General features: G+C 35.6%; 4 protein-coding genes across 6 annotated transcripts in view; 3 read left to right on the top strand and 1 right to left on the bottom strand.

Moving 5' to 3' along the window:
- LOC132154506 (contactin-associated protein-like 2) overlaps nucleotides 1-24,172 on the bottom strand; it is a 35,826-nt gene extending 11,654 nt beyond the window's left edge. The window contains exons 1-12 of the mRNA XM_059563085.1: nucleotides 23,802-24,172; nucleotides 10,568-10,678; nucleotides 9,422-9,615; nucleotides 8,282-8,429; nucleotides 7,707-7,910; nucleotides 6,966-7,150; nucleotides 4,324-4,467; nucleotides 2,290-2,548; nucleotides 1,933-2,082; nucleotides 1,600-1,762; nucleotides 636-742; nucleotides 117-236 (exon numbers count right to left, since the gene is read on the bottom strand). Coding sequence (XP_059419068.1) covers nucleotides 117-236; nucleotides 636-742; nucleotides 1,600-1,762; nucleotides 1,933-2,082; nucleotides 2,290-2,548; nucleotides 4,324-4,467; nucleotides 6,966-7,150; nucleotides 7,707-7,910; nucleotides 8,282-8,429; nucleotides 9,422-9,615; nucleotides 10,568-10,678; nucleotides 23,802-23,880 — 1,864 coding nt within the window. The 5' untranslated portion in view covers nucleotides 23,881-24,172. The remainder of the gene's footprint in view (nucleotides 1-116; nucleotides 237-635; nucleotides 743-1,599; nucleotides 1,763-1,932; nucleotides 2,083-2,289; nucleotides 2,549-4,323; nucleotides 4,468-6,965; nucleotides 7,151-7,706; nucleotides 7,911-8,281; nucleotides 8,430-9,421; nucleotides 9,616-10,567; nucleotides 10,679-23,801) is intronic.
- Nucleotides 24,173-30,699: 6,527 nt separating this feature from the next.
- Nucleotides 30,700-38,353, top strand: LOC132154505 (vimentin A2-like). The gene is made up of 9 exons (XM_059563084.1): nucleotides 30,700-31,229; nucleotides 32,574-32,634; nucleotides 34,120-34,215; nucleotides 35,594-35,755; nucleotides 35,928-36,053; nucleotides 36,745-36,965; nucleotides 37,111-37,154; nucleotides 37,244-37,329; nucleotides 37,718-38,353. The coding sequence occupies exons 1-9, from the start codon at nucleotides 30,715-30,717 to the stop codon at nucleotides 37,757-37,759; spliced, it is 1,353 nt and encodes a 450-aa protein (XP_059419067.1). The 5' UTR covers nucleotides 30,700-30,714; the 3' UTR covers nucleotides 37,760-38,353.
- A 1,441-nt stretch (nucleotides 38,354-39,794) lies between these two features.
- pde1cb (phosphodiesterase 1C, calmodulin-dependent b) lies at nucleotides 39,795-101,790 on the top strand. 3 transcript variants are annotated; one of them, XM_059563081.1, is made up of 18 exons: nucleotides 39,795-40,301; nucleotides 54,927-54,977; nucleotides 56,534-56,705; nucleotides 84,687-84,800; nucleotides 87,347-87,529; nucleotides 88,361-88,427; nucleotides 89,110-89,226; nucleotides 89,310-89,450; nucleotides 91,706-91,806; nucleotides 92,629-92,757; nucleotides 93,642-93,743; nucleotides 94,326-94,446; nucleotides 95,205-95,286; nucleotides 96,135-96,249; nucleotides 96,909-97,075; nucleotides 98,128-98,340; nucleotides 99,090-99,146; nucleotides 100,420-101,790. In XM_059563081.1, the coding sequence occupies exons 1-18, from the start codon at nucleotides 40,103-40,105 to the stop codon at nucleotides 100,434-100,436; spliced, it is 2,148 nt and encodes a 715-aa protein (XP_059419064.1). In that variant the 5' UTR covers nucleotides 39,795-40,102; the 3' UTR covers nucleotides 100,437-101,790. The 3 variants fall into 3 exon arrangements, with proteins under 3 accessions (XP_059419064.1, XP_059419065.1, XP_059419066.1); XM_059563082.1 differs by lacking the exon at nucleotides 39,795-40,301 and adding an exon at nucleotides 51,046-51,339; XM_059563083.1 differs by lacking the exons at nucleotides 39,795-40,301; nucleotides 54,927-54,977; nucleotides 56,534-56,705 and adding exons at nucleotides 64,831-65,146; nucleotides 68,700-68,726.
- Nucleotides 101,791-119,200: 17,410 nt separating this feature from the next.
- On the top strand, nucleotides 119,201-121,944 carry neurod6b (neuronal differentiation 6b). Its single transcript, XM_059563080.1, has 2 exons — nucleotides 119,201-119,357; nucleotides 120,388-121,944. Exon 2 carries the CDS (start codon nucleotides 120,393-120,395, stop codon nucleotides 121,347-121,349), a length of 957 nt encoding a protein of 318 aa, XP_059419063.1. The 5' UTR covers nucleotides 119,201-119,357; nucleotides 120,388-120,392; the 3' UTR covers nucleotides 121,350-121,944.
- Nucleotides 121,945-144,179: the final 22,235 nt, after the last annotated feature.

The following is a 144,179-nucleotide window of genomic DNA, read 5'->3' as shown; positions in this document are numbered from 1 at the left end:
TATATATATATATATATATATATATATATATATATATATATATATATATATATATATATATATATATATATATATATATATATATATATATATATATATTCTTAAATTGTTCTGACCCATCACATTGCAGGTGACTCTGAATGGCTCCAGAGGTCCGCTCCCATCCGGATCGATCCAGTAATTGTCTGAGCTTCGGCCTAAGTGTTTGTACTCCTCACAGGACTGCTCGTACACAGCTGCAGAAACACACAGTGTAAGCATTAAAACAGCCAACACTGCGTGAAAATCTACAATGCTTCATTTCTGAGGGCCAGTCAGCTAAATAAATAATAAGTTAAAAGACCATTCCAAACCCAAATCTCTATTCTATAAGGTTCTCTGCATGTAAGGTTCAGTAAAACTTGCTATATATATATATATTTTTTTTTGGAGATAAAAAAAATCTTGAGGTTCTTTTTTTAGGACATGAGTATGTTAATAGCATTCTAAAGAACTAGAAAATATAAAGTTCCTTGTGAAGTGTTGATTGATGCAGCAAGACTCATTTTGCTATTGCTACATAGCTGTAGCTTCAGAGAAATATGAATCAAAGTATGCTCAAATAAATGTGGGCGATATGATTTTAGATGGCTTACAGTTGTGGCAGGTGGCACCAGAGTATCCAGTTCCTTCACAGGTACATTTAAAAGTGTCTCCAGTTTGAGAGCACTTGCCTCCATGTTCACAGTGGTTTGGCACACACCTGGAGAGAGAGAGAGATAGATTACAGATGCAGGATTACAAGAAGTTGGAGTAATTTTTACTGATCCTTTGCATTGAGAAAGGAAGCTAGTGTTAGGAGATAAGCAGAAAATATATATTTAATAGTCAGCACGAAAAGGTGCAAATTTTAATTAGTTGGATGGTCAAAAAAATAAAATAAAAAAATAAGAAAAGTTTCAAAACATTTCAGGTTGGCACTTGCTGAAGTAATGCCAGTTGAGAAGCTGCACTGAGTCACTATCCTGTTTGATAATTTCTGTTTTGGTAGCTCTATAAAGCCTAATTTCTGCAATCGTTAAGTCCTGTCTGGAGAAGGTTCAGAGAGGTTCCCCTGATCCTGCATGTTAACACAGTCGTTCTGATCAAACAGGGCAGAACACGTGACAGAGCTTTGAGGAACTCCTGCTAAAGAGAGTTAGACGTGGCTTACATTAGCTCCTCGCGGCAGCTTTACAATTTTAAAAGTCATCATGACTCTTATAAATCAATCAGTGACATGACACGAGGAGTGTCTTACTGTTTTTGGGACAGACTGAGCAAAAACGACAATCAAAATACATCAACGTTTTTGGTCAGAACACTGCAAACAAAGTCATTTCTTCATTCATTTGCAGAGTCATCTGTGAAGGCACAGTGCAGCGCGTTCATGAATGAATATGGATGGGTACGGCGGCTTGACTTTATCACAAAGAGATGTTACATTACCATATGAAAGCAATGCTGTAAGGAGAAAATGTTGACTTTTATAAAGCAGAATATGTAAAACAGTTTTGGTTGTATGTAAATTATCACACTGGGTCTCGGCAACAGTGCAAGTTCATACTGACAATGCATTACCTGTCTATGATGGCACACATATCCAGACTGACGTTCTCAAAGCTACCCAGCATGCCTTGTTCCACAGACTGCAGGTCGACCAACTGGTCATCGACATGTATTAGCTGCATGCAGCCCTGAAAGGAGCGCTGTGATGGAGAAAGGTCTGTCCGCGGGAAATATCCTGCACAACAAGGAAATGAAAGTCTCAAATGTGCAGTCATACAAAGTGAATCGAGCTTGCCCAGGAAGATGCTTACATTCAAGTATCCAACATAACTGAATTTTAATTTAATATTATAGGGAGAAGTCAATTTTATTAAAACAGTTTAGAGAGGTGGTTCCTACAATTACCTCCGAAAAAATAATCTCCTCCAGTCCTGATCTGAATGGGAAGAGCAGCTCTCACTGTGGACATCTCGTCTCCATTGATGGTCAACATGGCAATGCTTTCCAGTGCCAGAAAGTGAACGCTGTGCCACTGGCCGTCATTAAGACCAGAACCTGCAGAGAAACGCTTTAGCATGAGCAATGACAAATCTGATTTATTTGTGTTTGTTTCACTGGTTAATGTGCTGAGGGGTTGACAAGATGTTTATATAATAGCTAAGGTGTTTGTGCGTTACTACAAGGGTTTTTCTAGTTGAAACTGCAGAAAGTCTAGAAACTGAGTGAGCTCTGGGTGTGCGTTTTTTTTAGGTGCGATGTTACCTGAGGATATATCCACACGTTTGTTCTTGCCCAGCGTGACATAGATGTGGACGGTAACTTTACCCTCCACAAGGCTGACCTCCACCCCTCCAGGCATGAGCGGGGTAAAGAACAGCAGACCGGTGGGGTTCCATGTCCGAAACTGCAGTCTGACTGACACTGTGTCTGCGTCAGTCCGTCCCGGAAGCTGCAAGGAGCTGGTGGAGTTAAAGAAGGCGGGGAGTGTGTGGGACTCCGTGCAGGAGAACGTCAGGTTATGCTGGAATGGGAAAAGCAGATGAAATTAAAATTATGAAACATTTAAAATCAAAGCGTTTATCAAGGATATCAACACACAGCGCTACAGGAATGATCACAAATTTACAGTACAATTTCAGAGGACAGATTGATTTAAGAGGGAGTTTTAATCAGGAAACTTTGATAGGACCCTACTGGAAAATCCATATAAAACCAGCTTAAGGCGGTGGCTGGTTTTGTCTAGTTTCTAGCTGGTCCACACTTGTCTAGATGTCTGGAATCCCAGCCTGTGGTTTAAGCTGGTTAAGGCTTGCAGACCACCTTGATCCAGGAAAAGCAGCTACCATTGCTCCACTCAATCACCTTAAACTGCCAAAAAAAGGGACTGTGGACCGTAACCACCAGTCATTATGTAGTCATTGTGAATAATCACAGAACAAGCACACAGAGTGAAATAACTTCTCACTTCATGTCTGTCCTCACACACAGAGTAATGTGGGAAAGGGAAGGGAACATCTGATTATTGTAACGTTAGCACAAGGAGAGGAACTGTATCAATTGTAAATTTACTGTGAAATATAAAAGCTGCAAACCTTCAGGAGCTGAGATTACTGTAAACAATACAGAAAATCAAATTAGAGAAATCACTGAAAACAACAAGCATAAAATATGTATTAAGAAAGCAAATGAAAAGAAATTTAGATTTCTTGTTGACTTTAACCAGAAGTAATTATATATATTTTAGAATTTCTTTAATCAGGAATTTATAAAAATGAGGTTTGTGATTTGTCAGAAATGTGATTGACATGAATAAAATCTCAAAACTCAAATATTTTTTTCTAGTTCTCTAAAATACTCTCTAAATCTCTCTAAAATACACTCTAATCTCTAAAAAAAAATTGTAGAAACTACTGAGAAATTGGGTTAAATAATATTAAAAAACATATCCCAGAATAAATCCAAGTATAGTAATATAATAATTATAATACCCTCAAAAAATGGGTTCTTTGAGTCTTAAAATCTTAAAAACTCATGGAAATTTCTACAATGAACACACAGTTTTCTAATTACGTCAAACTCCAAAACATTTTATAGAGTAGAAATTGCTGTGAAATTGCATATGTGAGTTATTGTTGGTCTGTCGTTTTCCTATATCCTTGAACTCAAAAGAACATTTATTTATTTACTCTTCTGAAATTATAGAATTTAATTATTTAGATTTCAATATTTTTATTTTTTTTGGTGTTTGGCTTAGTGTTATGTTGTTTTTAGCTTTATTTTTAGTTTTTCATTTAGATGTTAAGTTTTGAAAAGTTTTTTGTATGCATTAGTCATTTCTATTCTATTCATTCTTTCTATTCATTTCTACTTTTTTATTTTTAAAATGTGCATAGATAGTATTTATAAAGTTTTAGCTTTTAGTTTTAGATCATTTTTTCGTTATTTTAATACTACATTTGATTGCTTCTGTCCTCATTTGTAAGTCACTTTGAATAAAAGCATCTGATAAATGACTAAATAAAAACTAAATAAAAATATAATTTGAACATTCTTACTTTAATTATTTGTTAATTATTTAACATATTGACAGTCCCAGTTTCTATAAATAAAAAAGTAAATAAGAATAAAAACAAGCAGCTTTGTGATTACAGCAGTCAGAAGTATCAGAAATATCTTTGTCTTGGAGCAACATAACACCCAGCAACAGTAAGTCTTTTATGAAGCTCCTGAATTATCTCCACAAGGCATTGGAGAGTGTTCATTTGATAAAAATAGACATGCAAATTTGGCACGTACGAAGCTGGAGGTGTCTACTTTTCTCCTGCGCGCGAGGTTAGTGATGTTGTCCCCGTTGTAATGAATGGCCTCCATGCAGCCGATGTAGTTCTCTCTGCCCCCTGAGCTGGGCTTTGCAGACACAGGCATCCCTCCAAATGTAATCTGGGAATAGACACAGATGTACAGTGAAAGTGATGGAATCATTTACCATCTATAATATAGACAGGTAATAATATTAATCTTAATATAATAACATAATCTTATCTACGCTATCATCTGTTTGAATAAATGCCACCCAGTGAACGTAATCATTTGTGTGCTAAAGACCCAAATCCCAGCAGCACTGGGGTAAAATTATGAAACAGAGGGGGGAGGCTGTAAATGAAACATGAGAGAGAAGATGAGAGAGGAATTTATTACATAATATTCAAATATGTCATTTTGTTAATATCTCTTCTGTGATCTTAAAGGGATAGTTCACCCCTAAATTTTTTACATTGCATGTATTCAGTTCAGAATTGCTGCTATTAAACCAGTTCTTTTTTTAGTATCACTGATGTACTAGCCTACTAGAAACATTCTGAATTAGATGTTATTTTCATATTTTCCATTCAGGGTTCTTATAGTTACCTAAGACCAGAACTAAAACTAACATTAAACCATTTAAACCATTTAAAATAAATAAAGTTACTTGAAATAAAATAACATTAACTGAATATTTTTTTAATTATATATATATATATATATATATATATATATATATATATATACACATAGATAAACATGATGTAATAAAATCAATCAATCAATCAATACAATTTAAATAACAATGAATAAAAACAATATATGTAATATAAAAAACAACTTAAATTTACAAAAATACCAATTCTCTGTGCTGAAACTACGAAGTATCCAGCGCCTTCAACCAACTCAAGATAGCCTTCTGTGCTGCTCCTACACTAGTGCATCCCAATCCAGAACTGCTCTTCATCATCAAGGTGATGCATCCACCACTGGGGTAGAGCTGTATTGTCTCAGCAGCAGAGTGAGCCTCCCAAACTCCATCCATGTGCCTTTTTCTCTAAGAAGCTGCCCCCAGCGGTGGCATGTCATTGGTAACCACAAACTGCTGGCCATTGGCCGGAGGGAGCTAAACATCCTTTTGAGGTCATCACTGAGCACCGCAAACTTGAGTATCTCTTGGAAGCCAAAAGACTTATCACCCGTCAAGCTCGCCGGACTTTATTCTTCACCAGATTAAATTTCACTGTGACTTACCGACCAGGGAGTAAGAACCAGAAAGTGGCTGCTCTGTCCCATGTGTACCACCCTGAGTCAGAGACAACTCCTCTGGAACACTTTCTCTCTCATTGCATAAATGATCATTGTCAGCCCGACTGAGTGGTCCTTCGTAGAAGCTGCATGGTCTTAACCTGATCTGCTGGGAGGTCCTGAGGGACTGATTTATAAGTCTTTTGTAATTTTGGGTTCCCCAAAGACATCGTCTCTGACCACGGACCTCAATTCTTCTCCAGAGTGTGAAACGCCTTCTTCCAGTTACTTAGAATCATAGTCAGCTTGCCATCAGGATATCAAGGTCATTTTGACATGAACATCAGGACAGCTGGAGCTGTTACCTTTCATGGGCAGAGTATGTACCCTTGCAGTGCATACTCAGCTCTCAACTGACCCTTCAGACATTCCAGCGGTCCACCATTGGTTCCAGGAGAGCAAGAGGGTTTGGGACTCAGCTCACATCCACCTGCAGAGGGCAGTTCAGAGACACAAGAGCCAGGCCGACGCTAGAAGATCAGTGACACCTCAGTAATAATCAAAGGCAGAAGGTCTGGCTCTTAACCAAGGATATCCTTCTTTGACTGCTCTGTTGAAAGCTGAGTCCCCACAATGTCTGTCCATTAACAATCCAGAGGCAGATCAATGAAGTCACACACAGGCCAAACTTTCCTCCTCACTACAGAATTTCACCTTCTTTTCATGTATTCCTGTTGAAACCATATACTGATTCTCTGCTGCTTTCTTCTCTAGGGCTTGGTGCTGATGATGTGCCTACTCCTCCTCCAATGGATCCTTCCGAGGAGAATATGTACAGAGTCAACACCATCCTAGACTGGTAGGATGGGATTTATAGACTGGGGGGGTTTGGCCCAGAGGAAAGATATTGGGTTGCCCGTGATGACATACTGGACCCATCTCTGCTACTTAAATTCCTCACCAATCACCCTGATCATCCAGCACCGTGAGGCAGAGGCCACCCCCCTTTGTCGTCTGCAGCAGTCATCAGGAGCTGGCCATGGAGGAAGAGGGGGTCACTGTTACAGAGTCATTAACATCCACAGCACCAGACCCCTACACTTATTTACACCTGCGCCTGTCACATCCAATCAGGACAGACTATTAACCGCTCACCTCAGTTCACTGTTGTCTGGTCTCGTTGTTCCTTCCTGAACGCTACCCAACCACTTACCTGCATGGACTTACCTTCTTCCATTGATATTCATCTGCATCCAACCTCAAGATTCCACTCAACAACACCAGTTCATCCAACATCCAACCTCCAAACCATATTTAATGATGAATAATTCTATTAATAACTTGTTATTTCACAAAACATCTAGATTTTATTGTAATCTGTCATTTACTTCATAGTCCAGGTCCAGATGGTCAAACTCTCCATTGGTGCGGAAGCTCTGCGCCTGCTGGTCGAGTGTAAAGTTGACGCTGCGTCTGTAGCGTTCGATCAGAACAGAGTGCCAGTGGTCGTCATCCAAAAGACTGCCACTAGACACCGATGTGTGACCCTGAATGGAGCCGTACTGATTACTGCCTGAAATAGACACAAGCATCAAAAGCCATTAATGAAATGGGTCAGACGGTTTAAACCAGGATCCGTTCTACAATAGGTAGGGAGACCACACAAAAAGTTTTGCATGCTGTCAAACATAGAACAAAACAGACATACACTACTATTCAAATTTTAGGGTCAATAAGATTTGTCATATTTTTGAAAGAAGTCTCTCATTTATTTGATAAAAAATACTGTAAAAAACGCCAAATTGAGAAGTTTTTTTTTAACATTGAGTTTCTATGTTAATATATTTTAAAATGTAATATATTCCTGGGATCAAAGCTGAATTTTCAGCATCATTACTCCAGTCTTCAGCTGCTTCATCATTTTTGTGGAAACTGTTTTGTGAAAATATTTTGTTCATGATTTGATGTTCAAAAGAACAGGATGCATTTGAAATAGAAATCTTTGCAACATTACAAATGTTTTTACTGCTACATTTTTAGCAATTTAATGCATCCTTGTTGAATTAAATTATCAATTTCTAGTAAAACATTTGAATGGTAGTGTGTCACTATCACTTTTGAGTTTTTACCCAGGTTGATCTGCAGCAGTAGTTTGGCTCGCTGCAGCTCTAGAGTGATATAATCGCCCTGTTGTCCTTCTCCGTGCAGCAGAATGCCATCTCCTTTACTGGTCTTAAACTTCAGTGAGATCACATCCTTCAAGATCTTCATCTTTTTCTGTCTAAATCGATAGGAAATCACTCCTTGGCCATCAAAGCTGATAACATCCGCCCCTGAATGCAGAAATTTGGCTTAGTCTCAAACAAACATATGAAGTCTTTCTCAACCTCCTGACACTTTATCCATTAACGCCAAGTTTATGATGCAACAGTGGTGAAACTAAACATATTTGCTTTTAAAGGGGCCATATCATGAATTACTACGCAGAATTGTCCTTGATCCTGAAATAAACATTTCATGTGTATTATATATTGTTTATAAAAGAGCCTATTGTTGAAGAATAATGCATTTATATTGGACCAACCAAAAAAAGTAAGCAATGCACAAAGAGGTTAGGTAATAAAAGGGTTAAAATGGTTAAAATGTAAAGGATCCTTTTAAAATCAGTGAAAGATACATTAAGGATAACTTCCACAACACTTACAGTAAGCGCAGCCATAGAGCTCCACTCTCAGCCCAATTCTCCCCTCCTCACTCCAGTCCAGTGGGATGAAACGCACGTATTGGGCCACAAAAGGGTGCTGAAGTTCATGGCGCACAGCCTGCTCTGAGTTCCAGTTACCTGAAAATGTCTGAGGCAGAAAGAAGGGAAGCACACTTAATAAATGCATCGAGAAAACCTGCTCCTTTGAGTGAGACACTCCATTACTGCGTACACAGATCAATACAACAGGCTCTCTGAACATATTTTCAGGAGAACTGGCTTTGCATCTTAATTTATTTTCATAAGCACTGTTATTGTGTATTTGAGGAAACAAATACAAGGATGAAATTATGTTTGCAGCAATGTGTCATGGCGCATTGCTTTAACAGACAAAAGTATGCATGATGTTAGCTTTTGAAAATGCAAAATAAAATCCCCAAATGCATAGAAAGCAATGAGATTAAATGGAGAACCTATGAAGACATCTCAAAAATGTCCTGAACTTTGCTCAGAAATTAAAACACTTCAAGCCTTTCTCTTCCTGTCTACATTAACTTTTGTAGCTTTAAAAAAAACATGATTTTTATTTATTTATTTATTATATACTTTTATGGTATTTGTTCATATTTTAAATCATCTTTTTTTTTTTGTGTTAGCAATTTTCTCATGTGCTTCTGGCATTTTTTATTAGTATTATATATATATATATATATATATATATATATATTTAGCTTTGATTTATTTTTATTTTATTTTATTTATTTTATTAATAATTTTAGTACTTACAATTATTTCAGGATTTTAAAACAATTATAATTTTTCACCTAATATTTGGATTTTATGTTATTTCAGCTTTTCAGTACAGCTGGCAATTTCAGTACTTTTAGGTTGCTCTATACTCTTAATGTCTAAAATGTGTCTATTTTTATTTTTCAAAAGACTTGAATTCATTTTAAAACAAAAGCAGATTTTAAAAGTTTTACGTCTAAGTTTTAAAGTCTTAGAAAAGTTTCACTTTTGGCTAATGTGGGACATGTGAGTTTTGTATGACACAGCAGCAGCTGTTACTGTCAAATTTGGTAACCCAAAAACAATATTTACTCCCTGAGCTATAAATCAGAGTTGTCCCTGTAAACTCACCCATATGTTGCTATCCTGCCGATACGGCTTCCAGTTACTTCCTGTGTCACTGTACAGGAGCCTGTAGTGTTTTGTCCAATCAGAGCTGCTGTATCTGCCCTGTGTTGCTATGGCAGTGATCTGTTTCCTGGCCCTGAGGTCCACTTGTAGCCACTGGTACCTGTCAGAGTCTAACGGTGACCATCCTCCATTGCCTTAGAAAGATGAAGCACAAGTCAGAATGTGCCTTAAAATTCATTATGATCGATAGAGATGTTTTTCTCCTTTTTGCAATCTAAGCAAATCCTAATGCATCCTTTATACTTTATCTGCTGTAATCTAACCTCACATCTCTGTCTAAATGTCAACCAATGAGGAGAGAGACTTAGCAGACCTGACATTGGCATACATGCTGTTCAGAATAGCCACTTCATGCATTATTTTTACCATTGTGACTTACTGGACATTTTAATTTAAACAAATGGACTAAAATGCAAATATTTGCCAACAGTTTGCATGCAAAATAATTGTTTTTACATTTTTTTATTGAAATTATAAATAGACAGCACTGGCAACTAAATAAGGTGATGTGACAACAACGTAGAATTCTTCATTCTATTTTTTATTGGGTAATTTACAGTGTACACTACCATTGATACGTTTGTTTATAATTTTGTAATCTTACGAAAGGTTTATATTTCAAATAATTATGCTCTTTTGAACTTTCCTGTTTATCAAGAAATCCAGAAAAAAATGCAGCACAGTTTCCAGAAAAATATGAAGTAAATATGAACTATTTTCAAACATCAATAATAATAAGAAATGTTTCAGCAAATGCAGGAAATCAGCATATTTGAATGATCTCTGAAGGATCACGTGACACTGAAGACTGACGCTGAAAATTCAGCTTTGCATCACAGAAATAAATTAAATTTTTAAATATACTAAAATAGAAAAAAGTTATTTTCAATTGTAATAATATTTCATTATATTACCATTTTTACTGTATTATTATTTTTTGATCAAATAAATGCAGCCTTGTTGAGACATCTTTCAAAAACATTAAAGCAGCTTATCGCTCTAAAACTTTTGAACTGTAGTATACAGTATGTACTATGCAGTACACTTGTATTCAATTCGAAACACATCCGCAGAGTTCATCCTCACCTACTCTCCTGTTGAGTTTTGCATAGCCAGCGCCAAAATCAGCTGCCAACACGGAGGAGCTGGTGAAGGCGCTGTAAGGAAGGGGTGAAGCCAACACCTCATCACACCTCTCTGAAAAAAAAATACAGAAAGACATATGTCTGAAATATTTCTAAACACACTGTGCATTACAATTATAGAACAACACAGTCATTCATATATTCGCCAAAGATAATGCTTCTGACAGAAAATTCATTCAGTATCAGTGAGTTTCTGTAAAATGCAATGGCAGTACTGCATTAATGTCGACATTATGTTCATTATGTAATGTACATTCTGACACTGCATGCAGTTTTTATAATTGCTGTTCTGTTATGCTACTGGTGTCTTTTTCCCTACATTAAGATCAGTCAGAATTAATCTACTTGAAATTCTTTTTATCTCTGTGCATTATACATGAACACACCATCTAAAAGTAACTCAGCATCTCAGCGTAGCAAATTCGTGGTTTGTTTGAAAGTAAAGGTTTGAGATGCAGAAAGCTTTCAGAAGTGGAGCATGTTTCTCACTGAGGGTGCGGTCAGTCTGCAGAGTTGAAATAGGCTCCTCGTAACCCAATTTATCAAGCGAGAGGAGGCGAGATTCAAGGCAAGGGTCTGAGTACTCCTCTCTCAACAAAATGATTCTCTGTTTATGTGCCTCAAGATTTAGTGTTAATGCAAACCATTTAAAATGGTGCATCAAAAAAGAAATGTTCAAATTTATCAAAGCATTCATCTGTTTTAGTTACATGAATTTTTCGTGTTCATTACCACACATTCATATTTATGACCATCAGTGGGGCAAATTAATGGCTGTGAATACCAAGAAAAACTATTGATCACTGGATTTCCTCCCTAACAGGATTACTGCAGGTTTGTAATTGTTAACTAAAACTATTTAATAAATAGTTAAATAAAGCTGAATTCCAATAAAAAGTGAAAAAAATACATGAAAATTAAACCTAGTAAAATTACTAAAACGAAAACTACAAATAGCTTAATTTCTTTTCAAAATATCTTTTTTGTATTCCACAGAATAAAGTACATATGCATATACAGCAAACATGAACTACTTTGTGAGACTTAAACAATCAGTAGTAGTAAACTGTAGCCCAGTCAAATACAAACATGTAAAATGCTTCATGAACAAAAGCAGTACAAAAAAATTCAGCGAGTCATCATGCAGCAGATGGGTTTCACATACAGACGTGAGTGAATATTTTCTGCTGTGAGAGGATGTGCCGATGCTGTTATGACATGGTTCTACATCTACTGAAGCCTTCAGAGATCATGTAAAATGTCACAAAGCATATTTGCAGTGTTGACCTTCAACCAGATGTGATGACGTCTAGTATACGGTATATTTACCAGTAAAACGGAAATGCACTGATTAATTTAATCAGCATGAGACATGCTGACCATGATACTCATGTTAATAAGCACCCAAAGGAGAACGGTTATGGCATCATTTCCATCTCAAAAACACAGTTTTTTTTTAACTAATAAATGTTTATAAAGAAGACAACAGGACCAGTTAAGACATTTATGATGCATGTGACAAGATAAAATCAATAGAGTATGAATATTGAAATTTCAATATATCATTAAATTTAACAACAAAACACAATAAATCACCTTAGATTTGGTAGAAACAGTATATTATGTATGTTTATTACATTCAGAATAAAATGATAACTCAGAATTATCACATGATGCATACAAGTGAAAGTATGTTGTAAGAGTTTATTTTCTACAAATCTACAGAAACAAACCAATGGTGTCTTTATTAAAAGAAAACCCCCTCCATTAATCCCTGAACTCTAGTGCAGCGGTGGTGAATTCCTATGAGCGCTATAATTAGAGCGAGAGGGCGATTGCTCGGAGGATATTCTTTGATCGAACACATATATTGACCGTGATCCTCTCCTGGGATTAACCTTTCATTTACCCAGAGAGCCTCAGATTCTCATGGATTCAGCACTGATCTCTCTCTTCAGCCTCAGGTGCTGTTTAAGATGACTCAGATAACTGAGTCTACAGCACATAGATGAGAAATGGAGGTAATATGAGAAATATGAGACCACCACAAGAAACAGCTTAAAATGCAAATATCAATTCATTATCTATTGGAAACTTTACAATATGCTACTTTACCGACCGACAAACCAGAACTAAACATAAAGGGTTATAAAACACAAGGAAAGTAATTAGAAGAACAGAAACAGGTGGGAAGTAATCAATTAACTCAACAGGAAAAAGAAAATGACCAAATAAGAAAGACACTCAAAAGAAACAGGAGAACGGAAGTCCATGACTGTGACAGTAATATTGTTACATTTTAATGCATTCACTTTACCAGCAGAAACATTTAAAGAGAAAACAGAATGTATTAAAAAAATAAAACATCATTAAATTGTAACGTTTTATGAATTTAATTGATTGGACGTCATCTTTGTTTAAATAAACCATTTAAAATGAAATTCAGAAAAATGTAATCAGTTTTTTGGGGAAAATAAAACAGATTTCATGGGACCTTAAAATAATCTCAACAAGATCTCATTGTTACAAACTGAGGTAGTGCTAAACGTAAAACAAAGTGCAAGAGGAGGATAAGGAATAAATTAGGATTTTACTGACGATAAAGAAGAAGATCAAGTTACATTCACATACATTCAGGTTAGACACATTCACATAACGATATTCAGGTTTACATAACGATAAACAATCACGAACAAGGGAGAACTAAACAGACCAGGTATTTAAACACACAGGTGATGAGGGAACTGGAGACAGGTGGGGATTAATCAACTAACCAAAACTAGAACAGGAAGACCAAAAAAGGAAACAGAAAGTTCATAAATGTGACAGTTCGCCCCCTCCCGGAACGGTGCGTCCTCGCACCGCAAGAGGAATACCAGCGGAGGGAGGGTGGGGGTTCTGGAGGCGGGCGAGGAGCGGGCGAGAAACAGGTTACGAGGGAGCATGGAGGTAGGGACCAGGGCGGAGTGGATGGAGGGAGGAGCCAGGGAGGAGCCCGGAGCAGGAGGAGCCAGATGGTCCACCAGAGACCAGCCATGACGGAGATCCATGGTGGAGTCGACGGCGAGAGGAGCCATGGGGCCAATGACACCAGGGGGCCAACAGGCGGAGACTGCACCGGTGGGTGAGGAGCCCAAGATGGAGCAGCACAGCCGCAGAGCCAGGGTGACGTCGAGGATCCGGAGGGCCTAGGTGGAGCAGAAGGCTCAGGCGACCAAGGCGGAGGCGGGGTCCTGGGAGACCGCTGTGGAGCCGGAGCGACCTAGGATGGAGGTGGAACCAGAGGGAAGGAGGAGCCTGACAGAGCCGGAGGGATGGAGTGACGAGGTGGAACCAGAGGAATGGAGTCCCAAGGCAGCGGATGGTCGACGACTGACCAAGGTGGAGCCGGAGGGACGAGGGAGCCCGGTGGAGCAGGTGGGATGCCAGGCCAAGGTTGGAGACGAGGGAGCTAAGAGCCAAGGCGGAGCCGCTGGGTCGAAGGACCGAGGAGGAGTCCAGGGCTCGGAGGCTGGAGGCGGAGACAGGGCCTTAACGCGCCAAGGTGGAGCTGGAGACTGGCAGTCCAGCGGCGAACCATCGCGCCCAGATGGCCAGGGGCGCCCCCAAGGGGTGGCCAGAGTTTATTCAGTGGTGGCCGTGGCCACCCCTGGCCACCCCTTGGGGGCGCCCCTGGCCATCTGGGCGCGATGGTTCGCCACTGGACTGACTAGGATGATTTTCAGTGTGTAACCTACTATAAATTTAAATGCAGAATGTAAATTCGTAATAGTTTAAGAAGTGGGGGAAAAAATAAATAAAAATGCAGCACATGCTGCAGCCACCAAAAAAGATCGCAGATTGGCAGCACCGGAGTAGTCCCCCCCCCCCGTCGCCCTCCCCCGTCCAAACAAATCACAGAGTGTGCACATACGTCTAGATGGTCTAGACTGGTTCGCATACGCATTTGTAGTGCGTTCTTTCACTGGAAATTTAGAATTATCACATTTTTCAAGATATGGGGCAGAAAATTTATAGATCTATATAGTTTATATAATTTCATATAGTTATTATCACACGAAGAGTTACATTTTTCTCTAAAAGTCAACATAATTACAAGTGTGACATTGCTTTTATACAACAGTTCAAACAAAAATCATTCCAAACACAGCCACTGTTTTGTGTCTCTGAGCAACATGACAGTGATTCGTTCCTGAATAAATCAACCGTTTAAATGATTCGGTTCAATCGCAATGACTCACTTATTAACAGTGACTCACTGCCACCTACTGCTGGTTTTAATTTCATATTTACGGTACCTTCTTATTTTTTTAAATAATTTCGAACATCAGTTTTCAATTTTCTATTTTTAAAATATCAGAACATTATTTATTAATTTATAACTGCAGGCTAAAGTTACCATGTCCCACAGAGCTGCATTAAACAGTGTGTAAAAACATCTCAATGGCACTTCAGATGCAGCTTCTGTTTTCTCTGCATTGCAAAGATCATTTTTGTTGAAACTGATTGCATTTGCTTGGTAACAGCCCAAATGCAAGTATTTGACCTAAAAGATGGTGCACACTTCTAGAAAAAATGGCGTAAAGGTAAAAATAAAAAATTCAGGAGTCATCTGTCAGCACAATTAGAAATAAGATATCAGCACAATTAAAGTGACATTATTGTCTATTTATCGTTATCGATAAAATCCCAGAAATACCAGGGATACCATTTTTTTGTCAATATTGGAAACCCTTAATTATTTTCTCTTTATTTTGGTGTGCCATCCCAAGATTTACTGTGGCCTCATCTGGCCACCGCTGTTAAAATTTTCTGGGGGCGCCACTGCAGATGGCGCGGACTGAGGGTGACCTGCGGGACTGACTGGCACCAGCAGGGATGACGAGGAACTGGCTGGTCTAGGAGGAGGAGAGAGAGGAAGGATGGGAGGAAAGACAGGAGGATCAGGGCTGGACGGAACCAGCGGAGGTGGAGCAGATGGACCGGTAGGTCCAGGAGGAGGTGGGAGAGGGAGGCCGGGAGGGAACACAGGAGACACAGAAGATTCAGAGCTGGGCTGAACCAGCGGAGAAACAGAAGATTCAGAGCTGGACGGAACCAGCGGAGAAACAGAAAATTAAGGCATGGGCGGAACCAGCGGAGAAACAGAAAATTCAGAGCTGGGCGGAACCAGCGGAGACACAGAAGATTCATAGCTGGACGGAACCAGCGGAGAAACAGAAAATTCAGGGCTGGGCGGAACCAGCGGAGAAACAGAAAATTCAAGGCTTTCCTCCACGCCCTCGATCTCCACGAGGACTCCCACGATGCACGGTGTTGCCGGCTCGCACACCTGGTCAGTTGCGCTCTCGAGATCCTGCTTTCTGTCAGTGAATGGCTCGGGCTCTGCGGCTGCGGTGGGCTCTGGCTCCGTGTTTCGGGATGGTGGCTGGCTGGTCTCTGGGTCGGGAGTAGGGCTGGAGATATCCTCCTCGGCGGTGCAGATGGTCCATGACGATCCATTTTTCTCCAGCACCCACTCCACAAAAGCGGCGAAATCCTCTTGGGGACCGTTCGCTGGTAGGCGTGCCTTACTCCGCTCGCTCGGGCCGGTATAGAAAAAGTTAGAGAGCGAGCGGTCGGGGAAGTGGGTAAGGCACGCCAGATCTAAAAAGTCCCTGGTATGGTCTTCCAGCGAACGGTCCAGTTGCTCCAGGCACAGGAGACGGACTGCTGGGATGGCCATTCCGGGAGAGGGAAAAATATATAAAAAACCAAAAAGAAAGAAAAACGCCGCTAAATTAACTAAACTATTTCGGTCCGTGATTCTGTTACAAACTGAGGTAGTGCTAAACGTAAAACAAAGTGCAAGAGGATGATAAGCCTAAGGAATAAATGAGGAGTTTACTGACGATAACGAAGAAGATCAAGTTACATTCACATACATTCAGGTTAGACACATTCACGATATTCAGGTTTACATAACGATAAACAATCACGGACAAGGGAGAACTAAACAGACTAGGTATTTAAACACACAGGTGATGAGGGAACTGGAGACAGGTGGGGATTAATCAACTAACCAAAACTAGAACAGGAAGACCAAAAAAGGAAACAGAAAGTTCATAAACGTGACACTCATATTGCAACTGCATTTTGTACTCAACATTTCTTATCATATTCTTCCAAAACCTGAATATGATCTGAAGTGCTCCTTGTTCATTTTATAGCTCAGTACTTTTACTGTGTCAATCATTGATTTTTCTTTTTCATCCACAGGAACATTGCTATCTGCATCACTAGAATCACCAAACAGAACTGCAGAAATAATGTCTCAAATAATGTATTTTGTCCTCCTCAGTCACCACTCTATGATTCACCACAGGAAAACATTAGCCAGCAGTCTGTTCACTGCTCTGAGATCTGTCCTTATTCTGCCTCTCACCTCATTACACACAGTTCTAAAAGAGCAGCTTTAAATTGACTCGGAGTCTGCTGAGTCGAGGCTGTGTCAAAAATAACCATTGCATCCTCCAAAAAAAGAGGGTGATACTCTCAGGCTGCAGTTTTACTCACTCGTCTTCAGTTCAAGCGATGTGAAGACTCCTACATGTTTTTTCTAATATATATATATATATGTGGGTGTGTGTGTGTGTTTGGGGAAGATGTGATTGATTTTTTTTTGGATTAGTGACCTTGTTCCGAAACCTAGTGAGCTGCCTACCCAGACAGCATTTCATTACATTATCGTAATGTTTTTCACTTTACGATAATGTGAAAAAACACGTTATTGTAAATAATACAAATATCAAGCCTAACTTGTATTAAATCCAGAATACTTTAAATATTTTATTTATTACTAAAAGCATTGATAAGAATGTCTATATTCAAAAGTTTCTATGATTTTCATTTCAAATAAATTCTGTTCTTTTGAACTTTCCATTTATCTAAGCATCCTAAAAAATTAAAATAATAATAAACCGTTATTTATATTTCACAGATATAATGTTTTTACTGTATTTCTTTATTAAATAAATGCAGCCTTGGTGAGCAGAAGAGACTTCATTAAAAAACTCTAAGTAGTACATGCATTTTTCAGTACAATGAGACCTGCTTTTATGAGTTGTGGTACTAAACAACAGTGAAGCAGACACGAGACATTGAAACTGATACCACAGGTTCACTTTCCCGTTCCAGTTTGGCACAGGTTCTGATGCAGACAGTCAAGCCAGCTCACTAGGTTATAAAGCAAAGCTAATGTGTGTTCTCCATTATTTATGCAGCGGTCTTAAGGTACAGTAATAGAAGGAAAGAGAGAGTGAATAAGAAAAGAAAAACTGAAAGGCATATTGCTCTCACCGACAGACTGTATTTGGACAGATAATTCAATTGTCAAATATTTGGGTTCTTTATCAGCATTTGTATGGATTCCCCTCAGCCTGTAGTGAGGGAACAGTCTATTAGTCTGCCAGACAAACAACTCTCTCAACGAGCCAGCAGTGTACTGTCAATGCCTAAAGAACGAGTCTCACAAAGCCATACTTTTGACTATCGGCATAAATCTGCCCAAGAACCACCCACTTAGACTGGACGAGGCCATCTGAATGACATGCTTTAGGAGCGGGGGAATCTGAAATCGATGATAGCACAATAATACAGCAGCCTGCAACACAGAGCGAGCTCAATCAACATGCTGTATACAGAGAACAGTATCGGTATAGCTAGATAAAATAATTCAACAACAGAACAGTGAATAGATAAATGATGTATATGGGAAAATGGACAGACACAGTTTTTGTTTTATCCAGCTGTATAAACCGGTGAGTTGGAAAAAAAAGGATCACCCCCTTATGTCAGTATTTTGTTGAGCCACATTTTACTTTAATTATAGCCTTTAGTCTGTTGGGATCTGTCTCCACTAATGATGTGTACGTCTCTCAAAGAGCCTCTGTTGCTGTGTTAACGCTTCTGTTTCTGCCCCTGTGGCCTTAAAACCAAGTGCTTCAATGAATAGTGTTTAAATCATTCAATCAGTCTACAAAACATTCCTGCTGAGCATTTATTTATAAAATTTGTACTTGTTTATTTTTCACTTCCATGTGTTGCTTGATTTTCAAAACTCCTAAGCTCAACATCTAGCTGATCGTGTACCTTTTGCACTATATCATACTGTGCACCTAGCAACCACAATGAACACCTTAGCAACTACAGTGGTGGGTTTAGGAGTCACCTTAATGAAAATTGTTCTTTTTCTTTTGATGAATGCATTGTTGAGATTCCCATTCATCCATCTAACTATACAAGAAGGATATATAGGAAAAGCAATGCCTTGTACAGTTGACCAATCCTGAACAAACAGGATGTGCTGGCAATAATAATTAGGCATTATCTGTACAGTCATTATCAGTACATATCAGTAATTTAATGATGAAATTACCTAGGAACCGATCAATGTCAAAAGGTGAATACTGACAGCATTAGAACCTTTGGCTATTCTTAGTCCAGCAGAAATAAGAAAATGTAGAGATGTTTTCCATTTGTACTTAAGCACTGAATGAAACGCCATCTGAGTAAAAGGCATTATGAGAGTTATATACATGAAAATGATAACATAAGATAAATATTTGTCATAGATGTGAATGCTACAGATATTTAAGTAATCACCACTGTCTAAACAAATGTGAAGCAGGTTTGACGTCATGATGTCTGATACTTCAGTAACCTATGACGTTATATTATTCATATCCAACCTGATTCACTGTGCTTTTTTGTTGAGTTCCATAGAATGGAATAACCGCATAAAGATTTGTAACAACACACTCCATTATAAACTGTCTGCTGCTCAACATCTCAAAACATGCAAGGACATTATCAGCAGAGAGTAAAATGCATAATTACTACCCTTTTTAAAGCCACATGGCACAAGTAATTAAACATTCATAAGAGTAAGACAGAACTGACGAAAGAATGCAGATCATGCTCCAAACTACAGTAGCTTTTCCTCCAAAGTGTTCTGTTGCAGCCTGTTTCCTTGCAAACTCAACTTTCGATAAAATGCTTGTGATTTTGGAAAGCTCTTAACATTTTTTGAGCAGTATGCATCAGACAGTTTGAAGGAAATCTTTGGGTGTGTTGGAATACTGTAGCAGCTTGTGAATGGGCTTGAAATGAAGTTGAGTATGTTATATAAAACTTACAACTTCTGCATTCAAGGTTTAAAAGTATGCAATTTCATACACTATTAAAATTATTTTTCTTTGAGTCTTTTAGTTTTATCTTCCAGTAAGAAAAAGACAGTTTCACAGAAAAATAAATCATGACTTGGTAATTGTGACTTTTTATCTCACAATTCTGACTTATATTCATGCAATTCTATATTATATCTATGATAAACAATGATATATATTCTGAATTGCGAGATGTAATCTCGGAATTGCAAGAAAAAATTCTGAATTCTGTGAATTCTCTCTATATATCATACAATTCTAACTTTTGTGAGATAAAAAGTTACAACTACATTTTTACAGGCTTCCATATAAAACAGGATAAGTTTGCTTGAGAAACATCACTTATATGACAAAAAGGTTTTGGTATACATAAGATTTCAATTTAAGCAATAATGTTATGTATTTAAGTGAAAATATTAGACATATAGAAAAGGCTTTAAAAAAAAAAAAAAAAAGATTACTCATCTAAATAAAAAAGCATTATAAATAACTCTGAAAATTCTATTTTGCTTGAAATTTATGGTCATAAAACAAGACAAAGATAATGATTAAGGACAGGATTTTCTTCCAGTGCAGCACAAACAATTTTGCTGGAATAACTTTCCCATTGAAACTCCATAAATTGAGTATGAAGACACTAAAAGCTGTTTTACTCATGGCTGAATTCTGCTCATTTGAGCCGACATCTGCTCTAAGTCAACATGTTTAATTACCTTTTGTGGTGTAAGATGTTAATTATAAAGCTACAATCAACAGCCCCATCTTGAATTAATGTGTTGACAGGTCATCACAAATGGTCTTTGTGTGCCTCCTCTTGCTCTCCAAAGCACATCTGCTCATGGGTTCATGGGGGATTGTTCATAAATTGGGATTAGATTGAAAACATGAGCTCTCAAAGCCTGGATGGGGAGGAGGTCCTGCCGGAAGGCTTTGTGTCGTTCATGTGTCCCTACGTGAAACTGTGATTCAGATTCATGGAGCATGTTGATATTTAGAATGAGGAGTAAATGAAGGCTTTTTATCTAGCGTCATAATGGGCTGAATCTCACATAAACATGCTGAGGTCACATTTCTCTAAAATAAATGAAATTATATATATATATATATATATATATATATATTTTTTTTTTGCATTGTGACATTATATTTTCTACAACAATTAAGCCCATTTTGCTCCATAATCTGTTCAGATATTTTAAAAATGTCTTGCTAGAATTCTAGAATCAATACTGTAATTTTATGTATTTTTTAAAATGTAAATAAGTAAAAAGGCAGTAATATATATATGAGTTATTTTACATTGCAGTATTGGGAACTGGGGTGCTTAAATAGCATTAAAATAATGTCACAATGATAAATAAATACATATTTATTTATTTATTTATTAATGGGTTTTTCTTTATGCAAACTGCAATTTTATAATGTATATTATATAATTAAATTTAATCTTTCATATATGATACCTTTAAAAAAAATCCAAAAAAGACAATTCATCTAGTGTTTCTGTTCTCATAAAGACTGTTCTACCTCTTCTTGACTAATGTCCATCTTATTTATGAATGTCGAGCTAACCAAAAAAATTAAAATAAAACAGCAACCTTACAAACCTTTGAAGGTGTGACATTACAGATCTGGAGCGTGAAGTGTTTAGTGGGTGTGTGCTTTTTACCCTCATTGCTTGGAACACGCGCAGGCTTTTGTTCACTCATGTCCATCTCCGGTGGACAAAGGGAGGTGCCTGGTGACGGGGGGAGGGGTGAGATGACAGGGGGCGGCACACACTTTGACAAATCAAAATGGCAGGTGCCTGAATCTAAATGAGCTTCCTCCTTAGCATCACAATAAAAATGCATTACTGATCTAGAGGCACTGCAACAGCCAATGGGAAAGCTCAATGGGATCTTATTAGTCTGTGTCTGTATTACAGAGCACAATCAGGTTGTTTCATGAATGTTTTATTGCCAGTCAGAATAAGGATGAATTTTGTCTGAACCAGCCATGTCCCAAGCCTGTATGACTTTTATAATATGGTGTAATTTTTGTGTGTATAATGAAAATCATTGGGGTCCAGTGTTGTTTGGACCACAGTGTTGCTCAAAATATCTTATTTTGTGTTTTGAAGATGAAAAATATAAAACATTTGTAAAGAAAAATTGTGAGCAAATTAATTTTTCAGTTGATTTTTTCCCAATAACATATTTTAACACTGAATTTTTACAACTTGTCATTAAGAACACAAAAATCTCCATAGTAATGACTGGCCTAAAATTCATCTTAATTTTTGCCTTTAAACAATCCTCAATGAAATACATTGTATTAGGTCTAAATGTCTTGTATCAATCTTTAGTTTAATGGACTTTTACTACTGTAAAAAAATGTAAAAACTGCAGCACTGATGACTCGTGTTCAAAAGTTTTACTTTTAGGCTATACTGAATGTTATCTATGAGAGACTATTTCTCATGCAAATGTTGCCATGGTCTGTGAGGAAATCTTTAAATTTAGATTAAATTTCCATTTTACATAATCTGAGATGAGTGAACTGGCAGCAAACTAATCCACCTTGGGTGGCACACGGCACGCACTTGGTGCATCTCAGATTTCTGTGATGCATTTTTGGGTTCTAGTGCTTGTCCATCTATAATCCCCTCAATCACCCCTGTTTCTTCTGCTTTTTAATTTTTTATAGTTTATACTATATTAAAGGGTGCCAACATGTCCACATATCTCTTTAGGTATTATTTATTAAAGTGTTACCCCAAGTAGAAAAAGAGTCTACATGTTATTGCTCCAGAACCCTTTGTTTCCAGACAGCTTTGACCTGTAGTCTCCATTCTCCATTCTCCATTCCATTCCACTCCAGGGAAGTCGTGGCCTAATGGTTCGAGAGTCGGACTCCCAATCGAAAGGTTGTGAGTTCGAGTCCCGGGCGGCAGGAATTGTGGGTGGGGGGAGTGCATGTACAGCCGGCAGGAATTGTGGGTGGGGGGAGTGCATGTACAGTTCTCTCTCCACCTTCAATACCACGACTTAGGTGCCCTTGAGCAAGGCATCAAACCCCCAACTGCTCCCTGGGCGCCGCAGCATAAATGGCTGCCCACTGCTCTGGGTGTGTGCTCACAGTGTGTGTGTTCACTGCTCTGTGTGTGTGCATTTCGGATGGGTTAAATGCAGAGCACAAATTCTGGGTATGGGTCACCATACTTGGCTGAATGTCACTTCACTTCACTTCATTAGTATATGCCACCGATCTATAATAGCCAGAGGAAAACTGACTACAGTATCAAAACTTAACTTCAGCAAGACTTTGACTCAAAAAAAAAAAAGATAGATCGAAAAAACAAACAGTGTACAAACTACCAGGTAACCCATGTGCATGATAATCATTCATTCGTCAATACTGTTATTTAATCAGATGAATACAGAGTTTATAGCAAAAAAAGGAATTTAAAGGGTCAAATTAATTCTAAATATTTCCTTGGTTACAACTTAGATTTTTTCACAGTGATATATTCATGGTGCCTTTGAAAAGGTGGATAGGTTCTAACTTTTTGAGAGCCAAAACAAGCACCTACTACACCAACTGAGCATAATATTTCATTATTATAAACATGAAATATTATGAAACATTTCATGAATTTCATGAAACATTTCATGAATTATGAAACACCCACATAGACTGACAGCTGATCAGCAAACCCTCATATTCCCATGATGCTCCCATGCAACCAGAAGAGCATTAAAGCATGAAATCTCATACGACCATATGGCATGCATAAATCAACTTCACAGTTTTTTTTTTTTAAATAGACCTGTGTGCATAATCTATTTAAATCACATGATTCTATTCTATTTCAACAAACTATTTGAAAGTGTAACCTAATATGCGGAATAAAGTGTTGATACTGAATAGATGAAGAATCACATGCTGACGCATAATAAGATCATTGAACACACACTATGTACTCACGGGCTCCTGTGCTGAGCTTCACATAAACACTCAAGATCCACAATATCAGCGGCAGCTCCGGTCCGACAATCCGTCGCATTCTCACTTTTATTCCGATGTAAACAAAGAGGACCGCGGCGTTTTGTCCTCCCTTCACTCGCACCCTCCCTGCACGGAAGGGAAGCCTCAGGACTGGTGCTGTTGCAGCGAGATTTAGGTGCGCAGTACAGCCACCTTTCTATATTAGCCAGCAATAAAACCTGTCGGAATTCGCATTGTTTGTCAAAGCGTGTCTTGGAAGAGTATCGTTCCACAGAATGCTCGCATTGTTTCACCAGAGGAGGGTTTCCGTTACGGTCGCTGTCCAGGTGCTGAAGTTAATGAGGTCTCTCTTTACCCCCTCTGCGGATGAAAGTGGTACATTCCAGCAGCGCAGGGAGACGCCAAAAGCTGCTGAAAATATCTGAAAAGAGGGGTGGACCTTTCTTAAAGGGCTAGTACAAGCAAAAATAAAATTCGTGTTAGCATTACCTTAAACATGAGGTATAACCCTCATGTGTTTCCAAACCTGAATGTTTTATTCCTAAATGGAAGACAGAAGGAGAGGTTTGGAAGCGTTCACATAATAATAATAATAATAAAAATAATAATAATAATAATAATAATAATAATAATAATAATAATAATAATAATAATAATAATAATAATAATAATAAATAATAATTATTATTATTATTATTATTATTACTACTATTATCGATCAAAAATCAAACAGGAATAAAAATAAAAGAAATGCTTTATTAGAAGACATATAGTATACAAACAAGTATTCCTTTCAATAAAAAGAACTAAAGAAAAACAGCTTGAATATAAATTTGAAATCTAGCCTATATAATTTAACTGAAGATTAATTTTGCCCTGGGTAATTAGTGGAGGTCTTTGTTAATCAACTGTTTCTAAGTAACTAATGAAACAAACGGTGCATTTCCCTTTAAACTGTCTTCAGAAAGCAGCTGCTACCAAAATAAGGGAATTTGATTAAGCATCTAGGAGTCAATAAAAGGATTGACGTGGCACGATATTCTGCAATGATTAAAACCATATAAAGTACCTGACTGTGTAATGCGAAATCACATGCCAATTATTGCTCTCTGATACAGGACATGCTTTAATCAAGAGATAAATGAGTAACCACTAAGTGGCGACAAAACACCATTTAAGTAAAAAACTATTATTTTTTTTCACTATCCGACGTGCATAAAGAGTACAGGCTGTAAAAATTATTTTGGTCTTTAACAGAACTGCAAGGCTGCACAGATTCAGTTAAATATTATCATAACACAACAACAGACTATAATAAAATAAAAGCCTTCTGCAATCAAGCTAAAAGTTTTCCACTGTCATTTGAGCTGTAAATGCATGGAAAACAATTCAAGCTAATGTAATATACTGTAATTTACAGGGATGTGGGCTTATGATATTAGACCACATCTGAAGTGAATCCAAAACAGGAAGCGATAGGTGACCTGTGTTGCATGTGCAGTGTCTGTCTGTCTTGGAGCTCATAAAGCCAGTGAATTTCCAACTCTCTTCTGGCTGGATAACCCCATTCAGCCCTGCAGTGTATGTCAGCATTTCACAAGCACAGCTGAAGACACTTCCAGCCGGTGTGCACAGTCTCAACCGCTCATGCTGTGAGAAAGCATTTTAAAGGAAGCGATCACTGACAGTATACTAACCCAGGAACAGCCTGGGGTTAATCAGATTATATCATACAGCTTATCTGCAAGACTTCTATGAAAACAATACCAACTGTGTTCAGTATAAAGAAATAGTGTTCATCTGTGTTGGCTTAATTGCCTTATTTTCTAAAATGTGGTTTAACATATGACAATCCGTGCCTCGTGCGTCTTATAATTCAAACAGAAAGGACTTATACAGTCCTCTCTCATTTCTAGACTATCACAGGCCAGCATACTACTCTTACTATTTCCAGACTAATACAGAAATACATTTTCTATTGATGAACACCTGCATGACTTGCTGTAAAAGAGTATACCATAATGCAATGCACCTGACCTTCCATATCCTTCGTAGTTAATGAACTAAATTAATTTATGCCACGATATCATTTAATTTTTTTAAATGATGTAGCCAATAGTCATTCAAAACTAAATTAAGGATGCAAAAGAAACATTTACTTATGATTACTGGACCGTGCTGAATTAAAGGTAGTTCACCAAAAGAAATTACAATTCTGTCATCATTTACTCACTCTCAAGTTGTTCCAGACCTTTATGAGTTTCTTTCTTCTGTTAAGCACAAAAGAAGATGTTCGGAAGAAGGTTGGTAACCAAACAGTTGATGGTAGCCATTGATAGTATGGAGCAAAATGCTATTGAACTCAATGGCTACCGTCAACTGTTTGGTGCCAAAATGCTGAAAAACTTTTGGGGTGAACTATCCTTTTAAAACATGCCTGAAAATGTAGTTATGTTTATCAGTGCATAATTTCAGAGATTAACATTGTAATAATAAAAAGTTTTTAAGTATCCCATTCTGAACATATGATCAAAATAAATTCCTTCCTAAAATCATTTACTACAGCTTGAGATCTTGTAAAATGTTAACAAAGCATAAATGCTACGCTCTTTACAATGGAACTGTTTACAGGGAAAATTGTATTCATTTTACCCATTACACTTCCAATGAATTTTTCAGTCTCAGGTAAAAGTCTTATTAAATTATCAAGGTGATTTCTGGGAATCCCATTGTTTTGAACAGTGAAAAAGGCTGAGGTTTTACTCTTAACAACAAAGTTCTCATAAACATAAATAATAAAGGTCTATGTGATGTTAATGTTAAACTGCACAATCCAGCAGTCATCAGTGTAAGATCATCAAAATAGACTGCCAGCGCGAACTGAACTGAAACACAAGACCAGCTAAGGATGAATTACACATCAAATCACATGTGTTATAGGCAGAAGGGCTATTACTTTTCTGAACCAGTCCTGGCTTTTTAGTCATCCGAAGATCACAGAGACTTGAGGCATTTGTATCTGGGCACCAGAATATCAGTAAAAAATACTAAATCATGGACTCATGGTCAAATCCAATATCATGGTGGTGAGTTTTATATAAGCAAGAGAAACTTTTCTTCAGAAAATGTACAATCGCTTTTGCACAACCAAGTATTGAATACATACTGGTAATGGAGGAGTTCATTATCTGTTCAGCTTTAAGCAGTTCAGGTTAGATTGCAGAAAACCATCTGCTCTTGACGTTTTGAAAGCAAAAAACACAACTGTCACTGACAGATATTCAATTGTCATGAAAATCAGACATGACTAGCTAAAAATATGGGCTGAAATGGCCTGGGTTATTATGTTTAACTAAAAAATGACTTGAATAGTACTTTAAATAAAATATTCAAAATAATATACTTGAACAAAACATGAAATTAAATAAACTTTCACTGAGATTTTTCTTTCAGCTAGTTGCCAATGCAACATTTCTCATTTCAGTTTAGTTTGACTAGATGTACTTAAATAACTAAAAATATAACAAATATATATAAACCTAAGAAAATACTAAAAACAAACCAAACTTACTAAAATGTTTAAATTAAACTAAAATTATCAAAAAGATATGGAACATTTTTATTTCTGGCATTTATATTTTAAGGTTTATTTTTACAGTAATGTACACACACATGCAGACACAAATCTCCTGCTCTCTTATAGACTAATCAACCCCAGCTTAGCCCTTTCTGCACTCCTGGAACCCTTCCATCGCCCTCCTGAGTCACCATGGTGACATGAACAAAGACCTCTGAGCCTCTCAGTATATGAGAGTAAAGTGTGCCAAACTCATTCTCTACATTCTAAGAAGGTTTTACTGTATCTAACACCTTTCTCAGCTCCCTAACAGACTCATGAAAAACCTACATATCAAAGCAACATTTCTTGCCCAGTTCTCCAGCCTATTTGTTGGAAAATGCAGTGGGCATAACAGTCAAATCAATCCAATAAATCATGTTCCATTCCTAATAACCATGAACATATTTAAAAAATATTTCACATCTAACAATATAACAAATTCTAATAGCAATATGAGCATTTAGGCTAAGTGTGTGTGTTTTTTGTTTGTTTCTATGCTGGTGGGGACTTAAACCTAAATACACACCAACTTGTGTCACAGTGTAAAAAAGCTTATAAATCATAAAGAATGAAAATAATTTGTATTATATATATATAATTTTTTTTTAGATTGTAAAAAATGCAGAAAGTTTCTGTTAGGGGTAGGTTTAGGTGTAGGGTTAGTGTAGGATGATAGAAAATACAGTATAAAAGCCATTATGCCTATGGGGAGTCCCCGCAAGGATAGTGCAAAAGACGTGTGTGTGTGTGTGTGTGTGTGTGTGTGTGTGTGTGTGTGTGTGTGTGTGTGTGTGTGTGTGTGTGTGTGTGTGTGTTTAAGATTGAACAATGCAGTCAGGAGTACATTATGAAAATAAATGTAATAGTCTTTTGTTTGTGAATCAGACTACACAGACAGTGTGGTGTGTTTTTGATTCACTAAGACGAGTCATAAGAGTCATTTGTTAATGAATCTGAATATGCTGGTTGCACTACACAAGTTATTGATTCACTACAAAGACTTGGCTCGTAAGAGTCATTTGTTTGTAAAAGGGACTACTTGACATGCTGAAATGGTTTGTGCTTGTGTTTGCATGCAAAAACAGCAAGACAGACATTTTCTTACTATTGCTTTGGATCATCCCATCATATTCACATTTGTTAAACACAGGCTTGCTCTATTCTTTTTCTATTCTATCTGTTTTCTTTTTATATTATTTAAAAGCCCTTGCTACGCGTACTGCGTTTAAGCTAACTGAGACTTGTTATAGCACTTATACATCATTGCTCTTTTGTTGTTTTTGATTCCTTCCATTGTCCTCATTTGTAAGTCGCTTTGGATAAAAGCGTCTGCTAAATGACTAAATGTAATGTAAATGCAAATGTTAAAAATTTTATCTTTTACCATTTCACTGTAGATCAGTGTTGTGCTGAAAGACTGATGAGAAATATTGCGCATGTGCGACAGTTTTTACATTTTGACACATGCCCTGACGAAACTATATCATGAAGTAGCGTAAAGTAGGCCTAACTGATCTGAATATTGAAAAATAAACTATAATCCTAGTCCACTTCATGTTTTGGATTGTTAATGCATACCGTGTTACGTGTTACAATCCAACTTTTATGTTGTTGGGGACAATTGACTATATTGAAAATCATCCTTTTGAAATATCAAACAATAGTAGGCCTATTATACCCTATAGACTAATATATATGTTGTAGCCTGTATGTTAGCAGTAAGAAGGAAAACTGAACCCAATCCTTGCTGGTTGTTTTTTTTTTTTGTAAAGACATGTTTGCTTGAGTTTCCGTTGAAAAGAGACATGATGATCAGAGGATTAAGATAAAACAAAAGAGCTTTTCAGCCAAACTGGAGGTTATAAGAACCAAGGCCTCATCAAAAATAAAAGCACTTGCCGAAAAGCATCTGTTGTTTAGTCTAGCGGCAGACTGAATATCATAACTACAGGAATCTACTCTAATAATGACTGTAATCTAGTGTAAAAAAAATAGCACTTTAATGTAAAATATCAATTGCAAAGCCTGAGATAGCACCATGTTAACAGATGAACATGCTCTCTGACCATCAATATTGAATTAACTCTCCAAAGTCATTATAGCTTCCAAAAAAAAAGCTCAGGAAAGACTTCAGCTCAAAGGTCTTTTTCTTTCTTAACTGGAAGATCCGTTTAAGATGAAGTGGCTGTAAACAACTGCTGTGATCTCTGTTGTTTTCTACCGCAGCCTCACTTTACAGGTTTAAATGGTTCTTGAAATAGCAGGAGCAAACATTTTAAGACTCAACGAAATATGAAAGCCCTGTGGTTGTGATTATGTGTGAAATGACTAGTGAAATTTAGTAGGTCAGTGGTTTGAGAAACATATTTCTGAAGCCATTTGATCAGATCAGCGTAATTGTTAGAAACATTTGGTTGAATATTCAACAAGTGATCACAGAATAAACTGACACAACATATCTACAGTATGTGTGTTTTACAGATGTGGGTGTAATTTGTGAGCTATATTACAAGTAGTGCATAGAAACAAATGAATAATGTTTAGTGCAAAGACCTTAAACTGGAGGTTGAAATATTTTTGATAATGAGTCGTGTGCTGAATAACAATAGGATGAAGTTCAACAGTCATCCCTATAACATTCAAGATAAGACAAAAAAGAGGAAGAGGAAGAAACAACTAATGCGCTTGGTTCTGAAGATTTTATAAAACAGTGCTAAACCCAATTACCAAACCCATTTTTTTTTTTAGATCAAAACCCTCAGGCTCAGTCAGTAGACGCTTATTTATTTTGTGTTGATTTTATAAAGTAAACAATTTTTTTAATAAATTCTAAAAACTAAATAAAATAATAAAACATTGAATCAGTATTTATTCTATGAATAACAATATAAAAATAAATAATACAACACAAAATACATTAAAATAATTACAAATATTCGAATGACAAACAAACACATACATGTATGTTTGGCTTTAGTGAAATAAGTGGCAAATCTTTCAAATCTATCAAAGAAATTTCAAAATGGCATTACATTAAAGAGGACATATCCTTTCTCTTCGCCTTTAATTGCATTATTTTATTTCCTCAGTAGGCGGAGAGCATTAAAATAACTCTAGAAACTCTCTCAGACTCCACAGGGTTCCGCTAGTGTCACTCAAATCCTCCAGCACTGTTATGTGATTTGCATAATGAGTTGACTATAAATGATGCTTCTTCTCAGGCAGTCGCTCCCTGTTTGTTACAGTTCCTGAAGAGAGACACTTCTAAAGTTCATGATGTCTACCTCCTCCTACAAAAAGCGCTTTGGAGATGTGAGTCGGAGCAGCGCGTTTTCCCAAGTCTCCAGCCGCCAGAGCTCCAGCTCCGTGCGCTCGCGGGTGTCTCTCGGCGTCTCCTCGGCTCCGGTCATTTACGCGTCGAAGAGCTCCAGAGTCCGAAGCAGCGCGGCGATGCCACGACTGACCTCTGAGATTCTGGACTTTAACCTCTCGGACGCCTTAAACACAGAATTCAAGGCAAACCGGCTGAATGAGAAGGCGCAGATGCAGTCGCTGAACGACCGCTTCGCCAGTTACATCGAGAAGGTGCGTTTCCTGGAGCAGCAGAACAGGATCCTGTGCGCGGAGCTGGAGCAGCTGAGGGGTCAGGGGTCGTCCCGCATCACAGATCTGTATGAGGAGGAGATGCGCGACCTGAGGAGACAGGTGGACCAGCTCACCACGGAGAAAGCACGCGTGGAAGTGGCGCGAGACAACCTGGCTGAAGATTTTGAGCGACTCAGAGAGAAGTGACAAAAATATGTTCTAAAAGCATGTTTTCTTGAGTTATGAAAACGTCATTTCTGACGTTTCAAATGTTATTTGAGCATTCTGAAACAAAAACAAAAAAATTCTAAAACATTTCAGCTTTTGTTAACATTTTGAGTAATCGTTCTATTCACGTTATTGGAAGAACATTTGTTTATAACTTTTGAGAGAGCCTTGTCATACAATTCCAGCCAACAAAAATATGATCTAAGAATGTTTTTCTAACGTTCCCATTAAGTTATGAAAACAGTATTTATTTGTATTTTCCGTAAATGTTTAAAAAGTAGGCTTACACTTTAAAATTAATGTTTTATCTGGAAGAACAATTATAACCTTATCAAAATGTTTTAAGAACGTTCTCTGTTAGCTGGGGTGGCCCCCAAAAAGTATTCATTCATACACTTTTGGGTGTGTTAAATTATAGATGCATTGCATTTGATCATATCAATTATCAAACCAAATATTATTTGCAGTATGTTAAATATAAACACTTTAAGCAAAACATTTAACAAAAAAAGAAGTTTTATAAAGAATAGGTGAAACATTTAAAGCAGAAAGTACTTGTTTTGTGGGCAAAGTGCATGAAGATTGAGAAAAACATCCCTTTTGTATAACAATGGAGATAAAATAATACAGGAAGCTGTTCTGATTAAAATCAATTTTTTCTTTAATCTCATGCAACCATGATCTTACAAAATTTCTCATTATATGCAAACACAGAAATTAATAATCAATATTCAATATCCATTCAATATCAAAAATATAGCATTGTTTAAAATATCAAATTAAGGAAATTTTCATTTAAAAAAAGTGCATATAAACCACCATACAATACTGTGCAACACATCAACATTTAAAAGTTATTAAATATCAATAAAATCACCTCAGTTATTATTTTGTAAAAGCACACAGTGACCCATGCTTCAAGATAACTGTGCAGTGCATGGTGACAGAGCAGTGTTTAGTTAAGTGATGTGGTTGTGTTTGCTTTTTAGTGTTTTGGAAAATATAAAATCAATAGTCCCTTATACCTCGGGGGGCCTTTAGCCTTGTTGCACCCTGTGCAGAATGAAGACAAAACAAATTTGGAAACTTTGTGGATGTCAGACATCAGCTCTGGCATAATTTGATTACACATGCCATTGCTTATTATTTGTGATCTAATGCAGTGAAATCATTTCACACAAGTGTTTAGATACTTCTTAGGACCAGAGTTGTGCAATAATGAATAATTCAACTATGCTGAGTGAAACTATTTTGCATTGGAAAATATTAGAAAACAGCTATTTATTAATTAATGATTTAATGACGTTTGTCATTTTCAGACTGCAGGATGAGATTCTTCAGCGAGAAGATGCAGAGAATAACACAAAGAGTTACAGACAGGTAAAACATGGTCATGTTAAAAACGAATGGTTTTGAGAAACATATAACCTTCATTTATTTCAAATGACAGTGTTTAACAAATCTCCAATAGTTGTTTTATAATAATAACTACAAGTCAATAATTCTGTTAGCTGGACCAGGCATAAAAGACAGCAACTGTTTGCAGGGAATTATTTCATGAGGCCTTTCCTGATGCAAATAGTTAAAGATGGTATCGCAACTACTGTTAACAGTTTCAGAAGTATGGTAATACTTGTTGCAACACTTAACCCTTGAGTCAGTTTTCAGGATGTAGATGTAAAAATCTGAGTAACGTAAGATGAGATGAATTAATAACATTGTGTAATTTCTGCATCTGGGTGGATGGTTGGGCACACAGAGATATGCAACAGAAGTCAACTTGTATATTTTTAGAATAATGATCAGAACATGATCCTTTTGAAATAAATTAATGCTTTTATTCAGCGTGGAAGCACTGAGTTGGTCAAAAGTGACAGTAAAGACATTTCTAATATTACAATAATTCTGTTTCAAATAAATGCTGCTCTTTTGCCATTTTTATTAATCAAAGAACCCTGTAAAAAGTATATCATGGTTTTTACAAAAATATTCAAAATTAATAATAATAATAAATGTTTCTTGAGCAGCAAATCACCATATTAGAATGATTTCTGAAGGATCATGTGAAACTGAAGACCAAAGTAATGATGCTGAAAATTCAGCTTTGCATCACATAAATAAATTAGATTTTAAAATATATTCAAGTAGGAAACTGTTCATTTAAATTAAAATAATATTTCACAATATTTATGTTTTAACTGGATTTTTACCAAATAAATGCAGCCTTCTATCAAAAATATAAAAAATCATATCGAACCTAAACTTTCTAATGGTAAACAGACATTTAGAAAGTTACAAAAAATGATGAATCTATTCATAATCATCGGACTAAATTTCCTAAAATCACCAAAGGGGGTGCTATGACCAAACATATTGCTGCTTGCAGCTGCAGTATATTTCTCTATTTGAATTGGGAACTGCTAGAGGTTCTGCTTTGGGTCTGTGTTGGAGGATCGGCTCAGTGTGGCATGTCAGGCTCGGAGCTGAGTGTCTTTGTCTCTGGCATTAGTGCTGGGAAATCTCCATCTCTGCTGATTGCTCTTCCAGCAGACCAGCAGACCCTGACAAAGCAAACTGTTGTGACTGAACTGGCTGCCAAGGGCAGGAATGTCTGGATATGTGTGTGTGAGAGAGCATGTGTCAAGCATAAAAACAGTGTTAAAACCTCTGTTTATTCATGGTTTTAATGCAGGCTGTGGTAGTCCTGTCAGCAGACACCTGATTGGTGCCACACAGACTGCAGGGCATTGTGCCCGGCCCAGATACTTAGTAAAAATATATAAAGACCTCGTCACTGTGTACTTTCGGTGCATCTGTGCTCAGTACAGCAGTGCTGTGTAATATAATGTTGTTAATGTTGTGCAGGATGTGGATAAGGCTGCTCTTGCTCGAGTGGATCTTGAGAGGAAAGTGGAGTCTCTTCATGATGAACTCGCCTTCCTAAAAAAGCTCCATGATGAGGTGAGACACACTCCAACAGCTTTCATTTCCTGAAACAACGCTCTGTTTTAAAAGACATTTAATGACAGATGAATGCATCTAATTACCACCACCACACTCTCAACTAGTGACTGATTAATCAACCAATATTTGCCGATTTCATGACAATTAACTAAATCTGCATGGTCAGTTATCAGAAGTGTTAATTTTAAACTGAACTGACAGCAACAGTCTGATAATTGACCCTAAGTGCAGGAAATCAGTCTAAGATATTTACATGTTATGGGAAAACCTTTTTGAAACCTTTTTTGCACTTTAAGAAAATGTAAATTTAGCCATCGAATTGAATTACATTTTTATGATTTCAAAAATATTTATTAAATATTATGTAAAATCGCATACAATTTTCACAGGTTTCTTTGTCTAATCTTGTAAAACTGTATCATGTAAATTAATGAAATAAAATATAATATTAAAAGAATAGTTTTTATTCATTTGATTATTATTCAAGTAAAATGGTGTAACAAATTCACAAATATCTTTCTCTTGTAACCATAAATCATTAAGTATATATACATTTCTTACAATTATTATAATGAAATAAAAATGTTATGATGTATGATTTCACAATGTTCTTCAGCTAATCACTGATTTGTGTATATATACAATTACTTCATTACTAATAATTTTTATCATTAATTTAATATTTAGTGTAAGTAAATTATTCACAATTTTCTTTGTCTAATTTGGAACCATAAAACTATTATGCATATAAAAAATATTTAATTAGGATTATTATTATAATAAAATTATGACTTTTATTATTAATTAAATTACAAGTGTAGGTATAAAATCATGCAAATGTTCATTTGCAAACATAAAACTGTATTATGTATATATAAAGTTAATTAATATTAATATTATAATAAAATAAATGATTATTATTTATTTATTATATATGAATAAATTATTATTATTTATTATCATATAATTTATGTTCCTAACAAAAAGTTCAAAGATCTTTTCCCAGGGAACTTAACATTAAATCACAGGATGGAGGACTTTTTTTTTTTTTTTTTTTTTTTTTTTTGAGATCATTGCGTACTAAAAAGTAACTGTTTAGATATATTAATTTTGAAGGTTCATACTTGTCATACTGTAAATTACAGAGGTAAGTAATAAACAATAAATGTTTAAAGGAGCAGTCAAAAATATAAGTGGTACCAAATGACAAAACCATCTGTGCTGCTTAAACTGCATAAAAACACCCTAGCATTGTGGCTATTACAAAACAAGATCTGTATTTAGCTCTATTTTTATGACAACACAAGAAAAAAATATATGACAGATGCTATTCAGAAAGCACTACAGGGGAATCTCTCTGTCTGTCGGTCTGTAGGAGCTGGCTGAGCTGCAGGCACAGATCCAGGACCAGCAGGTGCAGGTGGATATGGACATAGCCAAACCTGATCTGACAGCTGCTCTGAGAGACGTCCGACTGCAATACGAGAACCTGGCAACCAAAAACATCCAGGAGTCAGAGGATTGGTACAAATCCAAGGTATTTAACATGAGCCTTTTCACCGGGGCTTTCCTCTGTTTATCAACATTAATCCTCCTCTTTGGGTTCTTTCTTGCTCCTAATTTTTTCAGATGAGCGTCTTCTGCTTTTTGAGTTTCACTTCTGTCTGCAACATCTTCCTTTGCTAACATGTGTCTTCCTTCACTGTCAGTTCACTGACCTGACGGAAGCAGCTAACAAGAGTAATGAAGCTCTGCGATTGGCCAAGCAGGAGTCCAATGATTACAGACGTCAGGTGCAGGCGCTCACTTGTGAGGTGGACGCGCTCAAGGGAACAGTAAGCATCTTGCATTTACCCGTCAGACTTATTCCTTGGCCAGAAATGTGATGACTGTGACTGTAACAACAAACCTCAGTACTCAAGGGGGTCATAGAGTTTTCTTCAAATGCTTGTGCCGTTAAACCATGGGTTATTATTGATGGGTTATTAGTTCTCTGCAAAAAGATGCTGTACCATGATAGCAGTTGACTTGACTTGTGGCAATGCTTAAAATGAATAATGAATTGTGCTCAGACAAATTTTATAATGAAATGCAATGCAACAAATAATATTTATTTGTTTGTGTGTGAGTGTGTGTGTGCATGCATGTAATTTTAAACTTATTGCTGGTTCACGTGGTGAAAATAAATAAATAAAAAAAAAAAAAAAAATAATAAAAAAAAAAATATATATATATATATATATAAAATATATATATATATATATGTGTGTGTTCATTTTCTGAATAATAATAATAATAATAATAAATTATTATTATAATTTCCAATATAAAAAAAAAATTATTAGAAATATAGGTTAGGAACATTAACTATTTTATTTTATTCTGTTTTGTGAAATGTTTATAGACATTATATAGTACAAAGTTTACCAATTAAAAATGTGTTAATTTACCTTTTTTGTTATTTTATTTAACTTTAATTTATAATTGTATATAAATATAAATCTATCTGTAATGTAAATGATGCAGAATGAGTCTCTGGAGCATCAGATGAGGGAGATGGAGGAGAACTTTTCAATGGAGTCGTCGAGTTCCCAGGATAAAATTGTTCAGTTGGAGGAGGACACACAGAACATGAAAGACGAGATGGCAAAACATCTGCGTGAGTATCAGGATCTGCTCAATGTCAAGATGGCCCTGGACATCGAGATCGCCACCTACAGGAAACTTCTAGAGGGGGAGGAGAGCAGGTGAACACTTCAACCTCTTTCAGTCCGTTAGTGCTTGATTACTTTATTGAGATGCTGCCGTTTTATGGACATGGTTTATTTCAGGTTGAAACAACACATATTATGTCTTATAAAGTAATTATACACTTAATTCTCTTGGATGTAGAATTTCAACCCCTCTTCCAAACTTCTCCACCTTTAATCTGAGAGGTAAGACAACATATCACCAATAAATATCATAATGAAACATATAAAAATGTTTGTGCAGTTTAACTGAAGATACTCTTGCGTTTTCACAGAAACGATGCTTGAGTTGAAGCCAGCTATTGAAAGTACATTTACTAAGAAAGTTCTTATTAAGACCATCGAGACCAGAGATGGACAGGTATGTGTGTGACTTATCACAGTATATTAGTATATCACTTCTTATGCAAGGGTTTTAAAGTGAAAAGTGCTTACTGGGTGTATCTCACAAAAAGCATGGCCTGGTCAGTGAAGTTAAATGAAGAATTTTTTTTTTTAAACTTTAAGTACTTTTTTTTGCATTGACAATGTTATTATTATTTCATTATTTTAGTCAAAATGAGTCACTTCCCCATGTTTTGTAATTATTTGATTTATATTTTAATAATTCACATTTATCTCTGTCAATCTCTCACAATAATACAATATTCAGTTTTGTAAACTTGAAGTTCTGAACCTGAAATCCAATCGCTAGTCAGTGATTTCATTCGGGTCTCTCATGAACACTTCCACTCTTCTCTTCCATTAAGGTGATCAATGAGTCCACTCAGAACCATGATGACCTGGAGTGATGAAGGAAATCAACCACTGCAAGCAACCAAAATGCAGCACCATTCTGTATCCCAATTATATAAACAACCCACAATAACCTGCTTCAAAGTGCTTTTCTATCTGCACAGAAAAAAGCGTTTGAGCCTGTAGGGGAAGTGTAGTGATAGCACACAAGCACAGAAACAGCATGACCTTTAGCATACTGTGAATCTTTTTATTGTCTGAACCTGCGTTTATTTTCCACATAGCTTTTTTGAGACAACATAATTTTCTTTAAGCAAAATGCTCCAATAAAACAATCAAAGAAGAGTTTGTATTGATAAATAACCTCATTCTTTGTCTGAATGTTCTTCCATGCATGGGCTATTATTATTATGGTTAATTTGCTAAAAACAAATTATTTTTAAGTAAAACTGTAAAAGCCTTAACACAAATCCAGATTTTTTTAAAAACATGATTCCATTTTTAGCTGATTTATAATTGATTCTCTGTTCTGTTAGGCTCATGGATTGGTTTAAAACTTTGACAGAAATTCCAACAGGACTCCTCTATAAATGCCTCAGTATATTGGATTAATGAGAAAAAAATAATAAATGAAGTTTTGAGCTGAAAAATATTTGTGTGAAGTAGAGAATATATATATATATATATATATATATATATATATATATATATATATATATATATATATATATATATATATATATATATATATATATATATAGTCTTTTAATACTGTGTTCCTGCTCTTGGGTTTGAAGCCCATCATTGCCATCTTGTGGACCAGAAAAGATTCATTCTCAAGTTTAAGTCTGAGTTTTAATGGATCCTTTTCTAAATAAGGTGCTTCTCTCAGTGTGGAACATCCGTGTCCTCTCTTAGTGGTTCATGTGGGACATGCTTGTCATGTTTGTTCCAGTGATGGAGATATATACTCCCTAGACACAAGTGTTCAAGTTCCTGTTCGCTCCCAGGAAAGCACACCGAGAGCTCATGTGTTTGGTGTCATAACTCACGGCATTTATAAAGCAATAGCTCAGAAGTGAAAATCACTCGCCATTCCAAATGCACATGACTGTCTTTATTCTGTTTAACACAAAAGGAGAATTCTTGAAGAATATCCATGTTACTTATTAATTCAGGAAGAGAAGAATGATTAAATGGCTGTCAAGCTCTATAAAGGATGAAAAAGTATCATTAAAGTATAGTCCATACTCATCCACTACGTGTTGAGCCATACAGTTGCTTTGTGTGATGGACAAACTGAATTTTAAGTCGCTATTTTCTACAATATTTCCATTTGTCAGTTATCAAATCTCATTTACTCTCATTTGCACATATTTATGCATCATGATCCAGTGTTCAATGCCAGTTATTTCAGACAACATACTCATGCATCCTCTGGCAAGTTAAAGCAAACTTGATTAAACTTGAGTTGTTTTCAAAAACTGCTTAAAAATAAATGCAGCAACAAGCTACCAGCTGTTCACACCAGTTTGAGGTGGTCAGCATGGTTAGGAAAATGTTGGTTAACTAGCTACTGTTTAGTAGGTTAAATGGAGCTATAATGACTAACTTAGGCTAGCTATCAAGCTGGATTTTGAATGAAAAAGCAAATAGAGAAACTTCCTATGTCATGAAAGGACGACAGAATATATTTTTTAACCCTTATTACTTGATCATGCAGATCAGAGAAATACATTTTTGTAAAAGCAAAACTTTAAACAAAACTAAAATAAAGCATAACGTGTAATAATAGTGACTAGTGAATAGTGATTTTATTTTTAAATATTTAAAATATTCACAAATGTATCCATTGTGAATATATATTTTTAAGATTTTGTGTATAAACAAAAGTGTAAATACTGAACTAATGGAGAATGTTGCTTTCGAATGACGAACCCAGATTTATAGGCTACATATTATATAATTTTAATTGCGAATGTAATTGTATGTATTCGTAGCTCGCCAGAGTCGGATTTCATTAATGTGATACACTTGACAGACTAATTACAGATGTTTGTTTTCAACGCTCGCGACCCCAGAGACTCGTGTTTTCTGACTAACTTTATTCGTGTGACGAGCGCGCGCGAGCGCATCTCCCGGGAAAGCGCACAGGAGATTTCCGCAGGTTTTCACCGCGTCTAGTTTACAAAATGACACTCAGATAGACCGAACCGAATGCGAGGAAGGTGGATCAGATCCGCGAATTCTGAACGCTCAAAGGAAACGGTTTGCTTAGTATCGTAGCCTAATTTAATGAGCACGCGACAGCGATGACAGAACTTGAATCCAAGTCATGGAGCGCGTAACTGTGTTTCCGGAGCAGACGTCCAGTCAGCTCAAGGGTTTGTTTGGCAGAGATGGGCTCAGTGACCTCAGCTTTCACCAAGTCTCGCAACACTCTGGTCAAAGTTGGTTTGGAGCCGCAGAAAGAGCCGGACGGGAAAGCGCGGAGTGGGTCTCGTGTGATCGGAAAGCAAACTAGCAAACAACCGCTGGCTCGGAAAACAACCGACAGCTGCAGAGCACACACTCCACAAACCCCTACCTCTGCAACAGGTGAGCTTCTGTAAGCTTCTGTCAGGAGACATATTCTTATGCGAGTGGATTATAGCATATAAAGATGAAACTGCTTGTTTTGTTTATGTAGCACGGTAGCCCCAAAAGTACTATCTGGAGTCTTATGCTCTTAAACAAATTAAATACCAAAATGTCAAACCAAAACCAAATGACATCCTTCCAGAAAAGCCCTTTGTATATTAAAGAAAAACATTTGTGTAATAAAAAATCTTTACAAAAGGCTGAATTTTTAAAAATAGCCTAAGTAACAATTTTGTTTTAAGATATTTAGAAGATATTTAGAATATTAATACCAAAATGATTTCTGTACACTGCAAATGTTTTCAATTTATGAATTAAAAAATATATATTTTTATATTTTTGTTGTATTTTGTACACACACACACACACACACACACACACACACACATATATATATATATAATATTATTAAAATATTAGAAATCATTTCTATATTAAATAAGCAGTGAATTTAAAAAATATTAATAATAAAACTTTAGAATGTACTTTATTAATGGTCAAGAAGCAAGTTCTTCATCATCTGCAATACATATTCTGACACAATTTACAATTTACAGACACTTGTTTGTCAAGGTCATTAAGTTTTTGACTTTTGACCTTTTTATGAAAAAGTATGTTTTGGAAAGGCAGGGGTAATCCTATGAAAATGTGTGGACATTCATGACTCAACAATTCCTGATTCATGTTTTCTTTTTTTTTTTATAATAATTAAGTTATGATTGGCTATTTCATTTAAATTTTTAACATTTTTAAGAGCGCTGAAGTGTTAAGATACTCTTTTGGGGTTCACTTATTAATCTGCCTCTAATAGGTAATTGTGGAATTTCAGCACATGCCTTCATGAGACGGGTGGGAAACAGGTGTCTGCTCATTTTGGGTCAAAAACGGGAGGTGATAGCGGCCATTTATCTGCACATTAGAGAGTTCAGGCACTTCTGCGGAACAGATGAGAAAAACGCTTCATAATGGGATGATCAATGATGTGCCGCTGCGATTCCTTTGAAGGGTCCAGATCCGTGTTTTTATGTTTGAACTCTTTGATGTTGGAATAACAGCCCTCATGATGCTTTATATAGCACAAGTGTGTTTCAGAGATGGATTTTTACATAAATCTGAAATGGACATAACTATGCAAGCTTTATTTTAATGATTTGAAAATGCTAGATAAACTTTTATTAAGTACGTACATTTATTAAATACAATACCTTTCAAAAACCTGATTTTTTGAAAATACTTTGTTTTTGAAATAAGTCTCTTATGCTCACCAATGCTGTATTTATTTGATCAAAAAAATACAGTAAAAACAGTAGTGTGAAATTTTATTACAATTTAAAATAACTGTTTTCTATGTGAATATGTTTTAAAATGTAATTTATTCCTGTGATCAAAGTTGAATTTACAGCATCATTACTCCAGTCTTCAGTGTCACATGATCCTTAAGAATTTTACAAACAAAGGCACCATTTAATGCAGGATTTTCAGAAAGTTTGAAACTAAAAGTCATTGCTGTGCTGACACTGATGTCTCGCCACACAAGTGTGTGTTTTTAGTACATGATCACTACTGCTTTGTTTGTTATTACAGATAGCTTGATATATACTGAATATGCATTTTTTATTTTAAATCACAGCAGTGTCCATCTATGAAGGAAGTAGGCGGTCAAACATACACAACTGTTAGCCAATCATAGCAGTGGCCATTTACTTCTGAGTCTATAAGCAAAACAGGACAGAAAATAGCCTATTACTTCTAAATTATGATGTTGTTTTGATGTAAAGATTTTGAAAACGTCATAAGTGGACATCAGAGAACAGTACAAAATAATGAAAAATGGCAGTTCATGACCCCTTTAAAGGAAGAAGCAACCCTCAAGGGTGACTAAAATATCACCTGTAGCTCTATGTTTCCTGGTTACCATGAAGCAACGACAGTAAAGTCTCCCGCTGAGGTCCCTGTTGGCCCCGGCGTGGAGTTTTTTCCCCCTCTACAGTGTATCATCTCTAGAGAGTCACAGGTTAGGAAGACACAACCAACACAGTGACTGAATGTTACATTTGGATCAAATCAATACACCAGTACCTCTGTTTTATATTGTAAGGTGTATGCAGTGTTGTGAGGAGTCAGAGTCTGAAATGTAAAAAAAATAAAAATAAATAAATGAAAGGTGCTTTGGAGCCTTTTCATAATTTCTTCACTTTATAGTTATCAGAATGTTCTTCAGTTGGTTCTTTTAAGAACTGTTCAATTAGATTATCTATGGTATCGCAGCAAACCCTCCTTGTTTTTAGGAGTTGTGTAGCCTGTCACATGTTTTAACTCAAGCAAACTGTGGTAAAATGCTCATAAAGCGACTCTCAGAGCAGTTCTACCAGAAAGACTCGGGAGATAAAACGTACGAAGCATACATTTATTGACAACTCAGTAAGCATAATTATAAATTTCTTTGGCGGAAGGCCCCGTCCATGGTTCGTAATCTGAGGGTAGCGGACCTGCATTTCCTGCCTGAAGACGAAGGCAGGGGCACAGCCGACCCCCAAAATAGGTGGATTATGAAACCACCAGACGGGCCGGCCTTCCCCCCAAAATAATAGATGAAAGTATACAAACCAGTTGTGAACCCTAAGGTTCCTGAAAGATAAAGAGAGAGAGTTAGCATGATCAATATGATAACCTCATAATCCTATTTCTAAATGAAATTATTATTTTTTTTTTAAATTTATATTATATAAGTTTTATTTCAGACATGTACAGGCCTTGATAGACCATACAGAATATCCACAATAGGCAGACACAGACAGGCCTCGATAGACTATACAGAAATAGCCACGATAGGCCAGACGCAGACAGCCACGATAGGCAGACACGGACAGGCCTCAATAGACCGTACAGAAATAGCCACGATAGGCCAGACGCAGACAGCCACGATAGGCAGACATGGACAGGCCTCGATAGACCGTACAGAAATAGCCATGATAGGCCAGACACAGACAGCCACGATAGGCAGACAGGCCTCGATAGACCATACAAATATAGCCACGATAGGCCAGACGCAGACAGCCACGATACGATAGGCAGACATGGACAGGCCTCGATAGACTGTACAGAAAAATAGCCATGATAGCCAGACACGGACAGGCCTCGATAGACCATACAGAAATAGCCACGATAGGCCAGACGCAGACAGCCACGATAGGCAGACACAGACAGGCCTCGATAGACCGTACAGAAATAGCCACGTTAGGCCAGACTCAGACAGCTACGATAGGCAGACACAGACAGGCCTCGATAGACTGTACAGAAAAATAGCCATGATAGCCAGACACGGACAGGCCTCGATAGACCATACAGAAATAGCCACGATAGGCCAGACGCAGACAGCCACGATAGGCAGACACGGATAGGCCTCGATAGACCGTACAGAAATAGCCATGATAGCCAGACACGGACAGGCCTCGATAGACCATACAGAAATAGCCACGATAGGCCAGACGCAGACAGCCACGATAGGCAGACGCAGACAGGCCTCGATAGACCGTACAAATATAGCCACGATAGGCCAGACGCAGACAGCCACGATAGGCAGACACGCACAGGCCTCGATAGACCGTACAGAAATAGCCATGATAGCCAGACACGGACAGCCACGATAGGCAGACACAGACAGGCCTCGATAGACCGTACAGAAATAGCCACGATAGGCCAGACGCAGACAGCCACGATAGGCAAACACAGACAGGCCTCGATAGACCGTACAGAAAAATAGCCATGATAGCCAGACACGGACAGGCCTCGATAGACCATACAGAAATAGCCACGATAGGCCAGACGCAGACAGCCACGATAGGCAGACACGGATAGGCCTCGATAGACCGTACAGAAATAGCCATGATAGCCAGACACGGACAGGCCTCGATAGACCATACAGAAATAGCCACGATAGGCCAGACGCAGACAGCCACGATAGGCAGACGCAGACAGGCCTCGATAGACCGTACAAATATAGCCACGATAGGCCAGACGCAGACAGCCACGATAGGCAGACGCGGACAGGCCTCGATAGACCGTACAGGAATAGCCACGATAGGCCAGACGCAGACAGCCGCGATAGGCAGACACAGACAGCCCTCGATAGACCGTACAGAAATAGCCATGATAGGCCAGACGCAGACAGGCCTCAATAGACCATACAGATAGTGTTTTTTTTTTTTTTTACACGCTAGTAACACCACCACCAGTAATTGCATGAATTTACCTGATTTCAAACAGGAGAGCTTGCTGAGCTTCGAGAATGGTCAGGTCTGATGTATGATTCGAACACTGGGGAAGACCATCTGCCCGTGATCTTAATAGCTGACGTAGAGACTCCTCGTTCAGCTGCTGAAGTAGCTGGCCCAATTCTGAATAATGGCTGGTATAGAGAGAGGGGGATAGACTGCAGCTTGAGAACAGCGGTTAAGGGAGTTCTAAAACAGGCCTTGGAAACGGGTGCTCCGTTAGGTAGAGTAAAGAGCGGTGCGTCTTTAGAAGTTCTAAGCCGGATTTTAAGGAATTTCACCGTGGCTGAGAAGGGACAGAAATTGATTTTATAAATTGTTAAGGTAGCACCAGAACCTTGCGCATCGGTTTGGAGTGCTTAAGGAAGAGTGTGAAGAATTTAGGTCCAAATCGTAGATCTGAAAAGGAATGCCACGAGCAGGATCAATCAAACGGAAGTAATCAATTTGCAATATGGCATGGTAATAGCAGATGTTTGTCTTTAATTTTGTAGGGAGATTTAGCTAACCCCTTAAGTAGTAGTCGAACGGAATATTCAGAAAAAGGCTTTGAAAATTAGGATTATAAAATTCAGCGTAGAATTGGATGCCGGCAAGGAGTCTGCGAATAGAGAATTTTAAGATTGCGATTTTTAAAATTAAAGACGAGAAAGGAGCAAACGGTCGAATAGGTAAAACAGAAATTTGGAAGGAAAAACATTAGAAAGCGGACCATGCAGATGTGTAGGCTTTGAGTGTAGAAGGAGCGACGCCTTTAGAAATGTGATTTCTAGCTGACGCAAGCAGGTCGTTTAGTTTAGTATTATGTCTGCTAACGGAGGGCAGATTGAAGGATCCGGGTTGGCTGAGGGGCACAGCTGTCTGAAAGTCTGAAGTGTGATGTGAAGGCCGCAACAGCCGAGTAAGACTGAAGTCGAAGGTATGAGAGACAGAATGAACCAACACCAGTAGATGCGCGAAATAAACAAGCCTAGATTGCAGCTTAAAGTCCGTATAAAATCGAAATTGACTAAAACTTACTAGCACGCATTGTTAATCTTGATGTAACAATTAATCATTGTTTGTCTTCGTAATCTTTGTCGAAATCTGAACATTCCACTCTGTAATGCATAGTTTTTCTGATGACGTCAGTTTGACAGCATGTGCAGACCTCCTTAACACACCCCTCCAGTCGTTAGTTTGCTATGAGTGAGACTGAGACCAGGAGCGCAAACAAAACATGCCCGCTGATTAATATTCGGTTTAAACTGGAGATATGTCACTACTCTGAAATAAAGTCAGCAGCAACTCCGTGTCACATGGACTTAAGATGCATACGGAGCATTGAGCCGAATCTTACCTACGACTCAAATGAAAGGGTCCATATACACATCAGCTTGATAGATCCAGTGTTCATAATAGCGCTAGTCCAAGAGTAAGCCGTGTAAAGATGAGGTGAGAGCAACGGTTCTCTGCATCTGCAGCCATAGAATCCCATTCTCTGAACGAAGCATCCAGGAATAGACGAAAATGAAACAATGACTGGATAAACAAAGATAGCATAGGATTAAAAACCACAATTTTAAGTGTGCTAGACGAAGCATATTTTTACAGAAATGCGAACGATCCTTATCAGTATAAAAGATTGTAGCTTTTATTACAAGCCTTAAAATGTCTCATTACGAAGGAGTTATTCGAACATTGCATGCACTATGATCAACATCTTAATTATGCAGTGCGAGTCTGCTAGATAAACAAGCACGAAACGCCCAGTGCTTTATCTTGAACGTGTGAGTATAAAGCCTTGCAGAGAATAAAGTGAATGCCCGAACGCCACAAGTGCATAGAACAAAATGATACTTATAATGTTGTAGACTGATGAAGTAATGGAGGCGAGATGCCGAAAGAGACCGGCAGCCTTGATTCTGTCTGCTGGTCCGGAGAGACTTCATTCGTGCGGGTTCACGTGCGTACGGATGAAATATTTGTTGATTGAGACCAAAATCCCAAAATCCTAATTCAATAAACGCGACAGCTTGAGCAAGGAACAATCGTGTCGGAATCTACGGTTGTTATCACGTCGGCATCTGTGAACTAAAACATGTGTAAGTACGATCTTTTATACCAAAGTATAGAGACGTGATTGGATAATGAGGAAGGTAATTAGTGACGAAGTAATTGAGTCTTCCTGGCAGAACTTAGGCTAAAGCTTTCATTTCTAGAGATTATGTTCATGTACTCATATATTGAGGCAGCAGAGGCTGAAAACACATCGAGCGTCACATGTACTTCAATATGTGTGTAGTAAATGTATTTATTAATCCAAAATGTGGCAAATTCCATGACATTCCGTGTTATTCAGTGAATTCCATTTTATTCTGCAATTCTGTCTGCATTTTCTGCATCACTGAAATCATAAGGCCCTACAGATACAGGGTGTGTCTCATTCAGCTCCCTGTTTCTGTAGTTGTTGTACGGTGTAGTTGGTTATGTTGTATGAAATTGAGTTATCAGTTACATGTACCAATATTTTAGTGCAGAGTTCCTCATTCTTTGTTGAGCTGCTTTCCTGCTTATTTAGTTGGGTTAGTGAGTCAGGACCCTTTCTGGCTGATTTATGTTCCATGGCTATTATAAAAAAAACTAAACCTAGAACAATTAAAAAGGTTACTTGAAATAAAATAAACATTAAGTGACACTGCAGCTACGCTGTAAAAAATTCTAACTTCTTCAACTTGCATACTTTTTAAAAAAAAGTATAATCAAATTGGCTGTAGGCCTACAAGTAATTTCGACTCCAATTTCATTTTGAAAATGAAAGTGACGTGAAGTGTGGCCAAGTGTGGTGTCCCATACTTGGAATTTCTGATCTACATTTCACCCATCCAAGTGCACACACACACACACACACACACACACACACACACACACACACACACACCGTGAACATACACCAGGAGCAGTGGGGAGCCATTTTTTGCTGCTTGCTCAAGGGTCTCACAATTAATTATGGTTTAAACAGTAATTTTGTTATAGACAGTTACGAAATCTGAATGTGTGAGTGTAATATAAGCTACTCTTATTGATCTAACTATAGCCAGCTATAGGCTTTTAAAGGGGATTTTTTTAAATCACTTGGTCATTTTAATATACAGATGTGATTTCAGCGTATTTCCGCTCTGTCGGTGACATCACTGACCTCGACTGCATCTGAGAGCACGCGCTATGCGTCGCCAATGGCAACAGGCTCGTGGACAGATGATGTCTCTGATAATGATCGCTCTGTGCTTCTTTACTTTGGGAAAATGTTTTGTTTGGAAATGTTAACTGGAAAAAAAAAGCATCTTCCGGAAAACAAAATATACTTAATCTTCTTATTTTATTAACAAAATTGTGTATATATAAATGTAAATTTTCAGGTCAGAAACCACTTTTTTATGGTTTGCTTGCTGAATTGCAGCATTACTTTGGGACTAACCCGTGTAACAAGAAGGCTTTAAAAACAATTGAAATTTGTAAGTCTTTTAAGCTTTTCCTTTGATGTGATCTTCTTTGATTAGTTGTACCCCCTATCTTGTTAACACCCTGTAGTTTTTTATTTATTGGAATCGCTTACCTTTAGATTTTATACTTTTACCTAGATTGTGTTCTTTTAAAAGAAATGTAAAATTGTATTTATTAGAGTTAGCTTTTGGGTCAACAGATCGACTAAACAAAGTGGGTCTCGTTCTTTGCTATGATGGTTATTTTACTTATTTATTTATTAGTGTTGTCGTTGTCGCCCTCTTGTGGTTAGAGCATAATAGTTCCAGTTAGAAACAAAAATATAATGTTAAATCAAATGAACTGCATCTAACAATATAATCATGCTAGAAAACTTGTGTTGAGATCAAAGACAGTAGCAGTATCTAGTTTTATGACTGAAATTCATGTCATGTGGTAGATCCTGAAAAAATCCTGAAGCAAAACCGAGCATCTAACCTAAAAAAAAGCATAGAAGAATCTTTTATTTTAAAAGTGCATTGCATTTTATTTTATTTTTTTATTTTTTATTTATTTTTTATTTTTTTTGCCAAAAAAAATGCATCAAAGAAATTAATGAAAAGGGTTTCAATCACGGCCATGATGTAATGAACCACGAGCTAAAGAGTTACTGCTGAAGAGTTATTGGACATTAGTCTCCTGGATAATGGAAATGCATGATGTATCGGCTGATATTGGATATTTAGTTGCTTATTTTCAGATTTAGATGAGTTTTACCAACATCTAGCACTAACTAAACAAAACAAAATTCTCTTAAAAGCAAAAAGTGAAGCTCATTTCTTGAAAAAATTGCTACAATCATTATTAATATTACTTTAAAATGTGCTGTAAACTCTATTTCAGACCATTAAAGTGTTAAATCTACAGTTTTTTTATGGAATAACTCTCTCCATTATTATGAGCACTTTTTTATAATTTAAACCATATCCCTTTTTTCTAAAGCAGATAAATATGAAGCACATTTATATATATCTTTATACTAATAAATTTTTTTATTCATTGAAAAAAAATGTAGAAACAATTTCCACTCAAAATTGCTAGCACATTCTTCACAATTTATTACAAAGAATGGAAGTAACACAGTGAATTAAACTTGAAATAAAAACAAACAAAAAATCAAAAGAATAAAGAAAGACTAAAATAGTATTTTCTTGTAAAACATACTGCAGTATTCTTTGTTTTAATTACCACTTCGGGAAATTGTTTTTACAGTGCATCTTTCATACAGCATATCAATGTTGTTATTTGTTCCTCTTTTTTGTATTAAAAAATTAAGATTAAATGTTTGCTTTTATAGTTAAAACCTGAAATGCACAGAAACGGGTAACATAAATATTTTTCAGACAAAAACACATAAAAGCACTAGAAATAAAGAAGATTGTACATCTTCTCAGTGAACATGAGCTCCAGCTTTTGTCCAACATTGCATTACATTAACCTCAGGATCTCTTCAATGCTGTGGGTTAAAGCCTTGGCTGGTTGCCTAGAGACCAGCATTCACAATCGAGACATCATATACATGAGCTGACCTCACGCACAAACTCACAAACAAGTAAACGACTTCTCTAATTACTAGAAGCTTATTAAAACACTTTGAGGACAGACCAGACGAGATTTGCTTGCCACTATAAGAATCTCAGCTAATAAACAGCACACTGAATTCACAATCATCTTCATATGCATTCATTAAAGCTACTAATATCTAATTTTGTCCGGAGAAGAACAGTTCCTCAAATATTTGACTCTGTAATGCATGCAATGGTAGAAGTGGACCTGAATTCACTCTCTGCTGGTTTTTGTGGGTGGTGGAATAGTGCTTAATGCTTATAGCGGTTAATTTTAACTGCAAAATCTATTCTATTCTATGCTATTATATTATATTCTTTCACTGTAAACATCATTGTATTTATGCAGTTAGCTTTGTTAAACTTTTTTTAATAGAAATACATTTTAAAATATCTTTTACTTTACTTTTTACTTCTTAAAAGCATAATTATTTATTAAAAGAAACCATATTTGAATACATAAATATTAATCAGAGAACAATATATAAAATGCTAATATTATCTAAATATCATCTTTTTGCAATGGCATACACTATCTTCTAATTAATATTCTCTTTTCTAATTTATTTTTTAAAACTATATAAAAACAATTATATATATTTTTCCTTATATATAATATTAAAGTTTAATTTATCGCCTTTTAATTAATTATATATGTTTTTAAAAACATTATATAATTTTATATTTTATATTAATAGTATTTTTTTTTATAATATATAATTTTTACCTGACAGTAGATAATTTACAGCTAACCACCTACGAGTTTTGTACTGTATGATTGTTTAATTAATTAATAATTTATTTATTTATTTTCTATTTGTTCTGGAGCCAGTGAAGTATCATTCTGATTGTCTTCTGCTCTCTAATCATTCCCTCAGACGTGAGACAGACACACATTAAACCGTCACTGAATCTTCAGGGGTTTGAGGTCGTCCAGCCCACTGTGTTTAGAGAGAAACAAAAAGACCAAAGCTCTAAAACGCCAGCTATTATTTCAGCACAATAGCTGAAGAACATCTCAGCCTCCACCTGTCTATTCATCGCAATAGATCTTTTTTTTAAAAGCAACATTATTTGAATAGAAATTTATGACTCGTGCTTTACCAAAATATACACAAACCTCATGGCCTTGCCCAGCTAGACACATTTCTGGGAATGTGTTCAACAAATCTGCAGCAGTTCGAAATAGGTTTGATTGCATTTCAATGTTAAAATCACACACACACATCACACGCGGAGGGAAAAGCATGTTTTTTTTCTTCAAATGTGCATCGAGTTTCCGTGCGATGAGAGAGGCAGAGTGTGTTATGTTATGCATTGGTACACTAAGTGCTCTGTTGAGAGGAGACTCACATTCAGCCGGGGAGAACATAATGAGACAGTGAGAGCGACGGAGGACGAGAATGATAGTAAAAGAGAAAATAGTGTCTTCCCTGTGAGAGCAGGGCAGGATAGAGAGATCTGACAAACCGGAGACAAAAGACTCGTGCACAACTTTGGGATTTACTCAACAAGAGCTCACAAAATACAACAGGAAAGAAAGAACAAAAATGTCAGAAACGGACTCCAGGAAAAAGAACTTCACCAAAGGCAGAAGTGCCACTTTCAGCATCGACGGATTCAGCTTCACTATTGGTAAGAATCGAATAGATGACAGAATCAGGATTTAATGGACATTTGCATGTGCATTTTTGTGAAACATTTAATGGCGATCCTTTCTTTAGTAAGTGAAATTCATCAAGGCTAGATGTACAGTACCGTAACTTTTTTTGTGCATCAGCATTAGACATTGCAGTGCTTAAAAGGATGTGTTCATTTCAGCATGTGATGTGTGAGTGTTTGATTTCTGAAAAGATTCTTTCAGGTGAGCACAACTGCACGGCGCCATAGCAACCAGAGTAAAATGCACCTGACCACATGGAAACACACACACACACACACACATGCAATACACAATGAAACGCATGCACAAACCTACTCCGATGAAACTGTATTGTACTTACATAGCATGTAAGATTGAATGAAGTTTCATTTAAGTATCAGCTTTGTCTCTTTGTCTCTGATGTTTCTCTCTTCTTTTAGAGTAAGAAAACAGTACATACAGAGGTCTAAAATAAATGTGAATTATATAATTTGAAGAGAAATATTTGAGGTCATATCCAGACCTTGGAGAACAGTTTGAGCCAGTGCTTTTTTTAAATGTTTGAAATTGAAGGTGTATTTTTTTTATTACTATTTATTTATTTTTATTTCAGTTAGTTCAAGGCAAGTTTTTGTTGTCATTTTAAATGTAAGTCTGAAAAGCATGAAGCTTTAGCAAAAGTCTCCCTTTGTTCTTCATTTAATCTCATTTCTGACTAGGAGAAACAACAGAGATATTGCAGAATAATCTAAAAGTGATTCTAGCATGATATTATTATACAGCCTATTGAATACTTGATTCTGATTGGTCAAACCCAATCGTAATAATCACTAAACCATATAATTTATTTTGTAAAATGTATTTCTGTCTTTATTCTTAATTTAATTTAATTTAATTAAATTTTCAGATTTCAGATTTAATTATTTGTAGAAATCTTAGTGCTTTACCTTAAACCTAATTCCGTTAGTTGCTAACTTTTTTTAGCCAGTTCAATATATATATATATATATATATATATATATATATATGTATGTGTGTGTGTGTATATGTGTATATATATATGTGTGTATATGTGTGTGTGTATGCATGTATGTATGTATGTATATTTGTTTATATGTTTATATTTTATTTTTGCTTTATTTTAGTTACATAAAACAATTTATAATAGCTTTACTTAATGATAACAACACAAGTATTTAACAATGCCTTTCAGCTCATCCTGCACAGTTTGAACCATATAGTAATATCATTAATCAAATTTGACAGATTATTAGAATACTCAATTCTGATTGGTCACTTGTGGTCAGATATATCTTCAGTTATAGCTGTGCTAGATTCAAATCTTCCTTCTCACATAATAACATTATTTAATCTCAGATCCATATTTCATGTCCATGAGGTGCTCATCATCTCAAAATAAATGCTACGTGTCTGGATCCTGATCACCTTGTTCAGGTTTATTTTGAGATAATGAACCCCTGACTGTACATTTTTCATACTTAGACATGCCGTCCTGTTTATCAGCCTTTTTTTTTCTTTTTTTCTTTTTCTTGAGAAACACACACCCACATTGGAGGACAGTGGTCAAGAAAGGTGTTATTATTGAAGAATCAGAGGTGTGAGATGATTTTTACTGTCTGTCCTGATGCATTTATACAAGGACATTTTAAAATGGTCCTTACTCGCAAAACTGTTTATTTAACTTGTGCACTTTTAACACTGTTGATAAACTAGTCGATCATAGTACAAGATTGCAGCAGGGAATCTCCACATTGCATTATAAGCTTTATGACATTTTCAAACATGTGCCTGTCGCCATGGTTACGCAGCCCAGCGATCAAATGCTCATTGTGCTTTGAGCTCATCACATGTGACGTGTTGTCAGTCAGGTCCAGTGGAGCATGACAAAGAGCCCTGTTAATTTAATGATGATTGGCTAAAACAGCGTGACCACTTCCTCTCCACCCTCAGTGTCACTCTGGGGGCTTTTAATGGGTTGCGTGCTGGGGAAACATAGCGTGCGTGCGTGTGTGTTTTGGTCTCTATACAAAATGTCATGACTCTTAATGGGGGCCATATGGTGTTTTACTTCACTAATGCATGTTATGATTTTTCCTAGCTCGAACAATGTATGCACTCTAAATGAGATCTCATCGACTGGTTTTGTTTTCCTGACTCTGCTAATGCAATTTACATTTAATGCACAGGAGCAGCTCTCACAAACCAGCTAAAGGATCTCTTGAACTTTGAACCTGCCTGTGCACTGACTAGATTTACACCGACTCCGTAATGCACCGACTGAACTCTTGTTAGTGTATTAAAATGCAAATGCATGCATTACTGCTGCTATTGATTATACTTGGGTTTAGACTTTTATTTAAGTCACTAAGCCCAAGTCAGCATTATTTTAGTATTATTATTTATATTTTGAACTTTTTCACATTTTTATATTTTCAATTTTCATTTGAACTTTAGTTTTAGTAATTTTATGTTTATTAATCTTTGAATGTTTTTTATTTTTATTTTATATTTAGATATCTTAGTATTTTAACAATAAAATATGCATAGAAAAATATAAACTTAAATTCGAAAAAAATGGAAATCTATTAAAATCTAAATATTAGATGAATAACTACTAAAGAAACAGTTTATTTCTAATTTTCTGTTCATACAGACGTAATAGTGTTTATATATATATATATATATATATATATATATATATATATATATATATATATATATATATATATATGGATGTGTGTGTGTGTGTACATATACATATACGGTATATACAACTTAATTTTTTTTTTTTGGAAACCTCTGCTGTATTTAATTACACAAAGTATTCAACTTTGCCTTGCAACTCATCCTACACAGTTCAGCCCATTAATGACAGAAATAGAATTGCATGGTTTGGTTGAGTTTATGGTTTTCTCTTAGGCTGACGGAAGAAGAGACCAGAGTCACATCTAGAGTCCAAAAAAGATCATAGAGAGACTCCTTTGACCTGAAATCACCCAGTATCCTCCCAGAACACCCAGGCAACCGCAAAGCAGCATGCATAAAAAAAACCCATCATAGCCTAGTATCATAATGCCGTTAGAAAATGTAGTCTGATAATAGAAATGATAAATATGCAAATAGAAATAAAGTATGTTTGCCCTTCTCAGTACAAGCATCACAAAATACTTTCTTGGGGAGCGTGCTGATTTTCTCTGCCTTTTTGTGCTTGTTCTTATGTTATTTTTTACTAGAAGTGACTCACAGTACACTAACAACACCCCTCCAGTCCCCTACTGATCAAGACCTATTTCAAATCCTAATGAAAGGCTCACATAACAGCAGCTGAAGTCAAATTAAAGCAGCCTGCCATGCTTTTCCAGCAGCTCGGTTCATTATATTCACATTATACAAAAAGACACATTAAAATAGGAGCAAAAACAGCTATTTAATGATGTATTTTACTAAGCCACTGAAAAAAAAGCTTTCAGAATAAGCTAATTTTTGTTTTTAGACACACACACACACAGAAAGAGAAATGCCACCATATAACTCTGTCTCTTTCTGTTTTTCTCTGTAGTGGCTAATGAAGATGGTAAGACCAACAGCAGGCCACTGGCGAGATTTGCACGTAAGTATATGTTTTTAAGAAAGCAATAATTTTGCAGAGCCCTGTCTACACTTAAATTTTGTGTAAATGTACATCTTAGAATGAAGAAGCAGAATGAAGAAGCAGGGCTAGAATGAAGAAGCAGATTTGCAGTTATATTTAATCATATAGCAGATGCTTTAATCCTACAAAGTGCTGCAGCAATTCTGTAGAAACACTCACAGCTTGTCTTTAGCAAAAGGCTTTGCACAGTCATGGAAAAAAAATCTGGAAAAGTTCAAAGTGATTTCTAAGCCTATAAAATATTGTGAAATGTCTAAAACCAGTATTGAAAATCCCATTTCTAAAAACCATTCTTCAGTAATCACAAAAGACTGGAAAAGTCATGGTAAAAATAAAGTTTTTTAATGGTTCTTTGGCAGGGTGTATGGTTCCATGAAGAACCTGTAATATCCAAAGAACGTTTCCATTGCACAAAAGGTTCTTTGTAGCACAGAAAGTTTCTTAAGACTATACACATTGGTTCTTCACACTCAACATGTTTTTTTAAAGCAAAAATGTATGAAACACACAACAATAGTAAAACTTTAAAACTAAAACAAAAAGAGAAAAACATTAACAAAAATATAAATGTAAATACTACTAAAAATGTAGAATACTATAATAGTATTGATACTAAAATGGTGAAAACTTTTACATTTGGCATTCTTGCTGCAATGAATTTAGCAATGGACTTTATTCATAGAGGCGTTGGCCTGGGACTAGTTTTTCACTCCAATATTAGTCATTGCTATATGGCTGATGTTCTTTTAACATGACATGGGTATGACACTAGATGGCAGCATCTATCAAGGTATTCAAAAGTTAATTTAAGTTTAATACTTGATCCGAGGAAACTCAGAGGTGGCACACAGATTACATCTGAATGACAACATTATGTTTACATGAGCTAATGATGAAAATGATAATGATATGCACAGCATTGGTGGGTGCAAATCAATATAATTTACTATGAATCAACAACTAAGCCATTAAGATCCCTAGAGGAGGCTTTTTGGTTCTTTTTTAATCTTAGCATTTTGGTTTACTAGTGCCATTACTGTTATTTTGAAACTGAACACTTGAACACTGAAAAAAAAAGTGCATGGGAAGAACTTAAAATATTCAAATTACATTTTCAGACATGTTGACAAAGACATAATGTGTTGCTTTTAGACAGCAGAATACTGCCAGAGAAAAATGTACTAAAGATTGTACCTTTCGGGGTACGACAGCTTGTCACTGGGGCTGTACCCTCAAAGGGACTCCTTTGTACCGTCATTAATTACCTGTGTAGTAATGTCTACCCTAAAGGTAGTGATATGAACTCTTATGGTACGATTATGAACACTAAAGGGGTAAAGAAGGGTAAATTAGGCCAAATTAATTCCCTTTGAGGGTACTGCTCCAGTGATAAACAGCTGTACCCCTGAAGGTGCAATTTTTGAAAAAAAAAAATTCTGAGAGTGCATGGGACTTGTTTATTGTTTATCAAAGGCTTTACATGTTTCTTTGACTCCGATTCATCTTGTTTCCAGGCTCAAAGTCTCAGAGTGCACTCTGGAACACGCTCACTGCTGGGACGGGCAAGAAGGAGAAGGTCAAATTTCAGAGGGACATTCCAGACGATCCACACAGAATAGAAGAGATCCTGGCAGATGAGCTTCCCTCTACAGACATCCCAGAAGCAACCGAGAAAACTGCCGTCAGGTTCACCTTTTATTCCTTTTATTATGGTTAACCATTGTTTTACAGGTCATGTGTCCACTAATGGTATGCACTGATCTGGAAACAGCATCCTGAGGAATGTTTTCTCAGTTATTAACAAATGTTTTCAATTATTTTCAAAAGTTGTGAAAGAAACCACTTCAGTTTTATTCAGAGCCCAAACTGAAGAATACACAAAATTAATCAAGTAAACCCAAGTTACTTTAATCCAGTAAGTGTTCCTCTTGAAATATTACCAACAAAATCAAAGTTATTCTCATGTTTACTTTATAAAAATCTGATTTCACAGCAAAAATACATTAACTTCAACCTGAAGGTGTATGTTTGTACAATTATACTAAAAGGCATTTTACTTGCTTAAAAAATAATAAACTACCAATCAGATGGCTGAAGACATGTATAGATTGTGTACAACAGTTTTTCTCAGTAAGGTTTTGACCATTTTCATAATTTGGAGGCCTTAGAAATTTGTGTTTCAGATATGAGACAGGGTTTACAAGGTTAAATTCCATCTGGCCTAATTTGGAAGTAAAACGCTTTTGAAAAGCAAAATTTTTTAATTCCTGCAGAACCTTCTTTCAGCTATAGGATCCAAATTCTGCAAAACAAATACATGTTTTGTTCTTTTTCATTCCTTTTGCTGTCACTTTGGTCCAAATCTTAACATGTACAGAATGGCTGCATGTTTTTAGTAGTAAAATCAAAAGGCCAAAAACAGGAATGAAAGAGGAAAGCAAACATGCGTTAATTTGAGTTTTCTCCTGAGAAGCTCCAGTTGTAAACCGCTGCCACTGAAACTCATGGTGTTCACATTGATTACACAAATGCACTTCAGTGCAGAACTAAATATAGTGTGAACAGAAGAACATCGAATTCGTCTGTTTTATTCGCTTTGTTCAAACAGTGTCTTTTGAAAGAGCATTGTGCTGTTTTCTAGTCAAATTTCTTTGAACAGACTTTTTTTTACTTTTCATCTTTGCTGTCAGAGACTGATAATTAGTTGATGGATCAGAAGAGTTAAAGTACTGACTCTTGTGGTCTCTTGCAGTCTGACTCTGCTAAACCAACCTTTATTTTTGGGTGTCATTATTGAGAGAGGGTTAAGGGACATTGTTTGTCTTTTTTTCCCTTGAAAAGTTATAAAATGTGGGTCACTTCCCAGCCATTAACTGTGTGGACACATTTATCGCACCAGATTTCAACAGGAGTTTCATGTGAAGGAGAAAAAGTTCCCCTTGCAGATTTCATGAATGTTCAATTTGGTCTTTTCTTGGAATTTGGTTCAATTCACCACACTGACAACAAAAAGCTGCTTGGTTTGTCCGAAGATAAGAACTGTTCTGTGTGAACTGTGCTTTATATATCACAACACTATTGACAAGAGACATTGGACCTTTTTTCCCCCTGTGAAATTTTGCTGTGACTGTGCATTTAGTCTAGAAAAGAGTTAATGACATGAAGAAACCAATCTCAGCTCTTGAAACGACACGCTGGTGACGCCTTCTGGTCGAAACAGTGTAAATGCAGATAATACTGATCTGAGATCAGGCAAAATCCATATTAACACTGGTTCATCATGTGCTCACAGGGCAGCAGCAAACCATAGAATTTTCTACATATTTCGAAATAGTTCGAAATTCATAAAGCTTTGTTAACTGAAATAATGTGACTTTGGCAATTTGATAGTGCTCCGAATCACTGGTTTGAAACAAATGATTTGCAAAGGTTTTATAAGCGCACTTTCACAATTAAATTCACTTTTATGTGACATTTGGGCCTTGTCATTTTAAAAACATTGAAGGAGTTTGCCTGAGAGAATGAAATGAAAAAAATAATTTCTGATAAAGCACTTTAAATTAAATATCGATCCGAAGAAATAAACCTCATCGACTTAAATGTGTCTTCAGTTACTTGAAGTATTTAGTCATTAGAGTGAGTGGCATTTGATTATTTTCATGAAATGTTCATTATGATGCATTCCCGACAGAGATGCCACCCTTAAAATGATTGTTATTAATGGCGTGTTTGCCTGTTATCATAATGTAGTTATGCTCATTAGCAGCATTGTTAGTATGAAATGTTGGGTGGTATAGGAGGGTTAATTAATAAGAGGAATATTGTTCAGACTCATTAGCCGACACCTGTCTGACTGCTGTCAATATTACAATACCTTGGAAAAGCTGGAAAATCAAAAAAATCCAGTAGCTTCCGGTCAATATGAAATTGTCCTTTTGATCACAATCAGTGATAGTGCTTATGCATCAGTACAATCAATAAATCAAACGCAAGACGCTTGTAGTCAGGAATCTTGAATGATGCATTGAGTTGAGGGTCAAGGGTGACGTCTCTTCAATGGCAGGATATTTTATTTATTGCCATTTAGCCATTTATTTATTGTCATTTATTAAGATATTTATTTATTAACATTTATTTATCTAAAACCACTCCTTCAGACGACACTCATCAGCATGTGCACCCTTAGTAGCGCCCACTTAGTTCTCTGCTGACAACATGGCTTTACAGACCCATTTACTGTGACGCAAGCGATTTGTAACATTCACAGACGAGATGTCTCAATTTGTTCGGCACGTCACACAGCATGTTCTTAATATTGCTTAGCAAAGATGTGTGGCACTGTTATATTCTCATCAAAGCATCTGGATCAGATGATTAAAAGCCATTTTTTCAGTCAGACAGAAAAACACCTTAAATCAAAACCCAAGTACAAGCCATTCATCCACATGCAAGCTCCCTGAATAAAAAATGCTGGAAAATATTGGGAAAATGTAAAATTTTAAATCATTCACTGGAAGTCAGTGAGATTTTTCGGGTCTCTGACTCATCCTTAACTCATTTGGGACTCGTTTGGCATCTCAGACCTTCATGTTATGCCACAGTTAGCTCTTTTTCACTGAATCTTGTATATTTTGGGGGTTCTTGTAATTTTTGTGTGCAGTATGCATCAGACAGTCCACGAATGGTGTGTGCTTTCTCTCTTGGTTTGGTGTTTTCACATTCATTGGAGAGAGACCTCCTAACGTCCTCCTGTGAGACCTTTCCTCTGTCAACACGGCCGCTGGGATTGACCTGTGACATTTGAGAGACTTTCACCTTTGTAAGCTGTGATGTCTGTTGGATTCAGTTCAACTCCAAATACTTTTAAAGCTGTTTAAAGAACCACTTGTTGGTGTGGATCATCTAGAGAGCCTTTCTTTAGGCCCAAAGTCTATTGGTATCTGAATTTCAGCTTTGGGAATTTAATTTGCTCAATGTCTTGTTGCAGTCTTTGTTGTGTGAAATAAGTGTAAGCCCATATAATATGTATGGCTGATTGATTGTGTTTTATTTTAAGGCTTAAGTAGTTGCCTTAAATTATAATTATGCCTTTCAAGACTCCTCTTATTCTGGCCAAATATTAAGCAGCGCATATATCCTGTAACGAGGTTGCATTTGTTAAAAGTCATCCAAGATGGTAGAAATACAACAAAAATAACAATTTCATTCACTGAAAAATATTGATTAAAACTTCTTACAAGTGGACTGTTTCACCCAATATTGAATGTATTTCATGCATATTAGAGTCCTAGGTAGTATTATGAGAAAAAATGAGAGTCGCAATAAATGGTTGCATTATAAATGTTTATTCAAACCTTGACAGCCAAAAGGGTTAAATGTTTAGAAATTGGATATTTTATTTGCCATAAAATTGTGTTGTTGTTGTTGTCAGTGAACTCAGCTTTCTTCAGTGGACTTTGGCTCTGTTGCTCTGCAGATGTGTTTGTGTGTGTGTTGGATATTAATAATGTTTGCACATTACTTTTTTAATTTTTAGAAAGTACTTTTTTTTTTTACTGCTAGACTATCGTTCAAAATTGTATTTAATGTTTTTAAAAGAAGTCTCTAATGCTCACCAAGGTTGCATTTATTTGATCATAAATACAGTAAAATCAGTATATTGTGAAATAGTATTATATAAGCGTGTTTTATGATGTAATTTATTCCTGTGATACAAAGCTGAATTTTCAGCAAAATTTCTCCAGTCCTTCCGTGTCACACGGCACAAGTAGAAAAAAAGTTTTCAACCACAAATCAATACTGACTGAAAATAAAACTGAATGAACCTTCACGCTGTAAGCAGTGCCTTTGTGCCTTTTAGTGACCATTACATCAGCTGATTAATATTCATGAGCCAAGCTGATCATATTTATAGTGTTTTGTGATGCCACTGGTCAAGTTTGATGTCTCTAGTGATGATGTGATGGGTCACAGGAGGTCATGACGTCATGGTTAAAAGCTCTCAGCCACCTGACACTGTCACTTAAAAAAGAAAAATAGTAGAGTATAGAGAGCAGGAGGAGGCAAGCATCTTCAAACAAGACCTTTGAAGAGCTCCCAGTAGTCGGAGGGGAGCCCTCATGTGTGGCACAGAGAGCATCTCCTTAGATGAAAGCGGCCCAGTGCTGATGTGTCTGAGACTTTGCCCTGGCATTATCTCCTTCCTCCTGCATCAGGTAATTGAAAGCCTGTGAAAGAGTCATCATCATCATCATCAGGAATGAACAGCAGGCAGGGAGACACGGGTAGAGCTGAGCAGCTAAACACAGAGACAGGACTCGAATGATAATTGTTTTTAATAGGGAATGCAATGTAAATTACTGGAAAGACGTGGCTTAGTGGTTAGAGAGTTTAACTCCTAACTCTAAGGTTGTGGGTTCGAGTCTCGGGCCGACATTACCACGACTGAGGTGCCCTTGAGCAAGGCACCGAACACCTAACTGCTCCCCGGGTACCGCAGCATAAATGGCTGCCCACTTCTCCGGGTGTGTGTTTGCTTTGTATATAAACAGCACACACGTGTAGTGCGGCTGACACAGAATAGCGTGGATATTCTACTAATGTTATATTTTTTATGCTCACTGCTAAAGGTCATTGTAATAATGAGAATTTGAGTTATAGAACCAAGGGGGTCAAAGTTTGGCTGATTAACTTCAGTTAGACTCGTACTGTAACAACTCCATTATGGCAGCAGTAAGTGTCTTCCTCAAGTATTGTGTGATCTGACAAAATGAACATTTTGGTAGCTTTATATAAAGCAAGTATTTCATTATATTATAGTAAATGTTTTACCAGTGACAGATTTTTGGTTACACTTCTTCTCAGAATTGCATGGATGATTTAGCTCTGGATATTACCATGGAGCACCATGTTTTGGAAATCTTCGTCACTAACCTGCTGCTGTGTCTCGGCTTTTAATAACAGCTGTCCCTGAACGTCTCCCTAGAGAAAAAACATTTCCAGTGTGAGGAATTAATTCTCTGCATTAGTCTCAGGCCGGTCAGCCCAGCTTTCAGCCTTATTGGATTTTCGGGGTGTTCAGGAAACTCCATTATATAATGACCCCATTGTGCGAAGCAGATGGAAAAATACAAAAGCACAAGAAACAAAAGGAAGGATAAACTTAATCAACTGATTTTCGATAAGAGCAGTGTAAGGGAACACAAGTGAACCACAGCATGGTGTGACGACTCTGGAGGGGTTCAGTATGTTTTTAACAGCATTTATAGAGCATTGCATGCTTTCGAAATAAACATCACTGCTAAAATGTTGGGAAGCAATGAAACCCATGTATATTGTTAGCATTTTTTATGTACTTAGCAGGTCAGAAAAATTTGATGAATGAATTTGAGAAATTTTACTTTGTGTTAAGACTTTTGAATGCAGATTTTTTTTTAAGATACTTAACAGTTTTGCCATTTTGACTCACCATTTCAATGGCAGGCATTGTCTGGCCAACCAAATGTTATCTTCTTGATCAGATTAACCTCATGTTAATATTTATTTGAATTAGAATCATAAAAATATTGCAAACCATAACAATACATAAAATAGTTGGCAGGCGATTAAATAGGCGTTGACAATAGGTAATTGGAGATCAAATATTAAAATCTTTGTTTAGTAACAAAGTAGTTGACAGATATTTTGTAGACAAGGAAAATTAAATATTTTCTTATTTGAAAGAAAATGTAGTTTAAAAGTATATATTTTCAAAGGCACTCAGATTGTAGAAACAAATTTAATATAGATAATCTTGACTTTTACATTTTTTATTCATTATTTTGAATTCAAGACCATTAAAAAAAGACACTGCAATTTTAGGGAAGTAAAGGCAATTTTATGCAACCTGAAAAAGATGCACAAAATATATGTGTGAGATAGTATATGATGTTTTTGAACAAAATATATAATTATCATCATTGGACATAAAATGTATACTTAATAAAAAAAAAAAAAAAAAATATATATATATATATATATATATATATATATATATATATGTATATATATTATTATATATTAATGTATATGTATGTATGTGTGTGTATATATCCAGTTTTCAGTGTCACATGATCCATCAGAAAACATTCTAATATGCTGATTTGCTGTCCAAGAAACATTTTTGTTGTTGTTGTTATTATTATCAAAGATGAATGCAGTAGTGCTGCTTAATATTTTTGTGGAAACGGCAACACTTTTTTCAGGAATCTTTGAATAGAAAGTTAAAAAGAAAAGCATTTCTTTGAAATGGAAATCTTTTGTAACATTATAAATTTAATTACTACCAATTCTGATGAATTTAATGCATCCTTGCCGAATAAATTATTTTATTAAATAAATAAATACTGCCCCCAAACATTTGAACAGTAATGTATATATGAGCATACAGTACTTGGCGACGTTTTTAAGATCCTATCTGAAAAAGAACTATGATTTCAAATATAAGAAGCGAGAGACTTGGTCTCTCTTAATCTCATTGCTCTCTTGGAGAGCCAGTCGAGATGTTAAACTTCCATAATGTTCCGCTCCTAGAAAATAAATTGATAATGCCGGCTCATAGACTCTTTAATTCTCTAGAATTCATGAATTTGTTCACTGTGAAGTCTCCTGATCTTAAAGACTAATCTGTTTATCGTCTGCAAGTCCTGAAAGAAAAATTTAGCAATCATTGGATCATCTGGTAAATGGAAGTGAAGAATAGAGCAGTGTGTGTGAATGTTTGTGGTAATGTGTATCTGACAGTAGGGTGGCACATCAGCTAACAGGCGTATAATCTCACTCTGCTCTTCAGCTGCAGGCTAATTGGCCTCTTCATCTCTCTAGTCACAGTTTGTGACTTTAATTCCTTTCTATTTCTCCTTTTCCCCCTCACTTCCTCGGTCACCCCCTTTCCAGCATAATAAGACACCTAAATGTTATTGCATAGCGAGTTTTTCATTGCCTATTGGTGTTTTCACATCAATTTGCACGGTTGTTAATTGTTTACTAATTGTTTTTTTAATAGTTTTTAAGTAATCATGCTAGATGAGCATCTTTTGGACCATTGCAATATGTCGTTGTTGTGTTTTTTTAGCATTCTTTGCAGTTGGTCTTTTTTTTTAAATGTAAGAACTATGACTTTCACACCAATCCATGAAAAAAACTAAACAAAAAAAAAAACTCTGATGGCAAACAAACCAAAAGCTCTAGTGTGAAGGTCTCAATTATTTAGCATTTATGAGCTATAATGAGAGAATTGCTCACTTACGAGTATGATACTGGATAGTAAATCTCAGATCATTCAGTCTTGGATGAATTTGAGAAATGTTTGAATTCATATTGAGATTTCTGACTCGGGTATCTTGCCAAATCTGAGCTTTTTTGTTTTAAAGCCTTGTTGCCATTCTAGGAGATATTTTAACTGATCATTAGACACTATTGAGACACTACTATAGCTATTTTATTTTATTTCCGATAATGTTTATTTAATTTTAAGTAACAAAAAATATATTTTTATGTTTTAGTTAACTAAAATAACCCTGGAGATTATAGGTTTTTTTATTTATTTTTTTTCTCATGGGACTCAAACAAAAGCCTCCATTTGCTCTTTGTTTAATCTCATTGCTGTCCAAGAGAAACAATTGAGATATTAAAGAGATGTCGATTGTGATTTGTCCTATGGGAAGAGAGCCAGTTTGTCACTATTGATCTCCGTGCCATCACTGCTAGAGGCTTCAGTAACGCTCAGCTCCTCCCACCAACACTCATGAAATCAGGAGTCTGCCTTTATGTGTGAGAGAGAGAGAGAAAGAGAGGTCGAACTGCAGTACGGTCACATACTCCTGTGCTCAGACAAGAGTGAAGCACGAGGGACAGGAGGAGGAGCAGCAGGAGAAAACAGGGCTATGACGACTGCAGCGTCCCGACCACAGCTCATCTGAAGAGGGGAATCCGTCTCTCCTCTGCTCCGGCTCTGGGATTAAGTTTGTTTTTTCCTGTCTTGGCATCATGGAGTCTCCCACCAGAGAGATCGAGGAGTTTGAAAGCACGTCGCTCAAGTACTTACAACCCGACCAGATCGAGAAAATCTGGCTCCGACTGCGGGGACTGTGAGTATGAGCTTTTCAACATGTTGTCTTGTGTTTTGTGTATGTGTGTGTGTGTGTGAGAGAGAGAGAGGGAGAGAGTGTGTGTCCATCTAAGAGATTGACAAATATCCTGAATTTCATGTAAACATGTCAAATTCACTTTTCACCCAAAAATAAAAAGGAAAAAATAAGAAATGGTAATCAGAATAAACTCTAAACCCAGTTTTAGGACCGTTTTTGCATAGTGACCATAATTTTTTTTAATTAAAATTAAGCATTTTTTGTGGATTCTCGTTACTGAAAGTCACTTCCTGCAATACATTTTGTTTTTAAATCAGCATAAATTAAAGGCAGTACAACAAATATAATGACGGACAAATAATAATATTCACAATATTCTTTATTTTATTTTATTATTTTTAAGTTGTATTATTATATTGTCATTCCATATGTCAGATTCATAATAAACAATGAAAATGGTGATTAATAATAAAATAATTAAACATTTAAAAAGCATTTTGGACACTTACTGGATTTGGATAGTCAAATACTGTAAAAACAATAATACATATATATAACTTTAAAATGTATTACTTTTTGGATTGTAGTAATGAGAATTTATTATTGTTATTGTTATTTTCAATCGTCATGAAAATGGCCCCATGCAAAAAGTCTTGATTGTTTTTTTTTATCTTTATATTCTTTCGTGTGTGTGTGTGTGTGTGTGTGCGGCTGAAATATGACTTTATACCATTCTTGATGGATGCACTTAAGAAGATGCTTTAAAAAAAAAGAAGAAAAAAGAGAAAATTGTAAAAAAAAAAATATATATATATATAGGTCATTTCACAGATACCTGGTGACTTTTTGTTAATATGTTTCAAATACTTCTCAAATATATATTAAACAGCTCCATCATCTATAGACAAACTCATTTCTTCGCTATCAATCAGTTTTTCTCTTTGGCTGTTATTGAGTGGCTGGAGAAAAAGTCTCTATATTATCCCAGAATGAAATGCAATTTCCTCACTATGAGTGAAGAAGAAAAGACGAGAAGAGGAGGAGAAAGAAAAAGCGAATGAAAGCAAGAAAGAGATGAAAGAGGGGAGGGTTGGTTGGTGACCTCATATATTTTCTCCCTTCATGTAGTAGAATAGTAACTTTTCTCTGTTCATGACGAGTATGATGAGTTTTTGTTTTTGTATTGAGTCTGTTAAAGTCAACATTAAATCAAATTGATTCTATTTAGTTTGTTAAATGCATAGTTCTGGTCTTATCGTAAGTGATTCATTAGTGCAAATTAATCCAAAAAGGAAAATGTCTGTCTTTATAATCTTTTATCCAAACATAATAACTTGCTCCTCCTCTGAAATTACTTTTTCTTTATTGACAGACGTCAGCAAGAACTCTTGGTAACACTTTAGTATAGGGACTAATAGAGTATATTAGAGAATAGAGAATTTAGTATAGGTTAATAGAGATATTAACTAGTTGTTTATTAGCATGCATATTGGCTATTTATTAGTTTTCATAAAGCACATATTCTGCATGACCATATTCTACATTCCTAAACTTAACAACTACCTTACTAAGCATTATTTATCAGTTTAAGGTTTAAAGTCGTAGTTAATAGTTAATTAATAGCAATAAATCTTTTATTTCAACTCCTTCATATAAAGGCACTTTACATAATCCAATCAATTGATTATGGATAAAATGAAGCCTCTCCCATCTTATTTTTCTTGTTAAATGTCATATTTCTCTTAAGCATACATAAGTCATATTACGTAAGTAAAATTGATTTTATGTTGATTTGGGCTTTAACTTCAATAAATTAATAATGAACAAAAAAATGTAGTTTAATGTATTATATTTATTATCATGAAAATGATTGTTTTATTTACGATCATGATGGAAAGTATAAAATAATAATTCATATAAACAATAAAATAATTTAAATGAAAAATATATATTTTTAAACATACTGGATTCGGATGGACAAAAAATGGATTGAATGGATTAGAAAATTTATCAAATAATAAAAAAAAAAAATTAAAAAAAGAGTTAAATTCCTTTCTCACATTATAGTATGAAGATTATTATTATTATTATTATTATTATTTATTTTTTTATTTCTTGTAATGAAGATATCACCATGCAAAAAGACTTTGTGATCCTAATCCTTAAACATGTCTTTTTTAAATTCCTTATAAATAAACTTATTTTTCTCTTTAAATGTCACATTTCACTTGAATGTACATCAGAGTCAGAATAGTTCACTAAAATTAAAAGATATACACAGACAAATACATGTAGTTTTATGTATTTTTGTGGAAAATGAAAGGAGAATTTTGCAGGATATTCAAACTGTAAGTTTCTTTATAAAGATAGTAGAAAGTAACCAGGGCCTGTCAAAACCACCAAAAAGCACCATAACAGTGGTGCCAATGATGTCACAGACACGTTTGCACATGCACATACACACGTTTAATGCGTTCCACAAAAGTAATGACAGATCATTATATTTGTGGGGAACTATTCCTTTAAGAACTTTGTTTTTCTCTCTAATGGAGAGCCAAAAACAAGTGCACTTTTTTTGCCAATATTGTGTTAGTCCCTTCACTTGGTTTGGATTATTGCCCGTCACAGGACGCCAGGCGGGTTCACAGGATGTTAAGCTGTTTTGCTGTGTTTTGGGCATGTAGAAGCAGCTGTATGTGTGGATGTTAAAGGTTACTGCAGTGGGTAAATCTGACCGCATCTGCATTTAATCTCACTGAAAGCCTCGAACACGCACAGCTGTCATGAGAGTGTGCACATTCGTGGACATGGTTTTGCACGTGCCCTTGAGCGCATACAACATCTTAATGGTGTGAAGCAGCACTCATAATCGTGTTTGGGGACTTTAGAAAGAAAAGGGAGACAGTAAGGAGTTCCTTTTCTAAGGAGTAATTTCAGGCAGCAGTGTAGGCTCATGGCAGGAATGAGTAATGATTGGGCAGCTGTGAATTTTCCTGTGCGTTGAATAATTGCTTCACCGTCCTTGTGTTGTTAATGGGCTTTATTTGAGAGACATATATGAGCTGTCAGTGGTACACTGTAAAAACATACTTGATGAAGCAGCGCTTTGAACAGCCTGTAAAGTCAATTTAATGCCTTTCATAACAAAATGAATTTAGGTTCATGTCTCCAAAACTGAAAAAAAGAACAGATTATGTATATCAAGCAGATAAACAGTAAGAGATTTTATTATTATTATTTTATTTATTTTCAGGGGTGTGTGTTTGCATGTTATATGTGGATAGCTTCAAATAATTTTTAAAAAGTGGATGCAAAAATGTTTTGCAACTTGCAGGGCCATAAAAACAACCTTAAAAATAATATAACTAACAAAATATGTATTAATAATAATAATACAGTTTGTTTATGAATAGTAATTCATATTCATATTTATGAAACAGCAGGGTTTAAATATAATCTGTGTGTGTGTGTGTATTATTATTTATGAAATCTAATATAATTGTGTACAGTAGTAAAAATCAAAGTTTTTAACATGGTGTTCGTTTTGTTTCAGGAGGAAGTACAAGAAAACATCTCAGAGGTAAGGCAGTGCTGAACTCATTACCATCCACTGTGAAAACCTCTTTCAGCAATAAATGTGATTTCTCTAATATTTGTGTTTCATGTATGTATTAGCCAGATTCAGTAACATTCACTGAAAAAAAAAAATAGAGCTAAAACCACCTGAAGGTAGCTGGTCCAAACTGGTGTAGGTGGATGAACGCCCTTCAAATGTCAGCCGGTTTTATTTATTTATTTATGACTCCATGAAGAATCTTTAACATCCATGGAACATTTCCATTCCACAAAAGGTTCCAGAAACATGCATTAAGAAAAGTCTGTAATGACTTCCTGTTAACTTCAAGTGGGTTTAAACTGGATTTTCTAGCAGGAGCTGGCATTAAAATGATGTAGTATTACTAGAAACACATATTATAAATGGGCTCAGTTTTGACTTCCTGTTGATTTTTTTCTATAAGAAGTGCTGGCACATGATTCTGAAGTAATCTTGTAATGGAGTAGAGTTACTTATTGTTTTTGGAACATAGTAGATGGTTTGTTGCTGGTCCAAAGTGACCTATCAGTACAAACCAGTATGATCAAGATCATTTAAGCCAAGTTAGTAGAGCAGCAGTTCACACAGACTTTTCTTTCTTGGCAATAACATAAAACGAGTCGTGTACAGTATCACCAGAAGTAATTAAATGGGGTCAGTTTTGACTTCCTGTTGACTTTAAGTTGGTTTGATATGAATTTTTCCTGCAGCCACTGTTCTAAAATAGTTTTCCAAATTTCTGATGAATTCCCATAAGTATGGAAGCTTGTTTCCACCTTGGGATAAAATATCTCACAATTGATTTCAGATAAACTCATTTGTGAGAAAATCAGAATTTGGAGATTATATCTTGGAATTCAAACTTTTTTCCTCCTAATTTTGAGAAAAAGAAGTTAATAGTAGAATTATGAGATATAAATGCAGAATTGTGGTATATGAACTCAGATTTGTGAGATATAAGTGCAGAACTGTAAGCTATAAATGCAAAAATGAAAGATATAAAAGCAACATTATGAGATAAACTCAAATTTGTGATATAAATACAAAATTGTGAGATCTAAATGTATAATTGCAAGATATAAACTCGGATTTGTGAGCAATAGCAAAATTGCAAGTTATAAATGCAGAATTGTGAGCTATAAACTCAAATTTGTGATTTAAATGCAGATTTGCGGGAAATAAATTCAGAATTGCAAGATATGCAGAATTGTGAAATATAAATTGGAATTGCAAGAAAGTAAGCATGAATTCTGAGTTTCTCTCACGCAATCCTGACTTTTTTTCTGGTTGAATTGTGATACAAACTAGAATTAAACAGAAAAAAGAATTACTTTTTTACAATTACAAACTAGAATTACAGAACCAAGCTTTTGTCATAACAACTGCCTGGAGGTGATTATAGAGTAAGCATGTGATTGAGTAGAGTTACCTTGTGCATTTATCAGAATTACATGGCAACACAAACCACAGAAAAGGCGCAGCGTTTGAATGCAGTATGTGGCACTCTGCATTGCTGAAAACATCTGTTGAAACAAATGTGCTTCAGCCTGCACTGAGCACTCTGCAATTATGAGTGAGAAGAGGTGGGGGGGGGGCAATAACAGAGAAATAAAGATGTCAGGAGAGCCGATGCTGAAACGTAACGTAAAAAAAGAGCGAATGAGAGAAACGCAGAGAGAGAGAGATGGTTAAGTCGGGTCTAATATTAGAGCGAGAGTGGGTTTAAATGGGGAGGGCTCAGCGGAGACTTTCCTCCACTAACAGAGGGAGGGATGACTTCCTGTGCAGCTCCTCTCTGATTGACAGCTCAATGGGAGTCTGGGTAATTATGGCAGGCTAATTGGCTGCAGAGCGTTCTGGGACTCTGTCATTACAGACGCAACAGGACAGTTACAAACACGTGTGTGAGAGCATTCACACAGACACGCATGTAGTACATGAAGAAAGACTGGAGGATCTTTCATTAATTTTCATTTTAAATGAACTGAGCCGTTATTATCAATGTAACTAGTACTATTTCTGTTCATTTAAATTAATTACAATTAGAATATGCAGTTCAAAAGGCAATAAGAATTACTAAAATAAATACTTTTATTCAGGATGCATTAAATTGATCAAAAGTGAAATTTATAATGTTACAAAAATAATCCATATATTTTTTTACTTTCTATTTATCAAAGAATCAAAAAAAAAAAATATTGTGGTTTCCACAAAAATATTAAGCAGCATAGCTGTTTTCAACATTGATAATAATCAGAAATGTTTCTTGAGCAGCAAAGCAGCATATTATGATGAATGATTTCTGAAGAACATGTGACACTGAAGACTGGAGTAATGATTATGGAAAATTCAGCTTTGATCACAGAAAATAAATTACATTTAAAATATATTTACATGGAAATAGTTATTTTAAATTGTTATAATATTCCACAATACTACAGTTTTTACTGTATTTTTGATCAAATAAATGCAACCTTGGTGAGCTTACACTGTAAGTCACTTCTTTCGAATTCATTAAATAATAAATTATATAAAGTAAAAACATATATATATATATTTAAAATGTGAAACATTATCTTTTAATTAATGTAAAATATATATGTATATAACAACTAATTATTGATTGTTGTAAGAGAATGTTAATGTAAAATAAAATTAAAATACATGATATAATATGTAAATTATATAAAATAAAAAATGTTAATATATAGATATTTAATATAGATATATCAAATTTTAAATATTTTCATGAGTATTTTATATAAATATAAACAAAAAACATGAAGTAATTAACACAATTAAAATATTTTGCTGTAATTAATTGAATAAAGTTCAGATGACAATCATAGAAAGAATAGGATTGCCAGTGTTTCACATGCAATGATAGTTCACTACTCTATATGATCATTTTTTGGTGCTTTTATGGAGCGTGTTTGGACACTATGCTTTCATTAATTGGAAAAAAGAAACAACAAATAGCTAAATAATTTGACAGAGGTTTCATTTTCTCTTTAAGAAGCTCTTTTCCATGTACTTCATCATTAAAATTCTCCTGTGTTATCCTATGTTATGGTATGTTAGGTCATTCAGACCAATTTTTATAGAAATCATGCAGAACAGTTCAACAGCATATGAAGTTCATCTCAAAAAATATTGAGCTTTACCTTTGCGGGCCCCTTGTTTTTAATCCAATCTTCTGAATCTTGTTGGAGATCTACAGTGGCAGAAGGTCTAAGAGCTCTTGCACCTGGAGATGTCTCCTTTGAGTAAATATAGGCTGTAAATATGGCTGATAATCAATGCAGGATTAATTGTGCAGAATGTTGGAGTGGTGGCTGCAAACACTCACAGAAGGTAAAGTGAAGAGCATTGGGCTAATTCGGTACTGAAAAACCTGCATGGTAAATGACACCAGCAATCACACACACTTCACATGAGCTCTTCAAAGCCACTCCACATCCCCATTGATGATAAGAGTGAGTCCTGAACGTTGTGTGAGTGTGTGACACAAACAGGCAGATTTCTCATAAAATATAATGAAATGCAATTTATCTGTAATGAAAGGGGTGTCGTGAAGTGTTTGTACCCTGTATACTGTCTACTTTAAAAAAGTGTGTGAAACAGTATGCAGTGATACATTTTTAATAAATATTCTATGTCATCACATGATCACCTTATCTTGCATGTTTCATTTAACTAGTTATCCAATTCTTATGTAAGAAATAAATATTATTTATTATTTTGGTTAAAATGTATCAAAACCATGATTTCCTGCTTTTGAGAAATTTAGACCAAAAGTGACAGTAAGGACAATTATAATGTTACAAAAGATTTCTATATAGAATTCTATATACATTTCTGTTTTTGTTTGTCATTTTTATTCATGAAAAATCCTGAAAAATTACCTCATATTTTCCACAAACATATTAAGCAGCACAACTGTTTTCAACACTGATAACAATAAGAAATGTTTCCTGAGCAGGAAATCAGCATATTAGAAAGATTTCTGATATTCACATAGAAAACAGTTATTTTAAACTGAAATAATATGTCACAAATAAATATTTACTTTTTTTTTAATCAAATAAATGCAGCCTTGATGAGAATAAAGGAATGCATTTAAAAACAGTTTAAAAAAATCTTACTGATAAATCCAAAAAAAGTAAATTATAAGAAATCTAAATATATAATATGTTTACAGCTAATTAGTGGCTGTTATGAGAATTGGAGCAAATTTGAGAATAAAAAAAAAAGTAATTTTATAATAAAAAATATTTTTTACGTTTTATTTATTTTTTAATATTTTAATAAATATTGCATATTTATGTTTTAATTTTATATTTGAATGTTTAGCTTTTTTTTTATTAAAAATTACAATAAATCTAACAGTAACAAACTCCAATGATAATGTTTCTGGGGTCTTTAAAAAATGTGATGAATTTTGCTTTTAGTTCATTTCATCAGGTTGAGTGGGACATTGTGGGACGCACTGTCCCTTGAGGAGTGATTTGTTTAATTTACTGCACATGTTTTGACTCCTGCAGTAGATCATGTTCTGTATTCAGTATATACAAAACATTTGCATGCAGAAAGTGTAGTATGAGCAGTGTGCTTGTTCACTTACATTCAAGTGTTGCTGTTTGATTCCTGCTCTCTTTCCACAGTGACAGAATCTTGATAATGAGGGGGGTGATTTATTCAGATTCATGCTAATTGCATTCCTCTGCTCTCTGATTCTCCTCCCACTCCTTTCTCTTTCTCCGCCCCTTTCATCTTTTCTTGTCTCTCTCTCCGCCACCCTCTGTTTCTGTCTGGCATGTCAGGTGCTTTTTAAGGCTCTGTGTAATTGTCATGATCGCACTGAGTTGCTTTGTGGAAGCAGGTGTGAGTCCGTCCCCTCATAATGCACTTCCTCTACCCGGCATCTTTACGAAACACATGCATGTGCATTTAGCCATAGAGCACATTATCTTTGAGAAAAGAAAATGCAAAAATGTGCAAGAAACCAGTTTGACCATTTCAGCACTGGTGTTACTGCTCCTTTGAAGGGTTTTTGATATTTTCAGCATTTTATTGACTAAAAAGTATTTCTATACTATACTACTACAAATCACCAATTCATTTCAATAAAATATTTTCCTTCTTTCTACTTAAATTGTGATAATGTTTCCTGCACAGCATTTGAACTTAACCAGACTTCACATCAAGATTTCAACTGTAATAATAATAATAATAATAATAGTATTTATTTATTCCTGGTGTTTAGTAATAATGTTTCTATCCTCGCTATGATCGGGTGGAGCAAGTTTCTGAACACAATAAGCTTAACTGATGTGTAAATGTGGACAGTCAAATATTAATATCTTTGTGACTTTATAAAGTCACAGATTTCTAAAATATTTTTTATGGCTTTGGTAATAGTACTGTTTAGCATAGCATAGCTGTTTTACAGCAGATTACATTGCTGAACTGAGCCATATAGGCACCAGATAATTATATCGGGTTTGACTAGTAATTAACCACATATAAACACCTTGGCATCATGGTAAAACTAGTCAATGTGAAACTAGCTTCCCTTAATGGCTTTACATTTGGTTGTGAGTTGTGGATATTTGAATATGTTTGCATAGTATTTTGAACTTTTTTCATTTCAAAAGGACATGAACAATCTTTCTTCCATGAAATGGCGGTCCCTTTCAAGTATTGACTTTCTTGTTGTTTTGCTTTGGCAGGTGTAAATGGATTTTTCCTCTCTGTGAACAAAAGAAAAAGCAGTCCACGCAGTCCCTTGCACTAATATTTTCAGGCCTTCATATCATCTGCACTTCATAACATTGCAGCAGACTCCATATACTGTCAACACTCAGATTTACACAGATGATTGCTTTATTCACTGCTGAGTATCTCTCCTGGTGCTAATGAACCATTCATTCCACTTTATTACCTCTGCCCTCCTGCGATGTTGTGCCTGGCATCACCAATCCATCAGCTGCTCCGATCTGACAGAGTGAAATAACATGACTGATATTGAACCGGCTGTGGAGAAACTATTAATTATTTACTCTGGCTGGTGTGTGTGTGTGTGTGTGTGTGTGTGTGTGTGTGTGTGTGTGTGTGTGTATGTGTGTATGTGTGTATGTGTGTGTGTATTCGTGGCTAATAGTGGAACATTTTTAAAGAAATGGTTTCCCAAAAAAGTATCATTCATCAATCATCATTTACTAACCCTCATGTCATTTTAAACCAGTATGACTTCATTCTGAACAGGGCTGCAACTAACAATTATTTTGATTTTCAGTGAATCTGTTGATTTTTAGTTTGATTCATTTTATAGAAAGACTAATTTTATCTGAAAAAAAACAAACAAACAAAGAAAAAATTATTTGACCGGTTAACTAATGTATAACTTAATATGCGATGCTCGCAGACCTGATTAATCGGCGTTGATTATTTTCATAACTATAGATACGATGTAAGTTGTTCATAGAGCATGACGTGGTATAAAGTCTTTTAAGGTAAACAAATTTTATTGGAAGAACAAATGCACATTATAAGCTTTAAATGATTGTGTTTAATTGTATAGAAAAGAGTGTGGGCATTTTTCAGAACATGTGACAGTGACATCACTGACAATTGAAAATATTTGTCTTTAGCTGGGTTTTTGAGGTTGTAACCTGTGAAGGATATTTTAAAGCCCTCCTCACTGCTGGACTTCTGCGTTAGTGGTCTGCTATTCTTCTCCTAATGAATCAGGCTTAATTGGGCTGTTAATAGAATATTAATCAGTGCAGGACAGCCTGTGTTTCACAGAGAAACCAATCTTTGAAATGCTCAGAACAGACCTGCATGCAATTAGCCACGGTTTGGAGTATTATATTGGAAGTGACCATTAAAGCAGTAAATCTACAGTTTTCAATGCTTAAGACATTAGTATGCATATTAGTGTTTGGTCTGCTCTTTATGGTAAATACAAGTGAATTGAGGACACACATTCATTTTTTTTTTTGTATGCAGAGGACAAAGTGTGGACATTAATCGAGAAGAGCAATGAGTTTTACATAAAAGGAAATTATTTTTATGCTCTTCTCATGCAGTGTCTCAACATTGCTTGCTTATTATCTTGTTGACTTGTGAATATTTTATAATCCAATACAGTTTTTTTTTTTTTAACAAAATATGATTTACTCTGACATAATTTGCTATTTATCTTGCATGCTAAGGCAGTTACCATCACTATTCCAGTTGCCATACATGCTAAACTATTAGGCATGTCATTTGTCCCCCAGAATTAATTTTACAGATCGTGATTTACTACTTCAAGTCATATAGGATGTTGAATAGAGGCGAGCTCTTTTCTACTTGGACATGCATTGAATAAACCAGAATAGAGACTTGGGGGTGGGCTTTTTGACTCGGCCAAGTAAACAACCACCTTAACAACTGCATAGCAAAACCTTGGCAACCACCTACATCACCCTAGCACTGTGGTGGCGTGTTTGGCACAGGCGAGCACCACTCACATTTGACGGAGATGAATAGCAACTAGAAGGTACATGTAGATTCTGAGGAGAACAACACAGGCAGCATATACTGATATTTTCTCAGCGTTGTTACACTCACCTGTCACCTGTGTTCATCACCTCGGTTGAGTGATTTGGTCCTTCCACTCTTGGGTCAACAAAAAAACTCCATTAAGAATGAGTCACCGTGCAGGCTGCAGGTCAGTTTTGCTTCCCTTGACAATGTCTGCTGTCATGCAGCTACAATGGAGATTTTATCAGTGTGAGGTGGACTAAATCAGAAACTCCTTCAGAAACCTGGATCTTTAAAGAAGTTGAAGTGAGCAACACAAAATATTGTGCATATAAAAATACAAATACTATTCCATATATAAATATGGAACTTTTAAGATTTGTTTAAATGTTTTTAAAAGAAGTCCAATATGCTCACAGAGGCTGCTTTTGTGTACAGCAGAATACAGTAAAAAGTCGAAATTTTATAATTTATTATTTTAAAATAATTGTTTTTTTTGAATATATTGTAAAATGTGATTTATTCTTGTGATGCAAAGCTGATTTTTCAGCATCATTACTCCTGTCTTCAGTGTCACATGATCCTTCAGAAATCATTTTATATGCTGATTTGTTGCTCAATTATTAATAATGGTTCTTATTATTATCAATGTTAAAACTGTTTTACCTGCTTAATATTTTTGTGGAAACCGTGATACATACATATTTTTTGTTTCAAAATTCTTTGAGGAATAGAAAGCTCAAAAGAACAGTAAAATAGAATGTACTTGAAACAGAAATCATTTTTGATATTTTCATCAGACAGTGTGACTAACTGACCTTTTGTTCTGAAAATAAGGGCAGAAATCTTTATATCCCCCGAGTGCCGGTCCTCATCTTTCCCCAGGCTATATGACACTTGAAAATGTTTTTAGTCACAGTTCAGTTTAATTATTATGGATTTGCAAAAATCCAAGCATGTTTCATAACATCAAGTTACATAAGGGCAAAATCTATCAATCTATCCCATCATGCACTGTGTTCAAAATCATTTTATACTTTACAATCCAACTCTAAACTTCTACAAGATGAGCTCCACAAGAGTGAAAACAGTTGTTGTATGTCATTTTCTAAATTTAAAGCTATAGCAGTACCCAAAATAAATAGTTTTTGATCAGAGGTTACTTTTTCACTTATTAGATGTCTGTAGTTTAAAGATGCACTTGTTTGCATGTTTGCTTTTTTGCTATTTAAATTTGTACACAGTGACATGAATTTGAGTTTTTTGAGATTTTAGATACATTTTTTATTTGTATTTTTTTTTTATTCCTAGATCAGGAATTCCTAAATGTTTTGTCAGCAAAACCCTAAATATTTACTTGAAATATGCCCTTCAGTGCATGTTCATAGTTCTCTGATGCTGGTCATTGGTCACATGACATGCAGGAAAAAAATAATAATTCATAGATACTGATAGTAAGATATATTGAAGTTACACGCAAGAGTCTTCTAGCATCTTTCCTTCCCTAACGTCTTTTGCGTGCCATCTGGATCCCTCAGTAACTACTCGTCTGTTTAATCCAGATTACTCCTCTATTTTTCTTTTAAAGGACACATGTCAACACAACCCATCAGCGCCTGCTGATTTTCTCCAGTGTTTGTTTTAGAGATGCGCTTGTGTCATTTACTACCAGTTTTTGTGTGGATACTCGAGAGAGAAAGACTGGATAAGGATTTTGCACAAAAGCCCTAAAATCTTTTCTCCTTTCATTTTGTGTAGGTGTGTTTGGGAGTAAGTGACCATAAGGGTGAACATACATCTTCTTTTTCCTGGACATATCCTGGCTGGATTTCTAAATCGCTTAAAATTAGGAGTGGGTGACATGACTGAAATCTTATATCATGATTTGAGTAAATTTATTTCACGATAATGGTATATCACAATATGCATTTTTCCAGTAAGTTTTTATGATATCAGTTTTTGATACCCTTGATTTTTTTGTGATAAAATAAGAGCACAAAGCTAATTGCAATCAATAGGACAAAAAAAGTCTACAATAGTACAAAGACACAAATGAAATGTGAAAAACCTTAGAAATGAAATGTAACCGTGATAGAGATGCTAGTCCAAAATCTCTACCAGCTGACAGATTTCTGGTTTGTGTAGGAATATCAGAAACTAGTGTTGTGTGCTTTCAGAAGTGCATCTATAAATGTCTATAAAAGTTGAGCCTAATGTTGATTATAAATATATATTTTTATTTATGCTTTTTATGCATTTTGTAGCCTACATGGAGCACTTCAAATCAATGATTTTGATTTCAGTTAGTTTGCTCTCTAGGTAGCTGTCAATATAGCTCACTAGGGATTGGAAGAGTGCCACAGTCTCCCATTAAGATGTTACATTAACTATTTAAATGCTTTATTTGAACATCTCTGCTTTGGTTAGAGGTCAAAGCTAATCAAGGGAGTTTACCAGCATCGTTAGCCAACTATGGTTGCAAGTTCTGTTGTTACAAACAAATAAACATTTCTGTGTTTCCCCAAAACCACTGTTCACACGAAAGTTCACAAACAGCGTTGCAAACCTCTGTGATTGGAACTACAGCTCTTGACCTGTGGTTAGATGCATAGTTACTTGGTTGTAAGACATATGGACTTAAACAATGGTATTCTGTACCATAAGCAAGCTAACATGCAGTTCAATCTTCCATTCAGTGAGTTGTCACCCCAGAAAAGTACTTAACTCTCATTTATTTAAAACCAGCCGCTACATCACAGCTCCTTTCCTCTACTAATGGCAACATGTTTGATCACAAATGCATCCATTTGGAATTCTGTCATTTTTCTGTTGCCACATTTACCTGTGATTTATGAAACAGAAATATTTAACCCATGGTGTGTCAGTCTCTCTGTCTGTCCTTCTGTCTGGACTTTCACCCATGGAGATGGAGGGTATGTTACCCATTAAGGCTCTCATTAACTGTCAGTAAAACAATCTGCTGACATTTCTCCAGACTCTGGCCACACAGTGTTCCATCATTATTTCAGATCGTTCGTCATTAATTGATTTCCTGCCCAGTCTGACCCTTAACACACTGATTGGCTGCCACTGAGAGAGAGACAGAGAAGGTGAATTAGTGTCTTGTTGTTTCATTTATGTCTTTCTAGAGTCACCCATAAACACTTTAATGATAATCTTTTGAATGGATAATGAATGGGAGTTGAAGCAGACATTTCAATGTTTTAGGTAGATGTTTTATGTGGTTGCTAGATATGATTCGGGTCCCTCTTTTAATGTAAGTCTGTGGGATTCTTTTTATCCCTGTTTATTGTCTAATTGGCAAAAAACATAAGTGTAATTACTTAAAGTAAAAGCGGACATTTACGTGTTTAATTAAAGGGTTAGTTCACCCGATAATGAAAATTCGTCCCATCTTTTACTCACCTTCGAAGCATCCGATGTGTATGTGACTTTCTTCTTTCAGAATAATCCAATCGGATTTAAATATTGTCACACACCTGCTTACCCCCATTGAAGGGCTTGGAAGAGCAAGAACAATATTTTTTAATATAACTCCGATTGGATTATTCTGAAAGAAGAAAGTCACATACACCTACGATGCTTCGAGGGTGAGTAAAAGATGGACACATTTTCATTCTCAGGTGAACTAACCCTTTAAGCTGAGTACATAGATTAGTAAATTGTTCGCTAATACTTTTGCAGTTTCTACCAGGAAACAAATTATTGTAAAAAAAAGTTAAAAAATCATTATAATGCGAAAGACATCAAATATTTTGAACAAATTTATAACAGTTTTATTTTTTTATTATTTAAAAATGCTCATAAAAATGAGTAAATTATACTCATACTGTAGCATTTATTCAGAGTTGTTAAAAAATTTAGAAATTCTTGAAATAAATATGAATTTTTCTCTGTATTTTTCCCCAATTTTATAGAATTAACCAAGCACATTGTCAAGGTTTCAACATAGTTTGCATCACTTATCATAGATTGACTCTTCTGTCATGCATGCAGCATGTTATAAAGTGCCACACTGAAAGTGATTCTTCAAAGATTTTAATCTTTTTTACATCTGGATAGAAATGAGCATCTGAGCAGTGTCTCTGTGTGCGTCTGTGGTTTTAATCTCAGTGTGGTGGCTGTGGCTCTGCCCTCTCCTGCCCCGCTCAGAGATCAGCGCTTTAATAAGCTGTTGGATTGTTTGGCCATCACATTTTCTCTGCTTTTCAAACTGTTTCCAGGAAGAAAAATGATGGGCCAAAGATTAAACGAAGATTGAAGCGGGTCTTATGATGCCTGTGGTTTGAATCAAATACCGAATCTCAGTTTAGCTGTCCCCTGTGTTCTAGTTAGTGCTGTTTGCTATTACTAATGCTCATACAGTACTCAGGGCTGGGATTTAAACAAACCCATTGCTGAATGTATTAATCTTTAGCATGTAACTCGATCTGCGATATTAAAAATTCATCTAGCATTTTGACAAAGAGGTGTGCTGTTATCAGTGTTATCTTAGAATAATTGAAATAATTTTTTTATTAATATTGTTATTTAATAGAACATTAATTTTCTTTTTTTTTAATTTGTGTATTAGTATTTTTTTTTTTAATTTGCAGTGTTTTTGATTATTTTTAGATTCAGTTAAGTACATCGACTGAGAATTTGTTTTGTTCTTGGTTTTGTTATAACTTTAGTTAACTATAAAAACAGACTTTGGTGGGTAGGTGGGTTTTAAAAGTCTAGCTGATGATTTAAAAGTCTAGCTAAATGGGTTTCTTTTATTTAGAAACATTCGGCTTTGTGTGCAGGTTGAATATCTTACAGATGAACTCTTCGCATGAACAGATCATTGACAATATCCTCTGACATTTCTTTAAAACCCTTAGTATTCATAACAGTCCAAACCTCTTTTCCACAGCTACTGTATAAAACTGTATATTTGATGTATGAATGGGGCTGATGTTTAACATAATAATTCTCAATGCTTGTGAATGCACAAGGATATTAGCTCTAGCCAGTCAACTTCATTGAGCATACTAAAGGACTTTAGCATGCAAACATCTGTGTTTTTCACAACACAGTCTATCGTAAATATTTTATGTTCTGGCAAATTGGTGGCTAATTCGTGTGAATTTGTAAATTCCATGACAGTTAGGGGTGGAACTACTTTCTTGCTAAACTTTTTTTTTGTACGATTCATGTCATGAATTCATACGCAGTTGCCACCTTGTATACTGTAAATAGGTACATTTTCCTGTGATACTGGGTTGGTTTTTCATCAACACAGTAGACTCTTAAAAATAAAGGTTCTTTATTGGCTTTTATGGTTCCATGTAGAACCTTTAAAAGTCATGAAATCTTTCAAGGAAACATGAAATTGAAGTTGTATTAACTGACATCAATCTCGACAAGTTAAATCCAGAAAAGTTATTCTCATGTTAAATTTTAAGTTGTGATTTTAAGCCAATTCCAACTCCAATTCCAAATTTTAAGCCAATTCCAACAATACTTTCAGGATTCAAGAGTAAGCTACTGTAGAGAAGGGATGAACCAAATTTCTGCAGCCGAAAATTACTAATGCTGGTGGAACGATGCTACGCTCTCATGACGCTCTGCTCTGCTCTGCTCACATGCTCTGATAATAATAGCTTTGTAGCACTATACATTATTTGGATAAATAATAATCTGTTAAATCTATTTTTGTTGCATAAAAAAGCTAAAAAATATATATATTAATATTTAATATTTTGTCCAATTTTGTTGTTTTGCTTTAAGTAAATGTGTGGTTAATTTATTGTCTTGTATTTTTTTAATTCAATATCATTAAAATTATTGAGTTAAATGAAAAAGTTTATTTAATAAAATAATCAATAATTATTAAAAAGCAAAGTTTCGGTTTTCTGTCAAGTGCATCCATAATTTTCGGTTCTCATTTCTGCCCAGTATTTTCATTTTGGTGCATCCCTACTGTAGAGTAGAATAGAAGCTAGAGCAAAAAAGAATTGTGTTTGTTTTATAGAATTTATAGGACTTATTTTTTATTTGTGAATGTTGCTTAAGTGCTTGCAGAAAGGATTTGTCTTTAGCTGTTTCTTACAGTTTGTAAAATCTGATGTATTTAACTTGATTTAATAATATTTTTATATTATTAGTTTATTTAGATGTTACCACATGAAGCACATTTTTTTGGTTGCCTGACAAAGCATTTTTGTGCAACAGAGGCTTGGAGAAAGTATGATGCTGATGCTGAGACTGATTTTATAAGGGTGAATAAACACCCATACAGTATTTGAAGCTGAGGTGAGGCTGCAGTTATTCTCCTGTGGCAAAAAATAATCTTCTGAAGTTTCTCCTGAAATGATTTTGCTTTGCTAAACTTGATTGGCAGCTGCTGACATGGGCGGCTGTGTTCATCCAATCAAACGTCATGTTCCACCCACATGTCTTGAGACATCTGTCAATCCCGGCAGAAACAAGCTTTGTGTGTAGTGTGTTAAGGACGGCTATTGTTGCTGTGCTTCTGATGGATGGCATTATCTCCCTGATCTCAAACACAAAACTGTTATGTTTTTTTATTTGATTTTTTATCTTAAATCTTTCTATAGCAATTTGCATGCAGAAAATAACTGACTGTTTGGAATAAACTCCCTAGACAAATAAGATCTCTCATAGAGTTATTATTGTTAACTAAGACAAAAAAACAAAAAACAAAAAAAAAGTCAATACAATAAAATTAATATTACTGAAATACAAAAAAACCTTTAAGTTAGTCGCCAAGGTAGTCAAGGTAGCAGTTTAACTTGATGTATGAAAATACCTAAAATTAATTTAAATAAAACCAATAAATAGTAAATACTAAATAGACATATAAAAAAACAATAATAAAAATGACTTAAATTTTCACTAAAATTAAAGTGAAAACAAAAATTATTAACTTATTTTAAGCTTGTTGCCAGAGCAACATTTCTCATTTTCATTTGGTTTAAGATTAACTACCACAATAATTCAAACTAATTAAAGTGAAACTAATAAATATACTATGTAAACATATTTTAAATGAAAAATAAAATAAAAATAAAAAAAAGACAAAAACTAAACAAAATTACTAAAATGTTCAGTTTTAGGTGAAAACAATAAATACAAAAACAAAATCTCCTAAATTAACTAAATATTAAATAACATATTAACATACTACTACAACAACAAATAACTACTATACAACATGAGTGATAATAACACTGATTGTTTAAATTTTAAATGGTTTCAGCTGTTTTTCTTTGACAGCAAGACGATTCAATTAAGAGCCAATAGAGACCTGGTAAAAAAAGAACCAAGTAAGATGTCATTTAAGACTTGATTAAACTATTGATTGAGGAACTGAGGAACCTTTGAGCAAAAAAGTTGTCTTCTGATTTGACACAGTTGGAAACATCAGTGTTTTATTTCCCCTTACCAAAATAGTCCAGTGGGGTTTGATTGGGGCATACGAGTGTGATTTGTGATCAGGTGTCGTGATGAACAGAGCTGTTGGGGTTTGGGTTGTCCTTTTTATCTGCAGGCAGCTGTCAAACCACTGAGTGGAAAATGTAAATCTTCCTGTGTGATTGCATTGACCCTAAAGCATCGATGGCACGTCGTCGCTATGTGATTGTCATAGTGATGGCTGTCCAGCCGCCTTACAGGTGTGTAATCACTTTCACGGTAGAAAGCACTACCTGTGCCGGTGGATGCAGGTGGGACGCAGCTGTAGTTTGTGCTTCTGTATTGCCCACCACTGTCACATCAAGATAAAAATGTAACATGTGAATGCCAGATAAATATTTGCAAATATGTGGTATGCACCCTGTGGGAAATTACCAGCGAGCATATAATGTTTAGCTAGCAGTCCCTACAGGATCCTCGACAGATCAAATCACTGTGGAAATGTTGTAACTGCATATCTGTGTGTATAGCGCACAAATCTGAAACCAATGAATTGATTGAATCTGAACCTTTTAGCACCCATCAATAAACTGCATTGCATCTTACCAGATATTTCAATAATCTGACCTGTATATATATTTGTGTGTGTGTGTGTGGAAACCATGATACATTTTTTTTTAGGATTCTTGGTGAGTAGTAAGTTTATTTTTTAATATAATTATTTTGTTATAATAAATGTCTTTACTTGACCAATGTAATGCATCCTTGCTGATTTATAAAATATATAAATTAATGATTTAGGTAGTTTCTTGTTGCTGCGTTTTAGGATTTATGTTTTCAAATGTTATATTGATGATTGTTTTGCAGAAATAAGTGCTGCATTTGTCACGGTTGACGTTGGCTGGTGCTCTCAGATAATTGCTTTATAAAATAAACAGCCATTTAGTTGCGTTTTTAGAATTAATGTATGTGCATGTGCTTGTTTTCCAGATTACGATGCTTGGTAAAACAGTTGGAGAGGGGAGAGGTGTCTCTCGTAGACCTGAAGAAAAACCTGGAATATGCTGCAACTGTTTTGGAATCAGTCTATATTGAGGAAACAAGGTACAGTGTGGGATTTACACTGTTATTTTACTTTCCCATACCCTGTTTGCCAACATTTGAAATATATTCACTGGCAATCAACCTGAAATTTTAAATAATTTGAGGCGCTTATCTTCAAAATAAATAAGTTTTGAGTGGAATACTGCTATGGCATTATAAACATATTAATTTTCTCATGCTGTTTCATGAAAGACATAATTTGCAAAGTAACTGCTTGGACTACATGGTACTTTTATGATGAATAACCTACTCCAGGCTGCTTTATTCTCCACACAAATGTTTGACTCTCACAAAGCTGTAACAAAGCATCATTCAGTCTTTCCGTGTCAGATGCTGATCCAGCTTTTCCACACAATCCCTAAATGGAGTCATTGTAAAGAAAAAAAAATGTCAAATTGGTCCAGGATCAGTCTATTGGAGCCTTAAGCTATTCACTTATACAGATAGAGATCGATTCAATTAGCAGTTAAAGATCTGTGTGCTTCAATCCCAAGAGTGACCAGTCGAAGGGTCACAGGTGTCCTTCAGCAAGACCTTAAAAAAATTATTTTTGTTAAGAATGTGAATTTCTGCTTGAAAGATTCAACTTTTTTTTTCTTTTACACCACCAAAAGTTTTTTTTTTTTTACTTTTGAAGTTCCATGCAGATGCCATGGTATATGGATATGATAATCACACAGTCTGTGCTATTATTTATTGTCGGCAGCCATATCACCCTGGAGCCCAAGACCGGTTTCCCACTGAAGCTAAGCAGGGCTGAGCCTGGTCAGTACCTGGATGGGAGACCTCCTGAGAAAACTAGGTTGCTGCTGTAAGAGGTGCTAGTGAGGCCAGCAGGGGGTGCTCACCCTGTGGTCTGTGTGGGTCCTAGTGCCCCAGTGTAGTGATGGGGACACTATACTGTCAACAAGCACCGTCCTTCGGATGAGACGTTAAACCGAGGTCCTGACTCTCTGTGGTCAGTAAAAATCCCAGGATGTCTTTCGAAAAGAGGTGTGACCTCGGCATCCTGGCTAAATTCGCCCATTGGCCTCTGACCATCATGGCCTCCTAACAATCCCCATATCCACTGATTGGCTTCATCACTCGGTCTCCTCTCCACCAGTAAGCTGGTGTGTGGTGGGCGTTCTGGCACACTATGGCTGCCGTCGCATCATCCAGGTGGATGCTGCACACTGGTGGTGGATGAGGAGATACCCCCTGACAATGTAAGCGCTTTGAGTGCCTAGAAAAGCGCTATATAAATGTAATAAATTATTATTATTATTATTATTATTAATAAGTAGTGAGGTATCACAATTAAAAACCACAGTTCTTTACCATATTGAGGGTTTGCGTTTTTTTCTAAAATGAAGCAATATTCAGTCCTATTAAAAATGCGTTGGGCCATTACTTATAAGAGCGCATATATTCTCTCATTTAATAAATACATAGCTAAATATGTAAATAAACAAACATAAAATAAATAATCAACAATTAGTTTATATATATATATATATATATATATATATATATATATATATATATATATATATATATATATATATATATATATATATATATATTGGAGTTTTAATAAAAGTAATTTCATAAATTTTCAATAATATATGTAATATTTATGTTATATACTGTATATAACTGTTATTTATAATAATTCATTAAATTGGTTTTCAATTATTGAATATTATGTATATGTATTTTATACAAAATATAACACAGAATATCTTATTTTGGGTTGAAATGTCATCTAGACATGTTTTCATCGGGATAAAAGCCATTGCTAAATTAATAAATAAATGTGTGGACATGAGAACATGCTGATAGCCTTATTGAGAGCACATAAACGAACACCTGCAGTATGAAAGAAGCTGAAAAACTGATCCCTTATCAGTGCCATTTCATTCCTGCTCAATGATAGTATTTAATGTCTCTGCGGGGCGATGCATCGCTTGAGTGCCACTAATATCTTTATTTTGATGTGCAGAGTGAAGAATAACAGCTGTGAACATTTAGATGGCAGAAATGATAAAAGCTTATGGAATTATGTAACTGTAACGTCATTGCGGCCCGGGATTATGACAAACCCGCTCATGCCAAACCACAGAGACCACCAGTCCGGTCTGATCAGATTCATATTCATTCTGTGATTTATGACTGTTGTGGACTTTAAATCCATCATAAGAGCTTATGTCTTTATACACAGATGTTTATGGCACAGTTGCTGCGAAGATGTTTTTAGCGGTGTAAAATGATTACATTTCAATACAGTGCAATTCCAAAGCAAATTTACAACACACGTGGTATTACCATAATTATGCAGATGAGTAACGGATTAGTCCTAATTCAGTAGGTCTTGACTCGAGCATCAATCACAGTTTAGATTAAGTATAAATGGTCATTTATCCTCCTTATATGCACAACAATTACCTGTCATCGCTGATATTTTAAGTGTAAGTGGTAAAGACATGTATAAAGTCTCTCTCCTCTCTCTCTCTCTCTCTCTCTCTCTCTCTCTCTCTCTCTCTCTCTCTCTCTCTCTCTCTAAGGCGATTGGTCGATACCGAGGATGAGCTCAGCGACATCCAATCAGATTCTGTGCCGTCAGAGGTCCGTGATTGGCTGGCCTCCACCTTCACGCGGCAGATGGGGCTGATGCTGCGACGGACGGAAGAGAAACCGCGATTTCGCAGCATCGTACATGCAGTGCAGGCTGGGATATTTGTGGAGAGGTGGGGTTAAACACAAAGCAATATGCTAAAAACAACCTAGCATGGTAAAAGCTCAGATTTTTATGTGAAAATGTAATTTCTTTTTCTTTGATCCTTACAATTTAAGAAGGCAATTTTTATTTTGTTATTATACCTTTAAAACTTTAAAACACCCTCATTTCATGTGAAATAAGTGTTATTTCAGTTTTGTGTGTGTGTATATGTATGTATATATATATATATATATATATATATAAATACAGTATATATATATTTTTTTTTTTTAATTTACCTTATATTTATTTTATTTCAGCTTTATTTCAATGACCAAAACTGATTTGAATAGTTAAATATATTAAAAAATATATAAAGTTATATATATAGTTATAGTTATAATAGTTTTATATATATATATATATATATATATATTGTTTTAGTTAATAATATCCACACTGGAAAATAAATCCCGTTTAGCTGTAATTTTTGTAACTTTAAAACCATGAACACAAGCCAAAATCTTCCAGTGCTTGTGCTTATGTAAAAAAAAAAAAAAAAAAAAATCCCCACCAGGCAGCATTAAAGTCTTCTGTGAGTCGGCGTATACATATACATCAACCTCCTGACAAGTCTGAATAACTACAGTCACTCTCTCACTCTCATCTGTTAGCATCATTTCATTACATTTGAATGCATTTTAAGCAACACTGCACAAATACATTGCTTTGACAAAACATTAACTTAAAGAAAGTACAGGTTGTCCTCTGTATTTGATGTTTTGTAGGTGAAGATTATAGCGTTGTGTTTGGAGAGTCTGTGCCTCTTTCACTTAATGTTTTTATCTCTTTCTAACAGAATGTACCGGAGAACCTCTAACATGGTGGGACTGAGTTACCCTCCGTCTGTCATAGCTGTGCTTAAGGTAACACAAACACGCTCTTTCATTCTTAGAAACAGACGTTGTTTTATCTCTCAGCTTCTTTCTCTTTGCTTTGCTCTCCAAGTATCACACATACATACACACACACACAAATGTTAAACCAAAGGATGTTTCTTCAACTCTGGCTACCTTTGGCCATGTGGTCTTCAGAAAAAAAATGTTTTCACTTGAGTCATAACTTTTCATGTACTTTTTATTTGTTCACTAACAGTGCCCAACAGTACATATACATGCATCACAGAAGATTTCTGTAATTTTTGTCATTTTTCCCCTGAAAGTCAAGAATATTTCCACTATATCTCAGATGATGTACTGTGCACAACAGCATTTAAACTGAAAATGAAAAATGGTTAAGTCCTTTCTCTTGGTAAAGGTAATTTCATAGCAAGCAATTTATATATCCTAAGTAAAAAAGTGATTTCACACTTTTTGTCTAATATAATTTTCATAGTTTGAAAATCATGCTTGAGGCAAGGGTGAAACAATACAAAATATATATAAAAGCACTTGAAAATATAAATGAAGGAATCATTTGACTTTCCAAGGCAGTTTTATTATAACAAAAAAGAAAAGGTTAAAGTGTAGGGACATGAAAGTGGCCAAAATATCATTTAAATCATCCGTGTGCTGTCTCTGAGTTTGTTTCTGTGTTTCTTCTTCTCAGAATGTGGATAAGTGGTCTTTTGATGTATTTGCTCTGAACGAGTCGAGTGGTGACCACGCTCTCAAATTCATCTTTTACGAGCTCCTCACTCGATATGACCTCATCAGCCGCTTCAAGGTGAAAACCGCTCTTGTTAAAGTGAGAGTTGAGGGCCGTAATGGTCTTTTTCAGAGTTATTATTAACATTGTGTCTCTGACAGATCCCTGTCTCAGCACTCGTCTCATTTGTGGAGGCTCTTGAAGTGGGTTACAACAAACATAAAAACCCCTACCACAACCTGATACACGCAGCCGACGTCACTCAGACCGTGCACTACCTGCTCCTCAAGACGGGGATGGTGGTAAGCTGAAACCCACACAAAGATCACATCACAGGTCCAAGACTGCAGTGAATTAGGTCAAGAGGTCAGTAGGTCAGGACTGATCTAATATAAGAACTATTTACTTCATGAGGAAGTATTCCCATTACACACTGCAAAAGCTCCACACAAGATGACAGGAGAAATCAGAGAGGTGTTGATTATAAATAATTAATTATATAATAAAGAAAATGAAATAAAATATATAATATACAAAATATAATAATAATACAATTTAAGAAAGTATAATTTCTTAAATTCCAAATAATGTAAATTAAAAATGGACTTTTACTTAATATTTGTGTGTGCAGTTTTACACACACACACACACACACACACACACACACACACACATAGTTTTTTTATATCTCTGTTTATACATGTAAATATCTAAAATTAATTTCTCCACCTTAAATTAAATATAAACATTTATTTGTTTCATTATATTATTTGTTTTTTATATAAAGTATTTATTTATTTTAAATGAATGAAACAATAATCAATTGTAGACTGCTTTTTTATTCTTGCTACACATTTTCCAAAATTAGTTTATACGTATTATCATATATTATTAATTAATTATATATATATATATATATATATATATTACATGTACTGTTTGCTTTACAGTTTTTCTTGTTTAAGTATTATTTATATGCTGTATTTTTATTTATTCATTAATAGTAACTTTTATTTGTGCAGTTTTCCTTTTAATGTACGTTTAAGTTTAAGTAATTTTATGTACTTTTTATTTTTATATAGTTTACAGTATAATTCATTTCAGCTGTAGTTTTAGTAATTTTTTCCTTCAACCTTTTATTTGTTTTTATTTTAGCTTTATTTTAGTTACATAACAGTTTTTAATAGTTTTAGTTCATTAACAATACCAGGGTTGAGTAAAGGTCTTATCTGTGTTTACAGCAGCACAATACAACAACATTCAGTCCCTACCTTTCATTATCAATGCTTCATGTCGTGCTCTTGCTGTATAGACCGGCTTGTTGATTATAATGATCCTATGTTATGTTGTTCCACTCGCTCTCAATGCAGGTACAGTGTTAATCATCTTGATAATGTTACTGTGAAAACATGTTGAAGCCTGTGGGCACAAACTCATGAGTAACTGTGCAAAAACCCAGCAGTGTAATCATTAATTCTGCTGACACACACACACACACACACACACACACACACACACACACACACACACACACACACACACACACACACTAAGCTTTTTAATTAACAATCATAAAGTAGCAGTTCCTAAAGAGAGAAACTGTTTACTCATATGATGGTCTTAACATGTAATTTACCCAAATCACTTTATCTTTATCGTCTGACTAGTCATTACAACACAATTAATGCTTACTCACAAAGAGGCACTTCTTCTCTCATGACAATGCACTTTATTGTTGGTTCAGCACGCGTGACTCAAGACAAATGAGGTGAGCTGGTGTCATTTTACACCAAAGTCAAATGAACTTGAGTCTCTCTAATAGGTAATTAAATATTAAGATGAAGTCCTGAGGGAATGCAGTGAGAGCTCGGCGTCCTTCAGAGCTCGTCTGTCAACACACCTTCATTATTCTTCTGCCATTGATTCCATGCTTTGGCTTTTTCAAGTTTGAAACCACAGATTTATTTATGTATTTATTTTCTCAGTCATGTTTTATTTAAATATCAGCTTTGTCTCAGGTGTTTCTTCTTTCTTCTTTTGTTTCTTCTGAAATAAAAGTAGACAAAGATGAGTCAATAGTTGTTGTAAAGTAACGTTATAGAGATTAATTTTAATTTAAAACCGCATAATTATTTTATTTTGCTTCATTTTGTTGCTCCAGAATAAAGAATTGAGTCAGTTATGTAGTATGTAAATATTCAACTTTGTCTCGAATATTTCTTCTTAAATTCTTTAAGATAATAAGGAATAAAGAAGCAGATGAGTCAGTAGTTGTCATAAAATAAGACTATAGTAGTGAACTTTAATTTGCAACCACTGAATTATTTCTTCATTTATTGTTTTAAGGTAAGGTAAGGACTAAATTAAGTTTTCAGTCAAGTTTGTTTTAGTCTCATCAACTTTTTCTTGAAAGAAAGAAAGTGGTTGCGGAGCAACACAAAAATGTAAACAAAGGTATGTGTTTGTAGAGTAATTTACAACAGTTTAGAATGCTGCTCAGCCAATCAGAATCAAGCACTGGAACTATCCATTTTATAATGTTGTTTTCCCTCTGCAGCACTGGCTGACGGAGTTGGAGATCTTTGCGATGCTTTTTGCTGCTGCCATCCACGACTACGAACACACCGGGACCACAAACAACTTCCACATCCAGACCAGGTAACACACGAGCGCTGCAGGGTGAGTCATCCATCAGACTCCTGCGCTGACAAACACACGGCCCGCAGCCACAGCACCTCAACTGGCTAAATGAACATTTCTGACCAAAAACTGACCTGGGACAAATGAGAAGAAACGGGAAATGAGACTAAAACATTGGTTTTGGGGGTCTGTTTCTATAAACCTGTTCAAGTGTTTGAAGTCAGTTATATTTTTTTCATGTTTTTAAAGGAATTCACTTAATTGGTCAAAAATGCAGTAAAAACAGTAATACTTGAAATATAATTTAAATTTAAAATAACTGTTTTCTATTGTAATATATTGTAAAATGTGATTTATTCCTGTGATCAAAGCTGAATTTTCAGCATCATTACGCCAGTCTTCAGTGTCACATGACCCTTCAGAAATCATTTTAATAAATAATGCTGATTTGGTTCTCAAGAAACATTTCTGATTATTATCAGTGTTGAAAACAGTTGTGCTGCTAACCCTAATACGTCATTTTTCAGGATTCTTTGACGAATAGAAAGTAAAAAATAAAATAAAAACTGCATTTATTTGAAATAGAAATCTTTTATACCATTATAACCATCACTTTTGATTAATGTTTACTTGCTAAATAAAATACAAAACACGTAAAGCAACACACTTAAAACCTCTTTAGCAATGCCTTGTCAGTCACCCACATCATTATAGCATGAGACAGTGATTTTTCTTTGTTGCTTCCCTCATTTTTACTCTTTTACTACCAAAATGCTAAATATAAATCACAGTTAGTTCTCTAGGGAGAACCATGTATTGAGTTTAGATTGATTCCTGCAGGTCGGACACAGCCATCCTGTACAACGACCGCTCTGTGCTGGAGAGTCATCACGTGAGCGCGGCGTATCGGCTGCTGCAGGACGACGACGAGATGAACATCCTGTACAACCTCTCCAAAGATGACTGGAGGTACTGCAGGATTTCACATCCAGCATCTAATCATTTTCACCATTGTCTCTCTTCTTTTGTTTCCAGAGAACAGAAAAAAATGCTAACTGACACAATACATTTTCTGTAATTACAACATTGTGATCATAACTGGGTGTTTCTTACAAGTACTTTTATGTACTAGGGGTTACTGTTTTAATTAAAACTAATAGATTTCTATTTTTTTTTATGAATGTCACATTAAAATGGTATTGGAAGCTATTTCTTTTTGCATGCATGCTTTTTAGCTGACATTTAAATTTTTATGAAATGTCTTATGAAAATTGTATCATACACACACACACACACACACAACCAAAAACTTGAGAAGTATCTAACATGATGTGCAAAGGAAGCTATACAATCAAGATAAATATCACAGTAGATTATTATTATTATTAGTAGTAGTAGTATTATTATTAGTATTATTATGCATTTCCAGTCAATCCTTAATTTCATCTAAATTATTCAAAAAGTTGTAAAATATTTCATTGGATGTCTAATTTTTAGTGTTTAAGATTAAAAAAAAATCCTTTCAAATTACCTTTAGCAAGGAGGAGTTGGTTTAGAAAAATAAATAAATAAATAAAGTTATATGAGTGTTTAAAGGTTTTTAAAAGTTATATTTTTAAGGGCCAAAGTGCTTCTAGTCGTATAAATACCCAGCAAAAAATGCTGAAAGAAATGTTTTTCTGTGCTCAACTAAACACTATAGAGAAGGAAGGTCTGATGAAGTTCTGCAATACAGATTGAAAGGTTTATTTCTCCTTCAGAAAGATAACTATTATTCTCACACTTTGAAGTGGAGCGCAGTTATTTTCTCTGGTGAGGAGATTCAGTGCAGTTTTGTGTGCTTGTGTTTTTAGAGAGCTCAGGGCGCTCGTGGTCGAGATGGTTTTGGCCACTGACATGTCCTGCCACTTTCAGCAGGTCAAAGCCATGAAGAATTTCCTCCAGCTGCCCGAGGGGTGAGAAACCTTTACAAACAAACATCAGACATGCTTCAATGTTGTCTGTCACCTTCTGCCTCGTCTGCGTCTCCCCAGAGGAAGATGTTATTACTTAGTTTACTCTTTCATAGCTGAACTTCTCAAGATGTTTCTTTTACTGCTCCTTTGGAGAAATAAAAATAGGCATAAAAAAAAGATACATAAAGTAAAATTAAAATGTTTGAGTTTGATTAGAAATTCTTATCGTGAAGTTCTTTTTGAAATTTTGTCTTTAGATTGCAGATTTTCTTATTTTGGCAAATATAAACATATGTATTTTTTAACGTATCTTTTAAAACTAGAGGAGGTCTTTTTCTCAGAAGGAGCATTTGAAATGCAGGAAAATTATACATAAGTCTCCATTTGTTATTTATATATCAGTCAATTTGTTTCTAGTAAACACTGCAATCACCATAAAATAAATTGCCTTTTTTATTTTATTTTTTACTGGAAAACCAGAAAAAATATTATATTATATTTGCTCTCCATTTAATTTCATTGTCATGTGTTAGAACAAACACGTATTTATCAGTGGGATTGGTGTTTGTTTTCCTCACCCAGAATTGACAAACCCAAGGCTCTGTCTTTGCTGTTACACACAGCTGACATCAGTCATCCAGCTAAGAACTGGGATCTACACCATCGCTGGACTACTTCACTGCTGGAAGAGTTTTTCCGACAGGTTTGACACATGTTTATTCTTTAGAATCGTTCGGTGAGCGTTTGCGTTAGTATGAATGTGTGAGAAGAGCAAAGCACAGCAAGAACAATCTTGTGTCCTCCTATGTATTTTAATCCTCTCTTGGTTCTCTTCCTGTTCTCTTCTGAATGCTCTTTCATCCAATCATATGTAAGCCTGTGCGAGGATTATCACAGGCCGCAGAAACCAGAGCATGTGGAGAATCGTGTCATTCGAGCTTGTTTACACCTGAACATAAACCTCTGAAAATAACTGGCTTTCACGGCCTTATCTAATGCAGGTCCCAAAATTCAGCTTTGGCATGATTATGTGACTTATCGGTGTGATTAGCACTTTGCTCTTCTGTTAAACATCACAGCAATGTCATACGAATGTATTCTGTAATATTACTCATTTCAAATACTTTTGACTGTGTTCTCTATAGAGTGGGCTTCATAAGTATGCTTTGATTGATTGACAGATTAGAGAGTGGGAGCTATTCCTGTGTGTGTCTAGTATTGTTTCAGCAGCTGAACTCTCAATAGTGACAGCCCCAGCATAAAAGAGTGACAGTTTATTTTAATCTGCCTTCAAGAAATGTTTGTGAATATTTCATATAAATCTTTAGTCGTGTAATTTCATAAGCATTTAGCTGTATTGGTAACTTTTATTAACAATAGTGCTTTATATTTAGAAATGCCAAAATTGTCCTCTATGTCTTATCATAGCAATGCAGTTGAATGATGTGTTTGTATTTGCAGGGTGATAAGGAGGCAGAACTTGGTCTACCTTTCTCCCCTCTGTGCGACCGTAAGTCCACTATGGTGGCTCAGTCCCAGATAGGTGAGTTACATAAACACACTCTAAGTGTAATTGTAATACTTATTTTAAAGGAATAATTCCCCCAAATTTATTTATATATGAATATTTACTCATCTTCAGGCCATCTAATATGTAGATGAGGTTGTTTATTACAACAGATTTGGAAAAATTTAGCTTTGACATCACTTGCTCCCCAGTAGATGCTCTGCAGTGAATGGGTGCCATCAGTGTAAGAGTCCAAACAGTTGATAAAAACATTCCAATAATCCACAAGTAATCCACAGCACTCCAGTCCTTCAATTAACATCTTGTGAAGTGAAAGGCTGCATATTTGTAAGAAACAAATCAAACATTAAGATGTTTTAACTTTAAACCATCACTTCTGGACAAAATATGAGACCATAATCCATATTAATGCTTTCTTCAGTGAATAAAATCAATAAAAAAGTCTTAAGGGTGTATTTGTTTCTTACAAACATGCAGCTTTTTGCTTCACAAGATGTCAACTGATGGACTTGAGTCATGTGAATTGTGGATTATTGTGATGTATTTATCAGCTGTTTGGATTCTCATTCTGACGGCACCCATTCACTGCAGAGCATCCTCTCATGGGCAAGTGATGGATTTCTACATTTCTTGGATTGCCTGAGGGTGAGTAATTCCATAGCAACTTTTGCATTTTTGGATGAACTATTCCTTTAAATTGGAACAGGGGAAAAAATGACACATTTCAGCTTTAAACTCACAGATAGCTGACACAGCTTTCTTATAGATCATGCATGTAAGGATAATTTATTCAAATAGCTTCTTTAAAAATCAAGCTCAGTTCCAAAAAAAAAAAAAAGCCATTTCTTTATCATTTCCTGCAGGTTTCATTGACTTCATCGTTGTTCCCACATTTACGGTTCTGACGGATATGACCGAGAAGATCGTCACGCCGCTCATCGAAGAGGCCACAAGTTCAGGCCTGGCTAGTTTCCGCAGGTCTGCTTCTGAAGGACAGGAATAGAGATAATGAATGAACATTAAGACAGACAAATTAGTGCTCAGGTCACTGTAATAGTGCCTTGTGGCAAAGCTTGTCTTTTTATCGAAACCCAATTCACTGATGCAATTGCAGTCATTGCTGCAAATCCAATTCAGCCATGCTCAGACACCTCAGTTTCATCATGTGGAGAAAAAGAGTGAATGTTAATAAATACGCTGCTGTTTCTTAGCCCTATAATTCAGTCAAAAAGTGATCCATCAGTTCAGACAGAAGTTAGAGTGACTCCACTTCAACACTCTTTTAGTTTCTTTGGATTTTCTAAGTAGGAGTTGAACTGCTGCTTCTTCACTCTTTTCACAGCAAAAAACATTTGCATACAAGGGACTGAATTATATATCCCTTCACTTTAAAATATGCAGTAAACTGAAACAGATCAAAGGTTCATAGAGAGGGCACAAAGCAGCAGCAGCATATTAATGATCAACAGAGCAGGAAAACAATAGAACTGTGTGGATAGATGGGCTATTGAATGAAATTTGGGTAGATGTGGACATGTCACGGAAGCTTAGTAGATGTGATGTGATGCTGCCAATGCATTTGTAATGTGATTTGTGATGGAGTTAACCGTTCGTCCTGTCCCCATCATCTCAAACAGTATTAGTGCGGGAGATGAGAAGCGGGGCAGTGTGAACAGCTCTGGTTCTGACAGCAGCGGATCTCATAACTGCTCGCTGCTCACTGTGGACCTGAAGAACTTCAAGAGCATCTGGAACGAGGAGGTTTCTCTGAACAGAGAACGGTGGAAGACGCAGGCAGCTAAAGGTGCGAGCAGAATCTTCCCTGGCAGAATGCATATGTTATATATCAGTATGCAAATAAACAGGATTGCCTGCACACTGGAACTCAATGACAACACGAAATTAGCATGAAATTGAAATTTGTGGAGAAAAACAGGGTGATTAGTCTGGTCAACCTCTTCTAAATGTACATTACCGTTCAATAGTATACAATATATATATATATATATATATATATATATATATATATATATATATATATATATATATATATATAAATTAATACTTTTATTCAGCAAGCATGCATTCAATTGATCAAATAAATATCAAATAAATGCTGTGCTTTTGAACTTTTTATATATATCAAAGAATCCTGAAAACAAATGTATCACAGTTTCCACAAAAATATTAATAAGCACAATTGTTTTCAATATTGATAAAAATACAAAATGTTTCTTGAGCAGTAAATCAGAATGATTTGTGTGTGACACTGAAAACTGGAGTAATGATGCTGAAAATCCAGCTTTACAATTACAGGACTAAATTACATTTGAAAATATATTTAGATAGAAAGCAGTTATTTTAAATGAGACTTTCAAAAACTTTCTGAATCTTACTGAAACGTTTGAACAGTAGAGTAATAAATCAATATGCAATAAAACTAAAACTGAATTAGTTTCTCATGATCTGAACAACTTTTTGATATAACGGCTTCCACTTGAAATTAGTTATTGACAAATATAAATTTTGCCTATGCATACATTTCTGTACATAACTAATATTTTAATTAAAAAAATGTTTGAATGTAGTTGGATTGAATAGGTAAACTAGCCAAGATAGTTTCCAAGATACACGTAAACTTCAAAAGTGTTTCGAAAACCCAGGATGAATTTGGGTGTGAAAATGTTGAGAGTCAGAAGCACAAATGGAAGTATGGGAATTATTTTATACAGTGATTTGATGACTTAAAACTGGGGCAAATAGAACTAAATTGGGTCCAGTACATCCAAACTTTTAGCAGTTTGTTCATTTTTCTGAGTAAGCAAATCATGTGCCTCCCGCTGTGTCTCATATCAGAGACGGAAGAGAAGGCCAAACGAGAGCAGGAGGAACATCAGGAGGCAATGGCAGAAAACCAGGAGCACAGAAAAGACCCAGAGCTGTCGGGACCAAAGAAAGAGCAAAGGGTGGGAGAGGACGACCCGGAGCCAGGGGGGTTAAACAAACCCTCTGAAGAAAGCCCCCGTGAGAAATCAAAGAAAGAAGAGGCACATCAGAAATTACAGAACGGTATTGTGTTAAAATGACATGATTGTTACTGTCAGCTCAGTTTATGTCGCTCAAGTTTAACTTTTAGTAATGACTGCCCTCTGGTGGATAATCAGAGGAGTATCAAATGAATAGAGAATATATATATATATTATATTATAACCAAGTGCATTGCATTATGGGTATTCAGTCCATACAAAATATGACACCGCACAACTGTTTTCAACCATTTAATGTATTTATGATCAAATAAATGCATCCTTGGTGTGCAGAATAGATTTAAAAAAAATCATACTAATCCAAACTTTTGAACGGTAGTGTAATAAATCAGTATGAAATAAAACTATTCAGTGCATACTGAGAATCTGCATACTTGTGCACAGTGCTGGTATATATCTTGAAAGTGAAGTGACATTCAGCCAGTGAAGAATTGTATAAGTAGATTGTATAAGAATTGTATCTTACATTTATTCATTTAGCTGAAGTTTTATCCAAAGCAACTTACAATTGCTATATATGTCAGAGGTCGCACACCTCTGGAGCAACTAGGGGTTAAGTGTATTGCTCAGGGACACATTGGTGTCTCACAGTGGATTCGAACCCGGGTCTCTCACACCAAAGGCATGTGTCTTATCCACTGCGCCAACACCACCCCATCTTATACAAAGAATTGTATAAGTAGAATGGCAATATCCTATTCCAAACATGTTTTTTTCCAAAGTGGTACAGCGTCTGTGAGTTATCTCTAATAATCTGATGTGTGTAAACAGGAGAAGTGTCTGAAGAGGCAGAATCCCCAGCAGATGAACATAAGAGAGCACTCAGTGGTAAACACACATTATTCTGTAACAGAGACTTCTGATGCTTTGATGGAACTACTTGCAGTGACACCATCAACACATTTAGACACTTTATGTCTGAATGTTGATGCATCATTTAATAACATTTCAAAACAGATGGTATTAAATAAAGATAGCTAAATATTTCACAAAAATAAACTTGTTTAAAGATACACTACAGCGTCAAATTTGGGGTCAGTAAAAAAAATATTTAAAGGAAAAATACTTTTATTGTACTTTTAAAGCGACTGTAAAAACATTACAAAAGATTTCGGTTTCAAGTAAATGCTGTTCTTTTCCATTTTCATCAAAGGATTCTGAAAGAAAATATGGCACATATTTCCACAAAAATGTGAAGCATGGGCAATAATAAGAAATGTTTCTTGAGCAGCAAATCAGCATATCAGAATGATTTCTGAAGGATCACTGAAGACTGGAGTTATGATGCTGAAAATTCAGCTTTGCATCACAGGAACAAATGACATTTTACAATATATTAAATCAGAAAACTGTTTTTTTGTTATTGTAATAATATTTCACAATTTTTTCACGAGTTTTTCATCAAATAAATGCAGTCTTGGTGAGCATAAGAGACTTCTTTTAAAAATCTTAACAGATCTTACCAACCCCTAACTTTTGAATGATAGTGTAGACTGTTCAGAATAAAGACAAAGTATTGTGTGAATTTGTGTTTGTTTGTGGTTAGTTGGCCATGTTTCTAGTTAACATGATGTGGTTCTTCTGCTAGAACAATTCATACGTCCACTAAAAATCACCAAAACACCAATGATGACATTTGTGACCCTGGAGCACAAAACCAGTCTTATGTCTCTGGGGTATATTTGTAGCAATAGCCAAAAAAAAAACATTGTATTGGTCAAAATTATTGATTTTTCTTTTATGCCAAAAATCATTAGGATAAAGATCATGTTCCATGAAGATATTTTGTACATTTCCTACAGTAAGTATATCACAACTTAATTTTTGATTAGTAACATGCATTGGACATCTTTATATCATTTGGACAACTTTAAAAGTGACTTTTTCAAAAACTGACACTTAAGACTGGTTTTGTGGTCCAGGGTCACATTTGACATTTAACAAAAGTTGTTCAAAATGATGAAATAAAGCAATGTTAGCACAGGAGCATCCAAGACACTGCAGATATCTAATGCAATGAAATTCAGATGTTTTTCAGTGCTTTTTTTATGTCTGATGCTATCTTCCGCTGATCTAAATATCTTCAATCTGCTTTTAACAGAAACTGCAAATGCCTAGAGTGACATCCATTGGCGTCTTGATGTCCGATGTCAGACACAGAGCAGTGAATTTACCATCAGGACAGTGCTCAGTTCTGAAGATCCATGGCGCCCTCTAGAGGATGCAGCTAATGCTTACATCACTTTGTTCTCCGGCCTCTATCCCCTCCAAAGCTGCCATTATCTCCAGACTTTCATAAGACTCTCTCTCTGAATCTCTCTGAATGATGAAGGACATAACGGACGAGATACAGCAAGCTGCTTTTGTCTGGTCTGTTTTATTTACAGAAGCAGATCTCATTTCCTTCCCAAACCTTAGAGTGCAATGGATGCATCCACTAAGAAAAGCATGCAGCAGCTGAAACGATGCCATCGAATGTTAGGATTCTTATTAAAACCTCCATTTCAAATGCTGTCTATGTTTTTCCGCATTTGAGCGGCCTTGCAGGCAGATGACTTGGTTTGTGTGTAAAGCTCAAACTGTGATTTCGATCTAATATATATATATATATACATATATATATATATATATATATATATATATATATATATATATATATATATATATATTATGTGGCCTGCAGTAAACTGTAAATACCTAATCTTAGCAGTAGTTGCACCCGTGAACAATATTCAGCTTTTGCGACCTGCAGCGATGTTGTGTTCAGCTATAATAAATGCGCTTTACCTGACACGCGTTTGTTTGCCTCATCTGCTAATAGAGGTCGCATATATTAAACCCTGAATATGTGTATTCCTATTGTAAATGACTGTCTGCGTTTAGATCAGAGCTTTTATAACTGGAGAAAAGCCGTATGAAGTGGCAGTATTTGAGCACGTCTGTGTGCTGCTGTGGAGTAGAAAACCTAAGATTTGACCTTCTCTCGCTTACCTTCGGATGCCTTTCTTCATGTAGTCTTTCTGAAAGCGAACCGAACTGAAACGCTCACACACACAAACTAGCAGTCACCGTAGACAATGTAAGACTTATAATTGACCGTAGTCGTGTGTAAGTCATAACCATATCACTGTGCTCGCTCTGCAATACCTGCATATTACGTCGTATGTCATTTTTACCAGTTTCCTGGGGAGTCTGTGACACGTTTTTCTCTGTCCTTTGAGCATGTTATCTCAAGATATCTGAAGAGAGCATGTCCAGGTCATGTTTCACCCCAAAATCAAACATAAACAAATAGGAAATTACATTTTGCATGACAGAAAGAACCCAATTTTTAAAGAAATGTGGAATAGAGAAATATGATTACATTATATAAATGAGCATAAATGAAAGGTAATAAAACAGGGGCAGTACATTTTTTTAATATATATTTTTGTAAGAATATCCCTTATGCTCACCAGGGTTGCATTTATTTGATGAAAAATGCAGTAAGAATGGTAATATTGTAAAATATTATTACAATTTAAAATAACGGTTTTCTATTTTAGTATGTTTTGAACTGTAATTTATTCCTGTGATGCAAAGCTGAATTTTCAGCATCAATACTCCAGTCTTTAGTGTCACGTGATCCACCGAAATTAAACATAGCTTCTTATTCTCTTTTTGATTTCAGGGTTAAATGTGACCTGTATATGTTCTTGACAGCTTTTCAGAGGTTCATCCATTATTATGTTCAGCATTCAGGAACTAGTCTGTTAATTGAAACATTTAAATGTTCTTTTCTTTTCTTTTTTTCGGTCTTTTTTGTTGTAAATATGGTTTCTCTGAATGAGTGAGTCTGAGATGGGATGTGTAACTTGATGATTTCGTTTTCTGAGGATGTGACGTGAGTAAAGCTGAGCTTCTGAATTGTATTTTATTATACAAAATCTGTAAAAATGTTTATGCATAACTGTATCTCGTGTATGTATATTATTTACCATATTTATTAATGTAAAGAAAATTTCTCACCCCTTCCATATTTTTACACCGCTAAATGAATAGCATTCTTTATGCATATGCATGGAGATGAAACAAATTGTAATTTATTACATGGGTCACATGATTTGGTTTGCCTTGTGGTTTACAGTAAAGTTTCCTGTAGATTCAAGACTATTTACTAGAGATCATGTGACAGATGAATGTGATGCATGTGCTGAGATGATGCTAATCCTGTATGTGTGTGTGTGTGTGTGTGTGTGTTTGAGCTGATCATGTTTAGTTTGTTAAAGTTGACACTGTGAGCTTTAGTGTCTAGCTGTCCCCATGATGTCTGTTTTTGAGCAGGACGCAGAGAAAGAGAAAATCTGCACACGCGTGATTCACAATAAACATCCTACTTAAAGGGCTCAGAACAAACGCTCTGCTGTTTTTGGGACTGAAGTGTGTGTGATTTAAGCAGAAAAAGGAATAGTTCCTCCAAAAATCCAATTATGTTACCATCTACTCTCCGTCATTTAATTTCCAAACCCATATGACTTTCTTTTGTGCAACACACCTAAATTTAAGAATTATATATTTGCATAAGTTTAAGATTTCTATATTTGAATTGTGTACCTAATTTCCATCTATTTGGATCACACAGTTTAAAGATAAACTAATAAACTTTGTGATGCATAATTGTCAGTCTCACATAAATAAAAAGGGATAAGAAACAAGATTCCTGCACTCATAGTTTATCATTAACTATTTGCCTTTGATTTTATTTACATAATCATATATTCATAATGCATTTATTAAATGGATTTAATGATGATAAATGTGTATTTAAAACGCATTCAGTTTATTAAGTGCCATTATAGTTATCTTAACTGTTTGATTCATGTGCGACTGACAATTAAGCATTACATTTAATTTATTAGTTTATTTTAAAACTATGTAATCGAAATGGATGGATATTGTATATGAAATTAAAATACATATGTCTAAAATCTAGGACTAAATATTTTTTTAACGCAAAAGGCAAGATCTTCAGTTAGTAAAAACTTTATTTTCATGTGTTTGTGTGTGTGTTCCTCATACAGAAGACTTGAAATATAGTGAATATAGAGTACTTTATGATGATTTTATGGGTGTGTTTTTTTTTGGGGGGGGGGGGGGTCCTTTTTGGATCTTGGTAGTCACTAAATGCTTTTATTGTATGTTGTCCTAGCAGTGTGTACTTTCTGCTATATTTCTCCTTTTGTGTTCAACAGAAGAAACAATGTCATATGAGGAGGCTTGAGGTTGAGCAAATGATGAGGAATTTCAATTTTTGAGATGAATTATGAATTATACACGGTGTTAATATTATGTAAATAGTTGACGATTGCGACAAATTATGCCACAAGATGTCACTGTTATTATGAGAGAACTGATTTTCTCTAAGGAATGTAATGCTTACTAGACTAAATGCAGTTTATACTGGCTTTTAGTATACTGCTTGTTTTAAAAAATTTGTGTCTTTTCAATTTCTGGAGAAGAGCAGCGTGAACATTGCACTAGACCTTTGTATTTTTGTTCATCAGAAGAAAGATAACCATATTCAATTCAATTCAATTCAAGTTTATTTGTATAGCGCTTTTTACAATACAAATCGTTACAAAGCAACTTTACAGAAAATTAAAAATAATAATAATAATACAAGACGTAGTCAGCTAGATGATGAACTATCAATATTATTAATTAATAGTAATTATATGATGCAGTCACACATGTAGCAATAATTGTTAGTTCTGTTTGTTGATTCAAGGTTAGGATCATCTGGGGTCCTCTGAGGGTCAGCATCATCTCTTCTCAGGTGTTCTGGATCCAGACTGGAGCTTGTGTAAATCCTAGTTACCACGGGATGTAAATCCCGTGGCAAAACATAGAAACAAGATAGAGACATCATTAGCATAGCTGCTGATCCAACAAAGTAAAATTAGTTTAACCCAAGCTAAAGAATAAAAATGCAGATGCAACTACACTCACAATTTAAGAGATACATTATTCGAATGCTTGGCGAAAGAGATGCGTTTTTAATCTAGATTTAAACAGAGAGAGTGTGTCTGAACCCCGAACATTATCAGGAAGGCTATTCCAGAGTTTGGGAGCCAAATGTGAAAAAGCTCTACCTCCTTTAGTGGACTTTGCTATCCTAGGAACTACCAAAAGTCCAGCGTTTTGTGACCTTAGGGTGCGTGATGGGTTGTAGCGTGGTAGAAGGCTAGTTAGGTACGCAGGAGCTAAACCATTTAGGGCCTTATAGGTAAGTAATGATAATTTGTAACAGATACGGAACTTAATAGGTAGCCAGTGCAGAGACTGTAAAATTGGGGTAATATGATCATATTTTCTTGACCTGGTAAGGACTCTAGCTGCTGCATTTTGGACTACCTGTAGCTTGTTTATTGACGAAGTAGGACAACCACCTAGAAGTGCATTACAATAGTCCAGTCTAGAGGTCATGAATGCATGAACTAGCTTTTCTGCATCAGAAACAGATAACATGTTTCGTAGCTTGGCAATGTTTCTAAGATGGAAGAATGCAGTTTTTGTAACATTGGAAATATGATTTTCAAAAGACAAATTGCTGTCTAATATAACACCCAGATTTCTGACTGTAGAGGAAGTAACAGTACATCCGTCTAGTTGCAGATTGTAATCTACAAGATTCTGTGTGGTGTTTTTTGGTCCAATAATTAATATCTCTGTCTTATCTGAATTTAATTGGAGAAAATTATTTGTCATCCAATCTTTTACATTTTTAACACACTCTGTTAGCTTAGATAATTGGGAAGTTTCATCTGGTCTCGTTGAAATATATAGCTGAGTATCATCAGCATAACAGTGGAAGCTTATTCCGTATTTTCTAATAATATTACCAAGGGGCAACATGTATATTGAAAATAGAAGGGGACCTAGGACGGATCCTTGTGGCACTCCATATTTTACTGATGATAAATGAGATGACACCCCATTTAAGTAAACAAAATGGTAGCGATCGGACAGGTAGGATCTAAACCATCTTAGAGCCTGCCCTTGAATACCTGTATAGTTTTGTAATCGATCTATGAGTATGTCATGATCTATGGTGTCGAACGCAGCACTAAGATCAAGTAAGACTAGAAATGAGATGCAGCCTTGATCTGACGCAAGAAGCAGGTCATTTGTAATTTTAACAAGTGCAGTTTCTGTGCTATGGTGGGGCCTAAAACCTGACTGAAATTCTTCATACAGATCATTTTTATGCAGGAAGGTGCTCAATTGAGCAGACACAACTTTTTCTAAAATTTTAGACATAAATGGAAGATTTGAAATAGGCCTATAATTTGCCAGTACACTAGGATCTAGTTTTGGTTTCTTAATAAGAGGCTTGATAACCGCCAGCTTGAATGGTTTTGGGACGTGACCTAAAGATAACGACGAGTTAATGATATTGAGAAGCGGTTCTTCGCCTACAGGTAACAGCTCTTTTAGTAATTTAGTGGGTACAGGATCTAATAAACATGTTGTTGGTTTAGATACAGTGATAAGTTTATTTAGCTCTTCCTGTCCTATATTTGTAAAGCACTGCAGTTTATCTTTGAGGGCGATGGATGAAACTGAAGTGTTAGACGCTGTAGAATCTACATTCGCTATTGTATTTCTAATGTTATCTATTTTATCAGTGAAGAAATTCATAAAGTCATTACTATTTAACGTTGGTGGAATATTTGAATCAGGTGGCGTCTGGTAATTTGTTAATTTAGCCACTGTGCTAAATAAAAACCTTGGATTGTTTTGGTTATTTTCAATGAGTTTGTGGATATGCTCTGCCCTAGCAGTTTTTAGAGCCTGTCTATAGCTGGACATACTGTTTTTCCATGCAATTTTAAAAACTTCCAAGTTAGTTTTTCTCCATTTGCGTTCAAGACTACGAGTTACTTTCTTGAGAGAGTGAGTATTACTGTTATACCATGGCACAGTACGTTTTTCTCTAACCTTTTTCAATTTGATGGGGGCAACAGCTTCTAATGTATTAGAGAAAATAGTGCCCATGTTGTCAGTAATTTCGTCTAATTCATGTGTATTTTTGGGTACAAATAGCAGTTGAGATAGATCAGGCAGGTTATTTGCGAATCTGTCTTTGGTGGCTGGAACAATAGTTCTGCCCAGACGGTAACGCTGAGACATATAGTTAATATCAGTTATACGCAGCATGCACGATACAAGGAAATGGTCTGTAATATCATCACATTGGGGTACAATATCTATAGCAGTAAGATCGATTCCATGCGATATAATTAGATCTAGTGTATGATTAAAACGATGAGTGGGCCCGGTGACATTTTGCTTGACTCCAAAGGAGTTTATTAGGTCAGTAAACGCAAGTCCTAATGTATCATTTGCATTTTCAACGTGAATATTAAAATCTCCCATGATTAGCGCCTTATCAACTGTAACTAGAAGATCTGAGAGGAAATCTGCAAATTCTTTTAGGAATTCTGTATACGGCCCTGGTGGTCTATACACAGTAGCCAGAGCAAGAGATACATTAGATTTCCATATGTGTTTGTGGCGATATGAGTAAATGATGACAGAATTATCACTTAAAAGGATCCTTTCCATTATAAAAATAATAATTATTATTATTATTAAACAGTATTGAAACACAATCTTCCACTAGGTGGCACTGGTAAAATGAAGGAAGGTAGCACAGAATTCAGACATTGAGAAATTTCTTTGCATTCGATAAATATTCAAATCAATTCATCTGCAAATCTTTTTTCCCCAGTAACTTTCTCAATTTTTTTGTGCTTAATGTTTTTTAATCAGTTGTTGGTGTTAGGATAGTTTTTACCCTGATTTTAGTTTTTTCCTTCATTTTGAACAGTATCTATTGTTTTTACAGTTGTTCACAAACACTTTTATTTTGCCTGGTTCATCTTTCAAATAAACGCAAAAAGAGTGAGTGCTGCTCATATGACATGACTGTCACTCTATACAGTTTTCACAACAGCTTCAATCTTGCATGATGGAAATGCTTTGTCGATGCCAAGTAATAAAAAAAATATTTGAATATTCACAGTTCTCTAAAATAATAATAATAATTTATATTGGCTTCCGGTGCCATTCGCTTCCGGTCAAAACGGTCTGCTTGATCTTGCGCGCAAAAAGGACCTATCTGTCATGATTTTATTTTAATAAAGTAAAGTAATCATGAGCACACCGCAATGCAAATAATTTTAGTGTTTACCACATTTTTTTATTTTAGTTTTTTTTCTAGTTATTGCTTCTAGTAATAGCTTGCATTTTCTGGCAACAGAAATATGAGACAAAAAGTCCATGCAGAAGTGTGCTTCTTATGCAGTTGTCAAGTTCTTTAGTTTAACAAAAACCCATAGCAACATAACACCTCACTTACACCATATTCAATTTTCACACTGCAAACATGTTAAAGTGAAAATAATCATCACATCAGGCCATCAAAGCAGATGTTGTATGTTCATACATCTGTGTTTAAGAGTCCCTATCCACCTCTGTATTGTGAATATATATTTGTTTGGTTAGTAAATGATGTATGCGACATATATGATATAGTCTTGTGTTTATCATGTTTACATCGTAGCTTGTACAGTGATGTGTATATGTATCCAAAACCACATCTATACACATGCGTAGTAACACAACTACTCTCTCTTAACTAAGCATTGACAGCTTTTGCTGAGCATATTGTAAGTTTAGACCTTTCGGTGTTGCACAGTCTTTCTTGTTTCCTAAAGGTCAGCACATTGAATGTGACTATTCAAAGAGGAATATTGTAATTAAGAAGGAGTCACCATAGCAACAGGCCATATGCTGTGTTATCTGAAGAATTTTGCGGTAATGGAGGTGTCAGAGTAAGTGTTGCCCGGAAGGTTCGAGTGATGTGTGGTATTTTTTTTCTGGCATTAAATCGCATTTATCAGTGAAATTAATAATCAGTGCAAATATTTTGTTGTGACATTGGAAATATTTAATTTTGTAATTTGCTTCAAGCAAAAATTTGGATTCAGATCAAGTGCATCTGCGGCCTGCTGTCAATTACCACAGACAACAACTTTGTTTTTCTTTCATTTTTTTCTTTTAATTTATAGTATTATGCATTTAGCAGATGGTTTTATCTAGAGGGACTTAAAATTGAGTAACATAAGCAATTCATCACATAGTCAACAATATTCATAATGTACAATTGTTGTATTAGAAAGCAAGACTAATTCAACAAAACCATAAAAAAAAACATTTTCATTACTTCATATGAAATAAAACAAAATATTTATAAAAATACTTTTTTCAACCAGTTCTCAAGGCAGCCGTTCTCATTTTTATTTAGTTTAACTCAATGTATGTCAATAAAACTATAGACATAAAAAATAATGAAAATGAAATTAATTTGTAAAATTAAGACAATATACATTCACTCACCTAAAGGATTATTAGAAACACCATACTAATACTGTGTTTGACCCCCTTTCGCCTTCAGAACTGCCTTAATTCTACGTGGCATTGATTCAACAAGGTGCTGAAAGCATTCTTTAGAAATGCTGGCCCATATTGATAGGATAGCATCTTGCAGTTGATGGAGATTTGTGGGATGCACATCCAGGGCACGAAGCTCCCGTTCCACCACATCCCAAAGATGCTCTATTGGGTTGAGATCTGGTGACTGTGGGGGCCATTTTAGTACAGTGAACTCATTGTCATGTTCAAGAAACCAATTTGAAATGATTCGAGCTTTGTGACATGGTGCATTATCCTGCTGGAAGTAGCCATCAGAGGATGGGTACATGGTGGTCATAAAGGGATGGACATGGTCAGAAACAATGCTCAGGTAGGCTGTGGCATTTAAACGATGCCCAATTGGCTCTAAGGGGCCTAAAGTGTGCCAAGAAAACATCCCCCACACCATTACACCACCACCAGCAGCAGCCTGCACAGTGGTAACAAGGCATGATGGATCCATGTTCTCATTCTGTTTACGCCAAATTCTGACTCTACCATCTGAATGACTCAACAGAAATCCAGACTCACCAGACCAGGCAACATTTTTCCAGTCTTCAACTGTCCAATTTTGGTGAGCTCGTGCAAATTGTAGCTTCTTTTTCCTATTTGTAGTGGAGATGAGTGGTACCCGGTGGGGTCTTCTGCTGTTGTAGCCCATCCGTTTTAAGGTTGTGCGTGTTGTGGCTTCACAAATGCTTTGCTGCATTCCTCGGTTGTAACGAGTGGTTATTTCAGTCAAAGTTGCTCTTCTATCAGCTTGAATCAGTCGGCCCAATCTCCTCTGACCTCTAGCATCAACAAGGCATTTTCTTCACAGGACTGCCGCATATGTTTTTCCCTTTTCACACCATTCTTTGTAAACCCTAGAAATGGTTGTGTGTGAAAATCCCAGTAACTGAGCAGATTGTGAAATACTCAGACCGGCCCATCTGGCACCAACAACCATGCCTTGCTCAAAATTGCTTAAATCACCTTTCTTTCCCATTCTGACCTTAAGTTTGGAGTTCAGGAGATTGTCTTGACCAGGACTACACCACTAAATGCATTGAAGCAACTGCCATGTGATTGGTTGATTAGATAAATGCATTAATAAGAAATTGAACAGGTGTTCCTAATAATCCTTTAGGTGAGTGTATATATATATATATATATATATATATATATATATATATATATATATATATATATATATATATATAATAAAAACTATAATAGTACATGCATATAATCTAATGTTTTCATAATAATTTTTCCATGTCACGAAAAAAAAAAATACTAATTTAATTTATTCACACTTGAGTCCTTCAAACTGTTTGACTTCATTACTTGGATATTTTTCCCCTCTCTCTCAATATAACAACAGTCTTTGGTCCAAAGAAATACCCTTAAGGGGGGGAAATATCCCTTTAAATAATATCCCTTTAATTAAATAATATTTTTCTGTTTTAGGAGGATAAACTTTTGTAATCCGGAGTTCTATTTAAACTGGCTCTTTCTAGAGTCCTTTCAAGTAGTTTGCTATCAAAAGTTTGCACACACAAGATATTAATGATTTTTGTCATACTATAGCCTCATTTTCATTGTTAAAATATTGTGGCTATACTTCCGAAACTGTGAGTATTTTAACATGTATCTCAGTACAGTGTCTTGCCCCGGAGACTTCCATCATATTTGTATAGAATCCAGAAAATTCCTTTAATTGAATCAATCTGTCTTGAACATTTAAAGGGATAGTTCACCCAACAATGAAAATTACCTCACTAACACAATGACAGTTAGCGGAAGCTAGAGATTAAGGTTTATAAAGTTGTAAATATGGATATTTTTCTTACACAAACAAATCGCTTCACTTCAGAAGGACTTTATAAACCCACTGGAGTGGTGTGGACTTATTTTTATAATGGATGGGTGCAATTTTTGGACTTCAAATTTTGGGCTACCATCCACTCCCATTATAAAGCATGGACTAGCCTGGACATTATTTAATATAACTCTTCTTGTATTCATCTGAAAGAAGAATGTCATATTATATGACTGAGTCTGAGAGTTGCTTCTCTACTTTAAAGAGGATCAAGACTTTCCTGAGAAACACCATGACGCAGGATCGCCTGAATGCTCTGGCGATGCTCTCCATGGAGAAGAAACTTATCAGGGACATTCCTGACTTCAACAAAAGGGTCATTGAGAGGTTTGCCACTCAGAAGGAGAGAAGAGCAAAATTCCTGTACAAATGAGATCACACACACACACACACTCACACTGTTTCTTTGTACATAGTAATTTTGTAATATAAATTGTCTTAAAGGGATACTCCACTTTAAAATGAAAATTCTGTCATCATATACTCACCCTCATGTTGTTTCAAACCTTTATGAATTTCTTTCTTCTGCTGAACAGAAAGGAAGATATTTAGAAGAATGTCAGTTACCAGACAGTTTTAGATACCATTGACTTCCATAGTATATTTTTTTCTTTCTATGGAAGTCAATGGTATCTAAAACTGTCTGGTAACTGACATTCTTCTAAATATCTTCCTTTCTGTTCAGCAGAAGAAAGAAATTCATAAAGGTTTGAAACAACATGAGGGTGAGTATCCCTTTAAAGGGATAGTTCACCCAAAAATGGTTCGGTACGTTTTCGATACAGCAAAAAGAAAGAAATGCCAGAGAAATTTCCTTTTTTATTACCGGTATTCTTTTTTCAAAAACAAATATGGTTTTACCATTTGTGGGTGAAGTATCCCTTTAATATTATGTTTATTTACTGTACAATTTGTGGAACATTTGTTTAAAATCACTCAAAATTGTTGCAGGTAATAGTTGTATTTAATCAGCTAATTAATGACTAAGTATTTTGTTTGAGTTAAATTTCAAATGCAAATAGAAAGTTTGTGCAATATGTTTGTTTTTGTGCAAAAATGCCTCAACCTTTTAATATTGGCATTAAATAATTACTTTTCACAGAGCACTGGTATCCTGGGTGGTTATTAATTATAATAGGATTTTTTTATTTATATAGCCTTGCCAACAAAGTCGCTTTACAATATAGGCCTAGGTTAAGGAATTGAACTAAATAAACCTCAACATCAAAGATAGACATACCAAGGGCAGATATAAATATACAGAGTTCAGTTACAAAGTTAGGTTAAAGATTCAAGCAAGTAACATAAACATTAATAATAAGGTAAAATTTAAAGATTCTGAGCTAAAGAGTAATATTCAGACAAAAAAAAAGGTTTTGAAGGAGAAAAGGGTGAATGCTTGACAGACGTCTTGAGCAAAAGCATTCCACAACCTGGGAGCCACAATGCTATAAGACCTGGTGTCCCATGGTTACCAAGGCCAAGCTATTTAAAATAACCGAATATGACAGCCCCACCTAACATATTTTTCACCAGCCGCCACTGGTCATATACACCTCGGATGCTTTTGGGTGAGTAAATCATGGGGTGGTTTTAATTTTTGGGTGAATTATCCCTTTAAATATTACCTCAGTAATAAATAGAATTGGTACACAGACAGAAAGACATGAGTTTGCGAACATAAAGAGACAAAGGAAAGTGTCCCTGTCAAATGAAGCACAGCTTCAAGAGATCCGTCCTCATCATGACTGAATTCAACAAATGTTCTGTATGATTGACAGCTGATGTCAGCGACTGGACACCACCCAGCAACAGATGAAACTGCATTTCCTGTTCCAAAACAGCTTTGGAGTGACTGCAAGTACACGAGTGCCATCATTTACTGGCAGTGAGTCAGAGAGAGAAGCTGAGCCTGCCAATACACACACGACCTGATAAGAAGGGTCGGATTATTGAGCTGCTGAGAGCAGGAAGAGCAGCCCAGAGTTCTCAACACGCAGAGAGCAGAACATTTAACCCTCCAAACATTATACAGTCATCACTGTCACACTACGCCTGCATTCTAGGAAGATAAAAATACTTCAAATAATCCAACATAAAAAATAATTTGAGTATTCAATAGTAAACATTTTAGAATAATAATTAATTACAAATATTTTATATATTTTTTTAATTAAAAAACTAAAATTAATAGTAAACGTTTATGTAGTATATATATTATACAAATTTAAAATGCTTTACAAAACAAAATCATATTTTCATTTATTTTATTTTAGTTAAAATAATGAATAAATGAATCATTACATAAACTGAAAAAATTAAAACCACATGTCAAATATATTAAATTAATCCATTTATTTTATTTTAAATCTAAAATACTTGTCACTATTTTATATTAAATATTCATTTTTTTTACTTTGTTCATTCTATAATTATAAACTAATAACTATATAATAGAAATAATAACAATTAGCAGTATTATTATATTATTTCATTGTCATTGTTTTAAAATGAAACAAAATTAAACCAAGTGAATGAATGGATAAATGAATGACTATTAAAATTAAAACCTCGCATCAATAATTTTATTTATGCATTTATTTATTTATTAATTTATTTATTTTTATTTGAAATAAAACTTCAAATGCATGATTTTTTAAACTATATTATATATACAAATTAAATATTTTCATTTTGTTTATTTTCTTCTAGCTAAAGTAATAATCATTGCTGTCATTACTATTCATTACTGTTTTTAAAACTAGAAGAAATTTGGCTAAATTAATGAATAATTAAAGAATTACATAAACTAAAGAAATTTAAATCATGCCAAATATTTGATGTATGAATTTATGTTATTTTTATTTTAAATTAAATTGAAATTAAATGTATTTATATCATAAGTGGACATTAGATTAAATTGCATTAAGAGCTTTTAAACTCTTAAACACAATAAATAACTCATTTATGGTGTGCTGATGATCAAATGACCTTGACAAAAAATGAACATCTGCAAGTAAAATCTAAAGGTGTAGTGGTATATTTGTCATGTAATAAACATCTTAATGAATAAAATGTTATGTAGATATATATGAAGTTATGGGAAAATGAAAAGAAGCAGATGTTTCTCCTTTATTTCAAACACTGATGCCACATTTCTCCTGTTATTCTGATTATTTAGCTCTTGTTAACATGTGATATTTGCCCTGCAGCAGAACATATGAATCCCTTTCACCTCTCCAACATATTTACATTGTACATTTTAAAAACAAATAAATTATTCATGATTTCAGATTTCATGTTAATTAGTACTGGTTTCCTCCATCTGTGTTTTCATGTTTTAGGCCCCACTGAATATTTTAAATATTTCACTTTTCATAGCAACGTTTGTTTAGAACAGAATGTAGCGACAAACTTCTCGCTAGGAGAAACTTCTGCTTAATTGAAAGACACACATAAAAGATCAACCTCTCTATATTTAACACCCTAAGAGTTTTTGCATGTCTTTCAGGAAATAAGACACCTCCATGTACTGTATGTGTGTGTTTGTTTTTGTGTGACCATCGTTGAGATCGGCTCACACCTTTCCCTCCATCTGAGGTTCCACCTGGGTGGAGTGGGCTGCTGGCATATGGGCCATGTAATTGGTAGAAACAGCACAGCTGTAGATGGTGGTTCTGAGACCCAAAGTCCTCTAATGAAGGCAGAATAACAGTGGCCAGCCAACCTGCACGTCTCTCTCTGTGTGTGTGTGTGTGCTCTTGTTTTTGTGACATATCAGGACACAACTCTGTATAATGACATGGGTATGACACAGGTATTACAAGGAGAGGGTGACTTATGAGGACATAACCCATGTCCCCATTTTTCAAAATGCTTATAAATCATACAGAATGAGTTTTTTTGAGAAAGTAAAAATGCACAAAGTTTCCTGTGAGGGTTCGGGTTAGGTGTAGGGTTGGTGTAGGGCCATAGAATATACAGTTTCTACAGTATAAAAACCATTACGCCTATGGGATGCCCCCACTTTTCACAAAAATTAACGTGTGTTTGCGTTTGCTGTCCTCTGTCGTCAGACCATCAGTCTGATCATTGCACCACTTTATCTTCACTTTTGATAATGTAAGGTTTTACAGCTTCTACAGAAAACATAGTAGCCCTTTCCATGATCTTACAAAAGAAATCCCATTTTTGTTCTTGTGCAAACCTATTGAAGGGTTTATATAGAAGAGAAACTAAAATTAAAAAATGTTACTTGAAAAAAAGAAAAAAAAACTCAATAAAAATAAAATAAAATATTACTTAATTTCAACATTTGTTAAAGAATGTTAAAAGGGCAACTGAGGTTGAAAGAGAATAAAACGACAGTAAACGTACCATAAAAGTGAATCAATGGAATCTGGGAAACTGGTTAAAAAACAGACAACATTTTTGCAATTCCATTTTCCAACCATTGTTGTAAATAGTAGCTAAAACTAAAGCTATTCGAGTTATTTTCGTTAATTGAAAATATCTGAAAGTAAATAAAATTTGAAATTTGGGTAAAAGTAGTAGAATCCGGGAAACCTGTTGTAAAACAGTCATTATTTCTGCAAATTAATTTTCCAACCAGGATTTGTTATTGTTAACTAAAACTATAAGAAAATGGTTTTCATTAATTAAAATAAATCCTAAACAAAAGGAAGTATAAATATAAGATGAAAAACTTGGCTTAAAAAGCTTATAAATTAGAAATGTTGCCTTGGCAGCTAACTGAACACGTTTAAGTTGAAATACTATAATTAATAAAAAATAAATAAAAAACATGAAAGCTAAGTAGAAAATCTAAATAATATTAATAAATGACAATAACATAACAAGTTACTTTAACATTAAAAAGAGAAAGTGTAGATAAAATCTAATTAAAAATAGTAATAAATAGCCTACTATACAGCGTACAATAGATACTAAATTAACAGTTTCCAAAACCTTTGAAAAACTAACCAATTTGAAATGTTGCCTTGCAACTATAAAATAAGTTACTAAAATAACCAAAAAAATAAATAAATTAAAAAAAATAACATAAAACTATAGAAATATGTGAAAATTTTATATATGAAAACTGATACTGTTTCCAACACATTTCACCTTTAAATTGTGCTCTATTACTCTAAAGCTGTAGATTCTAAGACTTGATTATCATTTTTTTATGGTACTCTCTTTTTATTATTATAATTTTTTTTTAGCTATACAGTCCCTGTTTATCCCATCGTATGGGTTTGAACAAACAATAGGGTAATATACATAACGTAAGTTTTAATTATTACACCTTGATAGAATATGTATTACTCCTTCAAGTACACCTGGAATAACTTCGAGTAATTCCCAGGAATTAAATAAGGAATTCCAATGGAAACAAAGAACACTGTGAGGATGTGAAATCTATAAATAAAGAGGGTTAAAAAGGATTTCACAAAAATTCCACAAATGCTCTTTCTTTGTGATGTCTCTTTGATAAGTCAATGAACCTGTACAGATCACAGGAAGAACTTAAAACACCTTCAACGGGAAATCCAGCAGATGCACCTGTTATGATGTGAATCTCTGTGTAACATTGTGTTTTGATTGATCGTGTGTGTGTGTGTGGTGGAAATCAGGGTGCTTTTTGCATTTTGCGACACAGTAAAGGTGTGATCATGAAAAGTGAGGCGAGGGTACGCCTCACAATGCTGTCAGTAGTGAAGGTGTTACTGCAAGAAACATCTGTGTGGAGAAAATTGTATATTTTTAAGAGATATACTCAAAGAAAGGTAAAGCACACACATCTTCCTCTGACACATCCTTCTTTTTTCTGCCTGTATCGTCTGTGGCAGCGGCAGCTTCGGATCGGACCAGCAGTCAGAGTGTCACCTGTGATTCTGGCAGGCGGTTTGTCTCATCTCCGTCCCATTGCGAGAGTTCCAGCGCCTTCATTAGCAACTCGGCTCGTCACACTGCTTTTAAATGCTGATAATGTGATAATTAAAACAGCTGACGAGCACGAGCTGTCAACACTGTGGCAACAAAAAGCCTCATTTACAGGTGGAAGAATAGCAAAGCATATCCAGGTTTGCCATCCACCTCACGGCACACTATGATAAACTTTAGCTGCTAGAAAAATACTGGGTGGTACCAGGGAAGAGAGACTGAATCAGATGGAATACCATAATACTTTGATACTCTACAGTTCAAAAGTTTTTTTTTTTTTTTTTTTTATGTTTGAAAGAAGCATCTTCTGCTCACCAAGGCTGCATTTATTTGATTAAAAATACAGTAATATTGTGAAATATTATTATAATTCAAAATCAGTCTTTTCTATTTAAATTTTATTTTAAAATTGAATTTATTCTTGTGATCAAAGATAAATTTTCAGCATAATTACTCCAGTCTTCAGTGTCACATGATCATTAAGAATTTTTTATTTATTTATTTATTTTTAATTGGAGGTTTTGAACATTCAGAGAACATGCAGAAATAATGTTTTCATAACGTAATTAGAACGTTGACAAAACATTCTAAAAACATGTTTTTGTTATCTGGGTTTTTGTAATTAAATTATTCTTATCTGATTCAAATTGTCCAAAAAAAAAACAAAAAAAACCTTTTCTGAAAGTCATTGCTGTTGGAATTCTTCCCAACTTTCACCTCGGCATGTAACTGGACTCATGTTGAGTGTGTATGAATCATTATAAGAGTATTAGGTGGCAGATAAATGCATTTCCCCTTCCTCTTTCCATCTCTTTCTTTCAACTACACAATGATTTATTACCTGAAAAGACCAGAGAACTAATTAGTGGAGTAATTAATTAATTTAAATTTGCATATTTGCATTTGCAATTAGTGCAGTCAACTGATTAGTCTGAAATGAGGGGTTTGACTCATCAGATGCTGGTGTGAACTGGACCAGAACGTGCAGAATGCCAGCTGAGGTGTTTTGGGGGGCAGAGTGTGAGTGTGAGTGTGTGTGTGTGTGTGTGTGTGTGTGTCCGAATGTTGGAGTTTTGAGGACTGCCCTCTGCTGCATATCGGTTGAATATTTACTGGAAAAGTAGTAGTTTTTCTGCTATATAATTTAAGGATGATGAAGCGTAAACTAAACACACCTGCACTTCTAACAGTCTACTCGCTAGACTGCACTACAGAGATTCATAGTTGTCATACACTGTGGGTTTAAACTACAGTAGCACTTAACACAACAATGTCTAACACCAGCAGAACCATGGTACTACCATGTGGGGTGGGGGGGTGGGGGGGGGTGTATCTGTAAGAAAATACATGATATGTGCTTGGAACTCTTGAAAGTATCATGGAGTAAATACAATGTGTAAATGTAAGGTAATAATTCAGTATCACAGAATAGGTCTTTCAGGAATTAATACCTCTGAAAGGAATTTTTTTTGAAGGTCAAAAAAAAAACTTCTGCAAAAGCTACATTTCAACTATATTATTTAATAATAATAATAAAAAGATACAGTTTTCTGATATATATATGCTGGGCGAAACCATTATTTTGTTAATAAATAACATTTGCATACAGAATTTCTAAGATCTAAAACAGTCAAATAATTATAAGAGACAAAACAACATATATACAGTATATATATATATATATATATATATATATATATATAAAGCTAAAGGTAACATAAAAAAAACTATTCTGAAAGATAAAACAATAAATTAAATAGGGTAAAAAGTCAACAGTAACATAAAACAATAGTACAAATAATAATAATAATAAATGCTGTATGAAACCATATTTTTTGTCCAATTAATTTGGACAGTTTAAAACACGTGACAACTTGCCCAAGCAAAAACACTTGTAGTGAGACCATCATTTAAAGTCTCAGTGCATTTTAGTCTCCCAGTGCAGTTTTATTATGTTCATTGGTTCACCCAATAAATATAGTAAAATTTTAATTTGGAGGACAGAATTTAGCTATATAATCTTAATTGGCCTTTAGACTCAAAACCTTCCTGCAATATAGCCAATGTGACAACTAGCCCTGTTCTGCTTTAAAAACCTAAATATCGTAATTACCTACAATCACTGTAATGTTAGAGTTTAAGTGCATCATGACAGCACTAGCAATTAATTTTTTGCTCTGTTTCCCAACTGAATGCTCCTCAAAATGTATATGCACACAGGCTATATTATTCATATGTTTGTGCAGAAATTTCACCAGATGACTCTATAACACGCATTCGTGAACTGATTTGCTCTTGCCTGCAGCATCCGTCGCCCTATAATCAAATACACGCTTCGTTTTAAAGTCTAAATCATTTAGTCGTCTCTACACTGGTATTACCGCAGCAGAACTTGCATTAATCTCTCTTTTTTTAACTCTGAGTTTTCTGACGGTAAATGAGAGCCTCCCGGTGCCCATTACCGAGCGCACCAGATGATGAGAGCCGAATGAAGGTCCCCAGAGAGCGCGTCACGTGACCAACAAAACGTCAGTGGCAGATGGCATGGGTACCAGCGCTGGTGCCTGGCATGGGTGTCATTTCTCTGTGAAAGAGAGAGAGAGGGAGAGGGAGATTAAAGGAATTCTTACAGCTTCACATCAAGCACATGGGAGGCAGCTCTGCACGTCGCGAGGAATTCGAACATGCGAGCTGAACACTGAAAGAAACAGGTGAGCCATGAAAAACCAGTCTGCCGTAGAGCATCAGTTTTGGCATGAATGTGTTGTTGTTGTTGGGTTTATTGTTATAAACAGTCACGCGCATATTTCCAGTCTTTTCTATCTTACAAGCATAGCCATGGTTTTGGGTTCACCCAGGATCGTTGCTATTTTATAATTGCCGTTAGTCTGTGGGAATAACATCGCCAGTCTAACCAATTAGAAATGAGCTACAGGACTGAAATCGGTATACATGACCACCACCCTCCTGAGATGACAATAGAAACTGTAAATCGTTGTGTAAAATGCATTTACTTAACAAAAACTAATTTTGTGTTGATTTATACAATTTCACGTCTGGGAATTTGATATGTGATCAAGCTAATGGATGTTAAAATGACAGAACGTGTCATCTGAATCAGAAGGTTATCGTTTAATTTGATATATAACATCCACGTAAAATGTATGAGTATGATTAAAAATAAAAACTAGAAATATCATATATGACCAGACGGGTAACATTTTCAAATGAACGTGTAAACCATCAAAGATGAAAAACAAACAGCACGTAGGCCTAGATTTCAATGACGAACACGTTCTGATGTGTTTTTTAACAGTTTTCCTGCATTTGTTAATGCACAATACAATGGGATAGATTGTAAAAATGGCACTTTTTTTTTTACTTGCAACTTATTTAAACAGTTTAAGGATAAGCTTTGTAAAACTGATTTGTTACAGATAAATATTAAGGATTGGGACATATTTTGAAACATTTTCTATGCAGGTCACACCAACAGTCTGGTTTTATGAATTTCTTAACTTAAAAAAAGACAAAAACAATAGCAGATTAAATGTCACATTATATAACTAATATCGTGGAGCAAAACGTTAGTGTCTTCAAGTAATGCTAATCACAGACTTTCTTTAGTCATAAATCCAAGAACAACAACAAAACAAAAAATGTAACCCATGGGCAATTGGTCTTCCGTGCAACTGAGGTCATGAATGCTTTATTTTGTTGTTAATTTTTGTCGTTATGCAGGGACGATGCTAACCGTACCATTTGAAGACCCAGAAATGATGCACGAGTCTCAGTTTGGTGCCACATTCACCCGTCAAGAAGACGCCCGGACACTCAGTAGCGCCGAGCTCAAGGAGACCGAGGACGAAAACACGGACAGGGAAGAAGAGGAGGAGAGAGAGGAGGACGAGAACGGCCTCCCGAAGAAGAAAGGTCCGCGTAAAAAGAAATTCTCAGAAGGACGCGGCGAGCGTGTCAAAATGCGCCGGCAAGAAGCGAACGCGCGCGAGCGCAGCCGCATGCACGGCCTCAACGACGCGCTGGAGAGCCTGCGCAAAGTCGTGCCGTGCTACTCCAAAACGCAAAAACTCTCCAAGATCGAGACGTTGAGGCTAGCCAAGAATTACATATGGGCTCTTTCTGAGACTCTGAGCGCGGGGAAAAGACCCGACCTGCTGGCGTTCGTGCAGACCCTGTGTAAGGGCTTGTCACAGCCCACCACTAACTTGGTTGCGGGTTGCCTGCAGCTTAACGGCAGAAATTTCCTTACAGATCCCAACGGGGACGTGTCGTTCTCTGGCAGGCCTCAGTACGATTCTATGTACCCGTATCCGAACGCTGAGATGGCCACGCCCCCCGGCCTCAGCTCTGGGACCCGGGACGGCGTCAAGCCGTTCCGACCGTACAACTATTACGCGTCCTATGAGTCCTACTACGACAGCGCCTCTCCAGAGAGAAGCAGCCCTCAGTTTGACGGCCAAATGAGTCCCCCGATTAATTATAACGGGATTTTCTCGCTTAAAAAACACGAGGACCAAGTCGAGTACAGTAAGAACTGCCATTATGGGATGAGATACTGTAACGTTCCCGGCCGGGGCACCATGTACCGCGTTTCCCCAGACAGCCATTTTCCTTATGACTTACAACCCCGCAGCCAATCGTTCCAGAGCCAGGACGAATTAAATACGGGTTTCCATAATTAAAAGCAAGCATAGGGGTTGGATGCCAGCTACACTGATCTGTTAATTAATTAGTCCTTGTTGCCGATGGTTTTGCTTTGTTTTCGTTTGATTTCTTCATACGATATTTCAAAATACTGTAAAATCAATTCTATTTATTTCAGACTGCTGTTGCTCATGCATTGACGCGGGCTGCGGGTGACCTGTTACAATCAATGAATCAAAGGAAGATGGAAATTAAATTTGAAGCTTTTCCAACAACAATAGCCTACTTGTCTCATATCCTCTGCAAATGGATTTATTCGTGTGTTACATGAAACACAAATTCACGACAGCAATAATGGAACTATGCAACGCAGTAGCCTATGACAAAAATATTACCGTGCAAACATGTAAATAGCCTTGTTGTGTGAATTTCAGTATTCGTTAGACTTCTGTGACTTTGAACTATAGATACTCACTATTCTGACTGATTTAAGGAAACTATTGTGATTTTGCTATGTAAAAGTTTTCCCCCTTGTTTATTTCGTTTATTCTCTGAGGAGGAGCGTCGGGTCTTGTGAATGATGTGAACTTGAGCTCACTTCGATCCGCTTGTCGAAATAAATCTTGAATGTGATCATCTGTGTTCATGCTCTTTCTTGAGGAAGTAACCTGAAAGATGAACGTTATTTTAATTAATATTTGAACAATACTAGACATTAACGTGGGCTACTGTTATTGTATATCACCATATCAGTGAATAAAATGTTACAGCATCACTTTAATCTCGACTTCTACGTCTTGAAATATTTAGTATTTATTATTATTTATTATTAAGCTATCAGATTCGTATCTGATGACTGAGGTTATTTAATAACAGGAAGAAAAAAATTAAAATCTTTTAAAACCATAAATCCTGTCTCTGAAAATTGCCGTGTAACAGCGAATGAGTCTGACAGCTGACATTCTGATCGAAATACACTAACGTGGGTCGAAATGATTTTGTTGGGATTCAGGAAAAAGCCAATAAAATAAAATAAAATCATGAAATAATAAATATTCAATTAGTTGTTTGTTTTTGACCTTATGTTTATTCATATTTGGATATAAGTGCTCCATTGGGGTTTCGGCGTGTACATGTTGAATCTATCATGACCTTTTACAAGATTGTTATTAATGTTTTTGTTATCCAAGTGACGGCCTTTAATATAATTTCTACAATTATTATTATTATTATTATTAAATAAAACATCTAACGAATTTAATTATTAGGCTAACTGTTTACAGTTTATAGTTTTTCTTTTCCCGGTGTTTTTTTTTTTTCAGATCAACAAGGTACTTTCAGATGTCAAATAACACTTATCGGAGCTTACAGTTGAAAATATATAGATTTCTAATTTAAATAACAGTTTAATATTTTATTAGAGTATTAATTTAACACTTGTTATTTAGTTTTATTACCTATTACATATATTCCAAGATTGCATCTCAGATAGAAAAAACGAATAGAAGATTTTCCAAGGAAACAAGACCTGAGTGATTCTGTGATTTTCTTCTTCTTCATCTTATTCTTTATAGTATCTTCTTCTTCTTCTACTTTTTAAAAATAATAATAATGATAATGATAATAATAATAATAATAATAATTATTATAAATGATTAAAACGATTTTCTGAGAGTCAAACGAATATCTGAGGTCGGACAGAACGGACTTTATTCAGAGTTTGACCGACTAGTAAACGCCACACAAATCGGCAGCTACGTATCCGACAATTAAAATATTAAATAGATAAAATAGCAATTGCAAAACAATTGCAAATAATAATAAAAAAACAAATAATTTAAATCCCCATTCATCTGAAACTCAGCAGTTGTCACTGAGATTTAAAGCCTTTTAAAGTGTAAAATTTATTTTAACCTGTAATTTAAATTTTTACATAAATGACAATTATAACAAGACGTTATACATATGTGCATATGTAATATAATTATTTTTTCAGTCAGGTATAAAATACGCGGAAGTAGCAAAGAGGACATGACATTTACAACTAAGCTTAAACACCGTTTGTATATTTGGATGTGAATGTCAAATAAAATAAAACAAAACAAAAAATAAATTAATAAAAATTTGAAATAAAACAACATAAACTTCCTAAATATTGGTAAAATTCCAGTGAAGTTAAATGAAATAAATCTATGAATGTCGGGTTTTTTGCTCCTCTATGACATCATCTTGTCCTGCTCTGTTGCTGTGAGTGTGAAAATGTGTCTCTGTATTTGACACGTGAATCTCTGGAGCTGGAAACCTCCAGGCCAATGACACCATCCTTCCTCTCACACTCATCCTCTGCTTCAGTCAGCCTCTGACAGCTGCTCCCTGACAGGAGGAGTGTGTGCGTGTGTGAGAGAGAGGTCTGCAGGCAGACAGTCTCGGGGGTGAAGGTCTGAATGGTTGGCATGCATTTGCTCTCCTTTGACTGAGAGGTTAACCACGAATGTGCCCTTTTCTCTCTCTCCTTCTCATAAGAGTCTATAGAGGTAAAGTATAGAGCAGCATATGGCAGATTCTGTGTGGGTGGCAGAGCTGGGGGCGTCAGTCTGGCTTTATATGGACACAGTTTTCACATTCATATCTGTTCTTTATGAGTCCTTGCAACCAATATTAATATGCTATTTAAAATGCATGCAACACATGCATATATGCATATACAGAAACACAGACAATCAACTTATACTCTCAGTGAATCAATTAACAAGTGGCTCATAATTGCACCCCATGGCTTAATTGTCAGTATGTCACAAGTAAATATGAATTGCATTTACAATACATTACAATATACAGTATATGCCACAAATCTTGAGGTGCAAGGTAGCTGAGATTATTGGAATATGTTTTACATGAAAATAATATTTCAGTTTTCCAAATTCAAAATTTCTTGTTTAATTCAATGCATAACTTCCTATTTCTTTGTAATAGTTTGAAATGTACTAATTTCTGAGCCAAAATTGTTTCTACAACTTAATTTATAAATAGAATGATAGATATATTTTGTATTTTTTCTTATTTGTTTTTTATTATTGCATGGCAATTACATAATTCATCTCTTCAGAATTCACTATGCAAGTCTTGAAGAAATTGATCAGTTAGGATGAAACATTTGTAAGTTTGAGAAATGAATTTAAATTGTTTATTTGCTTCATTGATTAACTTATTGAATACAATGAAATGAAAAGTTACAGAATTCCAGTCCTGATAAATAGCAATTATTTAAATGGACAAACAGTGTCTTAAATGGTTAAAGAGCACAATCCCTCTGAGTCTGGCATTACCCACAATAAATAACCTGTTAGAAATAATCTGGGTGATTAAAGGTGAAAAATGCTCTACCCCCACAATGGTGATTTAACACCTTAAACTTTGGCTGCAGAAGTGAGTAATAATTCCCGGAGAGAAAGAGAGAGGGAGAGAGAAAGAAAGAGAGAGAGAGGGGGGGGGGGGGGGGGGGAGGACAGCTCTAGTCACATCGTCAACCCTCCCCAAATTTCCAGCCTTCTCCGGGACACAGATGGCCTGGGACACAAAACTCTCCCTATTAAATTCCTAATAATCATTTCTCTTGTGGAATGGTGTGAGAGACTGGGGAGGGGTGAGGCAGAGGGATCTGCTGTTTTAATTAGATGCTTTAAGGAGCAGAGGCGGTGTGGGAAGCAATGCATTCTGGGAGTGATGGGTGCAGGGCTGCCATAAAATGACACCACAGCAGAAGCCAGGAGCTCATTTGCATGTCAGATTGGCATCGGATTGGCACGAGGCCTGGGCACGGGGAAACACTTCTGAACTCAGCAGTCAGAGGTCTGAAGAGGAGAGAAAGACAGCAATTATGTTCTGGAGTGTGAGAGTCTATTTGGAGAAAGGAGAACAAAAAATTACATAACAGAAATGCAGGATAGTAATTTTTTATTAAATAGCATAGACATTAATTGAACTCTGTAAACTTGTGCATAAAATGCACAAATTTGCTACTGCAGGTTTCCAAGTGTCATTCAGATGCTATGCTGTTGTCACAATGTCTGATGCAAAATATCAGATATATTTATGCATAAATAAGTAAAAAATAATATGTGTGTGTGTGTGTGTGTGTGTATGTGTATATATAAAAATTTAAAAACATTACCAATCAATATTTATATCAGTTTAAAACATACATTTGTATATGTATATACAGTAACATATTAATTTAACATTGCAAAAATACAAAATATAAACATATTACGTATTTACATAATTTTTTTAAACAATACTAGGCTATATTTGTTTCAATGTAATAGATAAAATCACAAGAATCATGTAATAAGTTTATTTTCAGTGTTTTCTAATTTAAATTATGAGTGTGTGTATGGTATACCTAAATATGATGTTAATTTATGTTTATATTAGCATGTAAAACTTAAAATATAAGCACACATAAATATCAAAATATTAATATTATATAATAATACAGTACATAATATTTAGATTCATATTTCACTTATGTATTATTCATAATTATTTTAATAATTGTATTATTATTTGTATATTATGTTTAATATATTTACTTATATTGTAAATATGACATCTATACATAATATTATAAAACAAAATATAAAACAATTACATATTTATAGAACATTTTAAATAACACAAATATTTTAAAATTTATTAGAAACTGGCACACGCTTTGACAAGAATCATGTATAAAAATGGTCAGTGTTTTTAAATAAAACGACCGATTCATTATCTCTCTCATTTATACTAAAAGCCCTGCGTGCATGGGCGAGGCTAGCCCCTTTTTAGGGGTGCTGAAGCACCCCAAAAAAGGAGCTCAGCACCCCTAAAACTTGGAGTAAGAAATTTTGTTATTCTAAAATTTTTGTTCGTCTTTTACACGGTTAAATATTGTCCAAAACATACTCCGTAGTTTGTGGTTTAAAATGTATGTGTTAAGGAGGAAAATGAAAACATTCCCGCATAGCAAATGGTGTCAACTTCTTCTCTTCTTCTACTTCTGTGTACCTGCACCGCTCAGCACGACCGTCATCCAGCGCGAAACACACGCAGAGTGAGAACCCGTGATGTAGTGTTGTGATCGGTTGTGGTGCAACTAAGTTCCGAAACCATATCGGTGAATACTGAAGTCAGTATCCTGAATCACCATGGTGGTACATCTATAATAAGTGTTTATTTTCAGACTATTTTAGTCCGGCGGGTCGCCGCCGCTGTGGAGTAGCACAGGACTTGGGTGACTCGTCCATAGTCATAAACGGAGAGAAGTAACGCCGGTTACAATGTTCTTCCGCAAGACGCATGCAGTTCTGTTTATTAACTGCTAGAGCGTGAAACAAAAACAGAAGAGCGACAAATAAACTGCGTACCTGTGTACTGCGTACGTGTGTCTCTGTTGTTAAAGTTTATCGTTAATTTAATACTCGGGAGTCATGTAAACATGACGTCACGTGCGTCTTTTCTCGTCAGTCGTCATGGAAACATGAAGCCCTGGCGTTTTGAGTGAAAACACGTATCACTGAAAACACTCACTGTGGCTTTTTAAAAGAATTGTTATTAATTCCTAGATTTATATCTGTTATTTTTCAGTTGTGGCTGACAATCAAACTAGACAATAAAAGAAAGTTTCATGTTTTTCTTTTGCTGTATTTATTCATTCATCACACACAGGATTTAACCTGAACCAGGCTTAACTCCTGAACTCCTAGCATTACTCTCTCTCTCTCTCTCTCTCTCTGTGTGTGTGTATGTGTGTGTGTGTGTGTGTGTGTCTGTGGCCTGGCAGTGAGCAATGGACATAAGACAATTCTTTAAAAGAAAAAAGACAGATTCAGGTGAGAGACGAGACAGTCCATAATGACCTCTGTCTTGTTTTTTTTTTCTTCTGCTGAAAAGAGTTAAGTTAAAGTAACAGATAATGCAAACCCGCTGCTTTTGTATCAAATTACTTATCTAGGCAATGGTCCCCTGCTTTTATTTTTTATTTATTTATTTCAAACTCACAAGTTTCTCTTGTGAAAGGAATTTGTCATTTAAAAAAAGTTTCTAAGCCCAATAATAATAATAATAAAGACATTTAAAATGACTCTTGATATGAAGCTTGTTTTATTATTAATTATTGATGACATATTGGTTTATGAAAGTTCAGACAGGTGTGCATCCAGATATGTTAGAGATGGCCATTTGTAAATAATTTACAGAAGATGAATTACATACATACTCAGAATTTGTGCTCTGCATTTAACCCATCCGAAATGCACACACACAGAGCAGTGAACACACACACACACACACTGTGAGCACACACCCGGAGCAGTGGGCATCCATTTATGCTGCGGCGCCCGGGGAGCAGTTGGGGGTTCGATGCCTTGCTCAAGGGCACCTAAGTCGTGGTATTGAGAGCACTGTACAAGGCCCCACCCACAATTCCTGCCGGCCCGGGACTCGAACTCACAACCTTTCGATTGGGAGTCCAACTCTCTAACCATTAGGCCACGACTTCCCTACACGACTTCCTTCATGTGAAAAGAGGGTGGGTGGAGGCATTGGGGCTCATTGGGTGCTCAGCACCCCTAAAGCTCTGACCCTAGAATCGCCCCTGCCTGCGTGTATTTCAAATGAAGTGTGTGATAGCATTTCTTCAACTTTTACCTTTTCAGATCTATATTCAAACTGTATGAAATGTCAGTTTCATAGGAATGAACATGATACAGTCAATTATTAAACATGTATGAGTTCCCGTGGTTTATATAAATCATAAGTTTATTGGAGCTCCAGAAAGACTAATAAGAGACATATTTAACTTCCATTAGTAAAAAGTGATGACATATCATTTATTATAGCGTGGATTATGCTGAGAGGCTCAAAGCTATTACATAGTTCATCTTGAGAAACTTCATTTTCTGTTGACATTTGTCCAAAGTCGCGTTTGTGTGAAAGGCTTTAACAGACCCGTATGCCTGAGGGATAATGCTGCACTTCATAGTATGTTTTTTCTCCACCTGCCATCAGCAATTTGAAATAAAAGTGATTTTAAAGCCCTAGCACAGAAAATAAGCCTACATTAAATGAACATTAAACTGAGCAGCTTTCTATGTGTCAGATTTCTCCATGTCTGTGCTGTTTGTCTGTGAGCAAATGGGACACGATCCAACTGCCATTACCCAGAAACACACCTGCTGTTCACGACTGACTACGAACATCTAAAATAAATCAGGCCGTGGAGTTTATTGGAAAATGAAATCTAAACTGCTTGAATGTGAAGTTTCTGCCAGCATCGCAATCATTTGAGTTCATCAATTGTTCAAACGAAATAATCCAAGTGTGTATTATCCATGTAGACAGCCTATTGTTTATGTTTGATTTTTATCCGACTCTGACCACTTACAATTAGCTTATATAAATTTGTATATTTTAAAGAAAATATAAAAAAATATTGTTTTATAAAATAATGAATAGATCTGCTTCTTGATTGATCGTGGCTGTGTTTTATTTATGATAAATACACCGCTTCACCAAACAGATGTTTGTTATTTATGTAATGAAGTGAGAGTTATGTTGCGTCATTCGTCTTTAATTTTGAGACCACGCCCTTCCCTAGAGACACTTATGGCGCTTTTCCATTACCAGTACCAGCTCGACTCGACTCGGCTCGGCTCGCTTTTCGCTCCGTTTTCCATTGCAGATAGTACCTCCACAATAGGTGTGTTCGACATCGGCTGCGGCTGGATGCAACCGATCGGCGAGAGTAGCCGCGTGCAGGTGGGGAGGAGCTGCAAACGGAGATATGAAGCCGGACAGTTATGGCTCCCGTAGTTTGCTGCAATTACGTCAGTCATGGCAGATCACGTGGCGTTTGCTTACTTGATCGCGTTTAAGATGTGTGTAAGGGTGTCTTCCAAAATATGATAACATATTGGATATATACTTTAGCAGTATGACATGGGTGTTTCTGCTAATACAAAATGATCAAAGTAACCTATAAAAAAAATTCCCTGGTGGGTATGTGTTTTTTAAGAAGGTTTCAGCAACAAGATTTACAGTACCCTCCTGCTGAGCTCTTTTTAACATTTTAAACATAACACCACTGATTTTCATATACAGAAAAGCACAATTCTGTTGGATTTATATTGTGATTTAGACTAACTATTTGAAAGTGAACAGAATGTTGTCAAGTTGTTAAGTTGAAGTTACAGCAAGTTGTTAGCAGTTTGCTAACCACATGCAGGTGAAGTATAAACACAGCAAAATAAACTAGACAATATGAAGAAACCAAACAAATGGAGGAACATAATGTTCCTAAGGCTGAGTTCTCCGGCTACTCTCGAATCGCTCTCGCGGTACTTTGATGGCACACGTCACAGTTACGTGGCGTCAGCGCTGTATCAAGTCGGACAAAATTTCTAACCGGCATGCTCTGCTTCAAGTCAGCCGACGATCAGTTTGCGCAGAGCTCCATGAAGTCGAACAAGCCTAATAGTACCTGGTTGTCATAGCGACGCTGCAGGAAACTGCCGTGACGTAATCTTCTATGCGACACACACCCGCTACCCACACACACAGGACAATGGAGGAAATCGAGTGCATGTTGTTTTTGATCCTCGGGATATATTGGATATATCACTTAATCTCTGGCCAAACTTTTTAAAAATGGCGGGGTTATTCTGGATACTATCTGGATACTATTGCTGGCGCGTGTAATGATGACACAGTGAATAGTGACGATTCTCTCTGACCAATCAGCAGTCTGCTGTGTTTTCATGTCACATTATAGTATCGCCTCAGCTCGCTTGGAACCTCGCCGGAGGTGGTACGAAAAAAAGTACCTGGAAGCCGGTACAGGTACAACTTTTACACAGTGGAAAACCAAACAGAGCCGAGTCGAGGCGAGCCGAGGCGAGCTGGTACTGTGTAGTGGAAAAGCGCCATTTGCGTGCACGCGTGCTCTCGCAGTTTCCAAAGTGAAACGGGGATTGCTATTATTTTAAAGTTTTATTTTTCAGGTATGGCACTGTATGTTCATAAATCATAATCGAGTTAAACTATTTAATGACAATTCTTATAAGATGAGTTCGCGCAGGTCTGGTTTAAACTAAAAGACGGAAAACAAAGGTTCTTCGAAAAACAGAAATCTTTCTTATGTGTTTTGACCGGTTATTTACATGACAGCAGGGTTTTGGGGGATTGGAAATGCAACCTTTTGAAAAAGGTTTCTGAAAATTATGAAAGTGCGAATGTGTGGAAACGGTGACGTCATGCGCATGCGTATTGCGCGTTCAGTCAATACGAGAAGTGTTTCTTTACAAAATGACATCGCCAACTACTGGCCTGCCATGCATAATACAGCATTTTTAGTTTTTTTTTTTTTGTGGATTTGTGTGAATGGTGATCATTCGTCTCTATGCAAAACTTTTCAAAAATGCTAAAGAACAACTACTTAGTTTTTAGTACTAGCGTTGCCACATATTCCTAAGATAAGGTGCATGTCCGTTGACATGGAGTGATTGGAGAAGAGCAAGTGTTTAACAGTTAATTTCTAGGTGGGTTGAGCGTTACACTCACGCAGTGAATTGTGGGATTGACAGTGGACTGGAGAAAGGCAGCACAATCCTCATATTTTTAAACTCTCAAAGACAGACGTCACTTCCTGAACTTCACTGTGGTTGGCTGCTTCCAAAGTTTTTCCCTTGATATTTGCTTGAAGTTGAGCATACTGCAACATTTTGACGCTCTTGACTTCTCTCAACACGGTCCGCTGTCAATCCCACAATTCACCATGCAAGCTTGAAAACACTTGCCGCTACATGACAGTGGACACGCACTGTTACTAAATTCACTACAGACTTAGGTGAGACGCCATATTGAATTTAATACAGAGGAAAATGAGGCTGTGAGGCAGGGCCGGCCCGCGGCAAATGCTAAGGGCGCCACTCATCCATAGGGGCGCCAGAATGAGTGAACGAGTGAATTCTTTTTTTTTTTTTTACATATTTTTTTTTATAATAGGCTACTATTTAAAACCATTAATTTGAAATACTACCAAATAAAGCAAAAAAAAAAAAAGGCCGGCTCTTCAATCTTCCCCCGCCCATCGAGTGCTTGAAGTGCGTCAGAAACAGAGCGCGCGCACGATCAGTTGTTGGTAATTTGTTGTATAGCGTGCCCGACGCCGCATCCAATGTAGACAGCACTGCTTTTGTTAACACACAGCTCGTAGAAACGGGCCTGGCAGCTCGCGCCAGTTCTAGACACGGTGAAAGTTTGTGACGGAAGGCCGAATTTACATGACACATTATAAATGAGCATAGTCTGCGATAGATACAGTGCCAAAAAGAAGAGAAGAGGATAAAGACAGAGGTAAAGAGATGTAGTGACTGAACAATTTATTGCATAGGAGTAAGATACTATAATTTCATGGCAGTTATTTTTACCTTAAACTTAATGTTAGCAGTTGTTCTGAGTTCTGAGTCCCCAGACTGTGATTTTGTACAATCATGTCAGTTTTAAGACGCATTTTTTATTATCACTTTTTATTAATGTTTTACTCTACAGTTGTGCAGTTTTGGGGGGATACAGTACAGGCCAAAAGTTTGGAAACATTACTATTTTTAATGTTTTTGAAAGAAGTTTCTTCTGCTCATCAAGCCTGCATTTATTTGATCAAAAATACAGAAAAAATGTAATATTGTGATATATTATTACAATTTAAAATAATTTGTTTTCAATGTATTATACTTTAAATTATCATTTATTTCTGTGATGCAAAGCTGAATTTTCAGCATCATTACTCCATTCTTCAGTGTCACATGTGACATCCGGTCTATCACATGATCCTTTAGAAATCATTCTAATATGATGATTTATTATGAGTGTTGGAAACAGTTCTGCTGTAATGTGTGTGTATATATATATATATATATATATATATGCTAAATCATGAACACAATGACAGGGTGAAATGGGCTGTGATGCATGGGGCGCCAGGTAAAATCTTGCCTAGGGCAGCAAATTGGTCAGGGCCGGCCCTGCTGTGAGGGATATACTTACAGTCTTTATAATTGCACGCAATGTATAAAGGTCATGTAGTTTTCGGTTATTCACACATTTGAATACTGTTTAATGGAGTTTTTGTCTACTAAAGGTTTTTTTCGGAAAGATGTTTGTCTGGCGAACAGTAAGCATGTTTTTAAACAATAGTAGAATCCATTGAACACACTGTATTTCTATTTCTCACAGCCTCATTTTCATTCTTGTCAAAAATTAATTCTGACCCTACCCCGTAAAAATCCTAACATGTCGGTTACATAAGGCAGACAAAAACCTTGCAAACAACACATGCATTAATTTCATGGCCTTTGAGTAAATAACACAGTGGCAGGGTGAATTGATGAAGTCTGGGGCTTTTGCTCCGAAGCCTGCGAGTCATCTTTTCAAGGTGAAGGTGTTCTTGACCCAGGACTCCCATCGCTTCAACACCAGATGTGTGATAGTGTGTTTACACTGCTGATCACTGAACTATGAACTGTTGAAGCGACTCAAAGTCATTCACTATTTTGTATTGCATGCATCTTACAAATACAACCATACAAGTCTTGCTTTACATTTTATTTCTGCATAGAGCTGTACAAAAATATTGTAAGATGGTGTGTGGCACAGCTTCAGAACAACATTCACAAGTTCTGATGGAACCAGCCAGGTAATTAGAATGAAGGCGGAGCTTTGTGACACGCTTCATACTGTGTATCTTTTGATGTTCATGTAGTATGCAAATTTATTCTGCACTATTGGGTCTTTACAAGCAAATGCGATGTTTACATTTCACACACATTCAACAACAATGCATTACAGAGTTGTTTTACACCATTCACATTTATTCACTTAGTGCATTACATTTAAAAACCTACAAATTAGGAATGTGAATCATTCTAAGGAGAAATGCTGAAAAACAAATTACCAAACTGGAAATTAGTACAGAATTGTAAGTGACAGTAAATATTTTTTATAATTTCTATGTAATATAACGGTATATAATTCAGTTAATGTTTATTTTAAATAAATAAAATATTTAATAATAACAAAAAATGCAATTATGATTATTAATTTCATTTTAGTTCTCAATTTTCTAAAGGAAGAGTTTGTCAGTGTTTGCTTGTTTATAAGACCAACTGATGCGGAAAAAAATCATATGGGTTTGAAATGACATGAGGGTGAGTAAATGACAGAATGTTTATTTTCTTTTTGCATGAGCTATTGCTTTAAGTACACATGTGGCCTAATAAACAGTACACTGCTTTTTTGACTGTCACATTTCACCCTCTGTCCTCCTGTCCTACTCTTGTTCAGCTCATGATGTTCCTCTGTTCCACCTGTCCACCGGGACGGCCCTCTTCTCCAGGACTCCACCCCCGTCTCTCCCTGTCCTGCGATTGGACAGAAGTGAGCTATCTGACTGCAAAGGGGAAAAAACTTGGTTCTCATCCAACAAAGTGTCATTGGGGACACGCATGGCCTGCTGGAGGCAGGGACTCGGGCGCTAATGGGGCCCACCGCAGCACCTGGGGATTTTGGAGAGAGGGCTGGAGGAGGAATTCTGAATGCCTCGGTAACCAGAAGGACTATTTTCTCCTTCCACTTTTTTTGTTTCTTACTTTCGAAACACCAAGGTGTGGTAGTCTGCAATCTGTCATGTTTGTTTGTCATTAGCTGTTGGTTGACAGCTTGGTTTTGGATAGATTAATAGAACAATAGATGGCAATTTTTTCAGTATATATAGATAGATAGATAGATAGATAGATAGATAGATAGATAGATAGATAGATAGATAGATAGATAGATAGATGGATAGATAGACAGACATAAACTCTGATCACAGAATATTGGTTTTGATTTATTTTATGCCTATGGCATAATGAACCTGAACTCAATAAATCACTCTGCTTTATGTATTTAAATCTTCCTTCTCTCTGTAAACTTCTTTTGACAAACTTGTGAAGCAGATCTCATATATGAAGCACATATGTTCACCTAAACAGGATAAGACTATATTTACAGGAGCAGAGAAAAACATTTATTATTTCATTAAAAGCTTGTTTGAAAGAAATCTGTGTGTGAGAGAGAACGAGAGAGAGAGAGAGAGAGAGAGAGAGTGAGAGAAGTGGTAAACAGGCAGGGCAGGTGTTGACGATGCTAATGAAACGGATGACAGATGGCGAGTTTCTCCGCCGCTCACTGTGCGGATAATGGATGAAGGTAATCAAATTCCTCTGTGGCTCTATGACTTTCCTCACAACTTTCCCATCAATAGTGCCATCAAACGCCAGCGCAGCACCTCACGGCTGTCACACACTCTCTGTAAGAACACTGCAAAACTCTAAGGAGCCTTTAACACAAATATTTTTTAAAAAGGAAGGGTCCCTTCAAACGGGACCCTTTTTTGGCATCTGTTTTTCATTGTAAACACGTGGTAGACACATACATTTGATCATTGTTTGCGACACATCTTGCTGTTTTTTCAGCGTCTCGCATCAAATGCATTGTTTTTAAGATGATGTGACATGTTAAAACTGCCCAACTTCCAGAAATTCTATTGCTTTTTAAACACAAGAAGCTGCGTCTAGAACAAAGACTCCTCCTTTACATCAATGTAAAAAAAAAAACACTGAAAACTGCCTATATGCCTATGATCTATAATAGATCAGTGCTAGCATATTATAAAAAAGATTAACATACTGTATATCTCAGTTTGGAAGCAAAACAGACATTAGTGTACATGTCACAGATTACATTGTTTAGTTGAAAGGTATAATATTTAATTTAAAAATGGTCTTAATTCAGCAACCGTTTAATAAAAGCAGTTTTTATTATAAATATAGTTACTCCCTAGTCTCCTATAGAGACAAGATCTGCTGAAATGGGCTGCGAATGAAACTTGAACTATGCTTGGCAGGCAGTGTATGGAGATAAGAAGCTGGAAGTGTACAATTTCATATATATCTATATTTTTTTTATGAGTTCTCATCTTTGGATTTTAAGTATTTAAAGATTTGTCTCTAAAACAGGTATATATGGGAAGTCGTGGCCTAATGGTTAGAGAGTCGGACTCCCAATCGAAAGGTTGTGAGTTCGAGTCCTGGGCCGCAGGAATTGTGGGTGGGGGGAGTGCATGTACAGTTCTCTCTCCACCTTCAATACCACGACTTAGGTGCCCTTGAGCAAGGCATTGAACCCCCAACTGCTCCCCGGGCGCCGCAGCATAAATGGCTGCCCACTGCTCCGGGTGTGTGTTCACAGTGTGTGTGTGTGTTCACTGCTCTGTGTGTGTGCATTTCGGATGGGTTAAATGCAGAGCACAAATTCTGAGTATGGGTCACCATACTTGGCTGAATGTCACTTCACTTCACTTCATATATATATATATATATATAGTGTCTTTCTGTCAAACAGTCAAAGAAGAAAGAGGCAGCGTTTCTGTATCAGGGGAGACTGGTTTATATATATACTGGTTTGTTAATAGTCTAAAACTATTAACAAACCAGTCTCCCCTGATACAGAAATGCTGCCTCTTTCTTCTTTGACTGTTTGACAGACAGACATAATAAAGCACAGACTCTTGCATCTTATTGCTTAATTATACTGTATACTAACACTGGCCTATAGGCTGGCATAAAATAGATTAATAAATGTTATTCTTAAAAAAAAAAAACATGAACATACATGAGTAAAAATTAGTGAGTGAGTGAGTTCTTCACAGGTCTGTTTTATGAAACAGATTTTCTCTTGTCAATCTTCCTTAGAGTAACAAGGTGCTAATTACGCCAGATACATTTCCAGGGCGCCAAAACATATTGGATCTAAAAAGTGTAATTCCTTGTGTGGGAGGGGATAGTGTCACATTGTGCATTTGTTTCCTTTTTTCAATTTATTTATTCATTCCTTTCTTTCTTTCTTTCTTTCTTTTTTTTAATCCTAATTTCATGGTGAGATAAACCTGTTCTGTAGTGCTAGAATGAATTAAACCTTTGGTTTCCCAATAGATAAATAAATGTAAAAAAGTAGTCAAGCAGATCCAAGTCCCCAGAGAAAAACATGAACATAGTTATTATCTTTATTTGACCCTCTAACTCTAGCACTCTCTACTCTAATTCTGTTCTTCAAAAAAACTTGCCCATTTTATAGTTGGACTCTTCATTTATTAACTGCATGTTTACTTTCAAAAACATAGATACATCAAACTTACATTTTTGTATTCTGTTTTCTTTTCATTTACTATACAATAAACAAAAGCTAAAAAGGCCTCTATCAGTAGCATGCTTTATTCTTTTTCTGTTCTATCTGTTTTCTTTTTATTTATTATATAATGAAAAAAAACCTTGCTATGTGTAATGCGTTAAGCTAACTGAGTCTTGTTATAGCACTTGTGTATCATTGCTCTCCTGTTGATTTTGATTTCTGCCATTGTCTTCATTTGTAATTCACTTTGGATAAAAGCATCTACTAGATGCCTATGTAAATGTACATATAGATATACTGATCTCCACTGATCTCTATAATGACTAGATCGCTCATTGCGTCCTAAACTACCGTCAGGCCGTGAAGCCTCCGGAAGTGTTCTTTCTTTCTATCTACCGATAGAGTATCATTCACTGACAGCCAAACACTGACCTAAAATCACCCGATTTGAAGCTTATCTGTTACACAGGATTAGTTTTTAAGATGTATCTATGTAAATGAATTGCCAAAAAAACTATGAATTTTTACTTCAGATGTTATCTGCAATTTGTATGGACAGGATAAGCAATATATTGAAATCGTTAAGATGGATGTGTCAGCTACACACTCCTGACATAGGTAATTGAGCCAACACAAAAAATATTCTTATACTATGGAAAACCTATATGGTGGTGCATTGGCTTTTATGCTCAAGTTAAAATAAGATCAGCTTTAATAAACAAACGTGTTTTTACAACTTGCACTTTTTTTCCTCTCCTTTTATTCAATCTTATGTCTTGAGTTTTTTAAAACAAAGACATGTTTTGTGTGAATTGCCTAAATTAAAAAAAAAATGTTTTTATAAATGTGCATTCAGAGCCGGAATGTTGGTCTTTGTTTTGGTCTGTGAAACCCGCCCAATGCCAGTGAACCCAATTGTATTTTGGCACCGGTTGGCAGAAATACAGCGTATTTCATTTCATTTATTGTCAAGTGCGCTGTTCTGAGGAGGAGGGGCCTTGTGATAAAAAACCCTCTCCAATATTTTTCATTTGGACTGCAATACCTAGTTCAACCACTGTGTCAATCCTACTGTACATTCAGCACCTTTAAGGCAAGACATTTCACTTCACCGACCATCTTTGAAATGCCGGTTGGGAATGCAAGTGCAGCTCCTATCTCCTTGAATGGGTTCTGACAACAACTGTCTTATAAGTGTTGCTTCTTTTGCTCAAATAGTGTAAAGAAAATCATATTCTTAAGGCTAGAGCAGCCAGTGTTCACTTAGCAGTGTGCATCTCAGAATGCCTACTGTTTCTATAGCAACCGGAACTTTTAAGGAGAGCTGCAGTGATGCACTTTCTTTACCGATTAGCGATTGGCTCTTTTACTCAGAAGGCGGGGCTTCCTTTGATAGAGCGGCCATATTGAGTTTTGCATTTTTCCCCATTCAAAACTAGACGAGTGACGCGTTTTGGATATTCTATTGTCTTTGACTGAACCGCAGTCAGTTGGCACACTGACTTGTGTCATGTGGTTTTAATAGAGGGTTTTGTTCTGATTCACAGAAACTGGCACAGAGGCGTGTTGTTCGAAAGTTTTGGATCCAGTCACTGTCTTTCACCAGAGCTGCTCCCGCTGTGGCTTGTAAACAACTAAACTTCTCTTCACTAGGTAAAAGCAAAAATCTTTAATCAAACTCTATCAGACAATCAGTGGATGTTGCCGCTAACAAAATTAGCAAAGGCACTTGATATTGATTCTTTGTTTGAAAAGTAACAGCTCGAAATCAACAGCTATTGTAAAATTAGAAAATGAGATATTCTTTGTTTATACAGAAGGCTGGGATACTTGACTATATATTAGTCTGGTTGTAAATTGCAAACCCTGGATTTGTCTGATCTCAACAATAAGGGTTCAATTACTTGCCCTGCCAATATTTAACTGGCACAGAATGAACAATAGGCCTTTACACTGATTGGTTTGTAGACTTGCTGCTACTGATGCTTTCAAGGCAATTACAAGTCATTTTGCATTTTCAACAGAAAACTGTGAGTCAGCTAGAAACAATATTGTATATTATAACTTTATAAGATTTTCTTTGGCAACACGATGCTGGCACTACAGGGCAAATTGAAGGTGGGTTTTTATTACTTGGGCTAGAATGAAACCAAAATACTGTAAAAAATAATTTAGCAAACTTCTAGAATATTTGAGCAGGAGTTTTTCATAGGAAAACATCGATGTGAGATTACAGTTAAAACCACTGTCTAAATTAAGAGTTTAAGGCAAGTCACTACAGACAAATCCATTGTTTTTCATGCATTATTGATGTGCAACTGTAGATTTCAATTTAATACATTTAAAGAAAAATTCTCATGCACTGAGACCAAACTTTCCAGTTTTATTCAATTTATCCATAGCCACCTGTTTTATCGTTTTATTGCTAATTTAATTTTTTTTTATCTAAAACTAGCTGTTTGACTTTCTGATTTATGGTAGCTATATAATATAAAGAGATATCCAAAATTCCCTCTGTACAAACCTTTAATATGTTAAGAGTTTTGAACCTGGCTTCATCTTATGTTCACATTTCTCTTCAGGAATTATATGCAAATTAGTGCATATTTAATTAGATAATGTCTGATTTGAATATTTAAATATAACATTTCTGAAAACTTGTAATACAAAACAACTGTCTTAATGTACTTTGATTAATCAGCCGAAAGAGTGAGGTGATGTCTATTAGTCTTATTCACCTGTGATGTCTCACCTTATAACAGAAATTGATTCTGTCCAGGGTCATTCATTTGTCATAGAAATGTGAACCTGGTTTCATTATTTATGCATTTGAATGGCCTCTTTGTGCTTTGCAAACAAACTTATAGGCTCATGGAAGCAAGGGCATATGGTTTTAGATGCATAAAAAAACCAATCACATTTGCACATAAGAGTGCCCATCCACGCATACACCCTCCAATGTTAATGTATAGGTAGTTTGATGATCGCAATGGCGGCAGTCGATCCGCTCTCGGCTCAGAGAGCTCAGATATCCTCGGGCACCGCTGCCAAGCTGCCAGTCGGTATCGTCACACCTTAGTGCCTTTAAAGATTGCCCTGCAGAGACAGCAGGGAACGCTGAACAGCCGGGCAGCCCTGGAGAGTTACGAGGTGGGAGCCATGCCAAGACGTGCCCACCAGAGAGAGAGAGAAAGAGGGGGTGAGGGAGGTACCCATCCACAGCTATCATGAAGGACAGAGAGGGGGGATTTGAACAGAACCGACACGGATCCTACATGTACCTGCACAGCCAATCAATTCTCCGAATCTTTGCAGTGATGCTGCATGAGATATATGCGCAAACATGCAGGTCTGCACCGGCGTAATCCACAGAAATGGCAATGGAAGACAGAATGTAAATGAGGCTGTTATTGCACAGCCGCGTTCATCAAACTGAGCTGGAGAGACTTCAATGGCCCTGATGAATATGCATGCAAATTTGTTAATTAAGTTAATTATTCTGCTGAAAATTCATTTGTCTTCCCAAGGACATTTCTGCGATGATTTTAACATGTTTCTACCATTAGTCATGCACAGTGCAGTTTAAAATCACTTTGTCCACTCTATTTATTTATTTATTTCTCCAAAAGTTTCGCTCCCCGTGGGGGGGCGGTGTGCAAAACCGTCGAGGTCGGCAGAGGTTAGGCATATGTGTGTGCATGTGTTTAAGCAAAGCAAGTCGGTGCTAGATTATGTCTACGAGGTCACTGGATGGCCAGTGTTATTTTAAAACACGTGCCGGAAAGGAAACCTTATGTATGGACAAGAACACGAAGAAATAACTTTAAAGGAATAGTTAGCCAAGACTGAAAATTTGTTTTACATTTTTTTACCCTTGGGCCGTCTGGATGTAGATGAGTTTATTTTAGCATTCCATCACTTGCTCACCATTGGATCCTCTGCAGTGAATGGGTGCCGTCAGAATGAGAGTCCAAACAGCTGATAAAAACATTACAATAATCCACAAGTAATCCACACCACTCCAGACCATCAGTTAATGTCTTGTGAAGTGAAAAGCAGTGTGTTTGGAAGAAACAAATGCATTTTTAATTTCAAAACCAGAGGAGACAGTTTAAATGATGGACTGGAGTGGTGGATACTTTTGGATTATTGTGATGTTTTTATCAGCTGTTTGTACTCTTATTCGGATGGCACCCATTCACTGCAGAGCATCCACTGGTGAGCAAGTGATGTCATATGTCTGCTACTCAAAAATCACAAACATTTGAACATTTAGAAAAGTAAAAGCATCTGAGCTATGGTATATTTTTTCTCTGTAGCACAAACGGTTGAGGACGGATTGCGTGGCGAAGCTTTAGGGTTTGCACAAATCCCTAACTCCAAGTACACCTTAGCAAGCGCTAATAAATTAGACAGTTCTGGTTATAATGAGGAAGGGATTAGTATAAAAATCCTTCAGAGGACAGATGTCTATCAGCTCTGATCAATGCCACACCTGGTTATTAAAATGCATCGTTTCATAAGCAAGACCTTTGAGTGAGCAGAGAATAATTCCTTTGATATTTAGAAGAGAGAAGAGTTTTGTTTTAGTAAGATGAGACTCTGATTTTCTGTTCCAGGAGTTAAATTAATATCATGCAAATAAAGAGATGTTGTTGTTGTTGAACATCACAAGGGTAAAAAACTCAACTGGACGGGAGGTCGAGAATGGAGGGCTGGTTTATGAACACATGAATGTAGTGTGGGACTGTATTTCATCATTCTACTCTCTAACCCTGTAGAGGAGCTGTGCAGTGTGACTCATGGTTTTGGGTTGATCATGGATGATTTGAACACTGTGTTTCATTGCAATCTGCTCACAATTAACCCTGATGTCCTCCGAGGTTTGCCTGAGGCATATGCATCTCTTCCCCTCTCATATACAATAAGCACTCTGTATCTGCAAATACATTTTAAAATCTATTAATAATTTAGCTTTTTCATTTTTTTTTTTGTGAAATGTTTATTGTGTGAGTGTGTGTGTGTGTCTATATCTATCATATAATTGTAACAATATAATATAATATATTAATTGCAGAATAAAATATCAGAATAAGACTTTTAAAATGAAAAAAGAAAGCAAGTTGTCACTTTTTACTCCAGTGAACATCTCATCTAACCTAATATTGTAACATCTTGTCACACTACATGGGGTAAGTTGTCACACTGGGACAATGCCATTAAATTGCATGCAGTGGTATTCGATCACAAAACAGCAAAAATGGAAACAATAACAGCACAACCAAAGTGAGGCCGTCGAATCCTCGAAAAATAATATCTAAGGAGACAAGGATTTGCTTATTATCTAAACTAAAGACTTCCAAAAAAAACGTGACATTAAAATGCAGCAAAATAAAATGGAAAAATCACAGTACGTTAAATAAAGAAAGGAGGATAGCAGGTAAGAACAGGAAGGTCTAATGAAACTCTTTTGAGCAGAAAACAACATCTGTTTGGCTCCTGGCTATAATCTGAGCACACATTTGCCAGAGAGGTACAGTATGGTAAAAGACCGCGTCTTTCTAGAAGCTTGTAAACAGATGCTGTGGACAGGTATGTCTGTTCTCAACTTTTCCAGCGATGGACTGTTTCTGTTTAAAGCTGAGCAGATTTCAAAGGTCTTTGAAGGAATTATTTAGCTGCTGGATAAGTGAATCTCTGCTTCCTCTCGGCGCTCTGAAAACACTTTCTATTATGAGCAAGACTTCAGTCACATTGTCTCTTCTGAAATGTTGTCCGTGTTTATGTTTGATGTGGGTGAAACAGCATGAACGAGGACATTTAGCGAGGCATGTCAGTGCTATAAACAGACTGTCATTTTAACACTGCTGAAATGTCAAAGCAGACATGTCAGATTATGACAACTTCCACATCTCGTTGTATGGAGAGATTTGCTAAAAATAAAGTCATACACTTATGTCCAAAATTTTGGGGTCGGTAAATTTTTTAAGTGTTTTTGAAAGAAGTCTCTTTTGTTCACCAATGCTGCATTTATTCATTTAAAAATACATTAAAAACAGTAATATTATGAAATATTTTTAGAATTTAAAAGAACAGCTTTCTATGTGAATATATGGTAAAGTGTAATTTATTCCTGTGATGCAAAGCTGTATTTTCAGCATCATTACTCCAGACTTCAGTGAAACATGATCTTCCAGAAATCATTCTAATATGCTAATTTACTTCTCAAAAAAAATTTTTTTTTAATTATTATTATAAATGTTGAAAACAGTTCATATTCTTCCATTTTTGTGGTAACCGAGATTCTTTGATGGATTGGCAAATCGAAATTGAAAAGAACAGCATTTATTTGAAATGTAAATTTTTATAACATGTCTTTAATGCATCCATCCTGAATGAAAGTATTAAATGCTTTAAATAAATAAATATTACTGACCCCAAACAGTAGTGCATGTTATAGTTGATGTAATTTGAAACATTAATCATTATGCATGTTATTAAAAGTGCAGAATTATTTTTGAATGCTTTAATAATACATTTCTTCCCGATTACACATATAATGTTTTGGTGCAAAATCCTCTAATCTATATTTGTGATAAATCCTACCAGGGCTGAGCTAAGTCGACGTGTTGTCTAGAAGAGAGCAATTGACTGCCGTCTGTCTGAGGTTTGTGGTTTGGCAGTTTAATGAGATCAGAACAGGACAGATACGACGTGGGACTCTGTGCTCCACTGAGTGAGATAAATCAGCTTTTTAAGACAGATATCACACATAATTACATTAGGTGTTTTATTAAAGATACCTCAGAGTGCATTTGTCAGAGGAGCATATAGTCTGATGTCTATCATGATATTCATTGATGGTTCCATGAAGAACCTTTAACATCCATAGAATCTTTCCATTCCGCAAAAGGTGAAAAAAGGTTCTTTAAATTATTAAGATGATTTCACACTATGTAAAAAAAAAAAGTGGTTCTTTTAAAAACTGTTTACTTTGCGGAACCATAAATGTTTATATCTTGCTATTTGGAGATTTTATTTTTGAGAGTGTATTTGAAATCTCATGCTTTTCGAAATCTGCTGTGACTTTTTTTTATTCTATGGTACACAATGTCCAAAAACTGTGTCCAAAATTTTACATAGTCGAGGCAAAATGTGACTATGGTGGTCAATCAGTGTTTCAAGGTGAGATTTCAGTGAATAACTTATGTTTGCATGAAAAACAGACCAGAATCTATCATATGACTTCAGATTTAGTATACTAGAAGCCTAACAGACTATTTTTTATGGTGTTTTTATTTAGCTTTTTTTTGTCCAATTCTTCTAATATTTTTGCAAAATGAAAAATCAGAAGAAAATAAAACAAAGTATTAATGTCTAATGTCTTGTAAATCCAAATGGTCTCTGGCAAAACATCACTTTAACAATAATGTCATTTGAAGAATGTAAGTCGAACGCTCTGTGAACGTCTCACTTGTTGACCCTTACTGCCACCCGCTGGACACTGGCGGAATTACACCCCCTCTGAAGCTCATTTGCATCCAGGACTGAAGCCTACCAACATTTTCTTATTATTTCTTTTTTCTTTTACTGCACAGTGG

Source organism: Carassius carassius, chromosome 12 (genome assembly GCF_963082965.1).
Source record: "Carassius carassius chromosome 12, fCarCar2.1, whole genome shotgun sequence".
In the NCBI taxonomy this organism is placed as follows: Eukaryota; Metazoa; Chordata; class Actinopteri; order Cypriniformes; family Cyprinidae; genus Carassius; species Carassius carassius.
The sequence above is the reverse complement of the archived record's forward strand: the minus strand, read 5'-3'. Positions and strand labels throughout refer to the sequence as shown.

What these genes read in the sequence shown, in the direction of transcription:
- LOC132154505 (XM_059563084.1), top strand. Translation starts at nt 30,715, where the DNA reads ATGATGTCTACCTCCTCCTACAAAAAGCGCTTTGGAGATGTGAGTCGG. An exon ending in ACACAAAGAGTTACAGACAG is followed by an intron (nt 32,635 to 34,119) that starts GTAAAACATGGT and finishes AATGTTGTGCAG; the next exon opens with GATGTGGATAAGGCTGCTCT. An exon ending in CTCCACCTTTAATCTGAGAG is followed by an intron (nt 37,155 to 37,243) that starts GTAAGACAACAT and finishes GCGTTTTCACAG; the next exon opens with AAACGATGCTTGAGTTGAAG.
- pde1cb (XM_059563081.1), top strand. Translation starts at nt 40,103, where the DNA reads ATGGGCTCAGTGACCTCAGCTTTCACCAAGTCTCGCAACACTCTGGTC. An exon ending in ACCGAGAAAACTGCCGTCAG is followed by an intron (nt 56,706 to 84,686) that starts GTTCACCTTTTA and finishes CTTGTTTTCCAG; the next exon opens with ATTACGATGCTTGGTAAAAC. An exon ending in CTCTCCAAAGATGACTGGAG is followed by an intron (nt 92,758 to 93,641) that starts GTACTGCAGGAT and finishes TTGTGTTTTTAG; the next exon opens with AGAGCTCAGGGCGCTCGTGG.
- neurod6b (XM_059563080.1), top strand. Translation starts at nt 120,393, where the DNA reads ATGCTAACCGTACCATTTGAAGACCCAGAAATGATGCACGAGTCTCAG.